Below are 121,896 nucleotides of genomic sequence, written 5' to 3'. Positions count from 1 at the left end.
AAATAATATTCCATTGTGTACATACACCATATTTTGTTTATGCATTCATCTGACAGTGGACACTTCGGTTACCTCCACCTTCTGACTGTTATGAATAGTGCTGGTATAAACGTGGGTCGTACAAGTATCTTTTCAAGTCCCTGCTTTCACTTCTTTGGGATATATACCCAGAAGTGGAATTGCTGGATCATATGGTAATTGTGTTTATTTTTTTGAGAATTTGCCATACTCAGATGACCTTATTTTTCAAGTGTGTGGGGTCTACATGTTTTGGCAGTAGAGGGAGAGGGTGAATTTCTTTGTTGCTTCCGTAAACTCCCTATGACCATTAAGCACCATGATAGAAGCATGCGTTTGATAATTCAAAGGAGGGACAGATGTTTCAAAGCAGAATCACTGTATCAGGTTTTCATGTAGTAGCTGGTATACTCGTATTTTCCTGGGCAGTAGCCAATAAATCATTTGCTCTTCTGTTTCCATTTAAAAAATTACAAAATGAAGAAGATAATGCATGCTTGTCTTGGAAAATCTTCAAGTTTTTCAAAAAAGTGTTGTCAAAAAATTTATAACTATATAGTTGGAAAGTCAGAATATTTATATATTATAAAATTCCTCTCATATTTTAGAGTTCATTCTAGTGTTAATGATGTAGTTTCCTTACTTATATTCTTGAATTTGAGAAGAATGTATTTTTATCAATGTAATTATGCAGTTAAAGGACATAGTAATAAAATTGGCTTATCTGCTAACTTAAAATTATATAGAACTTTAGAGCTACAGGTTGAGCCACTTTCATAACCATTAGTTGTTTATTAAAGACTTGAATGAGTCAAGAAATAGAATAAATTACACTGCTATACTGAACATAAAATAAAATCCAAATATATTTTTACTAAACTATTTTTTAATTATGAAATATTTTAGATTATGAAAAAGTGTCAAGAATAATATAGTCAACTTTTGTGAACCCAACACCCAATTTAAGAGCTAAAGTATCACCCAATACAGTTGAGCTTTCTGGGTACTGTATACCCAAGATATTCAGTATTCTAAATTTGATGTTTATAATTCTTATACATTCACCTGTAGCTAAACAAAAGCTTTTAAACCCCATATAACAAACTATCTGCTGAATCATTTTTAACTGGAACTGAAATTAGGGAGTAAAATAAAAACCTGAGACATCTCACTTTTTGACATCAAGCAAAATAAAGGGTTTATCTTTGCTATTCTCTTACCTACCTTACTTCCCTGTCCAGTGCTACTCAAAAATTCCTTTTATTTTACCTAGACTTGTCTTCTCACTACTAAATTCGTTTACATTTCCAACATCAATATGTAATATCCATGTAACTGTTTTGGGAATTACACTTTTCTATCTGTCCTGTTAGAAAGATTATTAAACTGCATTGGTCTATACTGGGTTGCTGCATTTGTCTTTTGCAGGATTAGCATGAGGGTATTTTGGAGTCATATTTACTAGTGATATATACTAAAATAGGAAACATACTATAAGAGAAATATATTGCATGAGAAGATTCACCTTCAGCTAGACAAGATGAATCAATAGGCTAAAATCTAACAACATGGGGATCTATAGAAAAAATAAGAAATCTTAGACTCTGTTTTAATAAATCCATTAAATAAGTACATGAAGGGAAAGCCACCATTGAACAGCGCTACATGTTGGGACTCGAGGTTTTAGAGACCATAAAGTGAATCAGTGATACGTGGCTCTCAAAATAGATAAAATAATAGGCTGCATTAAAAATAAAAAGTATCCAGAACAAGGGAAGTGGTACTGTTGTAGTGACATCACATCTATCACCTCTTGTAATTAGCTTAGGGCTATATAATAATAAATTGCAACTTACAGCAGAATTACCAGGATCATGGGAGAAATTTGAAACCATATCATATGGAAAATGGTGAAGGCTCTGGTAATACTCAGTGCTGTTGATAACAGTTTAAAAGGTAACTAATTGAGGAGTTATACAGAATAAGGATTAAATTTTGGCTCATTGTAAAACATGTTATAAATTCCATAACAAAAATGCAGCCTTGTAAGTTGTAAGTCTTCCTTTCTTAGTGCTAACACAGAACTGAATAGAGGTGTCAATGAAACTGAATAGAGGGTTGATGAAAATTCAAGGTAAAGGATGGGGCTGAATTATAGCCTCTAAGATCTTTTTCCAACTCTCAGCATCATATAGTTTTGTAAGGCTAATTCATACAGATATTAGTTAAGGAGATAGCTATGCCCCTTCAGGATCTTTCTAGTTTAATTGACAATAGTGACATAAACCTAAAAAATACCATTCTATGTTTAAAAAAGAATAAAGGATGGGGCAAGTCAAAAGAACACGGGCGTGGGCTTCCCTGGTGGCGCAGTGGTTGAGAGTCCGCCTGCCGATGCAGGGGACAAGGGTTCGTGCCCCGGTCTGGGAAGATCCCACATGCTGCGGAGCGGCTAGGCCCGTGAGTCATGGCCGCTGAGCCTGCACATCCGGAGCCTGTGCTCCACAACGGGAGAGGCCACAACAGTGAGAGGCCCGCGTACCGGGAGAAAAAAAAAAAAATTCCTACAACAGAGTGGGCCCTCAAATATCTACTGAATAAATATCTTTAAAACACTGAAGGGCAAAAGTAGGGAAAACAGCAGAAGACCTGTATTAGAGGCAGATTTCTAACTCTGAAGTCTGTGCAAAAAATATAAGCCTTTTGAAATAAACTTTAAAATGAAGAAAAACAAAAGAATATTTTTTAGCTACCTTAATTTTACAAATTCAGTTGCTTTAAAAAAAAACTTGAAAAATTTAAGTGTAACTCGATGACTGACTTTGGAAAGCTTTTGCAATAAACTTACACCAAAGAAAAATTTATTAAAGTACAGATTACTGGTTATTTAAAAATACATGAGAAAAGACAAACATACAAAAGCATTATCATACAACTGATTTCTAAACTCAATACTTTTGAAATACAAAACAATGATCATTACCCCCAAAAGTCAGTTTGAAACAAATTGATTTTTAAGTTGGTATTATAATTCTTTTCACTCAATTTTGCTTACAAATGTTACTAGGTTTTTCAGTTTCGCCACATATACTTTTTTTGACATGTTTATTTCTCAAAGTAGAATATAGTTATTTCTTGCAATTAACGTCAGCAACTATAGAAAGCTTCTCTTAAGTCACAAGGATTCAGTATATACGGTTGCTGCTTTGGAAATAGTTACCATTCTGAGTTATCTATACTAAGACTCATGTATTGACAGGCAAAATGTTAATGGGCAAAGTATGGAGATTGAGAGCAGGATGACTAAGAAAAGATATCTTTTACTGCAGACCTGCTAAAAAAAGACTCCATTATTTACTCTGATAGTATTGCTAGAGAAGCAGTTTCTGCCAGATCACAGGTTGGCTATGTAGTTGTCCATTTTAAATTTCCATCGCTAAAGCATGGCAGACTTCAACAATTAGATTGCTCAACCAAATCAGCAGACCTTTAAGCTACCATATACTTTAATTACGAGAAATAAATTATTTTCTTAATTAGGTTAGCAGCCTTGTATCTGGAAAGGCAGCAAAACCCACTTTGTTCCAAAATTAGAAGGCCGACTCAGAGGCTGCTTCTAAGGTGCCTAACTATCTTCTATCATCAATCAGTCATGAAGGTGGACCTTCATGAACTCAGTAACTTAATAAATGTAAAAATGAACTCATCTAATCAACACAATGTTGAGCCTGCAAAACCAAAAAAGTACATTCATAAGGTAGGAATTGGTTTGTATAAAACAAGAGGATAGGGCTTCCCTGGTGCCGCAGTGGTTAAAAGTCCGCCTGCCGATGCAGGGGACACGGGTTCGTGCCCCGGTCTGGGAAGATCCCACATGCCGCGGAGCGGCTGGGCCCATGAGCCATGGCTGCTGAGCCTGCGCTCCGCAACGGGAGAGGCCACAACAGTGAGAGGCCCGCATACCGCAAAAAAAAAAAAAAAAAAAAACAAGAGGATATATATCCTCTTATATAACACAAAAGGAATATGCATGGTAATAAAAACAATCTATAATAAACTTGCAAAGAAATGATTCTGGTTTACATGTAACTCTGCTTAAACTGACCATGACTGAATGATTAAACATTTTCTTCTCTTAACATAATGCCCATTCATTATAAGCTAAGCTGGACTTAGTTTCTTATAAATCTCTTATTTCCTTGGATTTATCTACTACACCTTTACTTTATAGCCATTTAACTTGTAAGCTGGGCCTGCCCAGCCTGCCTCTGAAGCCTCTCTACAGAAGGATACCAGATGCATTTAACAAAGGCATCTTCTCATAAGAATCTGCACTTCAAAACAGCAATATGAAGAACCAGCAATTGGCTCTCCAATGTAGCTACCTCTCATTTCACATTATCACAGAAACAGTGCAGTTTAGTAACCATTCCTTCCTTACAGAAAACTCAGTAGCTGTAAAAATTTTTGTTGTTTCAAAACACATTTCAATACTTATTAATTCCAAAGATCCGAACACCATGTAGCTGTGGCATTTTGGGGATTAGCACACTCAGGAGAGAAGCTGTGTTTAAGATGAAGTGAGTTGGATCATACTTCGTATAGAAACTTGCCAGAAAATATCTGTAGAAATAAAAGTTAAGAATATATATATAACATCTAAAAGTGAAATTACTTAGAATTTTTAAAATATTTAAAGGTAGGAAAAAGGCCACTGAAACATAAATACCTAAAAGCAGAACCACTTCTTTGAGCACTAAAACAAGAGCAAAAGTTTTAGTTTGGGGGCCTAAATTAATTTTATTTGGGATTTAAACATCTGTTTAATGGAGGCATATATGCACATTTTGCTTTTCTGCAATCGTGTTAAATGTATTTAATGCAAGACAGTTACTATAGTCTTTAACGTAGAAGGCTTTCAAACTAGGGGTCATGTGCTTCCTGAAACTTCAGGTGTAGTTTTGTATCTATGTGTATATATCTGAAGAGAAAGTCCAGATTCAAAGCATCCATCATATTCTCAAACGGTTTTGTGACCCACCAAAAGGTTAAAAACTAGTGCTGTAAAGTTGTGAAAAATGGGTGTTAGTGCATTAGTAGAGTTTAGCATCTTTGAAAGAAAACAAATACTTGACTGCCCTTTTGATGTTCTCATTTCCATACTGAAGTTAACAGGTATATAACCAGTATAACGGGAAACTTGAGAGACACTATTGTAAAATTCCAGCTGTTTTGCTATAACTGAACATATGTATATATATATTCAAAGACATCCAATATCCGAGAATTTGTTTTAAGAAGCCTAAGACACCTTTAAGACCACAGATCATCGAGTCAGAATGCCTAGTTTGACCCAAGGGTACATCAAAATGAAGACACATCATGAGGCCACTAAAAGAGTATCCTAAAACATCATACCTTACTTGATGATAACTAAGAAGTTACTATGCACAAGGGTGTTTGTCTAATTAGTACTTTTAGAGTACACAGAAAAGTATTTTAATAGTGTTTCCTCTAAAGGAGTGATAAATATCTTGTGTAATATGGTTAGAAAAGAACAGCTATTTTCCAAGTACAACTAAAAACATCAGAGAGCTGTACACATTATTTTCAGAACCATCTAAATTGAGAAATTCTATACTCTTCCACCTGTTTCACAAACTATAGTCAGAAAATTCATTCTTGAGAATAAACCATATTCCTCAATCCTTACTTTAAATCCTGTCTTCCTGCTTTCATATACTTGAAGACTGTTCATACTTCCTTAACTGAACAATATAGGATACCATTTACATTCAGTAAGCTCATTTAATTTCTCATCATCATTACAGGTTTAATCTGTAATCTGATATGTTAGAAATAATAAATCTTCTTGGAATGGCTTCTCCTCCTCATAGCATATGTCTCCTTTATGTCTTTTAATAAAAACTGATTGTGTGTGTGGATCATATGAAAATTACTTGACTCTTACAGAAACCTACACAACCCTCCAAGGGGATGCAAAACCCAGGTAGGAATCAGTGTGGTAGCATTTATCTGCCAAAGGGTATACTAGAAAGAGACCTGTATTAGAAGCTAGAAGTTTAGGGTTTAACCTGGGCTATTGATTCCAACTAGCTACAAGATCTGGATGAAGATGATGCATTTGAATCTGTTTATCTAAAAACCTGGGATAATATTACTCATCCTACCTACCTGACAAATGATCAAATAAGAAAATGTAAATGCACTCTGAAAAATATCAATGCTACACAGATGGCTTTAATGCTGTTTCCTCAGTTATATAAGGAATTTAATCACAGAATATTTAAAATCATACCTGTTGGTCAAAAGTACACTTTAAGAAATATGGGTGTTGTACACAGGTACCTCTTAGTTAGGCTTTTAAGTGATAGCCTTTTAAGTGATATCACCTTTTTTGTGATAGCTTCTATTGAAAATTCAGCATATGTCAGGCTTTTTACATGTGCAGTTGACCCTTGAACAATGAGGGTTTGAACTACACAGGTCCACTTACAGATGGATATTTTTCAATAGTAAATACCACAGTACTACATGATCCACAGTTACTACACAATCCGCAGTTAGTTGAATCCGAGGATGTGGAAATGGGGATACAGAAGGCTGACTATGTAAGTTATACTTGGATTTTTAACTGCACAGAGGGCGGGTGCCTATAACCCCCACATTGTTCAAGGCTTAACTGTATTATAATGCAATCCTAAACATTTTATAGATGAGGAAACTGAGACTTTCAATAATATGGCCAAAAGTCACATAGCTAGAGAGTAGTAGAGCTAAAATACAAATTTAGGGCTGTTTGAATAACCATTATTCTTGTTATTGCATTAATCTTTGTTAGGCCATACAAATAATTTTTCTTTTGACATGAATTTTATGTGGGACTAAAACAATTAAAAACTTAAAAAATTTCCTCCCAAGTGCTATAAATATAAGGAAAAAGAAATCTACCACTTTATGATTACTTTATTCTTTTCATTTGAAAATGTCTTCCCTAACTTAAACACCTGTCTAAAACCTACCCTAAGTCCTAGTTTAAGGAATTCTAATGCCTCCAAGAAGTCTTTCAAGCTGCTGCAGACTGTACTGATTCTATAATGGATATATAAATCTATGTCTATATCTATATATATAGAGAGAGATATATCTATATATATGTATCTCCTTTGTGGTATCGAGTGTTTGATTAGGATATATGCGAAACATCCATTATATGAAAGCAACTGAGTGTGGAATTCAAAGCAATCTATGTACTTATAAATTCTTTGCAGAAATAAACATAATAATAGAGAAATAATACAAAGTGACAATAAATAAGGGATATATAACAACTGCTATGGATTTCAAAGCAGAGCATTATCATTGAAGGCTGGTTGCTAAGGAAAAGACCTCACTGGTAAGGTCACAATTTAAATCTTGAAAGAAAAATAAGACAGATAAATTAAGAAAGGAGAAGGCATTTCAGGTGGGAAAATGACTTGAACAAAGGCATAGAAATAGGACTATACATGAAGTATTTAAGAAATGCTGCTTAGAAGAGTGTGACCAGGTAGGAGTTGGGTGAGGGTAAAATAGTCACATAAAGGAAAAATGAGGTAGGAACCATTTTGTGGAGGACCCTGAATATCAGGTAATAGGAGGAAATTACATGCCATATATAAGGTTAGATGTTTTACAGATAGGTATTATCTCATTTATTTCTTACAGCATCAGATTGAGTTAGGTACCATTGGCTAGAATTTTATTTATGAGCAAACCAAGCAGGCTGAGTGATAGGTACAGGATTCAGCCCGGGTCTGTCCTACAATGAAAGCCTAATCTCTCTTTTCTCTAAACCATACTGTCTCTCCCAAGGAGTTGGAACATTCAGATGTGGCAGGTGGTCAATGAAATTCATCTGAAATCATCCAAATCCTTGTTTATGGAGATTAATCTGATAGTAGAATACAGAACAAGACTATGTGTTTAGTATTCTTGCAAGCAGCTTAAAGACATGAACTAGAATATATTTAACTTGTATTCTAGAATGTCTTGTCATACTGATAAACATGTAAGGTTGTCTCCATATATATTTGACTGAAGTGAAAACTGGTTTATTACCAGCCTGTTAAAAATTTTGCCTGTATTTTATAATCTCTATGAAGTAGCAATTTACTGATACAGGTTTTCAACAAAATATTCTGTTTCTATTTCAAATTTAATCTAATAAAAGGATGGCTTCCTCTCATCCAATCCTCCTCATACCTGAAAATTTCCACCACTTACAGAATTATTGGAGAAATTGTGAAAAACTTCCGTGAAGATGTAAACTGTACTCCATAGTCCAGTTGTTCCCAATGAGTTAGGAGCCTCGCTTTACCCTGGTCAGGAGTTTCAAATGGTGTTCCTTTTACTGCATGCAAAAATACATACATCCCCTGGAAAACAAGCAAGGGGTTATATAATAAATATCAAATACAAAATTAGTATTTGCCAGTTAGCATTAAGACAGTTGCAGACTGTGACAGAGAGCGTGATTAACTTGACAGCTCAAGTTTTAAGATTTCATATTGTGAAAGACTGGCCGGTTTCTTCAGAGTAAAACAAAACTTCCAGGGGCTTACATGCAAATATTATTTGCTGAAAACCACTCTAAGTCAACTAAAAGTAACCTGTTTTCATCTCCTATTAAATTGAAAAGAAATGAAAAGTACCATCAGGGTAGCTTTGCATCATTACATTTAGATTTTCTAACACATTTCCTGTTGGGAGATAGAATTACCTTTTCTCCAATGTGTAGGAAAGTTTAGAGTGTCATATTAGTAAATCTGATGATACTTATAAAATGATAAAAACATACAAGTTGGAAAATAATAATAAACAAAATCTCTGTATCGGGGGAAATTGTTTTGAAAATATTTAATATTAGGACTGTTTTTGTCTCAATAGTTCTTTTCCAAAGCAACAAAGATGGTTTGATGTAGTAAGTATAATGTTCAACACAATTTACTTTTAAAATCACCACTGTACCTCAATAGTGTCTTTTGAAGTTAGTTTTTAAAAATCAAAGTAAAAAACATTACTAAAAGCCATTCTGTCCAGCGATATGTTTAAGCATCTAATTTTGTGGTTAATTAGGGGAAAAAAACCAATGTATACTAGATGTGGTTTACTTGAGATGCCCATTTAGATTGATAGTTAATGCTTCATTGCAGGATCGCTGTCTGAGGCACTGGTAACAGAATAAAGCCTATATATGGTCATGAAACAGCTTTACTTATTAAAGTCATGATGTGATATTTTTTTTACTTCAACTTTTAATAAATATATGAAAAAAATAGAAATATTAGTGATTTGAAATTTTACATTATTCTACTAGGTTAAGAGAGCCCTTCTTTTCAAAGTTTAGTCTGTCTGCTTCCTAGTTATTCCATTAGGCAATTTAAAAGTTGTTTACCTACAGTAACACTTAAGCAACAGAGGAATGGATTCATGTTCAATTGGATATAACTCTACAAACATTTAATAAGTGGCTAATATGTACAGGACACAGGACCTATATGCATATATGAAATTGAACAAGACATGTCCAATGCCTTGAAAAAGTTCAATCTTCTAAGAGATGGTAAGAAAAAAAAAAGATATGCATAAACAACTACAATGTAGGGCAGAAATTACTATCAAAGGTACAATCAAAGTACTCAGGAAATGCAGAGGAGGGAAAGGTTCCTTGTTGCTGAGGCTAAAGCCTTGATGGTTCCTTGTCACCTACCTCAGTCTTGAAGGTTCAGCTCAAATGATAACTCCTTAGTGAAGCCCTTCTCATTAGCAATAATTAACCTGTTGCCTATGTACATATATATAATTTTATTGAAAAGACTTTTACTATAGGACAACATATTGTCTTAAAGTTGTTTACATAATGTTTGTTTTCCCATTAGCCTGACTACCTCAGGAACAAGGGCTCATACAAAGCAAGTAGTAGATATTAAGCCAAGATGACATTAAGCCAAGGAATGTTTATTGTGTAAGCACAAGAAACCATTTTCACATGGGTTTTAAAAGAGACTATGAAACAGAAATTGTATGCTTTCAAATTCTCAGGAGAATGTGACCCAAAAAAGTTAAGAATCTCTACTCTAGACCATACATGTGTTAGAATTATCAAAGAGAAAGAAGAAGAGTCCTCTAATTATTTACTTCAAACCACATACACTCACCAGTGTTCAGAATATAATATTCAAATAGTTTATGTATTCTTTTTAATGAGTAAGAATAAAATCTTATCTAACCATTTATCTTCTACTCCATTTTTATTTTTAATAGTTTTTCTATAAAATTTTAGTGATGGATGATTTATACCCACATTAAAAGAATTAGGGAAAAAAGTATATATAGCTCATAGTTAGCCCTTAACAAATATTTATTGGCTCAAAATGAAGAGAATTCTCTTTCATTTTAAAAGCTAGGATAAGAATTTTGTGAAGTATTAAAACTTCTAAGAGTGAACTGTAGCACTGAGTAAAAACAATTGCTGTAGGTTTCTACTATATGGTTCAGAAAGACAGAGACCATGTTTTTTCTTTTTTCCCATATTTGGTCTATTTTCCCATGTTTAAAAGCATGCAGTATGTATTTCACATTTTTAATTGGTTTAATGTAGGCTTACTTCAAAAGAAATTTACATTTGGCATCATGTAATTGCCACATCTATGGCTGGTTAGTCAGGTTTTTAGTGGAGGACTAAGAAGTCAGAAGTTTGCTTCCCTACTTGTTCTCATTTCCTGTCCTTTGTCCATGGCCATATACTGTGCCTCAGTCTCAGTCAACCAACTGAAAACATGAAGGGAGGAGATGACTTCTAAAGTACATTTAATACATGTGCCACTGGAGAAGGGAAAATTATGTGAGAACAGACTAATTTATTCAGCAAACATTTAAATAGGTCTTTAGAGATAAAAACAAAAGAAAGATAAACTGCTAATTATAAAAGGATAATAAATTCATGAAAAAAATGCAGCATGGGACTTTTGTAGCTTCCTAGAAGAGGTGACACTTGAGTAGTTTTCCTGGAGAAACAGGAATTAGCCAGGCAGAGTAGGAAGGAGGAAGAGGTATTAAAATAGTGGAAGAAGAGCCTAAGCCAAAGCAAAAAGGTGAGAGAAGACGATTTTCATTATTGTAGAGCACAGCTTGTGTTTGGAGAGATGTTAAGATTGGGTCTCTTTCTTGCCTCTGTAGTATTATCAACTGGTCTTGTATGCCACACAAAGAACTTGGCATTTTACTATGAATGTAACAAGGAATCACTGAAGGACTTAAGAGTGTGACCTGAACAAACATGAATTTCAAAAATATCACCCTGCCAAATTGGAATGAAGGAAAGTAGAGTAGAGAAGCGTCAAAGAGACCACTTGATCTACTGGTGTAATCTACCTGAGGGGAAAGAAGAGCATGAAATTATAGCAATGCCCATAAGGATCAAGTTGAAGACAGTAAAGCAGTAGAATAGACAAGGCTTTGACTAAATGGATGTGGAATATAAAGGAAAAAGAGTTACCCTAAGTCTAGGGTGACTATATATACTAGTTTGCCATGGGTGGTCCTGATTTACACTTACTCTCTTGGAGTAGTTATTACTAGAGCTCTCTTTTACTCTCAAAACAGTCTCTGTTTGGATAATACATTATATTAATTACTTTACCTCTGACATTCAGCTGTGTGGCTTGGCTTACTGGGCAGATAGTGGTACCTTTAGATTAGATTAGGAACAAAATCCAGGAACAGATTGTGGTGGGTGGTAAGGGATATATCAGGAATGAATTCAATTTATACTTGTTTGGTTTAAGGTGCAAGGTGATCTGGCAATATTAATATGGTCATCATCATTTAACAGGTAGAAACTGAAAATACAGATAGATGAAGTAACCTAGATAAAATATATATCATAAGAAGAGATGAAGAAAAGAACCTTGAGGGCTTCTCTGGTGGCGCAGTGGTTGAGAGTCTGCCTGCTGATGCAGGGGACAAGGGTTCGTGCCCCGGTCCGGGAAGATCCCACATGCCACGGAGCGGCTAGGCCCGTGAGCCATGGCCGCTGAGCCTGCGCTTCCGGAGCCTGTGCTCCACAACGGGAGAGCCACAACAGTGAGAGGCCCGTGTACCGCAAAAAAAAAAAAAAAAAAAAAAGAACCTTGACAACAGCAATATTTAAGAGAGGAAAAGAGAAAACTGTGCAAGAGGAAATAGTAAAGGAAAGATCAGAAATATATCTAGGAAAAGGCAATCCCATGGAAGCCAAAGGAAAAGAATTCCAATAAAAGGGATATGATTAGTGTCAAATATTTCAGAGAAGTCACTATTTAAAAACAGTGTTTTTAAACACTTCCTTCCAAAGTCTATCACATAAAATGGACTAAAGGGACATTCACTGATCTCTACCACATCATCTTTGTCATCCTCCAGTCAACTTCAAATGCTTTCCAGAAGATATAAATAATATCAATTTTTTAAAAACCTATTTCTCCTACATTTTTCTGTCTTAAAGTTCTAAGCTCTTCATTTTGGTTAGATCTTTAAACAAATATATAGTTAATCTGGATTCAATTAAAAGTCTCAATTAACCAGATTTCTCCCCTTTCATTCTACTTTAATAGGCTGTTAAAGACAAGAAAAGTCACTATCATGTTTTGTTTTGTTTTGTTTTTAAACAGGCAATTTCCAGGGCTGCATAATATGGTCAGTAGAGTCAATCTAACCTCTGGTACTTTGTAGAGCTATCATATAATACAAAAGAGCAATAGTCAACAGGAAGAATCTAAGGCACCATAAGTTTCTGAATCATATAAGGTATGATTAAGCTCAAAATTTCTGTACTGAAATAGAAAAGTATATATATATAATTTAGAAAGGATTTAAGCCAAAGATGTTCATTAGACTCCAGTTAACCAAAAAACACAATTACTTCCTCTGATACATTTTGGTTAATCAATATATTATAGTGGCCTGAATTACAGTGTCTTATAATTTTTGCTAAAATGCCCTACTTTTTTTCAGATTTTACAAAACCAACAGGAGAAAAAAATGTCTTACTTACAAATAGGGTCCAATGTTTAAATATAAAGTGATAGGAAAAATATAATCTTATTCCAGGTAAGAATTCTTCAAAATTGTCATATATACTAAAAATTACTGAACTGTACACTTTAAATGGGTGAATTTTATATCTCAATCAAACTGTTTAAAAAAACTGAGTCATGTGTTTTTCTTCTTTGTAACATAAAACTTTAAGCTTTTTAAAAAACTGTGTTTAAATACACTAACATAACATGGACCATTTAGCCACTCTTAAGCGTACAGTTCATAGTATTCAGTGCATTCACGATGTTACACAACCATCACCACCATCCATCTCCACAACTCTTTTCGTCTTGCAAAACAGTACCTTCCCATTGCTGCCTTGCCCAGTCTCTGTAAAACCATTAAACCTTAAGTGTTCAGTATAAGGTGAAATTCTTACCAGATTATGTATAACATTTGTTAAGGTCCAGGCAACAGGAACACTGAAGAAGGGAATACTGAGTAAAACGATATGAAGCAAGCCAACTCCCAAAGCATATGTCAGCCACATACCCCGGCTGTTCATTACACGGGTATTTGGATTCACCTCACTGTGGGCAACTCCAACATTCATGTTTGCGCTGTAGGAAAGCAATGGGATGAATCAACACTGATATAACTGGAAATCTAAATATTCCTAATTCTGACATGTCAAAATAAGTGTTACTGGGATTATTTTTTTACCTCATCATTCTGAAATAGAACAAACAGACCCTCCAAAATATGCTACTTGCAGATGCTGACGAGGGCAGTAAATAATTCTTAACATCTAACTCCCCAGTAAGACAAGCAAGACTTATTTTTATGCTTCTTGTTGAAAAAATAAACAGTTAAAATGCCTTTCCTAAAGCTTGTCTTCAAGCATGTTTGTTTTACTAAATGAAGTAATGGGCAGGAAAACGCAAACTGAAAGAGAAAACCTACATTTTCTTAAGAGAAGTGAAAACTCAGGAGGTAAATTTACCAACAGAATAATATATTAAAAAGCACAGCTGACCTAACCAGTCTGTTCTGAGTAGCCAGACTTACATTTAATGTAGTGAGTGTTGTGTCCATAAAGAGTGGTCAGAGTTCAAATCACTCCTTTATGAGTACTGAAGCTGCGAGGAACATAATGAGGTGGAAATTTTACATGGTCAAGCGATAAGGTTTGTTTCTCAACCTAGTGATACAATTAGGTTTAAACAAGGAGTCTTTCTTCTGCGTATTTTAACTCTAGTCACCTTCCCTAAAACTTTGGTTTTCTCTCATTCTTTCCTTCCTTCTTCCCCTCCCTCCCTTCTTACTTTCTTTCTGAGATTGGGGGTGGGGGGAGCAGAGCTACATTATATTTCAAACAGCTCTGATTTAAAAATATATAAACACTTTCTATTACAGAGTTGGCCCTGAGAGAGGAATTTCTCCGAACCCCGTCCATCAAGTGTTCCGGAGTACAATGGCCCTTCTCCCTCCAAAAATCTATAGGCTTACGGTGATGAAAGTTGGTTGCACTGAAACAAAGCAAAAGCCTCAGATTTAAATGTGTAAAAAGTCCCTCCAATCCAAACATCCACCGTGCATGTTTCATTCTTTTTATACGCTATAAGTTATACTTAGAACGTGCCTCCACTCAAGATGCCTTTCCCATTTTCGACAGGATAGGAAAAAAAAAAAAAAGCTCGAAAGTAGGCTTAAAATTTACATCTGAGCTGGAAGGCAAAGACTGACTCTATCCCAGGCCAGAAAACCCTTCCACGGAGTCTGCCACGCCACTTCAGGACTGGCAAACAATGACTTCAGAGAGCGAAGAGCCTCTCGGCTCTGCCCTCGCGATGCCGGGCGACCCACAGCGACGCCCCCCCCCCCCCCCCCCCCCGCTGCCATCACCGGCAGCCTTCCCCGGCGGCCGGAGCTCCCAGCTACTGGAAGCTCAGCAAAAGCCGCCGCTGCTATGGCCACAGTGCCCCTCGCCCCGCCCCTTTCTTCTCGGAGCTGCACATCCCGTCAGGGCCAGGACGCGACGACGGGGATTTGGGGGGCAAGCCTTGGGGGCCACTTGGCCCGCACGTCCTGACAGGGCGCCGCGGACGGAGCAGGCGTCCACTCTTTCCCTTCAAGCCAACCCGGGCCCGCCAGCAGCTCCCCACTGCCCGGGCAGCAGCACAGTCCCGGCGGCCGTTCGTGCCCACTCACCCGCCGCCCCACTCCCGGCGGCTGGCTCGGAGCAGTATCAGCTCCGCTGTGGCTGCAGTGCCGACGGCTGCGCCTCCTCAGGCAGAACGCGAGTGGTCAGCCCCAGCGCGGCGCGGCGCGGCGCAGCTTGCGGAAGCTTTCAGGGCGGAACGCGCTGCCAGGGCATTGGCTGAGGACGGCGCCAATCACACGTTCGCCGGGCAGGGCGGGATTAAGGGCGGTGTGCTCGGTGCCTGCCCCGCCCCGCGTACGTTGTGGGTGAGTCGGGGATCCGCCAGGCCGGGCCTGGGCTCCGGGTGGCACGCTGGCTGGTCTGCTAGTGGATTGTTGTTGCCCACCTCGCGCGAGCAAGAAGGTAGTGTCGTGTGGCTAACGGGTATTCATTCTTATATCGTAAGCTCGAGAGCCTCCTCCCCTCCACTTGTCCCGGTCGGGGCGGGAGCGCCGGCGGCCGCAGTGGGCGCCCCTCCCCCCCCTCGCGGGGCGGGAAGCGGACGAAGCCCGGCTCGCGAGCGCGCACACCTGGAGAGCGGTCTCCCAGCAGGTGTGGGCTGCTTAATGTCTGATTTGGACTTCCCTGACTAAATGGTGTTTAGGCCTTTGTTGCAGCCCATTCCTCAGATCCTTCTGGGTGCAGATCTTAAAGTTGTTGTTTGCCAGGAAGAAACTTTAACCCCTGACGGCCGTAACTCAGCCTGTCTAGAGTGTGAGTGAGGGGTTTTATAATATTGTAGGTTGTGGCATCATGCAAGTGGCAGAAGCAAACTTTTCGGTTAACCATGATTTTTACTGGTGTCATTCTGGGTCTGTCTACACGCTGAAGACAGGTACTTGTGTTATATGCTGAGGAAATGTGGGGTTTTTTTATTCATATTGCTGAAATAACTTACAATGGCTTTTCAAAATTGGTGTAAGAGAATGTTGACTGTATATACACATATATGTGTACATATATTGCATTTCTGATGGCCTTATAAAACCAATTAGGTTAGATTTATTACGTTTTTTTAAAAAATAATTATTTCATTGTGTGCTTCCTAAAGTTTATCTATGAGTTCTCTGATCTTTACTTCTTTTTTAGGTACACTGTTAGCCTGAACTGAATTTCCTGATCGTCAGCACTCTTTCAGTAGTGTTTGATTTACCTCTCAGCAAATATAGAAGACTGATTCCTGGCATTCTTAGACATTCTTTGCTGTGAGTCGTAAGCCTGATATCAACCCTTCCACTTTTCAAAAGATGCCGTTTGGTACACATACGGTGGAATGCTTGTTATGTTCCAGAGGTTGTGCTAGGGATATGAGATTAATATATCCTCAGAGAACTCTCAGCCAGGAGGAAGGGACAGAAATCCAATACTTAGAATAATCTGTGATGAGTTTGGGGTTAGAAATAAGGAAAAGGTGCTCTGGGAGTACAGAGGAAGGACTGCCTAATCTGTTGGGGCAGGGGTTGGAGCTGGTAAGAAAGGCTTCCTCGAGGAGGTGATACTTGAACTAAATCTAGAAGGATGGTGAGAAGTCATCAGTAGAGAAAGGAAACCTTATGAGCCAAGGAAGGAGTCAGTGCCATCACATTAAGAGAGACAAGTTGCATAGTATGACTGGCCTAGTGTGCATTTGGAGAAGAGTGGGATGAGATTAGAAAGACAGAGGTTCAATTGTAAGGAGTTTGGATTTAACATAGTTAGTAATTGGAAATATTTATAAAATTTTAAGTAGGATAGCAACATGATTAAATGTAAATTATAGAAAGAATCCTGTAGGTGGTTGAGATTCCAGGCAAGCTGTCAATTAGCTGGTTATTGCAATAGGTCAGGGGAAAATTGTTGAAGGGCTGAACAGAGGCAGTAGCCATAGGGATAGGGAGGAAAGAACTAGTTTGAGAAATATTTAGGTAGTAAGAGAGGCAGGAGTGGGTGGCAGGATGTAGAGAGTGAGGAGAATTTCAAGGATGACTCAAGGTTTCTAATTTTGCTTTGTGAGACTGGATGAGCATAGCCTTTGGAGTCAAACATGACAAAATATGCAGGTGTGCATCTGTCACTTAATAGTTGTGTGATCTTGGAACAAGCGATCAAGCTTTTAAATCCTGTTTGTGATAGAGGAATGACACTATACATAAGCTTGTTGTGAGGATTAACTGGAATAATTATATATATATATATTTAAGTAACTTATGTTAGCTGTTATTTTTATTATCAAATAAATATAGCAAGAAAGACACTTAATTAGAGAAAGATCTGATCTCTTTGGGACATGTTGAGTTTAGGGTGCCTTTCGGTCATCTAAATGATGATATTTAGAAAGTAGTTGGAAATAAGGCCCTGGATTCTAGAAAAAAGCCTGGTTAGGAGATACAAGTGATGAAGGGGATGATATGGAGTCCAGTTAAAATAGAATACATAAAGGGAAGGAGTTAAGGCAATGGTGACTTGATGGGAAGGAGGTCACTTTTCCTAATGTTTTACCTTGGCATGAGGTAGGTGCCGATAAAATTATTTTTCGTGGCCACTTCATTAATAATTATGAAGTACTCACCTTGAGTGAAGTACTCTGATTACTCTGTGTTGCATCCAGAAGCATATAATTCCGTGCATTTAGAGGTTGTATAGGTCAGGACAGGGGTGTGATAAGCAAGCCAAGTTCTTTCGGAATGGGAGGAAAGGGTCATTCCTGGCTGGGTGATCAGAAAGGACCATGTTACAAATGATATTGAAACCGGGTCTAGAATAATAAATAGTATTGCATTAGGAGAAAGTGGAGGTGCAAATAGGGTGGGATTGCTGGCAAAGGAAGATTGAAGATTTTGACTTGGTCACTAAGAACAGTGAGTTATTAAGAGAAATAGCAAAGTTAAGTGGGAGGTATGGAGGGCGGAACAAGAAGATAAGTTCTATTTTATAAACATTTTGAGGTAGTAGTGACACTGATTGTAAGAAATGTCTGTCTTAACTCGGGAAGAGAGAGATCACTGTTGAGATGTAGATTTAGATGTTATTCTATAACATCTAAGTTTATAGGGTTTTGGGTATATAAGAAGAGGGGAGAGGGATTAGGGAATGCCCATTTTTCTGGGAAGAGAGTGAAGAAAACACGAAGAGATCCAAGAGGTATTGATGGATGGTATAATCCTTGAGAATAGGCAGTATCATCAATGTCACATGCTTCAGGGATATCAAGGAATGTGAATCCTGAGAAAAGGATTTGATGATTTAAGATCTCATTGGTGAACTTGAAGAAAACAAAATCCTAACAGTGGTTGTGTAAGCTATTTTGCAAGGGTTTTGGAAGTGAGTTGGTGATAGGGAATTGGTGACGGTGAATACAGGTTACTTATTCAAGTTTGGCTTCATAAAGAAAGAAGATAATCATAGAGTTAATAAGGTTGAGGGAAGAATTTTTTGTTTTTGTTTTCAAGACCAAGAGGCCTGGAGGAGGGATGGGACTAGATAAAGAAACTAGGTGAAAGTGTTAGTTTAGAAGAAAGACATTGGTGTGAGACTGAGTGAAGAAGAACATGGGTAGAGGTGGAGACATTTTAAGAAACCAAAGGACACAGTATGGTGGAGGAGGTAAAGTGTGTGAAGATAGAGTTGATGCTGTGGTCTGCCTTGATCTCAGTAAACTAGAAGAGGGGGAAGATTGGGATGAAATTAGGGACTTGCTGGGGAGAAATAGAAGATTTTGGAAGAGAGATTATAGAGAATGAGACAAAGATGATGAGATTAATAAAGAGATTAATTAATCTCTGCAGAAGGAGGGAAGGTTGAGGTGAGGCTAGGTTTATACGCCAAAGCTTGCTTGATAAATGTTTTTCTTAGATCCCTGGGACTCTCAAACTAAGGAAGAAGACTTCTTAAACCCAAGCCTAACCTGATACCAAGCACTGGGTTAGCTCCTGTGGGGCTAGGAGTTAGAAGTGTGTTGGGGGGTGTGGTATTCATGTAGTTTGGAGGAACTCAATTTAGTCCAGAGATCCTGGGATTTTTTAGCATGTATATGCCAAGCACTATAATACGTTGTATACATTATCTTATTTACTTCTCACCACAACCATATGATATCATTATTATCTCTATTTTAGGTTAGGTGATTGAGTTTTAGAGTTTAATTTTAACTTCCTCAACATTATATAGCTATTAGTGTATAATAATAATTAGTGGCATATTTTTCCATTGTGTTAATCAGCTTTGCCTTGTACAAAGCAAAATATAGTTATGAATTGTGAACAGTTAACACCATTCAGAACTCAGTATATTGACTTCTTCCCAGAAATGCATCCCTTAAAATTTTATGTAATCATTGTAATGGCTATACTCCATTTCTTGCTCAGTTACTTATTCTTAAACTTTATGTGACTCTGCTTGTTTTATGTCTTAAGTTGCCTGAGAAAGAATCCTAAACAGAAACCTTTTTATTTGGTTTGGTTTGTCTTTGGCATTGTTGTTTCGTTTGGATCTAGATTCCATAGGATCAGATCATCATGTGAGCATGTAACTAGTCATGGTAAATTAAGGAAGTATCTAGGGCTCCTCCCCCTCCCCCCACCATTTTATTGTCAAATAAAATCATGACTCTAGAGGAATTGCATGTTGTCAAGCTAGTATTTTTTATTTGCCTGAAATCTTTTCTGAGTTAGGCATTAAGGTAGTTGCAAACCCCACTCCCTGCAAATTTTACATACGTGATTTCCATATGAAATTTTTTTGTTTCTTTGTTTGAAAAGGTTTCAGACAAAGGGTTTCATGGCTAAAACAATTACTGGCAGAGAGATTTTGGGTGTACAAGTTGGATCGGCATGTAAAGGACCTTGAATGCCAGCATATGGTTTGAGCTTTATCATAATTTGGCTTTGGGGAGCCACATGATTAGAAAGATGTTTTAGACACAGTAGTGCATAGGATAGTAATCTGATATGATATGTCTGAGTATGACTAGTTTAGATTAAGAGTAATTCTAGAGTCTGGATTTCCTAACTCTAAAAGAGCTCAATAATTGAAAGAGATACTGTAATTCATCAAAATGTGTAGATGACTAATGATGTTCAAGTGCAACTGCCATTAAGGCACATGACTGACATTATCTGCATAACAGTTGGCAGCACCATCTGGTGATTCCTAGCCAGACACATCATATATTACACTTATTGCACAATTATTCTTATCATTCTTTAATTAGTAACATAGTGTGATTTACCAACAAATTTCTCTGTGCCTTAGTCTTATAATATGGAGATGATAATGGCATCTATTTTAAAGGGTATTCGTAAGAAATAAATGATTTAATACTGTATGTGCTTAACAGTAGACCCTGACATACAGTGAGGCTCAATAAATATGTGTTGCTATTATTGCTGCTGTTGTTGCTATCAGTTCTGTTAGGAATGTTTAACAATTTTTATTTTTACAACTTATATTTTATTTTCTAGCTACTCTGCTAAAAGCTAGAATGAAACAGCTGCCGGCAGCAACAATTCGCCTCCTTTCCAGTTCTCAAATAATCACTTCAGTGGTCAGTGTCGTAAAAGAGCTCATTGAAAACTCCTTGGATGCTGGTGCCACAAGCATAGATGTTAAACTGGTGAGTGTCCCTGAGATGCTGCCAAGTACTTTTAAAGCAAAAAAGGGTTGGACAGATGTTTTCTCATTACAATTATTACCTTTCTTTTCTTTATATAACAGTAAATTATTCTTAGGACATTGAACCCTTTGTCCTGTTTAAGAGTAAATTCTTAAAAATAAGTTTTAATTTGGATCAGTGTTACAGTAACATTAAAGGAAATTATAAAGGAAAGATTATTCTAAAGGACTCTATCACATAAAACATGAAATTAGTTTCTCTGTATTTTCTAATACTTATCCTTGGTTATTTGTGTTTACTTGTTTTATATATTCTCATTTGCATTTTGTTTTTTCTACCTAATCTTATTTCAGAACGGTGTCCCTTGTTGCTTCATAGTTTTCACATTTTTAAATTTAAGTGCTACATATTAAATCATTTGAGTTAATAATGACTTATGACTCTTATTATGATTTATTACAATTAGTCTTCAGGTCTACCTCCCCTGTTATAAGTTACTAGCTCATGGAGGTAAGATCTATATTTTTTTGTGTCCTCTATACCTGCCCAGTATCTGATACATAAATGGTAAATAAATTTGAGTGAACGTAAGAATACATTTTTTTGTAATCTCCTAATTATCAGATATTCATATTATTTCTGGTATTATGGCATTAGAAAGACTACTGATATGAATATCTTTGTAGGAAAGAGACCTTCCCTTTTCATATACATATGCATATATTATATATATGTTACCCATTTGCTCCTTGTAAAAGCTCTATGAATTAGCTACTGCTATACTCATTTTATAAATAATTGAGGTTCTGAGAACTTTCCCAAAGTCATGTAAGTAGTAAGTACTGGAGCTGAGATTGCAATCCAGGTCTTTATGACTCTAAAACTCATTCAGGATCTTTCCTCTATGCCAGTGGTTTTCATAACATTTGGGTGCATCAGTAATTTTAGGGAGTCTGTTAAAACAGTTATTGGGCCGCAGAATCTCAGATTCTAGGTAGAGCCCCAACTTTGTGTTTCTAACAAGTTTCTGGTTGATGCTGAGAACCGCTGTTCTATAGTCTATCAAACCGCTACTTTGGTTTTAAATAATATAGTAAAAGCTTTATAAACATGAAAAAATTAAATTAAACCGAAAGAAAGACATTTTCTTTCTCTTAGACATTTTATGTAGTCAGTTCAGTCTGATTAGAATACAGTTGATAATACTTAAATAGGATTATATAATTATATCTGACAAATTTAACTTAAGAATCTTAGGCAGGCAAACATATGTCTTGTTCTCAAAGTTCTTGGAAGAAAAACATAGTTTTTAGAAATCGTTTTACAGAGCCAACAGAAGTCCTCTTTAAAAAGTAAATTAAAGTACACATTTTTATCCTGCTGCATATTTAAGTCTCTTGACATTTGCCAGTTCCTGCTTTGTAGAATTTTAGAATAAACAAGTCTGTTGCTTTACATAATAAGATCTGTTTTATTATAGTTTCACACAGTAATAACTGTTCTGACTAGGAATGTTTTCATAATTAGTAAATTAAACATGTAGATATTATTTTAAACATATAAACAGATCTTTGTGTTATTTTACTCAAGTGCCTGCAGTTCTTATTTATATTGAAAGATTTGCATTTCTATAATTATTTTTCTATAAAATGAAGCAGACAAGCTATTCCCAGAAAGATAATTTTTAGATCGAGGGAGAGATAAGAAACTAAATCTTAGGTGTCTCCCCCCAACACCTTTTATTTCTAATTTATCTAAAAAGTAATGATACAGTATATAATTCTAGGTTATTAAAAAGTATTATTTTTAAATAGCAGAGTCATTATAATTGTAGGAAGATTTTTTTTCCCTTTATAACATACATTTAAGGCCATAAACATAAACTTTGTGAAGTAAAGCTTATGATAGAAGCTTGCTACCAAATTTAGAATATGGTATTCATAGAAAATGTGATCACTCTAGGAATTTATGCTTTGTATTTGTTATGTATGCATATTTTTAGTATTAAATTACCAATATTAAGCTATGATTTGTTTTTTTCCCTCCATTTTCAAATTAAAAACTCTGAGATTGCCAGTTAGCTGTATTTTCTCAGCAGTCTGTTAGGTGACTATTTGCAGAAAGAAAATTAGAAAGCTATAATGTAGCAGATTTTTATTTATTTATGAAAGCAATAAGTAGTTCAGGGACAAAGTATTAAAAAATCAGATTGAATAATGATGATTGCTAGACTCTTGGTGGGTAGAACCAGCTGGTGTTTTTTGGTTTTTGTTTTTTTGGGGTTTTTTTTGCGGTATGTGGGCCTCTCACTGTTGTGGCCTCTGCCGTTGCGGAGAACGGGCTCTGGACGCGCAGGCTCAACGGCCATGGCTCACGGGCCCAGCCACTCCGCGGTATGTGGGATCCTCCCAGACCGGGGCATGAACCCCTGCATCAGCAGGTGGACTCTCAACCACTGCGCCACCAGGGAAGCCCCCAGGTGGTGTTTTTGATGGTGATGGTAATCTGTTTTATTTGAGAGATTATATATACAAAAGTGTATATAACTTAGAAGAATATTTCTGGGCAAGTTTAAACATAAATTTAAACATAAATACCTATCATACTGAAACAATTCTAGGGAACCTTGAAGATCATACTGATCTCCTTATTTTATAGTTGAATCTGAGTGCAGGGAAAATAAGGGACTTGCCCGTAGTACCATAGCTAGGAATTGGTAGAATTAAGAATTTAAACTCTTGCTTCTTAAATGTTAAGTTTCCATAAAAGATAGATAAATGACAAAACCATTTCACTTGTGTTACATTCTGTTTGTAAATGTGATAATAGTTTAATGTCCTTATATACTAAAAGTACTGTTTAACTTTCATAGGAGAACTATGGATTTGATAAGATTGAGGTGCGAGACAATGGTGAGGGTATCAAGGCTAATGATGCGCCCGTGATGGCAGTGAAGTACTATACCTCAAAAATAAGAGGTCATGAAGATCTTGAAAATTTGACAACTTACGGTTTTCGTGGAGAAGCCTTGGGGTCCATTTGTTGTGTAGCTGAGGTGAGGTAATTTGTATTGACTATTTTAGTGGTTTCGTAATAACACAATATTAGAATTAAGAGACAATTTACCCAGAATTTGGCAAAGAGTTTTTTTTTATTGCGTAAAATATACATTTTATTGTGTAAAATATACATAAAATTTACTATTTTAGTCATTTTTAAGTGTACAATTCAGTGGTATTAAATACATTGACATTGTTGTGTAGGCATCACCACCATCCATCTCCAGAACTTTTTCATCATCCCAAACTGAAACTATGCCCATTAAACAATAAACCTCTATTCTCCTTTCCCCTGTCCACAGGTAACTGGTAAGTATTCTGCTTTCTGTCTCTATGAATTTGACTGTTCTAGGTATGTCTTATAATTGAAATCATACACTGTCATTTTGTGTCTGGCCTATTTCACTCAGCATAACGTTTTTAAGATTCATACATGTTGTAACATGTATTAGAATTTCATTCTTCTTAAGGCTGAATGATACTCTTGTATCCATTCATCTGTCAATGGACATTTGGGTTGTTTCCACTATTTGGCTATTGTGAATAATGCTGCTGTGAATATTGGTGTACAGATGTCTGTTTGAGTCCTTGCTTTCACTTTTTTGGGTATATACCCAGAAGTGGAATAGCTGGATCAAATGGTCCAATAGTCCCCCCTTATCCATGGTTTTGCTTTCCATGGTTTCAGTTACCACAGTCAACCACTGTCGGAAAATATTAAGTGGAAAAATTCCACAAATAATTCATAAATTTTACATTGTGCACCATTCTGAGTAGCATGATGAAATTTTGTGCAGTTCTGCTCTGTCCTGCCTGGGACATGTATCATCCCTTTGTCTTGCATATCCACATTTTATATACTACCAGCCTGTTAGTCACTTTCTAGCCATCTGGGTTATCAGACCTGTCAAGGTATCATAGTGCTTGTGTTCAAAGGAACCCTTATTTTACTTAATAATGGCCCCAAAGTGCAAGAGCAGTGATGCCAGCAATTCAGGTATTCTCTTACTGTGCCTAATTTATAAATTAAACTTTGTCTTAGGTATGTATACATAGGAAAAAAAACATAGTATATATAGGGTTTGATACTATCTGCAGTTTCAGGCATCCATTGGGGGTCTTGAAAAATGTCTCCCGCAGTTAAAGGGGGACTACTATAATTCTGTTTAATTTTTTGAGGAATGGCAAAGAGTGTTTTTCAGTGGTAACATTTATAAGAGGAAAAAATGGTTTAGTGATCCACTGACTTGGAAAATTATTAAAATTAAACAGGTATCTTAACTATAAGCACTTCTCAGAGCCTTTACTGTACTAAAGTGCATTGTGAATCTCTGAGGTTGGTGGTTTATAGTACAGACATTTCCTGCACTTACTTGACTATGAAACTCTTTTATTGAGACACATATCACTGTTATACTGTTGTGCTGTGGAATGCACTCTGGAAATACTACTCTAGTCAATACAGATAACTGGATTGTGCTCTAGAGATGTGCATTGACTTGAGCTAAACCTTAGCTAGAACTTTGCTCTTCTGATTGCTAGATGTTTTCAATTTCTATGAACCCTTAAGTTCAGTGCCTGACCCACTCCATTGCATAGTACCAATTATACGTCACTGCCTCTGGCCTAAGTTACATAACTAGTTTGTGGCAAAGCCCATCTAGAACCTTGATCTCTTCATTTCCATGTATCTCAGTTATGTTTGATCACTAGTTTCTTTGTGCTGTACTGTTATTCTGTGTGTGTTAGGCTCTGTTTTATAGTGTGATAGTATCTGTGTGCCAGTGAGTGACATGGTAATTGTGAGGCTCTCTTTAGCTACCTACGTTTGCCCAGTGGCTGTGTATCCTTTCTTTTGTGCTTAGGCTGGCAGACCCTGTTTGGGTGAGCGTGCACAGGTGCAGTAAAATGATAGGACTTTATACGTATTGTCCCAGAAAAGTGGCAAGGACATGAGATATTGTTGCTATTTCTTTATCTATTTAGTAGCCTAGTCTCCCCAGCAGTGATATATTCTTCAGGCTTATTTTGGTTTTCCCTTGGCCCTTCTGCCTTTAGAATGCTGGCAAAGTGTAGATTTTCTGTTTTCTGTGGCAAGGGCCCCAGCTAGGTATTCACTTACTCTTTACTTCAGGACTCTGTAAGCTGATGCCTATGTAAGAAAGAAAAATTGTGGGTTGGGGAAGAGGTAGAGGTTAAAGTGGGAGGTTTTGCTATTCTGGCACAGAGGACTAAGGGCCCTTGCTTGTTAGAATCCAGATGTTCAGACATCACTAAAGAAGGAAAGACCTTGTCATTCGTTAAGTGCATTCTGCTTAATATCTCTATCCAAAATCTAGCACACCGTGTGCTTTCTCTATCTTTCTCAGCTCTTGCTTTATTTAGAGTTCACTGAGTCTCCAGATAGATTTTAGGGAAGAGCAACTAGAGGGTACAACTGGCCATTGCCCATTTTTATCCCCAGAGACTGTGTATGGGAACCTATAGCCCTAGAATCTTGTACAAAGAGTCTGTTTTTAAAATGGGGTGGGATTTGTACCAAGGAAGCTTTGAAGCTCCCAGTGCTAGTACTATTGTTGGAGTTCTCAGTGGCTATTTTAGAAATCATATGATTTGTTTGAGAATAAAAGTATTCGCTTTTTTAGCAGTCGTCCAAATTTGGCAGATAGTTATAGTTGTTAAGCCTTATTTTGGCAAGTATTGTTGAATAATACATTGTTCAGCGTTTCTGTATTTTCTATAAGATGTATATAATAACCTTTCAGAACTGAAGTTGGTCATTATCAACTTTGTCTGCTAGGTGGCAGTACTATACTTAGTCTTTTAAAATACATTGTACATCAGCCATGATTTCTCCAAATTTTCACTGTAGCTCTGATTTTAGATGGCAGTTTTGCAAGTCCTTATCCTGCAATACTCTATCTTGTTTTTTAATTTGATTACTTAAGCCCACTTGATATCTAGGTTTATCATTTTGCCTTGTTTTATTTTTGAAGCATTTGAATGCCTTAAGTATAAATATTTAAAATAATTTTGTTCATCAAAATCACAAAAGGAATAAAAAAATTGTCAAAGTATCACAATAATAGAAAACTATAAGCTTTAAAAAAATTATGTTCCGTTTACATATTGCAATGTCAAGTGTTTATCTTAGAAAATATTCCAGTATTTTGTGGACTCTCTTTTCTTGTAAGTCTTTGGGAAAATCACGCATAGATAAGTGTGTGTGTGTGTGTGTGTGTGTGTGTGTGTGTGTGTATTTATGTATGTATACTTCAGATCAAGATTTAGACCGTTATCAGCATCCCTGAAGTTTTCTGTCATGTCCGCTCCCATTTAGTACACCTCAAAGGTAATGGCTGTTCTGATCCCTATCAACATAGATTAGTCATACCTGTACTTGAACTTGATCTGAATGGAATCTTACAGTAAGTACTATTTTGTCACAGATTTTTTGATGATTTAGGTTTGATTGTTTCTTATACAGGGGCCTCTTGTATTAGTAGTGGACCCTTACCCGCCTCATACAGGGCAACCTGCCATCCAATGACTAGTTGATGCGGGGTTGTAAAGGCCTTATTCCAATCCAGAAGCAGCTCTGCCATGCTGTTTCTGCTCCAGAGTGCCCCCCTGGGGTCTGCCAAGGCCTTGTGACTATGGCACAGCTTCACTTCTCTTTCTGCCCTGCCCCCACAAGTGATCATCTCTGGAGCACTCCCCAGTGCTGGTCTCCATCTCAGTCTTTTATGGTTTAGTCTCCTTATCTTACTGATAAGGAAAACGAGGTCTTGTGAAGCCAAATGCCAGGTTTTCTCACCCCAACTTCAAAACACAGCCTAATAATCAGTCGGCTAATATTTCAGTATCTGCTGTATGCAGGGTTCTGTGCTAAGTAGTTTACTTCAGAGGAACTGTGCACAGTGAAGTAAATGGAATATGAAAATTGTGACCTGTTTAGAGACACATAATGTATCCATGGCAAAGCCAAAAATTCATTTACAATTTCATGCCTCTCAGTAATGAGTTTTCCACAGTAGGTCATGCTGCTTTCTTACTAGCATGGTTATAAAGGTATTTATAAGTTTAAAAATACCTCATATTGGGGCTTCCCTGGTGGCGCAGTGGTTGAGAGTCCTCCTGCTGATGCAGGGGATGCAGGTTCGTGCCCCGGTATGGGAGGATCCCACATGCCGCAGAGCGGCTGGGCCCGTGAGCCATGGCCGCTGGGCCTGCGCGTCCGGAGCCTGTGCTCCGCAACGGGAGAGGCCACAACAGTGAGAGGCCCGCGTACTGCAAAAAAACCCCCACAAAAAACCTCATATTAAAATAATAAATATACTCAGGCCCACAGTGCTCAATAGAGAGGTTATCAAGGGGTAGTCAAGTTAAAAATTGTATGGGAGGGTTCTGAATAGTATTTCAGAAACACAGAAAGTAATACCTGGTTGTTAAGGTCAATTACATTTAAAAATTAAAAATTGTTATTCAGCAAGGCAAATTAATGAGTGCTTTTTTGGGGAAAAAATTCAACTTTTTAAACAATATTCTTTACCATTCAGAAAGAATTGAAGTTTCAGGTATAGAAGTTGCATGTTTATTTTAAAGGCTCCAACTTATTTTGAAAATCTTTGGATAGAGATTGCAGTTACATAATAAAAATTAGTGATTTGGTCATTTTATCTGCCAAACTAACTGATGTAGATAATTTAAAGTCATACAGATGTAAATCATCTCAGACTCGGTAGATTGATAATATGCAATTGGGATATAGTTTTGTCACACTGCTAAACAGCCATCACCCAAAACTGTTGAAATTATTTTTTGTTAGATTATTTTAAAGATGTTAATAATTTTAATTATAAAAAGAAATTAAGTAGACTTTCAGCAAAATTGGGTGAAGAAATTTAAAATACGTCTAATTCTGTTTTTTTTATTTATACATTTTAAAAGAATGGGCAGTTTTCCTAATTTGTTAATTATAAAATGACTTCCAATCTTAAACAGTCCAAAAGAGTAAAAAAAAAAAAATTTATATCTACAGAGTGATCTATTGGTATTTAAAACTGGAATTACTGCTTCCATAATCTGTGATGAAGGTGTCAGTGACTGAAACAAATTGATACGGTTTTTTAAAAATTGTATCATCAAGCATAACTTCTCTTGAAATTTATTGTTGTTTGTGGAGCAATAATCTTGGGATATTTGTCAGTCTTCAGTGTTAAATTCCTGATACTAATTACTAAGCATACTGACCAGAATGAGCTAGAGATAGTGAAAATCCTGTTTTGACCTGTTCATAAAATTTTTTAAGAAGACTCTTTGTATATATTCTTCCTGTTACATAATAAAACACACAATAAAAGATTTTATTTCCTTTTAGGCTGATATTTTGTATACATTATATTAAAAATGATCTTTTTTTCTCCAAGGAAATGTATGAGAAACTCGTGTAAGTTTTTTGAAATAGATTTTAAATGGAGGCTAAATTACATCTCAGTTTTCAGAGGAATACAAAACAGTTTTGATTTGTTTTGTTTTCTTCAAATTAGAACACACTCTGGACGAAGATTCAGAAGCCTAATTATCATTTCCAAGAGTTTAAATAAGAGAGTTGGCCAAAGGCATAAAACAGGTTGACTTTTCCGAGAGCCAATTTTTTTTTAATCTATAAAGTGCAGATAATGATTTGAGAGTTAAATGAAATAATATGTATTAAAGTATCTAGAATATGGTCATGTGCCATGAAGATGAAAGTTATTTTTATTCTGGACTTGAATGTGAAAAGTAGCATGCGTCTGTATCACGTAAGGTGATGGCGTCATCAGGCTTGCTCATTCTCTTGTTGGTAAGCAGTATTTCACCTTAACTTTCAAAGTTTATGCAGACTCCTCAACATTTTCAGGAAATCCTTTCTAAAATTTAACCGCCATTCCTAGGTAAATTCCTTCTAATTCTCACCAATGGTCTTTATTCTGTAGCTTAAGTTCACTTTTTTTCTCTTGTTTTTCCTTGGGAAGAATTAGAAGAGTTGCCAGCCATCCTCATGCATAAAACTCATGTTTATTGATTCATTCATCCAAATTTTTTAAAGTGGTTATAATGTGCTATGTGTTATTTTGATCTATCAAGTTCATTATACATTTTGTGATGAGATGAAAAGGGATGTATAGATTTGTTTTTGTTTTATGTTACATTAAACCTCCATGGCTGAAGGGGGGCAGAATGAGAAGCTAAGTCATTCTGTTTTGAAGATGGGAGTTGGGGTGCCCTTATTTGTGGTTCCACATAGCGAAGATGGGAGTTGTGATGCCCTTATTTGTGGTTCCACATAGCTGTAAAAGAGTAGTAGAGGGAAGCCTCTAGCTTCATTCTGCTGTTTCCTACTTCCTGTTCCACAGTGTAGGATACCTCCTGTGTCCTTTAGAGCCATTGTGGTAGGGCTTTAATTAGAATAGGCACAAGATTTTTGAAACACTTGGTATATCCTGCTTCCTAAATAAATGCAGCCTTCTCACAAATAATAAAACTCTGCTGAAAGGAGAAAAGCCAGGGCCAAGATCTCCCTGTTGCTAGTCTCCCTCAGTGGACTATCTGGAGGAAGGCTCTGAAATCATAGTATAGTTATGCACAGGCAGGCAGGCATACTCACACAGAGAAAGAAAAAGACATTTCAGTGATCCATGCACAGTCCACATTTTAGCTGAATCATGAGGACCATTTACCTTAGTTTTCAGATTTGTGTTTTTGTGCCAAAGTATTTGTCCAAAAGTCAGCCAAAACAAAACAAAAAACCCCACAAAACTTTAATATGATTATCTTCAATGAATTTTTGTCAAGAGAGGATATTTTTTTCTCATGAATTGCTAGGATACATCCTAAGCTTTTCAATTTACTTTCTTTTTAAAACATTGAGAAAAATTGTACTTATCTAAAATTTAAATGCTTTTATGTAATTTTAACTTTTGTAATAGTACTATAATTTCTTGAAACTCAGTAACTGGACCAGACAGTCGGTTTTTAATAACTGATAACTGATATAACCTCTAAGGACTTCTAAAACTTCTTTTAAAATAAACCTCTCATTTTAAAATTATTTAAAATAAATTTATTTATTTCTTTTCTTGACACCACTAGATTCATTCACTGCCACAATTCCTCAATGTCTCTAGTAGGAAGCACCAGTAATAATTTGTAATATTGGAGATGCTCCTGATGGTGGAGTTGCTACAGATTCGAATGTGTTAGCTGCTTCACAGCTAACACATTCTGAACCTGTGCCTCATCCAAAAAAAGGTTTCCTGCCGAGGACACAGGGTCATATGATGAAATGAACTCTTGAAATACAATTTTTTGCTTTGAGGAACACTGTATTTCATGAATTTGTGAAACGTGCTTAGGCGTGTTATCTTTCACTGTCTTTTGAAGTGAATTGCAAAGCATTTCCTATCTAAATAAATTTCATAGTACCCTAAACATTCTAGTTTTTTAAAATTTGACATTGGAAAAAAATATTGTGTTCTCTTCTTTTTTTACCATAACATAAATGTTACATTATGACCACTAAGGTTCTATTTTGTTTTTTAGCACTTCAGTTTATCTTGGCTGGAGTATATTTATTATTCAGTAATGTGTTTAAAGGATGAACACGTTGATATCTGTAAAATGCCCTTAAGTAGTTAACACAAAAACCCATGTAACCTTATAAACTATTAGCATCATCTTCATCTTATCATCACCGTCCTCTTAAAATGATAGTGTAATCATTTATTCAGGACCATCTAGCAAGCCACTGGCAGGGTTAGTACTAGAACTCAGAGTTTCAGGGCTGCCTTTGCTCAGTGACACCAGCTTTAGGTCAGGTGGCTAGCTCTTTGGAGAATAGAAATAGAATTCAGTTGACCGTGGCATTTTGGAGAAGTGGTTGGTTAAATGTAGAATTGTTTTTAAAGGGACAATCATAGAGTAATTAAATTAGAAACAGGAAGGAAAATCTCTAGCAATTTCTGTCTTCTTTGTTTTAAACAAACTTTACTAGAGGAAATCACTGTTGGACACAATAGAGTTGGGATGTAGGTAGGAAGATTGAGATTGGTTATCAGGAAAACTTTTAAAATACAACTTTTGAACCATGGAATATATTTTTAGAAGAAGTAGAATAATCACTTAAGAGTATACAGAGGCTCACAACTTTGTTTCAGGTACAACTCTTTGAGGGAACAGTTTTGACGGAAATAGCAGCCTGCAGCAATGAGCCTCTAATAAGGATTTTATGGACGTCACCCTTAGACAGAACCTAATAGACTCTACTAGGACTGTAAGCTAGAGAAACCAAATTTTTTTTGTGGTGACTCTGGTTTTCCCTTCATGGTACCGACATGTTCCACAGAGCCATTTGGCCTACCAGAAATCAGGGCATGGTTAGGACTTGGTGACAGAACCATTAAATGTAGACCCAACTGGACCTGGATGAGTTCCAACAGTGGAGCTGTATATTTGTGGCTTCTTTCTAAATTATATAGATTTATTTTAAGCTAGCTCTGCTGAGTTCATGGATGGCTGAGAAAGATTGCTCCCAGTTTTGGATCAACATTACTCACTAGAAATGTGAGGAGGCTACCCTTTTCTGAATCCACCCTGCTTTTTTTTTGCCAGCATTCCCACTCCCCACCTATGGTATTTTCTGATAATGGAATGTTTTACTACTGTTATAGCATGTACACTTCTAGTAATCTCACAAAGTAGGTAAATAGAAAGCTGAGGGTGAGGATTGCTCAGAAGAGTTCAGACATTCTTAAAATTTATATTTCTATGACTGTAACATCTTAGGAAATATTTTCATGCTGAATGGAATCCTTTCTTACATGTTTTAATGCTAGTTTTTTAATTAATAAAAATTTTACATTTAAAACAATGAGTTCAAAGCTTGGGTTTAAGAAAAAACTGCACATAAATATACATATATGTATAATTTATTTATTTTTATTCTTTTGAACCATTAACTTGAAATAGAGAAGTGCAGTTTTATCAGAATATAAAGGAAGGAGGGAATGATCACTTTACAAAAGGATTTTTCACTTTGCCAACAAATTTATGGGAATTGTCTGTTAAAAAGCAAGCTTCCCTAATGCAGTTGATTTGATTTTACAGATATAAGTCATTTAATACATACAATACAAATAGCCATTTCAAGTATACTGATTTGTGTACGTTTTAATTAAAGTAAAATATTTGAAATAAAAATCGGTAATTTGCAACATAGAAAATGTAAGCTAGCCTATTGCTTATTAATGTAACTCTAAGGAATATTTCAAGAGAAATGGTTGTAAGACCTTATTAAGTAAAACTTCTATCAATCAAGGAAATATATAATTATTATTTTAAATCTAATTTTACAATAAGCCCACTGCAATAACTAAAATCATAATTTTATTAGAGTTTTTTTTATTCCAGGTTTTAATTACAACAAGGACTGCTGCTGATAATTTTAGCACCCAGTATGTTTTAGATGGCAGTGGCCACATAATTTCTCAAAAACCATCACATCTTGGTCAAGGTAAGAGAGAAGCTTTGTAGCATTCTTTGCCTTTTCTGTCTTGTTTGTTTTAAAAAAATTGTTTACTCCTTAAATTCAAGTGTATTGCTTTGGGTTTGTTTCTGATAAAGGCTGGTTAACTTCCAAGTGAACATTCAGTCTTACTTTACCTGCTAACCTTTTAAATACATAGAGTTGTCCTCAAGAGGAACTGTGTGAAAGACTTTGAGGGACAATATGGATTAGTTATTCTGTAAAACTCTTAAGAGCAGTTGTTTTACTATTGCTGGATTACTAGTGTCTTCTTTACATATGAAGGATAATATTTTCTTTAAATGCCTAAAACATTATTGATTTAGTAATCATGATAATAAACCGTCCTATCAAGATATTATGATTAAATAATTAATTTAAAATATACCTATTTATGGAAAACTTCAAACATATGTACAAGTAGATAGAATAGAGCAGTGGTCCCCAATGTTTTTGGCACCAGGGACTGGTTTTGTGGAAGACAGTTTTTTCACAGATGGGCATGGTGGTGGGGGTGGGGGTGAACTCGAGCATGGAGAGCGGCAGATGACACTTCGCTCACTCGCCCACCACTCACTTCCTGCTGTGCGGCCTGGTTCCTCATAGGCCGTGGACTGGTAGCGGTCCACGGCCTGGGAGTTGAGGACCCTGCAATGGAGTACCCATCACTCAGTTTCGATAGTTATCAACTCATTACTAATGTTTCATCTAATACTCTCAGCCACTTCCTTCCTTTCTATATTATTTGAAGCAAATAAATATATTATAAATTATATCGTATATAAATATAATAATATTCTATTTGTAAGTTCTCTTTTTTTTTACATTTTTTTTAACTTTAAAATTTTATTTATTTATTTATTAATTTTTTTGGCCACGCACACCACATGGCCTGTGGGATATTAGTTCCCCAACCATGGATTGAACCTACGCCCCCTGCATTGGAAGCGCAGAGTCTTAACCACAGGACTGCCAGGGAGGTTCTGTAATTTAGTTCTCTAGTGTTTTATACACTTATGTAATTTTAGTACGTTTTAATTGACATCTTATATTTTTAAGTTCCTCTACTACTTATTTACTTCTAAAGAAAAAAAATCTCTTCAGGCTTGAGTTTCACATATTTCCTTTAATCTTTTTCATGCTGCTAACTTCTGGTAATGGGATCTATAAATTTGAGAGAATATTAAAGATATGCCCTGTTTAGAGTCATGTGCAAAAGAATGATTAGATCTGAAAAGGGACTTCTGTTGTTGTTGGGGGTTTGTTTTTGTTATTTGTCCTTCCAATTTTGTTGTAAGTTCATTTAAAATTTTTGGGTTCCTCATTGTAATTTATCAAAGCATTATATATATATTTTTAAACATCTTTATTGGAGTATAATTGCTTTACATTGTTGTGTTAGTTTCTGCTGTATAACAAAGTGAATCAGCTATACATATACTTATATCCCCATATCCCCTCCCTCTTGCGTCTGCCTCCCCCCCTCCCTATCCCACCCCTCTAGGTGGTCACAAAGCACTGAGCTGATCTCCCTGTCAAAGCACTATATGTTTTTCTGTGGTTTCTTCCCTCCAGTTTTCATGTTAAACTATTGGATTTATTTTATTGTCAAATGACTTCTCTTTGTCTTCATTGAAATTTATTTGCTTGTATCTTAATACTGATACCAAATTTTCTCATCCTTTCTCTTATTTTATAAATCTTCAAATTAGTTACTTATTACTTTTGCCCATTAAGAATTATTTTTGCATCTACATAAAGAGTTAATAGGGCTTCCCTGGTGGTGCAGTGGTTGAGAGTCCGTCTGCCGATGCAGGGGATGCGGGTTCGTGCCCCGGTCCGGGAAGATCCCACATGCCGCAGAGCGACTAGGCCCGTGAACCATGTCCACTGAGCCTGTGCTTATGGAGCCTGTGCTCCGCAACAGGAGAGGCCACAACAGTGAGAGGCCCGTGTACTGCAAAAAAAAAAATAAAGAGTTAATAGGAATTCTTAAGAAAACACACTTTTTTCTCATTTATTCAGTTAATAAAAATGAGCTCAAGTCTAATAGTGATTTAATTTGATGTATTATATTGTACATGTTTTAATTAAAAGTAATAGATTGTGATTTTTTTTCTTTTTTATGTACTGAAGATAAAGACAAGGAGAAGGCATTTTTTAATATTGTCCCTATTCAGAAATGCTCTGACCCCAGTTCTTGAGAGTTGAGATTAAGAAACCATTAGGAGATATTTGAGTGGCTAGCCTATGGAGTACTTTGAAGTAATCTAGTCACCTTATAAAACTTAATTGTATTTATTTTTATCTTGGTAGTAGCCAGTCTAATCTGGATGGCCAGTGGCTCTGCATCACTCATACTTCTCATGCTTTTCTGTATCCATTTCCATGGGAACTATGAAATAACAATCCTTAAATATGGTATCCTTCTGATCTTTGCCCAGTCGCTTATTGATTTTTTTTTTCTTGCTGACATGAGTCTTCTCTACTTTAGTGAGACCACATAAGCATATTAAGAAATTTCTACAGTCAGTAAATGAACCTTATTTTCTTTAGCATATTCCTTTTATCTTAAGAAACTACCCACTTAGAAGGTCAACATTTGCGAAACCAGTCACTGCCTTTCATAACTCACTTTTTTCCCCCAATTACAGCTGGTTGCCTAGGAAAACAACAAAAAGTCAAACTCTTAGTTTCTTATTGCTCTATGTAGACATATAAAAATCCACAAGCACTTTCAAAAGTTTTTTACATTTATATTGCCTTAGTGCTGATAGTTTTTGAGTGATTGAATCACAGACTCACATTTCACCACCTGTCATTTAAATATTTTCTGTGTAACATAAAACTACAGTACAACCATCCTAATTAATACCTGTGCATTTAGGGTTCTTGTAGATTAATTTCTGCTGTGGTGTGAATATACTTGCTTAGCAGTTACTCCTCATATCATCTGATAGGATGATGACACCTGTAGATAGCCTAACTGTAGATGCAGGGACAACTTACGACAGAATCTTTCTTAGGCATTGGAAAATCCATTACCCCTTTAAAACATGTTTTAAAATGTTTAAGAATAGTTTTACTAGAGATTCCAGTTCTGTTTTTTCCAGATGTAGGTATTTGTTTTATGGATTAATTTAATCATTTAAAATGATTTATGTGTTTAATAGAATGTCATTTTAAATTACCCTTCTGTTCAGTTCTAAGACGTTTTTAAAATTAACAAGAAATGTAAAAATAAACTTCTAGCTTTTAAATTCTTTTACCAAGAACTCTGACTAAATTATTTGTTTTGGCCGTATCTTTTTTCTGTCATCGCTTCTATTCTCTTTACCCTAGATAATCAGCATTAAGCTTTCTAAGTTGATTTACCCTCCTGGACAAATTCTTTTAACACCTCCTAGTACTTCTGCCTTAGGAATTTCTCAGATATCAAAAGTAGTATATTTAAAGTACTGTGATCAGGGTATATCCTTTCCCTACTCTTATTAGAGTTATTAGAGTAATGCATCATGTTCTTTGTAAATCCCTGCTATGTGTGATTGTGCAGGTGTTTAAGGATTTTTTTTTTCATGTTGAGAATGGAACTTTATTCATTAAATAGTTTAAGAAAACTCTGATACAGTCAAGCAATCATACCTCTTTACATTAGGAATATAAATAGCTGCTTTTATAAATGGCATAACATAGAGTCATGTAAAAATATAACAGAGAGCATATTACAGACTGCAGTTTAATTCTGGTGTTTATAGAATGTGCTAAAGTTAGAGAGCTGAGCAGTTCTCTTGTAAAACATGATAGTATACTAGGGCCTCCTCCCTATTGGCCAGTATTACTTGGTACTTTTTTTAAGGATATACATTTCATTTGGAATCAGCAGAGTTTTCCATCATTAAGTTTTATTTGAACATATATATAATTCTTGGCTTACTGGTAATTCTCAGTTTGTTCAGAGAAAACAGTTTTAGCTGTTGAAGCAATAATTTATCAATTAATATAGGGATTAGGTACAGTGTGGTCTTGGATGCAGAGATATATTTAAAAGCCAACATACATCTTTTCCTTTCATGAACACATATTTTGCCCTACTGATTTCTGCCTACCTTCCTTCCCACCATCTGTCCACAGCTACAGTGTATGTCATTATATTTGCACAGGCTAGTGGAGAACACAGGTGAGTGAAAGGAATTCACAGACGAGTGGAGAACACAGATGAGTAAACAGGCAATGACAGTAAAAAGAAGCCACCAGCTGCCTAGAGGAAGGTGAGCGAATTTTTCAGAAAAGATAACATTTGAGTTTGAAAATGGTAGTAAGGAGGGGTGAGAGCATAACCTTTCAATAAGAGAAGAATGATGGCTCTAGAAGATTTCGGGAGACCATTGCTCTCTGTGTAACAATGAGGGGGAAAAACACATAAGTTAAAATCTTGTATTTTTTAAAACTCATTGGAGAACTGTGTCACAAAGAAATTAAATGAACCAAGTTTAAGAGGAAGATGACCCTTCTTAGGTGCACCTAGGCACAAAGAGATTGGTGGCTGCTTGTATCCCTGAGAGCATTAACTGAGCCTGGAGGCATAGGCATGCAAAGGAGCAAGCCTCCTATAGACAAGGGATCTTTTATGGCCCTAGGAGAAACCAGCTGAACTTTATTAGCCACATGTGAGCTGACATGACAGATTGGAGGATAGGATCCTCAAACACAGAGCTAGTTCACCCAAGAAGCCAAATCTCATCAGGACTTTTGCTGAGTAAGCAGTGGTGAAGAAAGTTGGGACTGAGCTAGAGAGAGAAATATCTTAAAGTCTTACAGTACTTAGATCCCGAAGCCTTGCTAGAGGCAGAGAGAGACCCGATTCCATCCTCAAGACATTTGAAACCAGAAGTGAACTGGAACTAAATAAAGGGGCAACTCAGCTCCAACCCAGATGAACTCCTCTAATTATATATTGAAGAGCTCTATTCTTCACTCTAGCTGTTTGATGAGAAAGTGAAGTACGTTCACTGGGGGAAAATATCTATTTCAACATCTATCTGATGAAAATAAAAGTATTGAGAGACATGAAGAAAGGAAAGTGAGGTTCATAGTCAAGAGAAAAAATAGTTGATATAAGCAAACTTGCAGATGTTTGAATTAGGGACAAGAACTTTTAAAACTACTGTTAAAGAATTTAGAGGAAAAGATGGTCAATTGGTAAAAGGTGGAGAATATCAGCAGAGAAATGGAATTCTAAAAAAGAACCTAATGAAAATTCTAGAACTAAAAAATGTACCACTAAAAATAATACAAAGAAGTATAGCTAAAAAGCCAATAAAGTAGTTAAACTGGTATACTAAGCATGACATAGCAAAGTTCTGTGAGAATGTTGGGAGGTAGTAGATGCAGGAGATTAGGTAAGAAAATGGTAACTTGGATATTAGGTTATGATGGGCCTGTTTTATCATGGTAAGGAGTTTGTACCCTTTCTTGCAACCAGTGATGAGCCCCTGAAACTTTTTAGGTAGAGGATGGATATCATGCTATTTAAAAAAATTAACCAGTAAGACATTATAACTCCTACCGTAATTTATGTCTTACTGGAAGAGATGTTATCCTGAACTAAGGTTTGAGGAGAAGGAAGGAACTTGACATAAATTTGAGAGATATTTTGGGGATAGAATGGATAGGGCTAGGTGACTTAAGCAATATTGGTAGTAAGAGGTAGAGGAAATCTAGAGTACCTGCTTTTAGAAACTGTTGGATGTCAGTGTTATGTGAGAAAGGGAGGATAGATGTAGTATCAGACTCAAGAAGAAAGATTATGAGTTCAGGTCTGTGTGTGGTGATTTGAGGTATCTTTGGGATATCCAGGTAATAATTTTGAATAAGCATCTGTATATAACTTGAGTGTTATAGGTCTAAGATATATATCTTAATTATAAGATGCATGTTTTGACATCTCTGAAAACAGGTTGTGGCTTATAATAAATGGCTTCCTCAAATCCTTTTTGGACAAGCAGTTTTGTGCATTGTTTGTAATTTGTGTGTTGATTTCAGGAATAAACAACAATTTTGTATTTTCTTTCTGAAGCAACAAATGCTTTATGAGACCTAAAAAGAGAAAATAGCCACAAGTGAAAAAAGCTGCGTTAAATGCAAAAGGATTGCTGTCACATGCCAAGCATTGAAATTGAAGACACCAGAGGAAATTGCCTTATCCATGGGACTAGTTGAAAGTAATATCAAAGCATGAAAGTCTGGTGTGACTAGTTCTGTTTTGCATGGGACTGTTGTTAAGGCATTGTAGCATACTTTAATTGGCCTGTTTTATCTTCTTTAGAGTTTCATAACAGTATGGTGTTTCTTACAGTTTTGATGAAAAGAATCATTGGCATATGAAAGGCAGTTGAAGCTGTTGGAGTGGAGGAAAAATCTAGGGAGAATGTAGCGTGAGATGAGCAGAAGGCATAAGAGGTTTCAGAACAGGGTGTGATGTGAATTCTTTTGTGAGTGTGACCTCTGTTTAGCAATGGAGGCAGAGTGCATACTTGTTCTGCGTGCATTCCTTGATCTGTCAACTTTACCTCAGAACTTAACAGTAGCTTTTTTACTTCCCTAAGGCAGAGAATACCAGCACCACGGTGTTACTAGTGAGGAATACTGTGGTGTTCCTAGGACTTTTGTTCTTTGGTGGAAGTGACATGTACATTTAGGCCAAGAAAATACCCTACATAAAAATGGAGGGAGGCCAAAAAAGAAAACCATTTTAAATTGTTAGTACAGTCATCCCTCAGTATCCGATTGGTTCCAGGGCCCCCTGCGAATACCAAAATTCCCAGATGTTCAAGTCCTTTATATAAAATGGTGTAGTAGTTGCATATAACCTACATGCATCCTCCCATATATTTTAAATCATCTCTAAATTACTTATAATACCTAATACATTGTAAATGCTATGTAAATTGTTGCCATTGCACGCAGCAAATTCAAGTTTTGCTTTTTGGAACTTTTTGGATTTTTTTTTTCCCCAACTATTTTGGATCTGTGGTTGGTTGAATCCGCTGATGCAGAACCCACTGATATGGAAGGCTAACTGTGATATGCTAATGAAGCACCTAATCAAGAGAAAAAAAGCAGAAAAACATCAGGTGTGAGCAAAGTAGAAATACAGCTTTTCCTTTGGTCCTATTCCACAAAGATCTTTTTTTCCCTAACCTTGTTTTCTTTGTTTTTTTCTTTTATAGTAAATTCCCTTCCAAAAATTATAAAAATACAATGTGTGCTTCTTTAACTACAGAAACAATTTAAACAAAGTTTCTACCTACTACCTTATTTATTTTATTTTCTTTCTTCAGTGCATTCATTCATTTGTTCAAAAATTCTTAGTTAATTGCCCACAGCTTATTAGTCATTGTTTGAAGTGCTGGGGATTTAATGGCAAACATGGTAGACACTTACTTGCTCTCATGCTCCTTGTATTCTAAAAGAAGAGGCAGACACAAGTTTTTTCAAATATTGATCATTTCTAGGAAGAAATAAAACGTGATTTAACTTTGGGAGCAACAGCCTTTGATAGGGCATTCAGGAATGGATTCTCTAAAGAGGTGTTACTTAGATTGAGACTGAAGGTTGATAAAGGAGTTAGCTATGCAAAGGGTAGGGGATAGAACATGTGCAAAAGCCCTCAGGTGGAAAGAAATCTGATGCGCTGAAATAACAGAAGGAAGGACATTGAGAGGAAAGAAGATATCCATAGTGAAGGTTATATAGGACCCTGTAAGCTTTATCCCTCTTTATTCCTAACTCTTTTCTCCAGTTATTACCCAATGTAAGAATCATTTAAAACATTGAGTTCCAAGCTATTGGTAGGATTTCCCCAACATGATATTTCTTACATTTTATAAATCTTTATTTAACAATTATATTGTAAATGCCAGCTACATTACCATCTTCTGTTTACATTCAGGTCTTAAGATTCTTTGATCACCAAGTTTATTTTCTTCTCTTATTGTGAAATCTCTTGTTTTGATATAATTGTCGCTTGTTTAGTGTTCATCCTCCACTGTTTTCATCATATATACTTTGGTTGATATACTTTCAAATCCTTGCAGGTCCCAAACTGTCTACATTTTGTCCATATACATATCATATCTTGATGTAAGTTTCTTAATTACACCTAAGTAGTTTGAGGTTGTCTTCTGTTATAGATAACAAATTTGATGCAAGTCTTTCCTCATAAGGAACTTATGCTTTCTGAAGGTTTGGAAAACCTTTCCGTTCTCCTTAAAATTTAGGACTTACAGTGGAATGTGGTGTCTTTTTTTTTTTTTTAATTCCTACTTGTAATGCTCTAAGCTCTTGAAACCTGCACTCAAGCCTTTAACTCAAGAAGATTTTCTTCTATTACTTATTTAATTACATCTGCATTTGTTTCTTTTTCTCTTCCTGGAACTCCTGATTTTATGCTAGGCTTCTAAGTCTTATATTTCCCTCTTGATTGTCATTTCTTTGTGTTTTTGCCATTTCTTATGAGCAGTAGGTCAAAAGTTGACCTTTGCAGCAACTTTCAGGTTTTTTGATTCCAATTCACAGTAAGAAATACATTTTACATAGCAACCCAGTTTATACAAATCTAATCAAAACAAAAATTCTTAATGCAATATATACACTTACTATGTGTGATGCATTCTATTTTTGTTCTCGTTCAGTCTATTTGTATTTTAGTTTTTCTTGTTTGTTTGTTTTTAATGCTAGTTGCTGTATACTGAATCAGTGATTCGCAACCAAGGGCAATTTCCTACCCCCACCAGGAGGCATTTGACATTTTCTGGAGACATTTTTGATTGTCACAACTGGATTGGGTGCCGACTGCATCTAGTAGGTAGAGGCCCAGGGATGCAGCTACACATCTTGAAATGCACCAGTCAGCCCCCACAGTAAATGTTTGAGAAACCATACACTAAATTGTTTTTTTGACTTTTCAGTGCTTTGTATCTCAACCCTGCGGTCCATTCATTAGAATCATGTGAGGAGATTGATTTAATAAGTCGGGATTAGCTGGTGACTGGTAGTTTTAAAAGTTGCTCAGTGTTTGAAAAAACACAGACTTAACGGTTTATGGCCTTGAGAAAGCATCCAGTACTAATTTCATGTTTTTTTCCCCAACAAAAGCTAATTATTAACCTGATATTTAAGCAATATACTTTTTATACCTTTATTCAACGTTTTTTCTTTTTCTTTTTTTATTGAAATATAGTTGATTTACAATATTAGTTTCAGGTGTACAATGTAGTGATCCAGTATTTTTATAGATTATGCTCCATTTAAAGTTATTATAATATACTGGTTATATTCCTTGTGCTGTACAATATATTCTTGTAGTTTCTTTTATACAAAGCAGTTTGTACCTCTTAGTCCTCTACTCCTATCTTGCCCCTCCCCCTTCTCACTCCACTAGTAACCAGTATTTTGTTCTCTACATCTGTGAATCTGTTTTATTATTTTCATTCATTTGTTGTTATTTTTAGATTCAACATATAAGTGAAATCATACAGTATTTGTCTTTCTCTGTCTGATTTATTTCACTAAGCATAGTACCCTCTAGGTCCATACATGTTGTTGCAAATGGTAGAATTTCATTATTTTTTTCATGGCTGAGTAGCGTTCCATTCTATACATGCACCACATCTTTTTCATCCATTCATCTGTGGTTGGACACTTAGGTTGTTTCCATATCTTGGCAACTTAGGTTGTTTCCATATCTTGGCAATTGTAAATAATGCTACTGTGAACGTTGGGGTGCATGTATCTTTAAGAATTAATGTTTCTGTTTTCTTCAGATACATACCCAGGAGTGGAATTGTGGGATCATATGGTGGTTCTATTTTTAGTTTTTTGAGGAACCTCTATTCTGTTTTCCATAGTGGCTGCACCAATTTACATTTCTACCAACAGTGTGTTAGGGTTTGCTTTTCCCCACATCCTTGCCAGTTTATTTGCAGTCATATGATAGCCATTCTGACATGTGTGAGTTGATAACTCATTGTGGTTTGATTTGCATTTCTCTAATGATCAAGCACTGTTGAGCATCTTTTCACATGCTTGCTAGCCATCTGTATATCTTCTTTGGAAAAATGTCTATTCAGGTCTTCTGCCCACTTTTTAATCAGGTGTGTTGTTTTTTGATATTGAGTTGTTTGAGTTGTTTATATATTTTTTATGTTAACTCCTTATTGGTCATATTATTTGCAAATATTTTCTCCCATTCAGTAGGTTGTCTTTTTGTTTTGATAACTGTTTCCTTTGCCATGCAAAAGCTTTTCAGTTTATTTAGGCCCCATTTGTTTATTTTTGCTTTTGTTTCCTTTGCCTTAGGAGACACGTTCAAAAAAATATTGCTCTGATTTATGTCTGAATGTTATGCCTGTGATTTCTTCTAGATGTTCTAGTCTTATATTTAGATACTTAATCCATTTTGAGGTTATTTTTGTAAGTGGTGTGAGAAAATGTTCTAATTTCATTTTACATGTAGCTGTACAGTTTTCCCAGTACCACTTATTGAAGAGACCATTTTTTCTCCATTGTATATTCTTGCCTTCTTTGTCATTAATTGACCATAAGTGCCTGAGTTTATTTCTGGGATCTGTATTCTGTTTCACTGATCTATGTGTCTATTTTTGTGCCAGTACCATACTATTTTGATTACTGAAGCTTTGTAGTGTAGTCTGAAGTCAGTCTGATACCTCCAGCTTTGTTCTTTTTTCTCAAGATTGCTTTGGCTCTTCAGGATCTTTAGTGGTTCCATATAAATTTTAGAATTATTTGTTGTAATTCTGTGAAAATGTCAAGGGGTATTTTGATGGGGATTGCATTAAATGTGTAGATTGCTTTGGGTAGGATGTACATTGTAACAATATTAATTCTTCCAATCCATGAACACGGGATAGCTTTCCATATCTTTGTATCATCTTTAATTTCCTTCATCAGTGTTTTATAGTTTTCAGAATATAGATCTTCCACCTCCTTGGTTAAGTTCATTCCTAGGTATTTTTGATGCAATTTTAAATAAGATTGTTTTCTTCTTTTCTTTCTCTGATAGTTAATTATTAGTTATTAGTTATTTCATTATTACCATCAGGTTTCTGTATATTAATCTTGTATCCTTCAACTTTACTAAATTCATTTATTAGTACTAGTAGTTATTTGGAGGGAGACTTTAGGGTTTTCAATGTGTAATATCAAGTCATCTGCAAAAAGTGAGTTTTACTTCTTCCTTTCCAATTTGGATTATTTTTACTTCTTTTTCTTGTCTGATTGCTGTGGTTAGCACTTCCAATACTATGTTAAATGGAAATGGCAAGAGTGGGCATCCTTGTGTTGTTCTGTTGAGCATGATATTAACTGCGTTTGTCATCAACGGTCTTTATTATGTTAAGATACATTCCCTCTATACCAACTTTGATGAGAGTTTTTATCATGAATGGTTCAATTTTATCAGATGCTTTTTCTGTGTCTATCGAGATGATCATGTGATTTTTATCCTTTTTGTTAATATAGTGTATCAGATTGATTGATTTACAGATGTCAGACCATCCTTGCATCCCTGGAATAAATCCCACTTCATCATGGTGTATGATCCTTTTCTATATATTGTTGAATTTGGTTTGCTAATCTTTTGTTGAGGATTTTTGCATCTATGCTCATCAGAGAGATTGGCCTGTAATTTTATTTTTTTAGTGTCTTTGGTTTTGGTATCTGGTTAATGGAGGCCTTATAGGATGAATTTGGGAGCGTTCCTTCCTCTTCAATTTTTTGGAATAGTTTGAGAGGATAGGTATTATTTCTGCTTTATATGTTTGGTAGAATTCCCATGTGAGCTTCTCTGGTCCTGGGCTTTTGTTTACTGGGAGTTTTTTATTATAAAATCAGTTTCACTGCTAGTGATCAGTTTGTTCAGATTGTCTATTTTTTCCTGCTTCAGTCTTGGAACATTATATTTCTAGAAATTTATCCATTTCTTGTAGGTTGTCCAATTTGTGGGCATATGACAGTTTATAGTATTTTCTTAAGATTTTTTCGTATCTTTGTGATATTGGTTGTTATTTCTCTTCTTTCATTTTCTTGTTTTGTTTATTTGGATTCTCTTTTTCTTGATGAACCTGGTTAAAGGCTTATCCATTTTGTTTATATTTTTAAAAAACCAGCTCTTGATTTTGTTGATCTTTTTTATTGTTTTCTTGGACTCTTTATTTCCTCTCTGATCATTATTATTTCATTCCTTAATGCTGATTTGGGCTGTGCTTGTTCTTTTTTTCCTAATTCCTTTAGATGGTAGTTTAGGTTGTTTATTTGAGATTTTTCTTATTTCTTGAGGTAGGCCTGGATTGCTATAAACTTCTCTCTGAGAACTGCTTTTGCTGCATGTGATAGATTTTGTAAAGGTGTGTTTTTTTTTTCATTCGTCTCAAGGTATTTTCTAATTTCCTTTTTAGTTTCTTCATTGACCCATCAGTTTTTTAGTAGCATGTGGTTTAGTCTCCACGTGTTTGTGTTTTTCCCACTTTTCTTTCTGTAATTGATTTCTAGTTTCATACTGTTGTGGTCAGAAAAAATGCTTGGTGTAATTTCTGTTCTCAAATTTTATTCAATTTATTTTTATTTATTTTTATTTTTTATTGCTGTACGCGGGCCTCTCACTGTTGTGGCCTCTCCCATTGCGGAGCACAGGCTCCAGATGCGCAGGCCCAGCGGCCATGGCTCACGGGCCCAGCCGCTCCGCAGCATGTGGGATCCTCCCAGACCAGGGCATGAACCCGCGCCCCCTGCATCGGCAGGCGGACTCTCAACCACTTCCCCACCAGGGAAGCCCTGTTCTCTTAAATTTTTGAGAATTGTTTTGTGGTCTAGCCTGTGATCTCTAGCATGGAGAACATTCTGTGTGCACTTGAAAAGAATGTGTATTCTGCTGTTTTGGATGGAATGTCCTGTAGGTATCTATTAAGTCCAGCTGGTCTAATGTGTTATTTAAAACTACTATTTCCTTATTGATTTTTTTTTTTTCTGGATGATCTGTCCATTGGTGTAAGTGGGGTGTTAAAGTCCCCTACTATTATTATATCATTGTCAATTTCTCCCTTTATATATGTTAATATTTGCTTTATATATTTAGGTGTTCCTCTGTTAGGTGCATATATATTAATGAGTATTAAACTCTCATTTTGTATTGATCCCTTTATTACTGTATAATTCTCTTCTTTGTCTTTTGTTACAGATTTTGTCTTACAGTGTTTTTTGTTCGATATCAGTATTATTTGCCCCAGCTTTCTTGTTATTATTTGCATGAAATATCCTTTTCCATCCCCTCACTTTCATTTTATGTATGTCTTTAGCTCTAAAGTGAGTCTCTTGTAAGCAGCATATAGTCAGGTCTTGTTTTTTAATCCAATCAGCCATCCTATGGCTTTTCTTTCTCTTTTTTTTTTTTTTTTTGGGGCCATGCCCCACAGCTTGTTCCCCTACCAGGGGATCAAACCTGGGCCCTCAGCAGTGAAAGCCCAGAATCCTAACCACCAGGCTACCAGGGAATTCCCAGCTACCCCATGTCTTTTTTTTTTTTAAATAAATTTATTGATTTATTTTTGGCTGCGTTGGGTCTTCATCGCTATGCGCGGGCTTTCTCTAGTTGCGGTGAGCGGGAACTACTGTTTGTTGCGGTGCGTGGGCTTCTCATTGTGGTGGCCTCTCGTTGCGGAGCATGGGCTCTAGGCACATGGGCTTCAGTAGTTGCAGCACGCAGGCTCAGCAGTTGTGGCACACGGGCTTAGTTGCTCCACGGCATGTGGGATCTTCCTGGACCAGGGCTCGAACCCGTGTCCCCTGCATTGGCAGGCAGATTCTTAACCACTGCACTACCAGGGAAGACCCTATCCTGTGTCTCTTGCTTGGAGCATTTAGTTCATTGACATTTAAAGTAATTATTGATAGGTACGTACTTATTGCGATTTTGTTACTTATCGTCTGGTTGTTTCCGTATATTTTCTCAGTCGTTTTCTTTTAGGTTCTTTCCTTATGATTTGATGATTTTCTTTAGTGGTATGCTTGTCTTCCTTTCTCTAGTTTTTGTGAATCGTATTTTTTTTTTTTTTTTTTTTTGGCTGCGCATGCCGCCTGCAGGATCTGTTCCCTGGTCAAGGATTGAACCTGGGTCATGGCAGTGAAAACCTGGAATCCTAACTACTAAGCCACCAGGGTACTCCCTCTATTGTAGTTTTTGATTTATGGTTACCGTGGGGTTCATATATGTTGACCTATAATTGTATCTACTTGTTTAAAACTGGTAGTCCTTTAAGTTCAAACACATTATAAAAGATCTACATTTTTTTCCTCCCTTCTCCCACATTTTGTGTTTTTGATGTCATATTTTACATCTTCATTTTTATCCATTAACCTGTATTGTAGTTATAGTTAATTTTACAATTTTTTGTCTTTTAATCTTCATAGTAGCATGCATATTTAAGTGGTTGATGGACAGCCTTTACTATATATTGGTTTTTGCTTTTTTTTTGGCTGTGCTATGCGGCGTGTAGGATCTGAGTTCTCCGACCAGGGGTTGAACCCAGGCCCGACCAGGAGTTGAACCGGGGCCCTCAGCAGTGAAAGCTTCGAGTCCTAACCACTGGACTACCAGGGAGTTCCCTATATTTGTTTTTAATAGTGGGATTTTACTTTCCAGCAGATTATTACTTCTTGTTGTAGCCTTTTCTTTTTCTTAGAGAAGACCTTTTAACATATCTTTTAAAGTCATTTTATTATTGATGAACTCTTAGTTTTTGCTTGTCTGAGAAGTTCTTTATCTCTCCTTCAATTCTAAATGGTAATCTTGCTGGGTAGTATACCCTAGGTTGTAGGTTTTTTCCTTTCAGCACTTTATATATATCATGCCACTCCCTGATGGCTTGCAAAGATTCTGCAGAAGAATCAAATGATGGCCTTATGAGGGTTCCCTTATATATGACTCTTTGTGGGGGGGTGGTTGTTGCCTTTAGAATTCTCCCTTTATCTTTAATCTTTCTATTTTAATTATGATATGTCTTGATGTGGGTCTGTTTAGGTTCATTTTGTTTGGGACCCTCTATGCTTCCTGTATTTGGATATCTCTTTCCTTCTTCAGGTTTGGGAAGGTTTCAGCCATAATTTCATCAAATATATTTTCGACCCCTTTTCTCTCTGTCTTTTCCTTGGACCCCTGCAAAGCAAATGTTAGTACGCTTGATGTTGTCCCAGAGGTCCCTTAAACTCTTCTCATTTTTTAAAATTTGTTTTTCTTTTCATTGTCCTGATTGGGTGATTTCCATTATTCATATTCCAGATCACTTATGCGTTCTTCCTGTATCACCAAGTCTACTGTTAATTCTTTCCACTATGTTTTTTGTTTCAGTTATTGTATTCAGTTCTGACTGGTTCTTTTTTGTTTCCTTTTAGTTCCTTGTTAAAGTTCTCACTTTGTTCATCTGTTCTTTTCCCTAGTTCAGTTAGCATTCTTATTACTAATGCTTTGAACTCTATCTAGTAAATTATTTACCTGTGTCATTAGTTGTTTTTTTCATGGGTTTTCTCTTGTTCTTTCATTTGAAACAAATTCCTCTGTCTTCTTATTTTGCTTAACTTTTTCTGTCTCTATGGAATTTGGTGAAACAGTTACTTATCTTGGCCTTGTAGTGGAATCCTTGTCTGGGAGCATCCCTATACTGTCTGTGTGTGCCAGGTGCCTTTGGTGGGAGAGCTGGATTTTATATGAGCATGAGTTACATCTTCCCCTATGGAGTAGTGGCAGCTTTCACCTTGGTTGGGGAGTAGGGCTAGAGATAGATGGACTAGAACCAGAGTCACGTGTGAGCTGGGGCTTCTCTGCTCAGTGGCCAATACCACCCTATTGGGGATGGGATCAGGTCCCATGTTGCTGGAATAGAAGGTCTGAGGGTCAGGTCTGAGCTGGCTCTCTTCCCTCTAAGTGTGTGCTCTCCCCTCCCAGCATTGGCACACTTGCCCTTAAGGGGAGCTGGAGCAAGAGAGGCTGGTGTGGGTGCTTCTCATGGGTCGGGGTGCAGGCTGTGGTGGTCCTGGCACCAGTTAGAATTCCATACTACTCTTGATCTACTCTCTCCAGGAGCACCAACAGAGGCTGACTTCAACCCTGCTCAGATGCTGCATCGGGCCTGAGCCGGCTTCACCCTCTACAATTGTGCATTCTTTTCAGCCAGGACAACCCTTGCCCTAATGTGGAGCTATGCTGTAGAGCAAGAGGGACCAGGGCCAATGCTCAGTGTGGACTAGGCATGCACCATGGCTGTCCTGGCACCAGAGTTCTGGACTATTCCCAATCCACTTCCTTTGCAAGTGCCAGCAATGATTGCCCCTACCCCATTTGGATGCTGCCCCAGGTCCAAGCCAGCCCCATCCCCTACAACTGTGCACTCCCTTTGGCTGTGGCAGCCCTGTCACAGTGTGGAGCTGTGCCACAGAATGAGCCGAGGCCAGAGTGGATGCTCAGCTTGTCTGAGGTATGTGCTGGGGTGGTACTGGGAAACAGGCCAGAGACCTGGGCAGTTTTAATCTGCTTCCTCTGCCTTATTTCAGGAGTAAGCAAGCATATGCGTGCTCTTCATGAGTGGAGTCTAGGTTTCTTATAGCCCCACTGTCAATCCTGCTGGTTTTCAAACCACCTGAAGCGACTCATCTTCCTGGTGTTGGACCCCATGGATGGGGTGCCCAGTAAGTGGTTCAAACCGCTCACTCCTCAGGGAGGATCTCTGAGCCTGTGTACTCCCTCCGCATCTGTGCCCCCTCCAAGAAGAGGAGGGGGATTACACAGACTTGCTTCTCTTCCCCTCCTGCTTGATTTCATGTGCATCTTTCTTACACATTTGGTTGTATAAGAGTCTTAATGCCAGTCTCCAGTTTGTTTTCAGTAAGAATTGCTCTACAAGTAGTTGTATTTATGATGTGTTAGAGAGGGGAAGTGAGCTCTGTATCCTCTGTCTCTGCTATCTTGATCCCACCTCTCAACTTTTTAGTTAAATAAGTTCAAAGTTAAAAAAATCCTTTTGTTAGATTATCCTGTGTTTTGCGTATTTGTTGTTGTTCAGGAGATGAGGTAAATTAAACCAGGCAATTAGATATTATTTCAGATAAGAATTTTTTTTTTATTTGAAGTATAGTTGATTTACAATGTTGTCTTAGTGTCTGGTGTACAACAAAGTGATTCAGTTTTACATATATATATTATTTTTCATATTTTTTCCATTATAGGTTATTATAAGATATTGAATATAGTTCCCTGTGCTATACAGTAGGACCTTGTTGTTTACGTGTTTTATATATAGTAGTTTGTATCTGCTAATTCCAAACTCCTAGTTTATCCCTCCCTCCTGCCCTTTCTCCTTTGGTAACCATAAATTTGTTTTCTATGTCTATGGGTCTGTTTCTGTTTTGTAGATAAGTTCATTTATATCATATTTTAAATTCCACATATAAGTGATATCATACGGTATTTGACTTTCTCTGTCTGACTTTTTTCACTTAGTGTGATAATCTCTAGGTCTGTCCGTGTTGCTGCAAATGGCATTATTTCTATTTTATGGCTGAGTAATGGTCTGCTGTATACATATACCACATCTTTATCCATTCATGTGTCAGTGGACATTTAGAGTGCTTCCATGTCTTGGCTATTGTCAGTAGTGCTGCTGTGAACATTGGGGTGCATGTTTCTTTCTGAATTAGAATTTTCTCCAGCTATATGTCCAGGAGTGGGATTGCCGGATCATATGGTAACTTTTTTTTAAGGACCCTCCATACTGTTTTCCATAGTGGCGGTACCAATTTACATTCCCACCAACAGTGTAAGAGGGTTCTTTTTTCTCCATACCCTCTCCAGTATTTATTATTTGTAGACTTTTTAATGATGGCCATTCTGACCAGTATGAGGTGATAACCTCATTGTAGGTTTGATTTACATTTCTCTGATAATTAGCGATGTTGAGCATCAGATAAGAATTTTTAATTGAATAATTAAGGTTATCACATATGCTGTTAGCCTTATACCACCTATGTATTTCAAAGTGCAGAATAAGCATCATCACCAGGTAGTTTGAATATCTGCAGATTTCTTAAGATACTGTACATTCTAGTAAGCCCATGTTTCTCTGCAGTGGTAGAAATAAGATTATTCTTGTTTAGATCACATAGAAGAGATCATACTTAGCAGGTCAGACCTGTTACAAATAGGAGAGCCTAGCAAGGGATCAGAATAGCTTGCAAGGTTGAGCCTTCTTTGTGTTCCCAGAGTTTGAAGAGGACTGGCCTTCAGTGATAAAAGGGATTAATTACTGATTGTATGTGGATTTGAAGATCTGTGAAGTTCCTTCCACATCTAAATATGCTTTCCTCTTATCTACCAACAGGTACAACTGTAACTGCTTTACGATTGTTTAAGAATCTACCTGTAAGAAAGCAATTTTACTCAACTGCTAAAAAATGTAAAGAGGAAATAAAAAAGGTCCAAGATCTCCTCATAAACTATGGTATACTTAAACCTGATGTAAGGATTGTTTTTGTACATAACAAGGTAAGCATTATTGTAGTTTCAACAGGACATTTTTGGTATATGATATAATAAAGGGACAACATATTTTATCTAAATCAGTTAGATATGTAAAGAGTCTTCTTTCAAAATGTGTCCACATTTGTTTAGCTTTTTCTTTATTGTTTAAAGAGCATCTTTACTTTGTTACCTTGTACCTATATGAAATCTGATTGAACCTTTTATTTCTTAATTTCTAAGATAGGTGATTCTACCAAGAGACTTTTCCATCCAAGAAATGTTTGCTTCCTAACTATGACGACGAGTAAGACTTGTTCTTTTCCTTTAAAGAATTCACAATTTAGTAACATTTTCCACCTTTTATTCTAAACTGTTTCTTCTTTGGAAGAGTTTTTTGTTAAGTTTTTAAAGGAAACTCTACCTCATTTCTTTCCATTTTTCAAAGCAGGGCTGATAAGGAATTCCTCCTGTTGCTTGATGAATCTTAGGGGAAAGAAAGGTTTACATATCTTCTGATTGTTATGTTTTTCATAAAATTCCACACATGCACTTCAAAATATTTAATGTAAGGTGAGTAGAACCACACAGCAGAAGTTTGGAAACCTGATGGGGAGTAGAGAGTTAACATTTATTAAGAGTGTACACAATGCCAGGGCCTATGCTAGGTGTGTAAAACTCCTATATCCACAGCAACAGCCAGGTGAGGTAGACATTATATCAATTTGCAGTTGTCCTCTGAACTCAGAGGTATGATACTCTGCTCAGTGTTGCACAGCTGGTAAATTGTTGAGATGGGTTTCAAAACTTTACCTGCCTACAGAGTATAGGTTCTTCACACTCTACTGTTTTGTCTTCCCATTTTAATACTACATTACATTTGTGTAGTTCTTTTCCAGGTTTCAGAGCACTTACCATAACCTTGTGGGTTAGACAGCCTTATCTCTGTTTGTATAGGGAACTTGAAGCTCAGAATGATCTAAGGAATTGTTTTCTATTTTATAGTAAGTAATACTACTGAGGTCAGAACCCTTTTTCATCCAGTTTTCTTTCCACTCCATGTCTTTTTACTTGTTATTAAGAAGATTCCATATTAAACCAAGTTATGGTGGAATATTTATGATCAAAATCTTTGGTCATCTTAAAAAAATAAAGAAAAACATTAAGAATAGTCAGCCACCTGTTCCTGCTGGCATAGAGCTCAACCAAATGATACCTTGAGATCCCTTCCAGCTCTATCATGCTAGGATTCCTCAGGATGTTGATAGATAGAGACTCATCCTGTTAATATAAATAACCCTATGACCTCTTGATCCAAAGGACATTTAGTCATTAAAAGTTGAATTACCCAAGTTAAGAAAATATTAAGGGCAGAAGAAACAGTGATCACGAAGGGAAAACAAATGGAAAAAGGTAAAACATGAAGACAGGAGCTACATTTTTATAAAAGAAAAGTGACTACAACCAAAGAGAAAAGTTTTAAGAGAAAACAGAAGAATATTATTGCCCTGTGTAATGGAGATGCATATTTAAAGTCAAATATATATCTTCTAAGCTTTGAATAAGTTTATATTATTATCCCAATCTGTGTAAGATCATCAGTGTAGGCATTTTCTTTTGAAACTGGAAAGTAGTATTTTTTAATACACTGTATTTTATAATTTTTGGAAGACACCGTATCTGAACTTATACTGAGCAAACGCAGGTCTCTCGGTGGTCTTCAGTAATTTCAGATGCAGTTCAAATCCTGGAGAGTGTTATACCATGCAAGTAATGTAAGATTATCAAAAGTTTTATAGTAAAATTAAGTATTAGCTATTATTACACAAGGAAATCATGGACTCAATTATATTTTCAAGCTTTTTTCTTTTAGTATAAATTATTTTTTCACTCTTCTATTTATTAATAGTGCTGTTGTGCCTCAAATGTTATATTGTTAAATGTCCTAAAATAGCATTGATACATTATCATAAATCTCTTTGAACATTGAGTCCTGCTCTGCTCTTACAAACATGCTTATGTTTGTCATTCTTTATGTGCTTTTCTGAAGAATTTTTTTGCCTTAGCTTAAAATTTAAAGATGGCAATATTGTTGTCTCTTCTTTTTTTGAAATTTTTTTCTACATTGGAAACAAACAATCATATTGCACATAATCTGAGAAGTACTATTGCTATTTTGACATCTTGGATTAAATAGTGTTCCTTCTTTTTATGAAGGTTTAACCTGCCAAGACATTCTTTGAATACTGATAATGTTGATGTTCTTGCCAGTATGGTTATGTTAGAAAGAGGTATTTTTCTTCTTTCATCACCATGTTCCTTGAAAGCATATTGAATAATGAGACAGCCAAAGAGAAATAATTTACAAGTAGATTCAGTGACTTTATTTAAAGTAGATTTTGTTTGGAGAAATGCTAGAGCCATTTCTTAGATGAGCACTACAGTCTTCAACTTTTGTTTTGTAACTGAATCCCTGTGAGGTCCTGCTACATATATTTTCATTTATAAAGTAGCTGTTTCCCAGAATTAGAAGTTTTTCTCAATGTGGTGATATCTGAAACCCACTTAGTAGTATTAGCTCTTTCATAAGTGCATGAGTAATTTTATAGACCACTAGTTTAGAACATAATGGTAAATATGTGCTTTCAGATAAGGGATACTTTCATACTTCATACTTGTGGATTTTCGTGATTTTCCTTTGCTTAAAATATCATTTGTATTTTAAAAAATTGTTTTGAATTTAATCCTGTCTTGATAATTAGAGTCCTGCTGTTATTGCAAAAGCTGAATTGGAGGGCTTCCCTGGTGACGCAGTGGTTGAGAGTCCACCTGCTGATGCAGGGGACACGGGTTTGTGCCCTGGTCTGGGAAGATCCCACATGCCGTGGAGCAGCTGGGCCCGCGAGCCATGGCCACTGAGCCTGCGCGTCCGGAGCCTGTGCTCCACAACGGGAGAGGCCACAACAGTGAGAGGTCCGTGTACCGCAAAAAAAAAAAAAAAAAAGCTGAATTGGATATTATTGACATTAGAAGGTCTGATCTGTCTCTTACAAAAGAGAGAGAGAAGTAATTTAAGGAATGGCTTTCTACCTATCCCACTTACATGTGACATGAATGTTAAGGCTTATTGGGATGAATTTATTTATTTTTGAAGTCTGGAAGAATGATGACCAAGAATGAGAAGGAAGGCACACATTTATTAGATTATAAACTAAAGATAAATAAGTGGTAGTTTATAATCTGTATGCCTTACATTCATGTTATTCCCTTTGTTCATTTTATTCTACTTTGCATCTTTTAGACTTTTACTCATGTTTTTTTTTTTTTTTTTTTTTTTGCGGTACGCCGTCCTCTCACTGTTGTGGCCTCTCCTGTTGTGGAGCACAGGCCCCGGATGCACAGGCTCAGCGGCCATGGCTCACGGGCCCAGCCGCTTTGCAGCATGTGGGATCTTCCCGGACCAGGGCACGAACCCGTGTCCCCTGCATCGGCAGTTGGACTCTCAACCACTGCGCCACCAGGGAAGCCCTTACTCATGTATTTTTGAATGTCCCAGTTTTGTTTCACCTGTGCTGTGAGGAATCAAGGAAAAGTCCTTTGCCCATAACTGGACCAGTATTAAAGGGTCACCCCTCCCCCCACCCATCCCAGCCAGTGTTGTGGAGGCAGTATAATCAAAGAGAAATTCCAGTCCAGGACTATGGTTCAAATGCCCCTTCCTTCTGAAGAATATATTCTTCCAGTTCTAACCTTGAAAGTTTGGGTGGTTTGTTTTTATTTCTTTTTTAATTAGTGAAGGTGGATGTTCCTTCAAATATATTTTAAGGTTAGCTTGGGGCTCATTATCAATCATGATTGGTTGGTTGTTTATTTGTTTTTATTTGCAAATTAATGATAAATTTTTTTAATGGTTCTCATTTTTCTTCTGTTATATTAACTTCTTTTACTTTTCACCTAACTTCTGTGAAATATTATATAGAAAAGATGAGGGCCATATATAAGTCAAATTCTAGTTTAGTTGATTTCTAATTTTGATGTTTGCTCACACTGTTAAAAAAGTCTTTGAAGTCTTCCCCTATCTGCCAGCAAGACTTAGTTATTATGTAGCTTTTTCCGTAGCATTTTCTGTGTATTCCTATTATGTCACTTTTGCTTTGTTGGAAATGATTTGCATTCTCTCTCCCCGTCCCAACAGCCTCTTGTGGAAGGGGGGGGCCGCATCTTGCTTATATCTGTATTCCTCTTAATGCTCACTTAGCATTACCAAATTTTGAGTATACAACCATAAAAAAGAATGAAATAATGCCATAGAGATTATCATACTAAGTGAAGTAAGTCAGAAAGAGTAAGGCAAATAACGCATAATATAACTTATATGTAGAATCTAAAATATGACACAAATGAACTGATCTACGAAACAGAAACAAACTCACAGATACAGAGAACAAACTTGTAGTTGCCTAGGGAGAGGGGGTGGGGGAGGGAGAGATTGGAAGTCTGGGATTAGCAGATGCAAATTATTATGTATAGAATGGATAAGCAGCAAGGTCTTACTGTATAGCACAGGGAACTATGTTCAGTATCCTGTAGTAAACCTTAATGGAAAAGAATATATATGTGTGTGTGTGTGTGTGTGTATATATATATATATATATATATATATATATATATATATATATATAACTGAATCACTTTGTTGTACAGCAGAAATTAACAAAGCATTGTAAATTAAAACCCCAAAATATTGAGTATAGTTCCCTGTGGTATACAGTAGGTCCCTGTTGGTTATCTCTTTTATATATAGTAGGGTATATATGTTAATCCCAAACTCCTAATTTATTCCTCTTCCCCCCCCTTTCTCCTTTGGTAACCAAAAGTTTGTTTTCTATGTCTGTGGGGTCTATTTCTGTTCTGTATAAGGTCTGTGGGGTCTATTTCTGTTCTGTACAAATGACCTGTATAAAGTCATTTGTATCTTTTTTTTATTTTTGGATTCCATATATAAGTGATATTGCATGATATTTATCTTTCTCTTTCTGGCTTCACTTAATGGTACAATAATCTCTAGGTCCATCCATGTTGCTGCAAATGCCATTGTTTTATTCTTTTTTATGGCCGAGTAATATTCCATTGTATATATATACCACAAATGGGACATAATTAAAAGCTTTTGCACAACAGAGGAAACCATAAACAAAACAAAAAGACAACCTACAGAATGGGAGAAAATATCTAAAAATGATGTGACTAGCAAGGGATTAATCTCCAAAATATACAGAGAGCTCATACAGCTCAATATAAAAAAAAAACCAAACCACCCAATTAAAAAATGGGCAGAAGATCTAAATAGATATTTCTCCAAAGAAAACATACAGATGGCCAAAAAAGCACATGAAAAAATGCTCAACATTGCCGATTATTAGGGAAATGCAAATCAAAATTACTAGTACCACTTTAAATTCACGATCACTAATCTTTGTACTGCCTGGTAGTCATACTGTGTTTCTCTTGCCCATTTTCTCTCCTGGTCTCCTATATCAGTGCTTTAAACAAACTTTAATGTGCATACAAATCACCTGGGGATCTTGTTAAAAGTGCAGATCCTGATTTAGAAGGCCAGGGAGGGCCTGAGATTCTACATTTCCGACAAGTCTCCAGGTGGTGCAGTTGCTGCTGGCCCAGGATCCACACATTGAGTGGAAGTCCCAAAGGGCTATTTCATGTGTTCTCTTCTCAGACAGTCAAGTCCTTCTTCCCTATCTTCACAAGAGTAGCACAGGGAACTAGAACATAACCTGATCTTACGTCCTATTTCACTGAGAAAATTGAGGCAATCAAGAGAGAACTTTTACAAACTACCCACCTGTCTGCAATTGTGCCCATACATTCAGCCTTCCCTTCTGTTGCTATAGATGTATGTGTCATGTTTCTAGGCAAGGCCAATTCCTTCACTTGGGCAAAACTTCTTAAAATACTTGTCTGTATTCATTGTCTCCAATTACTTTCCCCCCATTCTCTCTTGAACCCACTCTAGTCAGACTTTCTCTTTCTGCCAGTCCACAACTCTTACCAAGGTCACCATTGACTTTCAGATTTCTAAATCCAGTGGTCACTTCTCAAATCTTATCTTACTTAACATTTGCTACAGTTGATCTCCGCATCCTTGAAACACTTTTTCACCTGTCTTCTAGGTCAACACACATACTTGGTTTTTTTCCTATCTTTCTACCATTTGTTATCAGTCTTCTAGTTCCACCTCATATCCTAACTTGTAAACATTTAGTGTCCTGTGGCTCAATTCTGGAATTTATCCTCATATGTGTGTGTGTGTGTGTGTGTGTGTGTGTGTGTGTGTGTGTGTATAATTTATTCTCATATATATTCTTTTCTTGATGTGCTTATTCAGTCTTATGCCTTTAGATATCATTTATACATTGATGACTCCTCAATTTTTATCTCCATTCTATAGCTCTCTTCTGAACTCCAAACTTATAGATCTAACTACCACCCCAAATCTCTCTTTGTTTTTTTTTTGTTTTTGTTTTTTTGCAGTACGCGGGCGTCTCACTGCTATGGCCTCTCCCGTTGCGGAGCACAGGCTCCGGACGCGCAGGCTCATCAACCATGGCCCACAGGCCCAGCCGCTCCGCGGCATGTGGGATCCTCCCAGACCGGGGCACAAACCCATGTCCCCTGCATCGGCAGGCAGACTCTCAACCACTGCCCCACCAGGGAAGCCCCCCAAATCTCTCTTTGGATGTTTAGTAATAAGCTCCTCACATTTAACATGACCAAAAGTAAGCTCCCTACCTTGTCTCTCAGAATTGCTCTTTCCACATCCTTCTGCATCAGCATGTGAGAATTCTGTTTCTCCTGTTGGCAAACCAGAAGCCTTAGGGTTATCCTTGACTACTGATTCTCTCACACTTTAATCTGATAAAAGAGTAAATTCTGTTGGTCTACCTTCAAAATATATCTAAAATCTAACTTCTTTTCATCATGTCTGACTACCACTGTCGTCCAAGCCACCATCATCTCTCACCTGGATTTTTGTAATAGTACTCTAATTGGATCTCCCCACTTCCTACCTTTCTCTCTTTAGTCTATTCCCAGCCCAACAGCTAGAGTGACCTGTAAAAACGTAATTCAGGTCATGCAACTCCTCTTCAGTGAGTTTCCATCTCAAAGTCTTTATAAATGGGCTGTGAGTTCTACATAAAGGTTAGTAAACCTTTTTTTGTAAAGAGCCATAGTGTAAATATTTTGGGTTTTCTAACTCATACAGGCTCTCTTACAACTGTTCAGCTCTGCTGTTGTAGCATGAAAGCAGCCGTAGGTATTAAAACTTTACTTTAAAAAGCAGGCAGTGGGTTGGATTCAGTCCTTGGGCTATAGTTTGCTGACCCCTGTTATAGATGATCTGATCCACTATTATGTCTGATCTCATTTTTTTCTTTTCTTGGCTTCAGCTACCTGGCCTCCTTGTTTTTTCCTTGAACGTACTAGTCATACTCCCAACTCAGAACCTTTGTATTTGTAGTTCTTTGCTTAGAACATTCTTCTGTATATCTGGTTCAATCCTCATCTTTTAGTTCTTAAAACTTCTCAATGAAGCTTTCTTTAGCCACCCTAAAATTATAACCATTTCTCCCGCCCCACACATGTTTTCCTGCTGCTGCTGCTTAAAACTTCTCAAAATCAAATACACTGTATGTTGTATTTATGGGTTTTTTTTTTTTTTTTTTTTTTTTTTTGCGGTATGCGGGCCTCTCACTATTGTGGCCTCTCCCGTTGCGGAGCACAGGCTCCGGACGCACAGGCTCAGCGGCCATGGCTCACGGGCCCAGCTGCTCCGCGGCATGTGGGATCTTCCCGGACCGGGGCACGAACCCATGTCCCCTGCATCGGCAGGTGGACTCTCAACCACTGCGCCACCAGGGAAGCCCTGTTGTACTTATCTTAATTTATTGTCTCTCTCTCCTCCTCTGGAATATAATTTCCATGAGTGGAAGCATTTTTGACTATTTTTTCACCGATGTGTCCCTAGTCGATGGTAGTACTTCACGTAGGTACTCAAAAAATAGGTGTTAAAATAATGAGTGTGATCAAGGATTGAGAGCATGGAGGACAGGAGTACTCTTATCACATTGGTGGCACTAGCCCATATGGGATTGTGAACATAGGTATTAAAGCACCAAAGATACAGTGGTAAATGGTGTCACTAGAATCAGAAAAGAGAGGTGGGAAAACAGCAAGTATCAGCTTTTATACTCGAGACATTTCCCTTTTTTTCTGGAGGGCTCCTAGGAAGTCACAGAAGAGGGACGGCTGACTTTAGCCACTTGGCAGGTGGGTGTTACTTCACTTGGCAGTGAAGTAGGAACAACCTGTAAAAGTGATTTCACCTAGAACTCCACAAGTGGGTGGGTCATAGGCTAATTCTATTACAGTGTAATTTGCTGATATAGATAAATGGACCAAGATCATTCTAGGTAGAGGAATAGTATGAATATAAAAGATGTAGGTAGGAAAGTACAGAGCACATTTAGAGGCAGTGAATAAGTCAGTTTAGGTGAGTAAGTATTTTATATAAAGGAATACAGGAAGATAAATCCTGAAAGACAATTTGAGGCTAGATTATAAAGGGTCTTTAATGCTAGGCTGATTTTTTCTTTTTAAATAGAAAATTGGGAGTAGGGAAGTGACTTGATCAGGGTGTTACCTCAGACAGTTAGTTTGGTAGTAGTGTGCTGGGAGAAATTATAGGAGGCTATAAATGGTGACATTAGTTAGGAAGCTGTAACAAACATTCAGGCACTATGGGTCTGAATAGGATAAGCAGATTGGGCATAGAAAACAGTGTGATTGCTGTTATAAGGAAGAATCAATGAGACTGATTGACTGCACATAGAAAATGAAGAACAGAAAAGATGTGAGGATACCTGATTTAGTTAATGCCTAGGCAAATGATAATACTGTATACATGCCTTTTTTTATTCTTGGATGGGTGCATCTGTCTTTCTCCTCTTATATGTAGTACCTTCATGAATTACTCTGGCATAATTTTGATTTCACTCCGGAAAGAACCTAATAGAATCAAACCAAACTTTTAAAGTGAAGTTACTGTTACCTCATCAGTAGAAAGTTTTTGTTAACTAATCAATTAAGAAAGAAAAGCTAATCAACTCCAGGCTGCATATTATTTGTTAGCCTTAAAACTTGTTGCTTGTTTTTTTAATAAAAGGACAAAATTAGAAATAAAAAAAAAAAGAACCATAAGGTAATTGTTGGCATATTTGCCTGAATAGGGTGTATGGGAAGAGAATTGCCATCAGTTAAGGACCAGAGAGCCAGCTGATTGTAGGAGTGTTGGCAATTCAAAATCTGTAGGTTTGGTCGTCTTTTTTCTTTTCTAAATATTATTGTGTTAAGAACACTTAACATGAGATCTGCACACTTAACCAATAGTTTAAGTGTACCATATAGTATTGTTGACTAGTGGTATGGTGTACAGCAGATCTCTAGAACTTACTAACCCTAGCTGAAACTTTATGCCTATTTATTAGTAACTTCCTATTTCCCTTCCTATTTCCCCCCAGTCCCTGTTAACCACCATTTTGACTCTTTGATTCTATGAATTTGTCTATTTTAGATGCCTCATATAAGTGGAATTATGCAGTATTTGTCTTTCTATGACTAGTTTATTTCACTTGGCATAATGGTCCTTATGATCATCCATGTTGTCACATGTTGTAGGATTTCCTTCTTTTTTTAAGCCTGAATAATATTTCATTGTATGTATATAGTACATTTTCTTTATCCATTCATCCATCAGTGGACATTTAGGTTGTTTCCACATCTTGGCCATTGTAGATAGCGCTGCATGGGAGTGCTAGTATCTCTTTGAGAGTTTGCTTTCAATTATTTTGGAAAATACTCAGATGTAGGATTGCTGGATCATTTGATAGTTCTATTTTTAATATTTTGGGGTATCTCCATGCTGTTTTCTGCAGCAGCTACACCATTTTGTATCCCCACAAATAGTATACAACGGTTCCAGTTTCTCCACATAGTTACCAACACTTGTTGTCTTTTCAGTAGCCATCCTGACAGGTGTGAGGTGATATCTCATTGTGCTTTTTGATTTGCATTTTATACTGAGCATTTTTTTATATACCTGTTGACCATTTGTATTTCTTCTTTGGAGAAATGTCTATTCAGGTCTTTAGCCCATTTTTTGTTGGGTTATTAGTTTTTTGGTTTTAGAGTTGTAGGAGTGTCTTATATGTTCTGGAAATTAATTGTCAGATATATGGTTTGTAAATATTTTCTCCCATTTCATAGGTTGCCTTTTCACTTCATTGATTGCTTCCTTTGCTGTGCAGAAGCTTTTTAGTTTGATGTAGTCCCACTTGCCTATTTTTGTTTTTGTTGCTTGTCCTTTTGGTGTATTATCCAAGAAATCATTGCCAAGACGAGTGTCATAAAGCTTTTCTTGTATGTTGTCTTCTAGTTTTACAGTTTCAGGTGTTATATTTAAGTCTTTAATCTATTTTGAATTGATTTTTGTGTGTGGTGTAAGATAAGGGTCCAACTTCATTCTTTTGCATGTTGATATCCAGTTTTCCCAACACTATTTATTGAAGAGACTATCCTTTCCTCATTGTGTAGTTTTGGCACCCTTATCGGACATCAGTTGACCATATATGCATGGATCTTTTTCTAGGCTCTCTATTCTTTTCTGTTGGTATTTATGTCTGTCTGTATGCCAGTGCCATATTGTTTTGATTATTGTAGTAATCAAATACTACAATATATTGTAATATATTTCAACCTCAGGAACTGTCATGCCTCTAACTTTGTTCTTTATCAGGATTTATTTGGCTCTTCATGCTCTATTATAGTTCCATATGAGTTTTAGAATTGTGTTTTTCTATTTCCGTAAAGAATGCCATTGGGGTTTTTGGTTTTTTTTTTAATAGGGATTGCACTGAATCTGTAGATCACTTGAGTAGTATAGAAATTTTAACAATTTTAAGTCTTCCAACCCATGAACACAGGATGCCTTTCCACTTGTGTCATCTTTAATTTTCTTCATCAGTGTCACCATACAAGTCTTTCACCTCCTTAGATTTATTTCTAAGTATTTTATTCTTTTTGGTGCTATTGTAAATAAGATTGTTTTTCTAATTTCCTTTTCAGGTAGTTCATTGTTAGTATATAGACATACAACTGATCTTTGTATTAATTTTGTATCCTGCAACTTCATTGAATTTATTAGTTCTAACGGGTTTTTTATGGAGTCTTTAGGGTTTTCTAGAAATAGGATCTTATCTGCAAACAGGGACAATTTCACTTCTTCCTTTCTCATTTAGATCCCTTTTATTTCTTTTTCTTGCATAATTGCTTGGCTAGGACTTTCAGAACTATAATGAATAGAAGTGGCAAGTATGGGCATTCTTACCTTGTTACTGATCTTAGAGGAAAAGCTTTCAGTTTTTCACTGTTGAATATGGTGGACTTTTTCTAGATGGCTTTTATTATGTTGAATTACCTTCCTTCTATTCCTAGTTTGCTGAAAGTTTTGGTTTTTTTGTTTTTTGCGGTACGCGGACCTCTCACTGTTGTGGCCTCTCCCGTTGCGGAGCACAGGCTCCGGATGCGCAGGCTCAGCGGACGTGGCTCACGGGCCCAGCTGCTCCGCAGCATGTGGGATCTTCCCGGACCAGGGCACGCACCCGTGTCCCCTGCATCGGCAAGCAGACTCTCAACCACTGCGCCACCAGGGAATCCCCTGCTGAAAGTTTTTAATTGTGAAAGGTTGTTCAGTTTTGTCAGATATTTTTTCTGCATCTATTGAGATGATCACGTGATTTTTATCCTTTATTTTGTTAATGTGGTGTATCACATTAATTTAAATGGATATGTTGAACCATCCTTACATCCTAGAGATAAATCCCATTTGACCACAGTGTATGATCTTTTTAATATGCTGTTGGTTTGATTTCTAGTGTTTTGTTGAGAATATTTGCATCTGTATTCATCAGGGATATTGGCCTGTAGTTTGGTTTTCTCATAGTATTCTTCTCTGGCTTTGGTATCAGGAAAATGCTGGCTTCATAAAATGAGTTGGAAGTGTTTCTTCTTTCTCAGTTTTTAGGAAGAGTTTGAGAAGGATTGGTGTTAATTCTCCTTTAAATGTTTGGTAGAACTCACCAGTGAAGCCATCTGGTCTTAGGATTTTTTTTGTTGGAAGGATTTTGATTACTGATTCAAACTTCATACTAGTTATAAGTTTCTTCAGACTTTTCTTTCATAACTTAATCTTCGTAGGTTGTATGTTTTTAGGAATTGAACCCTTCTTGTAGGTTATCCAGTTTATTGACATGTAATTGTTCATGTTGTCTGTCATGATTATTTTTATTTCTGTGGCATTAGTTGTAATATCTCTTCACTTCTAATATTATTTATTTGGATCTATTTTTGTTAGTCTAGCTAATAACGGTTTGTTTTGTCCCATTTCAAAAAACCAACTCTTATTTTTGTTGATTTCTTTTTCTGGTTTTTTTCTCTATTTTGTTTATTTATTTTCTACTCTAATCTTTATTTTTTTTCCTTCTGCTAACTTTGGGCTTAGTTTGTTGCCCTTTTTCTAGGTCTTTGAGGTATATAGTTAGGTTGTTTGACATCTTTCTTTTTTAATGTAGGTGATTTTTCTGTGAACTTCCCTCTTAGTATTGCTTTTGCTGCACCCATAAGTTTTGGTATGTTGTATTTTCATTTTCCTTTATCTCAAGGCATTTTATAATTTCCTTTTTTATTTCTTCTTTGACCTAGTGGTTGGTCAAGAGTATGTTGTTTAATTTCCACATATTGTGAATTTTCTGGTTTTCCTTTTGCTATTGATTTTTAGCTTCATTGCATTGTGGTCAGAAAAAATACTTGGTATGTTTCAATCTTTTTAAATTTGTTAATACTTGTATCGTGACCTAACATATGATTTTTCCTGGAGAAAGAGCCAAGTGAGCTTGGGAAGAATGTGTATTCTGCTCCTGTTGGGTGGAATGTTCTATATATGTCTATTAGGTCTATTTGGTCTATACTGTTGTTCAAGTCCTTTGTTTCCTTATTGATTTTCTGTCTAGATTTTCTATCCATTATTGGTCTTGATCTGAAAAAAAGAACAGCTAGAGAACCATGTAGAGGATGGAGTTGCATTGTAGAAGAGGTGGTTGGGGTAGCTTCCTTTAAAATGTGTTAGGGAGGGCTTCCCTGGTGGCGCAGTGGTTGAGAGTCTGCCTGCCAATGCAGGGGACGTGGGTTTGTGCCCCGGTCCGGGAAGATCCCACATGCCATGGAGCGGCTGGGCCTGTGAGCCATGGCCACTGAGCCTGCGCGTCTGGAGCCTGTGCTCCGCAACGGGAGAGGCTGCAACAGTAAGAGGCCGCAACAGTGAGAGGCCGGTGTACCGCAAAAAAAATGTGTTAGGGAGAAGTAAGAGTCAATTTGGAGAAGAAAAGTCTCTTGAAAAACAAAATATAATAGAAAGGTGATATATTCAGTTCGAATAAAGAAGAAAAGCTGAAATCAAATATTGTATAAAGCAGTAGCAGCTTGATTTGCAAATAACCTTTTCTGTAAAGTTAAATATGGGAGGATGTAGTGATTGCCTCAGAGATCCACTATTAAAGAGCTGATCAGAAAGACTGATCTGAAAGATTTCTATAAACAGTATTAAGAATATAAGTAATCTGGAAGCAGTCATTAAACTGGTTGAATTCAAAAAGAATTTTCAGAGGAGGTGGCTTTAGAACTGGTTCTTGAGAAAGACTTAGTGGGCAAAAGCATTCAAAGCACGTGCCAGATCAAGGAGTCATGAGAGGTCAGAGAAAGCCAGTATAGGAAAATAGATGAGGCTGGAAAGGTTGCTTGGGTCTAGATTCTAAGGGATCTTATGGACTTTACATGGGAATATGGACTTCTTGCCAAGTGGTTAACGGGAACATAATAAGGACATTTAGTAGGAGACTCACAGGATATGATAATTCTCATGGCAGTTGGAGAATGAACCAAATTATGTGTAGTAGTTGTGTAACAGAAGAAGCTGGTTCAGTAGTCCAAGCAGTTGCACAGAGCATGTAGAAAAGGGTATAGGCAAGAAAAACATTTTTTTTAATATATCTTTATTGGAATATAATTACTTTACAGTGTTGTGTTAGTTTCTACTATACAGCAAAGTGAATCAGCTATATGTATACATATATCCCCTCCCTCTTGAGCTTCCCTCTCACCCTCCCTATTCCACCCCTCTAGGTCATCACACAGCATCGAGCTGATCTCCCTGTGCTATGCGGCTGCTTCCCACTAGCCATCCATTTTACATTTGGTAGTGTATATATGTCAATGCCACTCTCACTTCATCCTAGCTTCCCCTTCACCCCTGTGTTCTCAAGTCCGTTCTCTACGTCTGCATCTTTATTCCTGCCCTGCCACTAGGTTCATCAGTACTGTTTTTTTAGATTCCTTATATGTGCATTAGCATACAGTATTTGTCTTTCTCATTCTGACTTACTTTACTCTGTATGACAGACTCTAGATCCATCCACCTCATTACAAATAACTCAATTTCGTTCCTTTTTATGGCTGAGTAATATTCCATTATATATATGTACCACATCTTTATCCATTCATCTGTCGTTGGACATTTAGGTTGCTTGCATGTCCTGTTTATTGTAAATAGTGCTGCAGTGAACATTGTGGTACATGTATCTTTTGGAATTATGGTAAAGAAAACATTTCTGATGTAGATAAGATTTGATTAGCAATTGGAAATAATCTTTCTTGCTTTAAAGACTACAAAGAGTATCTATAATCTCCCTTTGAAAATTATGCAGAGGTTAACTTATGTTTTCAAATTTTTGCTTAGTTTTTTTGACTGAACCATACCTTCTTTACATGATTCAAAATCCAAAAAGTATGAAAAGGTAGAGTGAAAAAATTAATCTCATCTTTGTCTCTCATATGCCTAGCTCCTATAAGCCCCCCTCCCATAGGTAAAGTCATTAATTTCTTTATAACTGTAGGAAAAAATAATTATGCATACTATATTCCAAAACATGAATATAAAATAAACATTTAAGCAGAGTAAAGTAAGCATATAAGATTTTATATTTTTTTTTTTAAGGGGGGAGGGAGGGGTCTTTTTTAATTTTTTTTTTTTTTTTTTCTCTTTGGCCATGTGGCTTGCGGGATCTTAGTTCCCCAACCAGGGGTTGAACTCAGCCCCCACACCTCCACCCCGCTCAGTGAAAGCACTGAGTCCTAACCACTGGACCACCAAGGAATTCCCACATAAGAGACTTTAAATATTGAACTCTTCTAAATAAATTTTACCGGTTTTAAACTCTAGGGCTGCTTAGTAAGAATCAAATCATATTAATGCTTATTATGTTAATAGAATGTGATATTCTTTTTTTTGTCTTTTTTTTTTTTTTTTTGCGGTACACGGGCCTCTCACTGTTGTGGCCTCTCCCGTTGCAGAGTACAGGCTCCGGACGCGCAGGCTCAGCGGCCATGGTTCACGGGCCTAGCTGCTCCGCGGCATGTGGGATCTTTCCGGACCGGGGCATGAACCCATGTCCCCTGTATCGGCAGGCAGACTCTCAACCACTGTGCCACCAGGGAAGCCCATGATGTTCTTTTAACAATAGTATTTGGTATTGTGATGGAATAATCCATAATTTTATACTAAACTCAAAACATTCAGCAATAAAGTTTCTATAAGCTTCTATAGCTAATGTTGTTATCATACTGCCAGTGTGGAAAGAGGTTGCCTTTTCTTATACTGTGTTTGTGCCTCTGCCCTTTTCTGAACCATTCAGTACAAATACATGTCCAGGAGTAGATAGCAGTACATACAGATCTATTATTGTAAGACCTTGGAAGTAGTTAAAACTTCTGATTTTTAAGAAATTGAAACATGAAGTTCTTAGTACATGTCTGCAAATAATGTGCGTGAAAAGTTTGGTTGCACTCTATGCCAATATGTATACTTTGATTTCATATTCTAGGAGTCGCCTTTGCTCAGGCAGTCTTATTAGCATTATAGTTTTTAGTTAATTGTTTATTATCTATGTGTAACCTCCTTTTTCCCATTATCACAAGTTGCCTTCACAGTTGAGGTTTACTAATTAAATACTGAATATTCTCATCTAACTTCAAATAGTATATGTCAATGAAGTAGGAAGAGTGGCAAGATATATTTGGCTAACTTCAATCAATTACATGGCTTGCATGTAATAATATATTTTTTATTGAGGTGTTTTCTCGCTGTCATCATCTTGACTAGAGTCAGATTCTTACTTGGCACATCCAGATGCTCCAACTTTGTGTGACCTAGATAGAAAACATATGGGGGTATGTGTGTGTATTTTTAGCACACATTAAGCTTTCAGCCTAAGGGCGAAATATATGAAAAACTTCAGGAAGTGAAAAGAAGATCTCTGTTTTAGAAAATAATACAGGATTGATGAAATGGTGGGGAAAACAAACTAAAAACTACTTGCTGTAAAAACTGTAGCACTTAAAAATTCAGTACTTTCTATATCCTTAATTTTTAATTACTATACTTAATTGTTTAGTTCTTTAATAATGGGTCCTGTTTTGAAAATGAATCTTAATTGCCTAAGTAATAGTGAAGATTTAATTTATTGGCAGACCTCTTTATTATTTATTGTTAGCCTAACTATAACTACTTAGAAAATGCTTCTAAATCAGCCCCCTGATCTGATGCAATAATTGCCCAGTGTGAAATAATGCTCTAGAACTGCTAGTAGTATTTACATTAAAAAAAAAAAAATTCACATTCAGTGGTTCTCGTGTTTCACAGTTTGTTTAGAGCCCATTTCCTCAAGTGATCTTTCTGCAGTTCTGTATACTAGCTTTTCAATAGGTCAGGCAGTGCAATAGCATGTTTGCATTAATCAGCAGCTAAGATTCCTATCTGAGGCATCACTCTAATACAAACTAAAACACACAAGATGACGTTTCCACTAGAAAAATCACAGGTTTTGTAGCTGTATTAAGTGCAGGAATTTTAAAACATTAGTTTGCTTGAAATATTTTCATGACTACTCATTTTAAATACATTTTATACATATGTATGAATCAGAGAGCTAGCTGGCTAGCTTTAAGGAGATAAACTTTTTGTGAATAAGTTTTTATTGCTCAACTACTTGTTAAAAATAACTTGTGATATAGAAAGTATGAAGCAGATGACAATTTATATACAGTTGCAGATTATTCAGAACCTTAACCTGCTTCTCTTATTTTGAGTATTTTTCCTTAAATCACCAGCTACTGGCTGGCTTAAAATAACAACCATCATAGCAGAAGCCAGCACCTTTTTGTCTTTTTACACTCACACACATACAAACACAAACACGTGCAGAGGAAATGGAAAGATTACAGTCTGACAAAAATAAACAGAGAAAATAAACAGAGTTACCACTTTACCCAGCTATTTCACTCCTAGGTATATACACAAGAAAAATAAAAATATATTTCACACAAAAAGATGTACGTGAATGTTTATAGCAGCATCGTTCGTAATAGGCAAAAAGTGGAAATAACCCACACGTCCATCATAAGAGGCAATGATACTTCAAATGTATATCCATATAGGGGAATATTATTTAGCCATTAAAAAAGGAATGAGTTCCTGACAAAAGTCCGGGACCAGCCAGCTTCACAGGTGCATTTTAACAAACATTTAAAGAATTAACACCTGTCCTTCTCAGACTGTTGAAGAAGGAATGCTTGTGAACTCATTCTACAAGACCAGCATCACCCTGATACCAAAACCAGACAAAGGCAGTGGAAAAAAAATTACAAGTCAATATCACTGATGAACGCAGATGCAAAAATCCTCAACGAAATATTAGCAAGCCAAAATCAGTAATACATTAAAAGGATCATAACACCATGATCAGATGCAATTTATTTCAGGGATGCAAGAATGATTCAGTATCCACACATCAATCAGTGTGATATACCACATTAACAGATTGAAGAATAAAATCATAGGATCATCTTAGTAGGTGCAGGAAAAGCTTTTCACAAAATTCAACATCCATTTAATGATGTTAAAACTGTCAACAAAGTAGGTATAGAGGGAATGTACCTCACCTTGATAAAGACCATATATGACAATCCCACAGCTCACATCATACTCAAAGGTGAAAAACTGAAAGCTTTCCCTCTGAGATCAAGAGCAGGAAAAGGTTGCCCACTCTCACCACTTTTATTCAACATAGTATTAGAAGTCCTAGCCCCAGCAGTTAGATAAGAAAAAGAAGTAAAAGGAATCCACATTGGAAAGGAAGAAGTAAAACTTTCACTGTTTGCATATGATATGATACTATGTATAGAAAATCCTAAGGATGCCACCAGAAAACTATTAAAACTAATAAATGAATTTGGTAAAATTCCAGGATACAAAATTAATATACATAAATCTGTTGCATTTCTATACATTAACAATGAACTATCAGAAAGAGAAATTAAGATAACAACCCCATTTACAATTGCATCAAAAAGAATAAAATGCCCAGAAATAAATCTAACCAAGGAGGTAAGAAACCTGTACTCAGAAAACTATAAGATATTGATGAAAGAAATTGAAAATGATACAAACAAATGGAAAGCTAAAACATGCTTATGGATTGGAAGAATTAATATTGTTAAAGTGACCATACTTCCCAAGGCAGTTTATGAATTCAGTGCATTGCCGTCAAAATACCAATGGCTTTTTTCACGGAACTAGAAGAAATAATTCTAAAATATGTATGGAAACACAGAAGACCCAAAATGACGAAAACAATCTTAAGAAAGAAGAACAAAACTGGAGTTATCGTGCTCCCCAATTTCAAGCTATCCTACAAAGCTACAGTAATCAAAACAATATGATATTGGCACAAAGCTGGAATTATCATGCTCCCCGATTTCAAGCTATACGACAAAGCTAAAGCAATCAAAACAATATGATAGGGAGTTCCCTGGTGGTGCACTGGCTAAGAATCTGCCTGCCAATGCAGGGGACACAGGTTCGAGCCCTGGCCCAGGAAGATCCCACATGCTGCGGAGCAACTAAGCCTGTGTGCCACAACTACTGAGCCTGTGAGCCACAGCTACTGAGCCCACGTGCCACAACTACTGAAGCCCGTGTGCCTAGAGCCCGTGCTCCACAACAACAGAAGCTGCCACAATGAAAAGCTCGCATGCTGCAACAAAGAATAGCCCCCGCTCACCGCAACTAGAGAAAGCCCACATGCAGCAATGAAGACCCAATGCAGCCAAAAATAAATAAAACATAAAAGTTATAAAAAAAAAACACAATATGATATTGGCACAAAACCAGACACAAAGATCAATGGAAGAGAATAGAGAGCCCAGAAGTGAACCCTCATGTATATGGCCAATTAATCTACGATAAAGGAGGCAAGAATACACAATGGGAAAAAGACAGCCTCTTCAACATATAATGTTGGGAAAACTGGACAGCTACATGCAAAAGAACCAAACTGAACTACTTTTTCACACAATTTACAGAAGTAAATTCAAAATGGATGAAAGACTTACATGTAAGACCTGAAAACATAAGCAGTACACTCATTGGTCTTAGCAATATTTTTTTGGATCTCTCTCCTCAGGCAAGGAAACAAAAGCAAAAATAAACTAATGGGACTACACTAAAAAGCTTTTGCACAATGATAGAAACTGTCAACAAAATGAAAAGGCTGCCTATTGAATGAACAAAGATGTTTGTCAACAATATATATGATAAGGGGTTAATATCCAAAAAGTACAAAGAACTCAACATAATAAACAAATAAACTGATTTAAAACTGGGCAGAGGATAGCACAGGGAGATCTGCTTGGTGCTTTGTGACCACCTAGAAGGGTGGGATGGGGAGGGTGGGAGGGAGATGCAAGAGGGAGGGAATTTGGGGATATATGTATACATATAGCTGATTCACTTCGTTATACAGCAGAAACTAATACAACATTGTAAAGCAACTATACTCCAATAAAGATGTTAACAAAAAAAGGCAGAGGACCTGAGTAGACATTTTTCCAAAGAAAACATATAGATGGCCAACAGGCACCTGAAAAGATGCTCAATATCACTAATCATCAGGGAAATGCAAACCAAAACCACAGTGAGATATCACCTCACAGCTGTCAGAATAGCTATTATCAAAAAGCAACAAATAACAGGTGTTATTTGAGAGGGTGTGGAGAAAAGGGAACCCTCCTGCACTGTTGGTGGGAATGTAAATTGGTGCAGCCACTAAGGAAAACAGCATGGAGGTTCCTCACAAAATTAAAAATAGGACTACCACACGATTCAGCTATTCCACTTCTGGGTATTTTTCCAGAGAAAACAAAAATACTAATTTGACAAAATATATCCACCCCTATGTTCATTGCAGCACTGTTTACAATAGTCAAGATATGGAATGGGGCTTCCCTGGTGGCGCAGTGGTTGAGAGTCTGCCTGCCGATGCAGGGGACACGGGTTCATGCCCCGGTCTGGGAAGATCCCACATGCCGCGGAGTGGCTGGGCCCGTGAGCCATGGCCGCTGAGCCTGCGCATCCGGAGCCTGTGCTCTGCAACGGGAGAGGCCACAACAGTGAGAGGCCCGCATACTGCAAAAAAAAAAAAAAAAAGATATGGAAGCAGCCTAAATGTCCATTGACAGATGAATGGATAAAGAAGATGTGGTACGTATATACAATGGAATACTACTGAGCCATAAGAAAAGAATGAAATCTTGCCATTTGCAACAACGTGGATGGACCGAGGGTATTACGCTGAGTGAAATAAGTCAGAGAAAAAGAAATACTGTATGATTTCATTTATATGTAGAGTCTAAAAAACAAAACAAATGAGCAAGCATAACAAACCGAAAGACTCATGGAGAATCAACAGGTGTTTACCAGAGGGAAGTTAGTGGTGGGATGAAAGTAAAAACAAAAAATAGTAACTATGTGAGGTAATGAATGCTTATTAGCTTGATTGTGGTGATCACTGCACAATATGCAATGTTATATGAAACAATAAGATTGTACATCTTAAATATATAGTTTTTGTCAATTATACCTCAAAGCTGAAAAAAAGATTTTAAAAAAGAAATTATTGCTCATTATCAACCAAATATTTCCATGTCCTTAATTATCCTATTGATACCAATACTGCATTCTAATTCAGCCAGCTTTTAATTTCCTAGAGGGCAAGGATTCTGACCATTTTTTTCCTTGTATGTCTACGTAACCCATTGCTCTTTTCTCTGTGATGGGACCTCGGTACTTTGATGTGTATAGGCACGTTGAGTGGACTAGTGCTTTTGGAATCTTTCAGGAAGGCTGTATTTATATAAATAGATTTATATTTGCAGTGCAGCTCCCAGTGCAAAAAGAATTAAATGTTATGTGACATACAGAAGTGTAGGTTATATAGCTGTTAATAGGACATTAAGATTTCTTTATTTGATAAGTATCACTTTGGAATTTTGCACATAAATATGTGGAGATTGAGCCTTTGATTAAAGTTTGAGTGCCCAAACTCTGAAATCACTTGAAATCACAGTTTTAACCTGAAATCACTTGAGCATAGCTTTTTTGCCTTTAAAATTTCTAGTATGGACGATGAAGATAAAAGGAACTCTGCACATTTTTACACATGAAACCAGTCAACCCAGCTAATCAGTGACTATTCCAGATGCCAATGAAATGAAGCACACTAATGACTTAATGTGATTCTTACCTAAACACATTGTGTTTAATGGTCAGAATTCAGAGGCATTGCATAAAAATTATATCTAAGCTGAAATTGTTCAGAAGTGTTAAAAAGGCAGTGACTCAAAATTCACTTGAAAAAGATAAACAGAACTAGGAAGCAGTGTCATTCAAAATGATCTTCTTTCAAAGAGCCTTGCTGCTGTCAGTATTATTTGTAACTTTTTGGTAGGAATCATTTTATCAGTATCTGTTTATAGAAATTGGAAAGAACCTCAGTCACCTATTTCTAGCCTCCATCTAGAAGGGAGAGAATATGGAAGTTCCTGTGACCTGAGCTGAGTTAGAATCATCATTAGTGGAGTATATAGCTGGTGGCTTTCTACATCCATCTCATTTTAAAACATGTAAATAATATTCGTTATGTGACAGACACTAAATTTCTGAGTTGAACAGCATAAAAGTCCCTCATCTGGAGAATCTATCATCTCATGCAAGTTAACACTCAGTTACAGAATTTGTTAGCTCCTATTTTTTCTTTAGATCATATAATATTAATTATGCCAGCTTCTTCCCTTACTATAAACTCAAAACTAAATTCATATATTTTATGTTTTACCCTCTCGTGTAAAATAAATTAAATTGTATCATTACTGTAAGATACACCTGAGATAGTCTGTAAAGTCTTTAGCATTGTGTAGCTAAATAAAACTGGATTTTAAAAAAAGAATGAAGTACTGATACAGCATGGATAAAACTTGACAAAGTTATGCTATAAGTGAACAAGCCACTCACTATGTATCGTATGATTCCATTTATATGAAATACCCAAAGTAGGGAAATTTATAGAGACAGTAGATTAGTGATTGCATAAGGTGAAGGTGCAGGGACATGGGGAATGACTGCTAATGGGTACAGGGTTTCTTTTTGCAATGATAAAATTGTTTTAAAAAATTAAACTGTGGGGATTTAGTTGCACAGCTCTGTAAATATACTAAAAACCATTGAATTGTATACTTGTATACTTTAATTGTATCATGTGTCAGTTCTATCAGAATAAAACTATTATTTTAAAGAAAAGAAGGAAAAGCAAAGTTGTTTTGGATTTCCTAAAGGAATAGACAAAGACTATAATTTCTAACCCATGTAGTGGTGTGAGAACCAGCAGTCTTAATATTTAAAAATAAAGAGCTAGTTTTCAACTCCACTAGGGTTACTTTTCTCTAGAAAAAAGTATTCATTTGCTCACTCCTTCAACAAATCGTTTACTGGGCCCTTCTGAGTACTTGACACTGTTATTGGTACCAAGGATTCAATCACATTCCTGATTCTTCTCCTTTTCTTCCTCTCCCTATGCACTGAGTCACAAAATCACATCAAGTCTGTTTCATATCCTTTAGTCTATCTCTGTTTTCTTTTACTCTTAGCAGTGTGCTTGGTTCTGTTACCCAGTCCAGTGATTCTCAGCCACAGTGTTAATATTAGTAAGATACCAAAGTTTGCAAATGTTTTACCTTTAAAAAAATAAGATTAATAATCCTGTAAATGTCACTTTTACTGACTTGCGTTCCATTGTATTTTTGTGAGTGGAAGAGAAAGCAATAGTGTTATAGCTAGTGTGCCAGGAAAAACACACAGTCGTCAGTGTCTATGAGACTATTTTGCAAATGTGAACCTCATCCATTTTATGTGTCCTCAATAAAAGTTGAGAATCTCTGAGTTGGATTATTACAGTCACATTTTTTAATCCATATTGCTTTAGTTTCAATTCTCACTAAATCATTCTTGCCAAAGATCTCTTTCTTTTTTTTTATTGAAATATATTTGACATAAAACATTGTGTAAATTTAAGGTATATAACATGTTGACTTGCTACTGTATTATTGAATATAATATGATTGCCATTGTAGCAATAATTGTACCTCTATAACATTAACTAATTTTTCTTTTTACTGGTTGGAATAATTAGGTTCTAGTCTCTCAGCAAGTTTGGTGATTGTAATACAATATTATTATCTATATTCACTGTACTGTGCATTACATCTCTAGGATTTATTTACTACTCATTGCAAGTCTGTACTCTTAAATAACATCTGTCCTATCCCCCCAACCCTTATGCCCTGGTAACTACCAATTTTACTCTGTTTCTGTGAGTTTTTCCTTAGATTCTACATATGAGTGATGTCATACAGTGTTTGTTTTTGTCTCACTTATCTCACTTAACAGAAAGTCCTCAAGGTCAAAAGATCTAACATCCATATCTGATCATGGCATTTTCCCAATTAGATTTGTACATTGATTCTGCATTGCATATAAGAGAAACTGTAAACTTCTTTGCGTGATATGCTAGGTCATTCATGATCTTGTTCCTGTCTATCTGTCCAGCTTCATCTCCAGCAAGGCATATTTTCTATGCTTCCATACCTTTGCATGTGCTCTTCTACCTGTCAGGAATGCCCTTCCCATAATTTGTGGGTGGCAGACTCCTTTCAAGTCTCACCGTACATGCAGTTGCTCTGTGGAGTAGACTTAGGTTTCTTCTACAGTGTTCCCGCTGTGTTTTGTATTAGCGGTTTTCATAATGCATTATAATTATTTTAATACCTTACTTTCCTTTGGTATTTTTAGCTTCTTGAAAGCTGGAACCTTGTCCTTCTATCTTTGTATTCCCAGCTTTTAGCATGGAATCTGGTACAAAGTAGATGTTCAGTAAAATATTTGCTGAATAAATTTAGAAGTTTCTCCAAAAATTTTAATTTAGCCAGAGCATTTATATATTATAATATGTGCTGAAATAAAGATTAAAAATGTGGGGCTTCCCTGGTGACGCAGTGGTTGAGAGTCTGCCTGCCGATGCAGGGGACACGGGTTCGTGCCCCGGTCCGGGAAGGTCCCACATGCTGCGGAGCGGCTAGGCCCGTGATCCGTGGCCGCTGGGCCTGCGCGTCCAGAGCCTGTGCTCTGCAACGGGAGAGGCCACAACAGTGAGAGGCCCGCGTACCGCAAAAAAAAAAAACTTATGTGACATCCCATGTTTCCTGGAGCAGTTCCAATTTTAAATAGCGTATTGGCCTTTAAGTGGAAATGTAGTTACCAAAACATAATATTTTTAGAAATATACACATTGAACCTATACCTTAATTTTTTAATTGTTTACAATTTACTTTTCTATTTGATTTCATGTACTTTAGGTCCTTTTTTCTAATTGAGATCACTTTCAAAGCAATAGACAGTGAAAAGTTGGCATCTAGGACAGAACAGTACCTAAATTCTAGTTCTGTCATTTTGCTGGGACTAATTACTGCACATCTGTATTTATATGAATATTAATAAATAAAAATTATCAGAAATTTAGAAATCCTTAGGTATAAGGATCTGCATAATACGGTTAAGGTTGGTACTGACAAGCTGCACTCTCAAAAATATTCTGACTTCAGGATGCTATAAGAGTAGCTCCCAGTCTTTTTTGGATTTCTGTTATTCTGGTGTGGTTTCTTTGATTTGGAGACCCCGATTCTTCTCCTTGCCCTCTTCTAAAGGTAAATTATTTATTTAACTTTAAATGAATTTTTAAAATAATTTTGTCTTGAGAGTGTATTAATACCCTCAAACAACTGGAGATTTCATGACATATCACATAATCATACATGAAAATGCGTTTGTCAGAGACACTATTTGAGAATTCCCAATTAGGGTCTGAAGTTGGCTGTAACTTATTACTATCCTTGACTAGAGAGGAGAGAGATGTTCAAAGTAAAAATTTGGAACCAGAAGGTTAGGGTATGAATCATGATTCCATGATCTAATATCTCTGTTTCTTTGGGTAAATCAATCTGAGCCTCAGTTTCCTCATCTGGAAAATGAGATAATAATACCTGCCTGAAATGGTTGTGAAAATTAATGGTTTCTAGAATAGTAGTGCCTAGTAAGTAAGTTCTTCATAAATTGTAACTCCTACTTGATTAGTATTAATAAAACCCTGGGAATAGGTAAAAGGTTTTCCTGTTACACTAAATATTGGGCAATTTTTCTTCTTGAGCAGTTGTTACACTATCTGTTTTCCCCAGCAGGTTGGTCTTTGAGATTCTAAAAACAAAAGTGGCTTACAGATGATACATATCAAGAAGCAGAGTCAGTGACTATTGTCATCTTGTCCAGAAGAGAACAGCACTTCGCTGCTATCCCCTGACATGCCAGTTAGAGAACAACATGAATTCATGTACTTCCCCTTTCGTTTTATTATACATAATATTGTTAGTACTTCTTCCTGCCTACATAGGTTCCTGGTCATGTTAAGGAATTTGTTTGACTAGGATCCTTTGATCTAGCCGGAGTGTCTCTCTTTTAAACCTTCTCTACAATCAAATATTTAAATCAATGTCTTTTTACTTGGAACAAATAACCTTTCTACATTACAAAAAAAAAGAGGGGGAGAGAAAGAGAGAACAAAGGAGAACTTTCTCAACTTCCTTCCATTGATTCTACAAACCTACTTGTTTGTATACCCATTCTTCCCTCACTGCTTTTTGTTCAAGTGTGTCATCAAGGCTTGCCTTGATCCACCTGCCTCCAGTTATTGCTGTTTGCTTTCACTTTACAGCCAAACTTCCTAAAAGAGCTGTCTCTTTCATATGTTCCCCCTATAGTCACTGTCTAGTAAGTAAAATTTGGCTTCGTTTACTCTGCTTCCTGAGAACTGCTCTCATCCTCCTGATTGCTAAATCCTGTGGCCACATCTCTTTTTTTACCTTGGTCTCTCAACACTGGTCACACATAACTACTTCTTTCTTCTTAAAAAAACTTCCTTGTTCTATGCACCATACTGTCCTGTGACTCTTCTTGCCTCTGTGGCCAATCCTTTTCAGTCTCCTCTTCTTCCTCTGTCTGCCTCTTGAATGTTGATGTTTTCTCCTAAGCCCTTTACACATTTTCTTTAGGATTTAGGGGGTTCTAAGTGAATATTTGTTGAATGAATGATATGTGTCTGTATTGGTGGTTTCTCAAGAGATTTGACTATAATTGGACCTCATTAACTGAAAAAAATTCAGTATGTGGTACCTGATCATACACTTCACAGCCAAACTTTGGTGCAGTCTCTCTGGACTATGCTTCTCTTAAACTACCCTACTGGATGCTTGCAGTGAAAAAAATCCAAGCTCATTATTCAGCTTTTATGTCTGTAAGGTTCAGTTAGCTTTTTTAAAGTTTTCTGTGTATAAAAGGTAATTATAAAGGTAATTTTAAAAAGCATGCATTATCCTAAATTTTTATACCAGTTTGACTATTTACAGAAATCTTATAGCATAGGTGTCTGTCTTCAATAAAACAGTAATACTTTACTTGGAGTAGCGATTTAATTTAAATATACTCTGAAGTATATACTCTGAAGTTTAGGATTAGAAGAGGGGAGAGAATTAATATTTAATGAAACTGTTTTATGCCAGACACTGCCTATGTGTTTGCCTACATCATATATTTTCATCTTCCAACAACTCAGGGAGATAATTATTCTTAGTCATGTTACAGAGAGAAGAAAATTGAGGTTAAGGGGAATTAAAATAGATTCTACACTGCAGCATATATAGCTACTAAAATTTGGAAATGGAGTTCTGTCAGACATACATATCTTATAAATGATGCAGAAAATATAAGCTAGGGATGAATGCTAAATATAGCAATAATTTGTATAAGTACTTGAGTTTACTAAATCCAAATTGTGTCAAAAGTTGTCTGTGTTATTTTGTCCCTAGGCAATTATTTGGCAGAAAACTAGAGTATCAGATCATAAAATGGCTCTCATGTCTGTTCTGGGGACTGCTGTTATGGGCAACATGGAACCCTTTCAGTACCACTCTGAAGAATCTCAGGTATACAACAAAAATGTTCTTTAATAATTCTAATTTACCAATGAAACTGTTAAATTATTTCCTTTTTGTGGGGTTGGGGTTGCAAGAAGTTTTTCTTTTAAAATTTTAACGAAGTATGTGTATAAGGTACAAAAAGAAAATATGCACAGAGCTCATATTAAACCTCTCTTCCCAGCCCTGCTTCCTGTTTTTATCTTTTCTGTTTATTGTTTAATTTTAAGTATCGTGGCTACATTAATTTTTTAAGTGATTTTCAATTTAGAATCTTCATCTGTTTACTTTCTACAATGAAAGAAAAGAAGTTGAGCTCTCTTACCTTTGTTTTCCCTTTTCCATCCTAGATGTATGTATTCCAGCTTTATTTTCTTGATCTGTCAGCTTCAGACAGTCTTCTTCAGTCCCAATAATATTGGATGAGGTTATTAACACTCCCAATCTTACTTCTACCTGCTCTTCTCCCTCTCAGTCATGTCAGCTCCACTTTCATGTTATATAGCTTAATAACCTGTTTTCTTATGTAACCATCTTTTGTTTGTTGGAAGAATTTTAATTATGTAATCATCTTTTATTTGAAGATTCATTCTAAAAGTTGAAAGCTTATATGGAGTATATATTACTATGACTTCTCTGTTCTCCTTTTCTTTTTTATAATTTGTTGCAATCTCTTTTCTGCTACTAGTTCCCCTCCTATCCTTTTTTGCAGTATTGAGTTCTTAATAATCATCTTATTGGAGTCTTGGATGGGAGCTTGTGCTCAATTAATGTGTTAAGAGTTCTCTCTCCTGAGGAACAATTCAGGCCACCCTTAGTGGCCATGATCTGACATGGGTTCTATTTTTCAGAGCTCTCTTAATAGTTGTTTAATAGTTTAGACACTAGTGCCACCTTGGACTGGTCATGGTGGCTGACTTGGGATAATAAGGGTACTGTCTAAATTCCCCTGGGTTCCCTGTGGCTTCCTGGAACTTTGTTGCCTATGCTGGTAACCCAGGAAGCTTGTGACAGGAGATCCAGACATGATATCTGTGGTGTTGTGCTTTAGAGATTCTACCTGTCATAGTTTGGTCTGAAGACCAGCAGCATTGGCATTACTTGGAAGCTTGTTAGGTGAAGAATCTCAGGCCTCATCCCAGACATACTGAATGAGAATCTGCACTTTTTTTTTTTTTTTTTTTTGAGGTACACGGGCCTCTCACTGTTGTGGCCTCTCCCGCTGCGGAGCACAGGCTCCGGACGCGCAGGCTCAGTGGCCATGGCTCACGGGCCCAGCTGCTCCGCGGCATGTGGGATCTTCCCGGACGGGGGCACGAACCCATGTCCCCTGCATTGGCAGGCGGACTCTCAACCACTGCACCACCAGGGAAGCCCAAGAATCTGCATTTTAATGCGGTCTCCGAGTGCATATTCAAGTAGGAAAAGCACTGATTTAGACCTTGGTTAGTTATGATTCCATGTGTGATTGGAACATGAGTCATTCCTGCAGTTTGGATTTCTTTTCTTTGATCTGTATTGAGATATGTTGCCAGATCTGTGCATGTCCATTGATTTTTTTCAATAAATTTATTTTATTATTTTATTTTTATTTTATCTGGCTGCATTGGGTCTTTGTTGCTGCGTGCGGGCTTTCTCTAGTTGTGGCGAGCGGGGGCTACTCTTCCTTGCGGTGCACGGGCTTCTCATTGCCGTGGCTTCTCGTTGCGGAGCACGGGCTCTAGGCGTGGGGCTTCAGTAGTTGTGGCATGTGGGCTCAGTAGTTGTGGCTCACGGGCTCTAGAGCGCAGGCTCAGTAGCTGTGGCTCACGGGCTTAGTTGCTCCGTGGCATGTGGGATCTGCCTGGACCAGGGCTCGAACCCATGTCCCCTGCATTGGCAGGCGGATTCTTAACCACTGCACCACCAGTGAGCCCCATGTCCATTGATTTTTAAATTTTATCTTGAGATAGAATTGTACAAGGGCTGCTGGTAATCTTTGACAGATACCAAAACTTTGCTGCACCTTCACGTGGTTATTCTTGCATGGGGGAATGAGGGTACTTGGAAACTATGTGTTGCTGAGTAGTACCACTTCAGTGGGCTGTCAGAAGGACAGACTTTTGAGTGTCTCCCTGGTGAGAATGATCATCTAACCAAATCTCTCTTTTGTTCATGCACTGTGTGTCTAAATGGATATTGTATTTATGTTGCCACCAGCTACCCATCACTATTCCATGCTTTCTGGGCTTTCAGAGTTTCCTTGACCCATTCTCATTCCTAGCCAAAATCAATCTTAAGTTGTTTACCAACTGCTAATGGTTGCCCCTCTCACCTCACTTTTGTCCTCATTACATACATTCAAGTTGTGAAACTTGGCCACCAAGGCCCTTCACGGGACTGGGGTGGCAGATGCATAAGTCATTGGGAACCTTGGGTGCAGAAAATCTTCATAATATATGTTTCTGTAATGTTGAGGGTCCCTTTCTTATCTATATAGCAACTCCATATGGGAAGAATCTCCTAATTATGGATGGTGATCCCAGCTGCACCACTGCTGTGGTGGCATTTCTTATGGAGTTTCCCAGTGTGGCTTTGTTGGTTTGATGGAACTCCTCAAGTTGGTTTTTTTGTTTGTTTGTTTGTTTTGACATCTATCTTCTCTTTGATAGCTCTGCATCAATCCATGCTAAGTTCTGGGTGAATTCCTCAGTGCTGCCTGATTTTTATTTCCAAAACAATATCTACTTTTCTGTTCTTTCTTCTAAACTTGATTTATAGCTACCAGTTTTGATTTCTTTATCTTCTGGGTTTTTTTTTTTAATAATAATGGTTTTTTATTTACTCTTTTGAAAGCATGGTACACATACTAATTTCAGTCATTTTCATATTGCTCTATCATTTTTATTCCTGAGAGAATATTCTCTCATTCTCTGCCATTTTATATGCTTTGAAATTTTAATTTACAAAATCACTTTGAATGCAGATTTATTGTTTTGTTTTTCCCTCCCACTTTCCCCTCCCTTCCCGTAGTTTGGCAGATACCACTGCCCTCCCAGCTCCAATTCAAAACTAGGTATTAATATTAGTAGTTCATGCCTTTCATCCTGACAATATTTTGCAGACCCTTTTTCCTAGCTGACTTGGCTTAACTTTATTTTTGGTTTTGGAGTTGTCTCTGTTCTTTCTGGTGATCCTTGCAAGCAGCTCCAAACAGTGGTCACAGCATTTTTTAAACATTTGTGGGTGTGGGAGGAGAAATTTGCCCATTTCAAAGGGAAAGACTGATTTAAATCCCCTAACTATATGTGTTTTCTGTCCTTATTTCCATACCAGAATTGAATTTCCAATTGACCAGCTGGTTTCTTTTTTTCTTTTTAATTGATATACAGTTGACATATTAGTTTCAAGTGTACAATGTTATGATTTGTTATATGTATATACATTGTGAGGTGGTCACCACAGTAAGTCTAGTTACATCCATAATCACACATCGTTACAATTTTTTTTTCTGATACAGCTGGTTTCTGATCATAGAGCACATAAGGGCTTTTGATTTCAGCCATCACTCCCTGTTATGTTTAGCATTCATAACATCTTTATGTTTGTAGTTCCTTTGTCTTATTTTTAAACGGTTAGGTCTTTAAAAATTTTTGTAAGAATTTATTTTATCTATCACTGCTATGTATTTGCAGTTGGGATGGAGAGAAGGGAATTATTAATAAGTTGTGAATTTATTCCACTATCCTGATCAGAAGTACTTAAATTTTTACTTTAGAAACATAAATCCCATAGGGTTCTAGAGGTTTACCGAAAGAGGAGAACGTCAAGGTTACTTCAGCAGAATCGGGGCAGAGAAGAAGAGATGGGTTTGAGAAACTGGGTAGGGGGCAGGGCTGTTTATCATGGTAAAGGAATACAGGAGGAGCTAGTTGGACAGCAGGGTAGAAGTGAGCTTAAATATTTTATCGAGTTTTGAATGTGGTGAGATTGAGAAGATTTGTGTGACAGCTAGTTAAAGATAGTAAGCATTTGGGGATGAAAGAAATAAAGGTTCTACATCTGTATCTTAGCGTCACTGGTGTATGTGTATAGATGGGAATGAAATTACTCAGGGAGAGTAGAGAGCAAGAAAAAAGGATCTGATGATGAAACCCAAGGGGACCATCATCATTATAGACTGTAAGCAAAGAGAGAGAAACCAGCAAACCATACTAAAGAGGAAGTGTCAGAGAGGAAACAGAAAGAGAAGGCTGAAGCAGTGTCATGCTTCCCAAAGTAGAGAGTTGTCATTGGTATCAGGGTCTGTAGAGAGTCAGGTAAGGGTAGAACTAAGTGTCCATTGGAGTTGGTCACTGAGGTAGAAGCCAGATTATAGAATATTGGAGATGAAGGGAAGGAGAGAGGGGTCCATAGCTGAAGGACAATCAGGGGAGAATTATTTGTTTATATTTTGCCTTTGATTTTTGTTTTGCTATTTAGTTAATAGTTGGGTATAGAATCTTACAAGGTCTGTCTAATTTTTTATTTTGTTGCACTGATTTGTCCTCTTACAGACATTTTTCTTCACTCGAACTAGATGGATTTTCACTTTTTTTTTTTTTTTTTTTTTGTGGTATGCGGGCCTCTCACTGTTGTGGCCTCTCCCGTTGCGGGGCACCGGCTCCGGACGCACAGGCCCAGCGGCCATGGCTCACGGGCCCAGCCGCTCCATGGCATGTGGGATCTTCCCGGACCGGGACACGAACCCGTGTCCCCTGCATCGGCAGGCGGACTTTCAACCACTGCACCACCAGGGAAGCCAGGATTTTCACTTTTTATAGCATTTTATAAGACTTTGCCATTTGATTTTACTATTCCGTATAACTTACAGCTTGTTAGTTCTTAAGGTTGTCTTAAGCCATTTTTAAAGCTCCATATTTGGAAGTAATAGTATTTATTCAGTGGCCAGCCAAGATGGTGTGGAAGGAAAACACTAGCAATATTACCAATTTTTTCTTCATTTTAATCTTCATTCTTCCCTATTCTGGGTATTTTTTTTCCATCAACAAGCCCAATAAGTCTTTCAGAAGCTAAACAGGCTCTCCCTGATGCTCAGCAAGTGCTTTAAGAAGGGTCTTATGTTACTTGGTAAATTATACAACCATTTATAAGTCTTGTTAAGTTTTACAGTTAAGTATTTTCATTTTATAATGGATTATCTAGGTTTATTTATTAACTTTTTTTAATTGGCACAGTTTGGCACTGTGATGGTAATGCGCTTAGTGTTCTAAAATTGGTACTGCATCTCCTTAAGCACTTATTTCCAAGGGCAGGGATAGCTGTAGACATAGGTGGCAGCCTGCAGGATACGTTGGTAAGGAGCCTCATGGTTTCTGCTTAACTAAAAATAGCACCCCCACTGACACTCTTGCTTTTCTAAACCTAAGCTGAAATTTTCCCATTATTACTGTTTCTTAACAGGTTAATAAAACAGCTGATGCCGGTTGTTTCAGATAAGAGATTATTATAGGCCTGTATTTTGAATAATTTGACCAAGATCACACTAGTAGTAGAGCTAGGATTTAAATCATGTCGGTCTGGCTCTATCCAGTATTCCTAACAATCCTCTGTATTATCTTTAAAAGTAAAAGTAGGAGCATTTTCCTTGCCTTCTGTTCCCTAAATCAATCAATCTTCTCGCTGGTATTTTTTCTAGGATTCTTCTTTATTTTCTCCCTCTTCAAACATTTGTAAAGTAGTTCTCTAAACAAAAATGTAGATAAAGTACAACGCTGCAATGTATCAAAGAGTAAAAGATTTTTTTATTTTCCCTCAGTAATGAAAACCCAGTCAGATTGACTTCATAGCATACTCAGAATAAAGATAGAAACAGCCACTTCTTTACAGAAAACGGTTGCTGAAAAGAAAAGGATAAAGAGCCAGAGGAAAGTCACAATATGAGGAAAGAAATTTTTAGAAGACAGAAAGAAGATCAGGTTGAGCAAAGAGCAGTATTTATGCTGTATGTCCTATGACAATAAGACATATGGCCGTTGGTGAAACTCTCATGAATGCCAGTTTTTCCTTAAAATAGAATTGCAAAAAGGGAGAGTCAGAGGCTGAGAACACCAATTTAACACGCTTCAGTAATTTATTTAAGGTTAATGCTCATGACATGGTTATCAGGAAATATATGGCTCTTTAGAACTTAAGATCGAAATCCATTTGTTTGTTAATTTTTTTATACCTTTTAAAACATATATACAGTGTTATTTAGGCTTTTTAATTTTTTTTACTTACTTTATTTTTTTTTCATTTTTTTCATTTTTGGCTGTGTTGGGTCTTCATTGCTGCATGCGGGCTTTCTCTAGTTGGGGCAAGTGGGGGCTACTCTTCATTGTGGTGCGCGGGCTTCTCACTGTGGTGGTTTCTCTTGTTGCAGAGCACGGGCTCTAGGTGTGCGGGCTTCAGTAGCTGTGACACGCAGGCTCAGTAGTTGTGGCGCACGGGCTTAGTTGCTCTGCAGCATGTGGAATCTTCCCAGACCAGGGCTCGAACCTGTGTCCCCTGCATTGGCAGGCGGATTCTTAACCACTGAGCCACCAGGGAAGTCTCAATTTTTTTATACCTCTTAATGTATTGTATATAGCCAGACCCATGGAATCACATTTATCATTGACATTGCATATCAATTCTGTAATTATTTATTACAATTATAGATTTATCTAAGTGGATTTCTTCCAAAGCATGATGCAGACCACTCTTTCACAAGTCTTTCGACCCCAGAAAGGAGTTTCATCTTTATAAACAGTCGACCAGTACACCAAAAAGATATATTAAAGGTAATCTTTTTAAGAAAAGGTATCACTTGGATCAGAAATAAAAACTCTGTCACTTGTCAGCTTCTTATAAGGACTACTTCTAAGAATTTGTTCCAAAATAAGGAAAAGGAAAAATAGATACAATATCATTTATTAAGCATTGTGCTAGGTACCTTACATATGACTCTTCACAACAGTTCTGTGGTGAATTATTATCCTTATTTATAGTGAAGAGACTGAAATGTTTGTGACTATCTTAGACCACATAACGAGGAAGTAACACAATTTGGATTTGAACCCAGGACTTTCAAAACATCCATGACGCTATGATCTTTTAACCATGAAGCCAGTTGCATTGGATATTTGTACTTCTTAATGAATGCTTGTGCTTTATGTAAGTTCAAAGCCTCTAAATGAGCATTACTATTTAGATACTACTTTTCCTAATAAGCAGTTACATCCACTCAGTTTCTCAGTTAAATATGCTTCTTTTGGTGGTATTTTAAAGATGGCAATACTATCTTTTTTTATGTCTTTTTTTTTTGTCTTTCACTATTACATATATTTCTAGCTAATCCGACATTATTACAATCTGAAATGCCTAAAGGAATCTACTCGTTTGTATCCCATTTTCTTTCTGAAAATTGATGTTCCTACAGCTGATGTAGATGTGAATTTAACACCAGATAAAAGTCAAGTATTATTACAGAATAAGGTAATCTTTTTCAGATTTTTTTTGTATTTATGCTATTTACAAATTTATGCAGTCCTAACCCTTTTCATATGAAAAAGATATGCTTGTTTCTGTAGATTTTTTAATATTATTTTCATAATTTCCTCTAACATTTGTTAATTTGTATTTTTAGGAATCTGTGTTGATTGCTCTTGAAAATCTGATGACAACTTATTATGGATCACTAACTAGTACAAATTCTTATGAAAGTAATAAAACAGATGTTTCCTCAGATGACATGGTTGTTAGTAAAACAACAGAAACAGATGTGCTTTTTACTACGATGGAAACATCTGGAAATAATTATCCAAATGTTGATACTTCAGCCATTCCTTTCCAGAATGATGTGCATAATGATAAATCTGGGCAAAACACTAATTATTGTTTGAATCATCATATGCATATTGGTTACCATTGTGATGATCATTTTAATAGTGAAAATTCTAGCATTGATAAGAACAGTGGGAATACATTTCAGCAGATTCCAATGAATAATTTATCATGTGAGGACACCCAAAAGGAATATAGTGAAGTTTGTTTTGTAGGTTCTGTTAAGCAAGCCCAATCAGAAAATGGCAGTAAAGGCCATATAGATGAGAGTGGGGAAAATGAGGAAGAAGCAGTTCCTGAGAAGTCTTTGGAAATTTGTGTAGATGACTGGAGCAAGGGAAATGTACTTAAAGATTCAAGAGGAGAAAACATTGAACCTGTGAAAATTTTAGTACCTCAAGAAAGTTTAGCATGTAAAGTAAGTAATAATAATAATAACCCAAGTCCTGAACAAAAGAATTTGAATGAAAGTTCCTATAACAAAAAATCAAATGTGGTAGATAACAAATCTGGACAGCTTACAGCTTATGATTTAATTAGCAATCGAGTAATCAAGAAACCCATGTCAGCAAGTGCCCTTTTTGTTCAAGATCATCGTGCTCAGTTTCTCACAGACAATTCCAAGACCAGTTTGGAAGATGCAACAGTACAAATTGAAGAACTGTGGAAGACATTGAGTGAAGAGGAAAAACTGAAGTAAGTTTCCAGAGCTTTCATGGGACCTGAATGTTCAGATATTTCCATTCTATATGACTCACTGAGTTAAAAAAAATTTTTTTTAACTTATTTATGGAAAAGCAGAATGGAAAACGGCTTTTGGCGTGACTAGAGTACCTTTTTTGGCATTACTTTTTTGCTAATTTAGAGGTTTTTATGGGATTTTGTTTGTTTGTTTTTTATTTTGGTACAAGCCTTAACTACTTTCTGATTTAAGTTTGTAGTTAAAGGTTTTCCATTCTTAACTAAAAACTACCATTTTCTTCTATTTCTTTTTTATTTTTACGTTAATCTTCCTATGACAGGACTTTTTCTTTTTTAAACTTTTGCATTAGAACAGTGGTGTTTTTAAGATCTTGACTATTCCCTTTTTAAATTGGTCTCTAAAATATGTAACACAATACAAAAAATTGTAACATTGTTGCAGATTTAATTTAGTGATGTTAATACTGTTCCTATTCAGTATAACTCAAGGCTTTCTTATAAAATCTTTTATTTATTGACAACTTATAAACTATGGTGGGTTTTTGGGGCTAGGTAAATAGGTGGTTTGATCTCTTTGATTAAAATAACTACATATTATTTGCCATTTTTAGATCAGATGATCTGAATAAATATTCCCAAAAAATATGAGGGGTGTTTCTAATTGACTTAGGGCACTTGCTGTAAACACAAAATATTATGTTTTGAGTGATTTAGCTCACAAGAAAATGAAAGAGTGCAATTATACTTCCAGTCACATATTATTACCTGAGGCAGTGGTCCCTACCTAACCTTTTTGGCACCAGGGACCAGTTTCGTGGCAGACAATTTTTCCACTGGTGGGGGCCGGTGGGGATGGTTCAGGCAGTCACGCGAGTGATGGGGAGTGGCAGATGAAGCTTCGCTCGCTTGCCTGCTGCTCACCTCCTGCTGTGCGGCCCAGTTACTAACAGGCCGTGGACCGATACCGGTCCGTGTCCCGGGGTTTGAGGACCCCTGACCTAAGGCATCGCAATACTATGTCAAACATCTGGAAAAAATTTTAAATGTAACCTGTCATCCAGAGTTTATATTTGGTGATAAACTACATGGATACTTGACCAATTTTTTTTTTCATTTTTTCATTAGCTTTTCAATCTTATAAAGACACTGTTAATTTAAAGTAATAAAGACCACTATTAACACACCAATAGGCAAAACCTCCACAAGTTAACTTTTTTTTTAAGTGGGGATGGTGGTTGTGTTTTGTTCTTTAATATATATCTGTAAAAGATAAGTATATTCTTATTTTAAACAGAGCCATAATACAAATTGTTACCACTTTCTAAAACATGAATTCCTTAATCTTCATTGTTCAAATTTCTAATTATTTCATAAATGTCAAATTTTTTAAAAGTTTATTTGAATTAAGATGCAAATAAGGTTCACACATTGTTAATTATCTTTTGTCTTACATAAATGACACATTCAGTTTAAAGGTGAGAGCACTTGAGTTTTAATACAGTAAGCCCTCAGAAGTTGAATTGCATTGACCAGGGAGGTGATGAATTGAGAGCTGTCTGAGAATATTAAAAAAAGCATAGATGTTCCCAGTTCTCATGGAAGTATTGACATTGGAACAGCTCAAGGTAGCTGTTCCCTTGCAGCCTCACAATAGCAGGTATTACTCCAGTTTCCTTTCAAGGAATGTCGGCATTGTTTCTCCTTGCAGGCCCCAAGGTGTTAAGGTACAAGGGTTATGGTTAATAGGTCTCATCTAAAAATTTGTTAATCATCAGGCAGTATTCTGGAATTCAGAATTCTCTCTATTGCCATAAGGTATACAAAAGAGGCATTGTTGGCCAAGAGCAGGCCTCTGAAGCCACACCTGCGTTCTAACCTCACTTCCTCTCTTTGATAGCTTTTTGTAAAAATGTGTGGACAGTATCTCCCGGATTGTTGTGAAAATTAAATAAGATATATTGTGTGTTATGATACAAGATAAATGACTAGCACATAGTAAATAATTGTTCATGATGTTAATCAGAGTTTTTAATCTGTGAAAAGGAAATTTCTCTATTGTGATAGATATTATTTTTCATTTGCTTATTCAAGGTTAAATTTAATTTGGAGCCCAGAAATAGAAACCTGTGAAGAAAATATAGGTATCTTGGGATCAGAGAGCTTACTGTATGTCACAAAAAGCTCTATTAGAATCTTCCAGAGCCAGGGATCTGTGAATCAAAATCATGATTAGTGAAAAGGTAGAGTAAATATGTTATAACACAAGAATCACACTAACTACTATTTCTCTTCTGATCTTTATCTTAGAATTCTTTCCATGGTCTTAAATTCTACAAGGAGTGTGAAGGGATATGAGAGTAGACTCCTGTTCTACAGATAATCAGTCTTTCCAGCCATTCTTCCTTTTCTTCCCTTTTTTTCTCTTCTTGTTTCCCGTTTTTTTTCCATCCCCTTCCTTCCCTTTTTTCTTTCCTCCCTTGCTTCCTTCCCTTCCCTTCCCTTCTCTTTCCCTTCCTTGTTTCTTTCAGTTAGGAGCTATTTACTGAGGCCATTCTGTGTACAAGGCCCTATGTATTCTAGCTACTCATTTCAGGTACAGTGATAAATTATAAATAAAAGATACTTTTACTACTCATAAAAGTGCAGTCTAGTGAGGAAGACACTATTAAACAAATAGTAATCATAGAATATGAAGAGTTTTTAAATAAAAGAAACACAGAAGAGTTATGAAAACAGTTAGCAGTTGGGCTTAATCATATTTATGGGACAGGAAATGCTTCCCTGAGTAGAAATTAATCAAAATGGTGTAGGGAATTTTCTTTGTAGAAGGAACAGAATGTAAGAATGCCCAGAAGCTAGAAGGAAAATAGTTATTGAGGAACTGGAAGATGCCCTTTATGACAGGAATGGATCATGGGGGAGTGTGATAAAGAAAGATGGGGTAGGCTGGTCAGATCATGGAAGGTTCAAACAGTTTTGAATAAGACATTGGATCCGGGTTTTCTACCGAGAGCTTAGGATTGACTTTGCAATAGAGGGTACCTACATTTTAAAATTTTTCCTTTCTGGATTTTTTTCCCCCTTGCTTTCTTCTCCTTTCCTCTAGTGGATTAGAAACCACTGTGTCCTCCCACTGGGTTCTCAGTCAATTGATGTGAACTTGAACTTTCATTTGTAGTAGCTATGAACATATTTCTACTTAAAATAACTTAGAACAGTACTGTACTTGGGATATTATTGAAAAATGGTAAGTAAACTTTATAATTACATGTAATCTTGAGACACAGAAACATTTGAATTGATTACTGATAAATCAGAATTAATATTTTTTGTTCAAGTTACTAAATCCCTTGATATAAAGTTGAAGATAACAGCTGTTTTTACTTAACATTTACTTAATATTCCTTTGGACATAACTTTTTATATTTCCCAAGGAACTAATTAAATTGACTTCTTGAATAAATCAAAAGATTAGTACCATATGTGAAAATTTGCACATCATAATTAATTACAAATGGTAACCTTCATCTTGAACTCATTTTCCACCGTAGGAGGAAATCTTGAGTTTGAATGTCTAAGAGCTAAAAATACTTATTTATAGTACTTATTGAAGGTAAACTGTATTGAAAATTTTGTGTTTTATAATCCAGAACTTCAGATTCTAAGCGGAAATGGGAGAAAAATAACGTAAAAAATTATGAATGTGGCCTGGTCAGTAACCAAAAGAGGCATTTTTCATTCATCTAGTTCACAGTGAAATAAAGGCTGTTTTACATTCTCCTCCAGCTAACATTTCTTTATTTAACAAACAAATGCTGAGTACAAATTACATAACGTGCTTGTTTCTTGTGTTTTAGTCTCACTTTTAACATTTAATTCCATTCTCCCAATAGTATCATTTTTATTTCCTAGTACATAACTACTCAAATTTCTCCTTAAAAATGTATATATGTTATCTACAAGAACTCAAACAGTTTCTTAAGAGTTTATTAAGATTAGAAATAACACTTTCTAGTCTCAATTTTAAAACTGCATTTAAAGAACGTTTTATCAAGGTTGCTCAAATAATTACCAACGTTTAGTCAATTGTGTGCCCCGTTCATTATAAGATAGGTGTTTCTTGATAGAAAATAATGATAACGAACATTTATTATCATTTACTATGTGCCAAGCACTATTCTAAGTACTTAAAACTCATTTTAAAGATAATGCTGCCCAACTCCAGCCTAGGTGTGGAGAATTGGAAACTCTGAGGGTAGGACCCAGGCATCTCAATTTTTCAGAAAAGGGTTGATATAACCACTATACCAGACTGCTGTCTTTGGCCCCAGGAGTTTCATTTTACTTCTGTTATTGTTAACCAAAAAGAAAAGACCTCAACTTTTTACCCAGTATAATTTTTTTTTAATAAATCTATTTATTTATTTTTTGCTGCGTTGGGTGTTTGTTGCTACATGTGGGCTTTCTCTAGTTGCGGTGAGTGGGGGCTACTCTTCATTGCAGTGCGCGGGCTTCTCGTTGCGGTGGCTTCTCGTTGCGGTGGCTTCTCGTTGCGGAGCACGGGCTCTAGGTGCACGGGCTTTAGTAGTTGTGGCACGTGGGCTTAGTTGCTCCGAGGTGTGTGGGATCTTCCCAGACCAGGGCTCGAACCCGTGTCCCCTGCACTGGCAGGCGGATCCTTAACCACTGTGCCACCAGGGAAGCCCTTACCCAGTATAATTTTAAAAGGTCCATTACCTTGTTTGAAATTGAATTAAATTAGGTGGTTTGGATGTGTTCAGTTTATTTGAATTTATTTTTTTATTGTTGACTCTAAAATGAGAAATAAATAGTAACAAAAAAATTAACATTTAGCTATGAAACCATTACAAATTTAATCATATAATTTTTATTTTGAGTGTTATTATTACAGTGACCTTAACTTTACTAGTATATAATTATTAAATGTATGTAAGTTTTCTTTTGTTGTGCTCAGGGAATTGCTTCTTCTATGTTGATGATATAGCACATATTTAAGGAGCTCTTCACATCTAAAATTGACTTTTTTTTTTTTTTGCGGTACGTGGGCCTCTCACTGTTGTGGCCTCTCCTGTTGCGGAGCACAGGCTGCGGACGCACAGGCTCAGCGGCCATGGCTCACGGGCCCAGTCGCTCTGCGGCATGTGGGATCCTCAGGGACCGGGGCACGAACCCGTGTCCCCTGCATCAGCAGGCGGGCTCTCAACCACTGCGCCACCAGGGAAGCCCTGACTCCTTATTTTATTGTTTAATTATTTCCTTTTTTTTTTTTTTTTAGTTGCCTGTACCTTAAATGGTTTTTTAAATTGGGTAAAGTTTAGCTGCTGTGAAATGCATAGATCTTAAATGTATATAGCTTAGTGCATTTTCATATGTGTACAACGATGAAACCACCACTGCAAACAAAATATAGAACATTTCCATCACCCCAGAAGGTTCTTTAATGCTACCTAGAAACCAGTCTCCATTCTCAGCCACTATTTTGATTTCCGTCGCACTAGCTTGGTTTTTCCAGTACTTAAACTTCTTATATATAAAATCATAATGATATGTACTCCTTTATGTCCAGCTTCTTCCCCTCAACAAAATATTTTTGTCGTTTTCATCCATGTTTGTTGAATGTATGCATATAGTTTATTCTTTTTTAATCAGTAAGTAATACTCAGTTGTATAAGTATACCACAATTTGTTTTCTCAGTCTCCAGTTGATGAACATTGTGTTCTTTCCAGATATGGGATATTACGAATAAAGCTGTATTGTTTAGTTTCCAAATATTTGGACTTTTTCTAAATATTTTATTGCTACTGAATTCTAATTAATTTTGTCATGGACAGGGAAAATACTGTTAGATTTAAATCTTTAGAAATTTATTGAGAATTATGCCCAGCAGCATATCTCGAAGAATGGGCTCCTAAAAAGAATCTGAATTCTGTAGCTGTTAGATGTAGTGTTCTAAAATGACAAGTCAAGGTAGTTGATAGTATTGCTAAAATCTTCTTAAGGCTTTACTGATTTTTTTGTTTTGGTCTAATTCTGTTAGTGCCTAAGGGAGGGGCATTAAAGTCCCCAACTGTAATTCTGGATGTATTTCTACTTTTAGATCTGTAATTTTTTGCTTCACGTAGTTTGAAGCTTTTTGTTATTAGATCCATGCACATTTGTGATTGGTATACCTTCCTAATGATTCCCTTTGGTCATTATGAAATATTCCTGTTATCTGTGGTATTATTTCTTGTTTTGAAATTTATTTCATCGTATATTACTATAAGCTGCTGTTATGCTTACGATTTGCATGGTTTATCTTTTCCATTCTTTTACTTTCAAACTATCTGTCTTTTTCCCCCGTGCTATCTGTGTAACTCTTGTAGACACATATAGCTGGAATTTGCTTTTTTATTTAAGTGGACTGCATTTTAATTTTGCTGTATTGGATAGTGCTTTATGTTCCTAGATTTAAAATAAATTTTAATTATTATAAAGGGTTTTTTTAATCCTTCATTGTATTTTAGTACTTTTTCCCCTGAGAGTTAGTGATGTTTTGATAGAAAAAGATTCCGTTGCCCATCTCTTGGTGCTTTTCCCTAAGAAATTAGACCAGAGTATTGCATAGGAAATTGATCAAATACTTGAAAGCAGCTTGGCAAATTGTGCTTAGCATAGATTAGCAGAATAAAGAACATTGTACTTATTTCAGTATGCAAAAGCAAAAGTAAATGTGAAAGTGAAACAAAAATATTCAACTATACTGAAGGTGAAGGTGTTTCTGACAAAGTGCATTTTCTAAATGTTGATAATTTTTAAAATATTAGTAGTCACTTCATTTAAAATATTAATATTTTAAATTTTTAGGCGTCTACTCTTTTTTTCCTTGAGATATAATTGACATACAGCACTGTATAAGTTTAAGGTGTACAGCACAATGATTTGACTTACATACATCGTAAAATGATTACCACAATAAGTTTAGTGAACAGCCATCATCTCATATAGATACAACATTAAGAATTAGAAAAAAATGTTTTTTTCCCTTGGAACGAGAACTCTTAGGATTTACTTTCTTAACGCCTTTAATATACAACATACATCGATGTTAGTTATATTTATCATGTTTTCTTTGGATAAATACCCAGAGGTTGAATTGTTGGATCATATGTTAGGTCTAGTTTTAATTTTTTGAGGAATCTCCAGACTGTTTTCCATAGCGGTTGCACCAGGTTACATTCCCACCAGCAGTGCACGAGGGTTCCCTTTTTTCCCCATCCACACCAAGTTATTTGTTGTGTTTAACATTTCTTACAAAGCTAGTTTTGTGGTACTGAACTCTTTTAGCTTTTGGTTGTCTGTCAAACTTTTTATCACTCCTTCAAATCTGAACAAAAGACTTGCTGGGTAGAGTATTCTTGGTTGTAGGTTTTTGCCTTTCATCACTAAATATATCATGCCATTCCTTCTGGCCTTCAGAGATTCTGCTGAAAAGTCAGCTGATAGCCTTATGGAATTCTCTTATGCATAGCTTCTTGCTTTTCCCTTGCTGATTTTAATATACTCTCTTTATCTTTAATTTTTGCCAATTTAATAGCAGTGTGTCTTGGTGTGGTCCTCTTTGGGTTGATCCTGTTTTGGACTATCTGTGCATCCTGGACTTCCTGGATGTCTGTTTCCTTTCCCAGGTTTAGAGAAGTTTTAAGCTAGTATGTCTTCAAATATGTTCTCTGCCCCTTTCTCTCTCTCTTTTCCTTCTGAGACCCCTATAATGAGAACATTAGTACACTTGACATAAGAGACTCCCAGAGGTCTCTTAAACTGTCCTCATTTCTTTTTATTCTTTTTTTCTGTCCAGCTTCAGTGATTTCCACTACTCTGCCTTCCAGCTCACTGATCTGTTCCTCTGTATCATCTAATTTACTGTTGATTCTTTCTAGTGTATTTTTTATTTCAGTTATTGTATTCTTCATCTTTGTTTGGTTATCTTTGTATTTTCCTACTCTTTGTTAAAAACTTCTAACTTCTCACTGTGTCTGTCCATTCTTCTCCTGAGTTCTTTAAGCATCTTTATGATCATTACCTTGAACTCTATTGGGTAGATTGCTTATCTCCAGTTTACTTAGTTCTTATGGGGTTTTATCATGTTCCTTCGTTTGGAACATGTTTCTCTCTTGCCTCATTTTGCCTAATATGCTGTTTTTATTTCTATGTATTTGGTAGGTTCATTCCATTTCCCCCTCTTGGAGAAGTGGCCTTTTGTAGGAGACATCCTATGGGACCCAGTAGCACATTCCTTTCTGGTCACCAGAGCTATATGCTTTAGTGGTGCCCTCTATGTGGGTTGTGTGGGTCCTTCTGTTGTGGTGGGCTGACTACTGTGGGTGTGCTGGTGGTTGTGGCTGGCCCCCATTCCAGTTGGTCGCCATGCCCTGCCTTATACAAAGGGTGCCAGCTGATGGTGGGCAGGGCCATGTCCTGGTATGGCCAGAGGAGTCCTGGTTACTGGTGTGGGCCGCCCACAGGTAGATGGGGCCAGGTCATGAGTTGACTGGCTGTGGAGTCCTGGGGGGTCCCGAGGCTAGTCCTGGCCCATTGGTGGGTGGAGCGGGGTCTCCAGGTGGCCGGCTGCCGGCTGGGGTTCCTTGATCTAGTGTCTGCCTGCTGGTAGGCAGAGGTGGTTCCTGACACAGCTTTCTGTATAGTTGTGGTGTCCCAAAGCTGCTGTCGGCCTGCTGGTGAGTGGGCCCAGTTCCTGACATGGCTAGCTGTGGAGTCTGGGGTGTCCCAGAGTAGGTATTGGCCCACTGGTGAGTGAGGCTGGGTCCTGGGGCTAGTGCCAGCACACTGGTGGGCAAAGCTGCATCTTGGCGTTTCTTGGTACAGGGCTTAGAGTTTCCAGGGCTGGTGTATGGGCCCAGGCCCAAGATGTCCTGGGTCTGTTGTCTAACCCCTGGTGGGCAGAGCTGGGTCCTAGGGTTTCCAGCTACAGGACCTTGTGGGGTCCTAGAGTTGGTCGCTGCCTGCTGGTGCCAGGACCAGTTCCAATAGCTGGCTGAATGTCCCAGGGCTAGTGCCCATGCACTGGTATGGGGAGCCGGATCCCAGGCCCTTTGGTAGATGGGGCCGGGTCCTAAGGGGCTGTTGACTCGGGTCCTGTGGCAGCTGGCCTGCTGGTGTGTGGTGCTGTGTCCCTGCCCAGCTAGCTGCTTGGCCTGAGGTGTCCCAGTACTGATGCTGACAGGCTGGTGGCTTGGGGCAGGACTGCATCCCAAAGCTAATAAGCTAGAGGGAGGATTCCAAAATGGTGCTTACCAGCATTGCACATGGTAGAATGAGCTCCCTAAAATGGCTACTGCCAGTATCTGTGTCCCCACGGTGAGTTCCATTTGCCTCCTGCCTCTGGGAGGCTTTCCCAGATCAGCAGGTGGGTCTGACCCAGCTCCTTTCAGATTACTGCTTCTGCCCTGGGTCTTGGAGTGTGTGAGATTTTGTGTGTGCCCTTTAAGAGTGGAATCTCTATTTCCTTCAGCCCTCTGACTCTGTTGAAAGTAAGCCTCACTAACTTTCAGAGCCAAACGTTCTGGGGTCTTCTTTCCTGGTGCAGGACCCCTAAGCTGGGGATCCTAATGTGGAGCTCAGACGCTATGCTCTTTGGAAAGAAGCTCTGTGATTGATATCATTCTGTTTGTGGGTCTTCTCCCCTGGGGGTATGGTCTTGACTATACCACGACTCTGTCCCTCCTACCCATCTCATTGTGGTTCCTTCTTTATATCTTTAGTTGTAGAAGATCTCTGCTAGTCTTTAGTTCATTCTAATCGATAGCTGCTCTGTAAATAGTTATAATTTTGTTGTGCCCATGGGAGGAGGTAAGCTCAGGATCTTCCTACTCCACCTTGTTGGTCACACCTTTACATCTCTGGATTTTGCTTTTGAAATTCAGTCTGACGGACTCTGCCTTTCAAATGCAATAGTTAGTCCATGTAATGTATTAATTGATATGGTTGTGTTTTGGTCTACCATTTTCCTATTCCTTCTCAGTTTTGTTCCTCTGTTCCTCCTTGTTTTGGGAGAGAGGCAGCCTCTTTAGGGTTAAAAGAATATAATTTCATATTTAATTTTAATTCCTCTATTGGCTTTGCCTTATTTTTTGCTCTGGGGAATACATTATACATCCTTAATTTATCATAATCTACTTAGAGTTAATAGGGTACCATTTTAGGAACTTCCGTGGCACAGCAGTTAATAATCCACCTGCCAATGCAGCGGACACAGGTTCGAGCTCTGGTCCGGGAAGATCCCATATGCCACGGAGCAACTAAGCCCGTGCTCCACAAGTACTGAGCCTGTGCTCTAGAGGCCACGAGCCACAGCTGCTGAGCCCACATGCCACAACTAAAGCCTGCGCGCCTAGAGCCCGTGCTCCACAAAAAGAGAAGCCACCGCAATGAAAAGCACGTGCACTACAATAAAGAGTAGCCCCAACTCGCCACTAGAGAAAGCTTGCATGCAGCAACGAAGACCCAACGTGGCCAAAAATAAATAAAATTAATTAATTATTTATTTAAAAAATAGGATACCATTTCACATAAACTATAAAAATGTTCCAAGTATAATTCCACTTACCACCCCTGTCCTTTACATAGTTGGTGTCATATATTTTACATCTACGTAAAAATAAACCGCATCTTTAAATATTACTTTTAAAATTTAAACAGTTATCTTTCAAAGAAATACGAGAATTTTTCAAAAGATCTTTTTTTTTTTTTTCCTGTTTACCTACATAGTTACCATTTTTGGTGCTCATCATTTTTTCCTATACATCTGAGTTTCCATGTGGTGACATTTCTTAATAATGTAATTATGTTGGCAACAGATCTCAGCTTTCTTTTTGAAAATGTCTGTTTCATCTTCAAGTTTGAAGTAAATTTTTATGGATATAATTGAATCCTGGATTCTTATAGCACTTAAAAGATGTTATTCACTGTTATCTGGCTCTACATTGCTTATGATGAGAAGTTATATCCATCATTTGTTGTGGTGCTCCTTTTTTGTAACATCTTTTTTTTTCCTCCTCTGTACTTCTAAGATTTTATCTTTATCTTTGGTTTTCAGCAGTTTGATTCTAATGTACTTAAGCTGTGGATTTCTTTGCATTTTTCCTGCTTGGGGTTCACCTTCTTGAATCTGTAAAATGTTGCATTTATCCAAATTGGGTAACTTTCAGCCATAATTTCTTTGAATATTTTTACCCCATTACTTTTTTTTTTTTTTTGGCTGCATTGGGTCTTGTTGCTGTGCACAGGCTTTTTCTAGTTGCGGCAAGCGGGGGCTACTCTTCATTGCGGTGCAAGAGCTTCTCATTGCAGTGGCTTCTCTTGTTGTGGAGCACGGGCTCTAGGCACACGGGCTCAGTAGTTGTGGCTCGCAGGCTCTAGAGCGTAAACTCAGTAGTTGTGGCTCACGGGCTTAGTTGCTCCGCAGCACATGGGATCTTCCCAGACAAGGGCTCAAACCCATGTCCCCTGCATTGGCAGGCGTATTCTTAGCCACTGTGCCACCAGGGACGTCCCTACCCCATTACTTTTATATTTTTAATCTGAGACTCGAATTACGTATATGTTAGGTTGCTTGTTTTGCCATAAGTCACTGAAGTGTTTTTTCAGTCTTCTTTCAATCATTTTTCTCTCTGTTGTTCAGATTGGATAATTTCCTTTGATCTGTCTTCAAATTTCCTGATCCTTTCTTTTGCCATCTCTTATCTGCTGTTAAGTGTACCCAGTGAATTTTTCATTTCAGATATTCTATTTTTTAGTTTTAGAATTTCCATTTCCATTTGGTTCATTTTATAATTTCCCTTCTCTGTTGAGATTACCCCTTCTAGTCTCTCATTGTGATCATCTTTTTCTTAAGTCCTTAAATATATGTAAAGACCAATTAAAAAATTTTTTCATCATCATCTTGAGGTTGGTTTTTACTGTCCACTTTTTCTCTTTACCATAACTCACATTTTCCTTTTTTATTGCTTGAGTGGTAACTTTTGCTTGTATAATGGACATTGTGGTTGATATGTTGTAGAAACTCTGGATTCTGTTATCTTCCGAAAAGTGTTGGGTTTTGTTCTACCACGCATTTAAATTGCTGACAGATCACCGGAACTTAAGGAGACTTTGTTTTACACTTCCTTAGGCAAAGACTGTTTAAATTTTGCTGTTAGTCCTAGGGCAGCTTCCTTAGTTCTAGAACATAGTTTTTTGTTTTGTTTGTTTGTTTGTTTTTGTTTTGTTTCCTTACCCCTAAGTTGTAAGATGTAGCCCTCCTCCAGTTTTAATTGAAAGCCCAAAGTGTTTTCCAAGTCATCTAATTATGTGGGATTTAAACTCCAAACTCTGTTTCTCCTGCAGCAGGCAGCCACTGAAATCTCTGTTTAGCTTATTTAGCCTTCTAGTGATTATTTTCCTCTAGATTCTCACACGGGATTTTCTCCCTCAATTTCCAGCTGTTTTGGAAGAGGGAGTTCTGTGTTCTGATGACTCAGTCTAATAAGAGTGCAGCTTTCTGACTGAGTTCTTGCTACTCTTCCTTAATGCTCTGGGGACTGCCCTCTGGGTAAAAGTGGTATAAATGTGGATCTCTTTTTTTTCAAGGGTTGAATCCATTCCAAATTCTGCATGCTTTTCATTGCTCTTCAGTGCCTATTTTAAATGGTTGATTTCTGTATTTTGTTCAGAGCTTATGGTTATATTAAGGTGGGTTAATCCAATACGAACTCCTTTGTCGTTACTGAACCTGGAATGCAAGCTCTTTATTTTTTATAAAATTTGCTTCGGATGGTTAATGTATTTCTCATTATGACTTCATTAGTTCTTTTTTATCTCTATTCATAGATATGAAGAGAAGGCTACTAAAGACTTGGAAAGATACAATAGGCAAATCAAGAGAGCCATTGAACAGGAGTCGCAAGTATCATTAAAAGATGGCAAAAAAAGGATAAAACCCACCAGCGCATGGAATTTGGCACAGAAGAACAAGTTGAAAACTTCATTATCTAATCAGCCAAAACTTGATGAGCTCTTTCAGTCCCAAATTGAAAAAAAAACCCAAAACATTAAAAAAGTTCAGATCCCGTTTTCTATGGAAAACTTAAAAAAGAATTCTGATAAACATAGGAAATTTGACTTAGAAGAAAAGGACGAATCTTACTTGATCCACAATCTCAAGTTTCCTGATGCGTGGCTAATTACATCCAAAACAGAGATAATGTTATTAAATCCTTACAGAGTGGAAGAAGCGCTGCTATTTAAAAGACTTCTTGAGAATCACAAACTTCCTGCAGAGCCGCTCGAAAAGCCAATTATATTGACAGAGAGGTATGGTGAAGTAATATAATTTTTTTTACTCTAAGAACATTTAATGAAATTGAAGGTAAAAAGTTGAAAGTGTTTCCTAGCAGGGGAAAGTGGTATTTATTTAAAGAAATTTTTGTAATTTGATTTCACATATTTAATGGAATTGTTTTTAAATAAATAATTTTAGAATATTCTAGATAGTTTACTTCTGCAGTTAATAAATATCAAGCTCAGTTCCCCCCTGTACATTAGTGATTTCCCCAGGGTAGTCCTGACATTGGATTGCCATGACTCTTCTTCATTGTGCACTCTTTGTTTTAACATTTCAAACATATACCAAAACAGAATTATTCAATAAATGCCTTTATCAACAATTATCAAGATTTTGCCACATTTACTGTCTGTCCTTGGTATGTGTGTATATATATATATATATATATATATATATACACACACACACACATACACACATGTATGTTTTTCCTTTTGCTAAAGGATTTAGAATGATTCCCATCCTTAGAATTTTCAGTATGTTTCTCTCTAAAATGGCCATTTTCTTAGCCACAATGCCTTTTTTCATGCGTTACACAATACTAATTCCTTGGAATTGTTCCTCATTGTCTCAGAATGTCTTTTTATAGTTTTTAAATTAAGTTTAATTTGTATCTAAACAAGGTCCAACCATTACATTTTGCTTTGTATTTTAAATCTCTTCTAATATCACACCGTTAATGTAGATTCTTAGTTGCTTGTTCTTTGGGATATCCCATTGTCTCTATTTGTCTCTCTTGCTTTCTTGTGATGGTGTTTAATTTGTTTTTCCCTCTCCCATTTTTAAATGGAAGTTAGCTCAGGAGGATTGAATAGATTTAGATTCTACTTTCTGGTAAGACTGCTTAATAGGTGGTGCTATGTACTTCATATTTCATCACATCAAAAGGCACTTATCACTGGGTTCAGCTGCTGACAACCTGATGTTCCATCTTAAAGTTCCCCAATAACCTTTCCATCTAATGGTTTTATCCATTGATGATTGTTGCCTGAACTAACTTTATGATAGATCGTTATGGGGGTATTTCCTTTTCATATCCTATGTGAGCAAATTGTTTTCTGTAAAAACAAATAACTGTTAAATAATCTACTAACATTTTACTTTTTTGTACTTAATATTTCTTTTTTAGTCTGACATAGGTAAAAGAAATTTTATTTATGACAAAGGAGATAAAAACCTGAAATTAAAAAGATGACAATTTGTTTTGGAGGCCAACGTTCTGTTTCAGACTTCCAAGAATAAATCAGAAATCATTTAAAAAATGTATTTAAACCCTTGTGTTAAAGACCCTGCCTCCAGAAAGAAAAACAGGCCAGAACCAAAAAAAATTTGATAAAGCTATCTTTTTAATTAAGGCAATAGTAATCACAGTAATTAAAACCCAGTGTCTTTTACAGTTTTCTTTTAAGACCGGCTAGGAAACTGTCAAAGAAAGAATTAAAAAGAATTAATACAGCCTTAGGCTTAATTAGAACAGTTCAAAAATCTGATAGTACTTTTCTTTTTCTTCACTTAAAAAGAGCTAAGGTGTATTTTGTATACTCCACTGCTTTTCTAAATGGTATTCGTAAATTTTCATTTAGATCTCAAAAATATTTTTGTGCTTTATGAATTATAGGTTTTTAAAAATATTCTTCTTTGTGGCATTCTGTTATTTAAAAACAAATAAATTAAAAGTTATTATTTGGGGTCCATACTGGCCTGAGAATAAATCTTTCTTATTTGAACATGGACAGCAACAAAGCTTAATTCAAAATTGTTTTCACCTTTCTTCTGAAATATGACATCCCCATCACAGTTAATAATATAAGTTTTTAAAAACTGAGTCATAAAGAAGGTAATTATGGGTTGGGCTCAATTTTCGTGTCAGAGTTCTAATGCAGGTTGTGTAGTTTATCTCTCAACGGAGTATATAATTTAGAGATTATAAAATACAAAGTAAGAGCTCAATGATAATAACAATAATGGCTCATATTTATTGAGCTCTTACTATATGATAGGAGCTTTACTAAGCCCCTTGCTTTCATGATCTTATCTTCACAATAACCGTATGAGAGGTATCCACATTTTAACGAGGAAACTGAAACACAGAATGTTAAGTAACTTACCAAGGTTCATACAGTCAGTATATAAGCAGTGGATCCAGCATTCCAATCTTGACAGTAACTGTAGACCCTGCACCACTAATTTCTATACTATATCATTATTACCACCACTACCACCGCCACCGGCTCTCAGATTGATCTTCTCAACGTTGGGTTAGACCAGACAGCGCACATCTGCTATATAGCCAAAGTTCTCCTCTCCATGATATCTGCTCTTATAGCCAGTGGGGTCCTCAGCCTTTCAGAGGTGATAAGCAAAGACATCATCTATTCATTTAATTTTCAAGGGGTACAAGATTTTAATGAAGAAGTAGCAGCTCATCATCCTGCACTGGATAGAATATAGAACAGTGCCTTATTTACATAGGTGTGAACTGTAACCGACACATTACTGTAAATAACATGTTACGAAGCACCTGACCAAGCCTAAAACCAGCATGAAACGTTAATTTGTGCCCTAGATAATCGTTGGCCACCTCAAAATTTTGTTTAGGGCTAGTACCACTCAGCGTATGCCACCTTTGGCAAACATACCATGCCTATAGTATACTGGAGGTATCTCTCCCAAGCCCTGAATTACTTTTATAAGTTCTTGGGAGAAAAAGATACATGCTTATCTTCTTATTGAAGAAACCTTGACTAGCAATAGACTATTACACAGGATGGGCTACATCAATAATTTGACAATGTGTCTTTGTAAATAAAGGTATAAAATGGCGTTATTTATAAATAAAGTTTTCATTTGTATTATAGAGAGAGTACTTTTTAAATTTCACATTTAGTTTGTATAACATTCTAGAAGATAGAAACTGTCTTTTGTGTCTATTCTTCCTCCTTTCTGTACACTGTATATATGGTAGGTCTACGAAGTATTAACAGAAATGTAAAGTTTCTCACAGGGCTCCTTATACCTTTGTATTTTGGTTAGTGATAATAACACTTTTTAAAGGGCCGTCGGATTAACTTTTCTCCGTAAATTCTCTTATTTCACTTTACGTATTTAATAAGTTAAAGGGCCATAATTTCTTTTTCAGTCTTTTTAATGGATCTCATTATTTAGAGATTTTAAATAAAATGACAGCAGATGACCAAAGATACAGTGGACCAACTTACCTGTCCGATCCTCGTCTCACAGCAAATGGTTTCAAGATAAAATTGATACCAGGTATGATAATGTGGTTTAATACTTCCTGACTTGGAAAAATAAGTCTTGTTCCAAAAGTTACTTTTGAGTTTTGTAATTTACAGATATCACGGTATATTTTTGTCTCACTAAAAGTACAGTGTCAGCTTTGTAAAAACAGTCATATTTCAGAAAGGTCACCTCTGCCTGAAACGAGCAAGTTTAGCATCTCTTTCAGTCCATTGCCTTGTATTTTAGCATTTCCATAACTAATCAAGTAATTGTAATTTTTGCCATCCTTTGTCACAATATGCAAACTGCCTGCTGTGTCTAACTAAATTATTAAATACTCCTTAGATGATGAAGCAGAAATAGACATGTAGGGTACTAGAATTGACTAACAAAATTAAACATCTCTTTTCCTTTTTTAAAAGCATTTACTTGCTTTGCCAATTAGATGTGTAGCATCAACAGTCTTACTGTTTGGAGAGTGGATGATTTGATTCCATGGCTTTGCTAAAAAACCTGTCATAATACTCTTTGCTTACTGTGGAAATTCACTAGGTGGGGAGAAAAAAGAAAATTCTTCTGGCTAGGAGACTTCAGTTTTCCTGGCTGGCCCCTTCTCTGTTCTTTCATAGTTTCCGTACTTAACTGCCTTCTGCCCTAGCTACCTAGGCCAGTCTTGTCCTATTACTTTGCTTTCATCTGGTATCAAGCAGCACAAAGGTACCAGGAAGAGTGATTCCACTGTCCCTTCCTCCACCCTCCCTAAACTTGCCATGACCAAAGTGTACAAAAACAAAACAATGTAGAAAATTTTTAAAGGATTGTTTTACTGAGACATGAGAAGAAAATAAGTAAAAACAATGTACAAAACCATGAAATGGAATACATACAGAAAATGCTTTGGTGTTCTAAACTTTAACTTTATTGACTAGCAGTTTTAAGAAAACCTACCCAGAACTTCTTTCCTCCTAACCTCAATCCTGGATATTTAGATTTGGAGTGAAGTGTTAGTCCAAATCCCACCTCTGCCATTTAAAAACACGTGTTGTAGGTAAAGTCAGTTGGCCTCAGTGTTACCTCATCAATAGCAACTAATAATTATTATGTGCATGGCAGTAGTCTAAGTATTAAATGTATTAATTCATTTGATCTTTCTAATAGCCCTGTGGTTCTGTTACTGTGCCCATTTTTTATAAATAGAAAAATTGAGGCATGGAGAAACTAAGTTTGCCTAAGGGTACAGACTAGTGGTAGAACCAGGATATGAACCCAAGCAATCTGCCTTTAAAACCAACTCTTAACTAATTTATGTTGATTTCCTATTAAAATTGATATATTTACTTCATGAAGTTGTTAGCACCAAACTAGGTACTTAGGTAAATCAGCATAGTACTCGGCAATGGTATGTGTTCAGATATTCTCTTTTCTTCCAGCACCCCCTTTCTGACCTGAACTGACTTGTAGTCATTTTTTTGGTCCTCCTAGAAATCTTTCATCCTCAGGACTTCTGACGTTTTAAAAATTTATTTGACGTGTGAAGCAAGGAGTTTATGTATGTGTATGTGTGTGTGTAGCAAGATGTTTTTTTCTTAATCTATTTTCCTAATTAACTATGTGGCATTGGTGGCAGGTACTTTTTTTTTTCATGAAAGATGTTATCACAACAATTTTTTTTAAGTTAGGATAACTACCCTGCCTGTTCCAAGAGCATGTTTGTTTTTGAGTTACCCAGTAAGTTTCTGTGTCACAGATGCTTTCAGCTCTCAGCTTGTAGAGAATGTTTTTAAGTCTTGTAAATGCCAGGTACTTTGCATGGTACCAAAGATACGGAAATGAATAAGCCAGTCATCTGCGAACTGACTTGATTTGATCGGAATTAACTTTACTTCGATTATCATCAGCATTATTTCTCTTCTCAGTAACAGATCAAGTTAAAGGCATTCGTTTTTTTCTTCATTTTTTTTAAAACCATTTTTTCATTCATTAATTTTTATGTCATGTTTTCTTAAAGACCATTTCTCCGTCTTTTAGTGAGAGTTTTGTTGTATTGGACTAACTTTTGATCAGCAGTTTGCCAGTTGTCATAAAACATCTTTAGATAAAAGCACTTGAAAGAGGAAGAATACATCTGGCTTTAAGGAAAAAGATTCTGAATGTGACCCTAAGAACTTTGCTTGTTAATGAGAATAGCTTTTGTTCTGTATCAATAAGAATTACACATTTTAGGAATTGAAAACTTGTCAAACCACTTATTGAAGTATTTTCGGGAAATTGGGAAGCATTTCACAGAATTTTATGGAAACTTCTTGAACGTGATTCCAAATGTCTCTAAGTTTTCCATATCTAAATTTTGCAAGCACAGATATTAAAATATTGCTCAGTTTCCTTGTTTGTTACCATATACTTTTTACCCATATCCACAAATAATTCTATGAAATGTGTATAATTTTCCAGCATTCATGTAGACAGTATTAGACTTTTCAGTCAAATCATACTGTAAATGGTATAGAAGCAGCAATAGTGAAAAGTCTCGTGACTGATAAATTTTACTCTCTGTATAAAAAGATGTGAACTGGAATATTCTGCTACTTCCTCTTTGCCTATCTAAACCCTGTTTCAAGTCCCATTTAAGTTCCCCTGGTTGCTCAAACTCTCATTTTGTCTTCCTTCACTGAGCTCTGTATTTTACCCCTTAACACTTGATTATGTATCTTCTTATATTATTCTCCAGTTGTTTCCAGGGAATAACATTAGGATGCCTTCTCTGTTTAGTATACCACCAGTTCATCTGCCATTCAGGTCAAGGAACTAGTCTGTAACTGGGAACAGGTTAGGAATAGGGTCGTTGACCTCTCAGGACCTGAAACTCTTCAAGCTACATCACTCCTCTTTTAAAATTTTTCCATTGATAGCTACCACTTACCAACATGGGACTGTCTCTTTTTTTTGTTTGTTTTTTTACTTATAGGTACTTATAGGTAACATTTTGTGGTCTCCAATATTAAGAACACTGTTACACAGATATAACCAAAGAAAAAAAATTTCTGCTATTTTCTAAAATCATAAAATGCATTCTAAAGCCAAATTTGATGCTTGGGAATATATGCTGTTATGGATATTTTACCCCATTATATATCCACTCGTGTTGCTACTTTTTAGTTTTATTTTAATCACTAAATTATTTAGTTTAAATAATAGATAATATGTCAGATTTAAACATTATTCTAGTAAAATAAACATTAGTATTTCATTTCCTCAAATTGCTAATATATTAATAAGTTACTATAGTGGTAATCATTTTGTAGTTTATATGTGTATTTATCAACACTTTGTACACCTTAAACGTACACAGTGTTATATGTCAAATATATCTCAATAAAGCTGGAAGAAAATAAGTTACTATGTGAGTATTTTTATAATAACCTGTTAAGTTAAACTAATCATAGAAATAATTCAGGTTTTTAGATATTAAACCAGTAGGATAGAATTTGAACAGCAGCAGTTGTTAAAACATTTAAACCAGTTTTATTTTAATAAATAATAATGGGGCTCCATTTTCTCTCCAAAGTGAGAAATGTTCTAAATAAATGTAGGGAACAGAACAACAGTAACTGAGATTAAATTAAATGATGTAAAGCACATGTGGTTTCTTCGAGCACTTACGACTTAATGTGAATGTGAAATCCTATGCGAAATTATTATTTGTTCTTCAACTAAGGAACAAAACTTTTTCCTGACTCTATTAAATTCTAATGAAGGTTAACTAAATACTCTAACAGTGATTTTGTTTTTAATAGACATTTTCTGGAATATAGTTTAAACAAAACTAACTATATATGTGGTTTTATTTATTTTTTTCCTTTAGGAGTTTCCATTGCTGAAAACTACTTGGAAATAGAAGGAATGGCTAATTGTCTTCCATTCTATGGAGTGATGGATTTAAAAGAAATTCTTAACACTATATTAAACAAAAATGCAAAGGAAGTTTATGAATGTAGACCTCGCAAAGTGATAAGTTATTTAGAGGTATGCATTATTAGCTTATGTAGATTGTCTAGGTTTTAAGATACTTAACTTTTCCTTAATAAAATAGTAAATGGTTTCAAAATAGTAAAGTTTCTATAAGGCTTATTATCTGTTTGCAAGAGGAAATACTATTTAAAAAAAAAAAACTCCATTAAAAGTTTCACATCATGGACTGGTTGTGATAAACTATCATGGATCCTTACTATAACATTATTTCTTGAATACATATTGAGGAAGAGCCTTATGCATGAGACACTTTGTGAAGTTTTTTGTTTTGTTTTGTTTTGTTTAGAAGGGATTCAAAATTGCTCCACCTTGACACCAAACACTTGTCTAAAAAGAACTGTAATGTGATTTTAAACCCTGATCTCTTCAAGAGCAAAAGAGGGGAGGGGGAATGAAAAATGTAGATTATTGAATAAATGGAAATTTTCATTTTCTAGCAGTATCTACCACAAATGAGAAGTAAAAGTGGATTAAAAAATAAATTCAAAAGTAATAGAGGATGGAGGCAGGTTATAAAGTTTTAAATGTCCAAGTGTTGGGCATTTGGTGGTAAAACAATAGTGATTGTCTCTATATTGAGGTTGTGTCCCTCAGGGTTGACTCGTGTTATTTTGAACTTTATAATAAAGTTTATTTTCTTCCTTTTAAAAAATGAGTCATTTTCTTTTAGACTGTGATCATGGTGGGCCGTGAATTCTGAGGGTCAGATTTCCTCAACAGGAAAGTCCATTCTTTACCCTTCCTGAAGATTATAGTCAGTAGCATTCTGTGAATACTTCAAGAGGTTTGTCCTATGGAATTTGCCAACCTATTGTGGAGGCAATTCAACACTGATAGTTTCTAGGGACCTGGAACTTTTCTTGTGAAGGAGTTGGTATAAACTAAATAAAGGTTGAGGGAGTTGTGGGTAGTATTTTGTGTATCGAAGAACAACATGGGAAGAAGTAAGATTTCAGAAATAAGAGGAAAAAATGGTTGGGATTAGTTACAAATACTTTTACTAATACTGTATCTCTCATTATGTTAAGGCAATAGTGGATGTGATTCTTAGGGAAGATAGTCTAAGGAAAAAAGAGAACTTCTGTCAGAACCATAGTTATGCTTCCATTGACGGTCAAGCTGAATAAGATGAATCGAAGATAACGATAGAAGAGTAAAAAAAGAATCAAGGGAGGAGTGGATATACAAATCAAGGGAGGAGTGGATATACAAGTCAAGGGAGGAAAGAAACTTAAAAATAAGTAGTATCACATTCTCTAAATGTTACTCACATTCTCTAGTTGCTAGAAGACCAGCAGGTGTGGCTGCTAGATGGCAGTTATATCCTACAAGAGAGCCATAACGGAAAAGTAGTAGTGATAGTGAAAGAGTGGGAGCAGTGGTGAAAAGTGTAGGCAGCAAGTTACATGGTGGTGAAGGGACAAAAAGAGAACATGTTTGTATTGAATTCATTGAAAAAGTCTTACAGTAAAAGATTGAAGGGCAGATGTTCCAGAAGAGGCAGGAAGGGAGATGAGTTAACAATATAAGCTTTAGAAAGGTGAAACCATTCTCTGAATCAAGAGCAGACGAGGGGAGAGCTTTAAAGTGAAAGTAAGAATATTTTGAGGTAAACTTGAGAGAAGTCATGTATGATATATGTAGTAATGTAATAGGAGAGGTTATCTGCTGAGAGTGAAGAGGCTGGGGAGGCACTTGAGGATTTGAGTATATTGGAAACGATGTGAAAATAAGAGCTGCAGGTACTTCAAGAGAAGGTTGATTAGAGAAGAATAGGATATTCAAATGACATTAAAGGCTCATAAGAGCTAATACTGGTATTGGATCCAGCCAGCGAGTTTTGTGATTCTCCAACAATGCTCGGTAGAATTTATCCAAGGGTAAGGATTAGCAAGAGGAATATGGTGTAAGAAAAAAAGGGTGAGTAACGAAATTTGAACACATATTATATATAAGAAACTGTTTAATCCTAGAGGGATATAAAGATGAATTAGATTCTAGTAAGAACCTGCCCTTAGATTCTAGTTGGAATCTAGAGGGAATGCAGGAAGCGAAGCTAGAGATAGTATCTTTAATGCCTCACTAACTATTCACACCTGAAGTACGGAAAGATGACAGAAGGGTGCTTGTGGGCCAGGAGAATTAGGAAGGATTGAGGAGATTAAAGGTCAAAGTGAAGAAGAAGAATAGATTTAGTTGGAATAAAGGAAGTAGGATGATCTGAAAGATAATGGGAGAGAGTATGTGGTTAGAATAATGTTAGCATTCAGGATCTTTGAAGTAAAACAATTTTTGAAAAAAATAAATTTTAGAGCAAGCCAACTTCACTAATGCTATTTTACCCCCAAACTGTCAGTCTTCCCTAACTCAGAAAACAGCACTGCCATACCAAAAATTATCCTTGATTCTGCATCCTTCATAACCAGTCCATCAGCAAGTCTTGACTTTACCTCCAACTCATGTCAGGAGTCTTTTATAACTCCCTCCATCTCCACTGCTATCTCCCTAGTCAAAAACTCACCAGAGATTGCATTGAATCCATAGATTGCCTTGAGTAGTATGTTCATTTTAACTATTCTTTCAATCCAAAAACATGGTATATCTTTCTATCTGTTTGTGTCATCTTCAGTTTCTTAGATTAGTGTCATAGTTTTCCAAGTACAGGTAGGTGTACTCCTAGGTAGGTGTACTCCTAGGTATTTTACTCTTTTTGATGCAATGGTAAATGGGGTTATGTCCTTAATTTCTCTTTCTGATAGTGTATAGAAATGCAACAGATTTCTGTATATTAATTTTGTATTCTGCAAATTTGCTGAATTCATGATGAGCTCTAGTAGTTTTCTGGTGGCACCTTTAGAATTTTCTATGTATAGCATCATGTCATCTGCAAACAGTGAAAGTTTTACTTCTTCCTTTCCAATTTGGATTCCTTTTATTATTTTTCTTACCTGATTGCTGTGGCTACAACTTTCAATACTGTGTTGAATAAAAACGGTGAGAGTGGGCAACCTTGTCTTGTTCCTGATGGTAGAGGAAATGCTTTCAGCTTTTCACCATTGAGTATGATGTTGGCTGTGGGTTTGTCATAAATGGGCTTTATTACGTTGATATATGTTCCCTCTGTGCCTACTTTCTAGAGAGTTTTTATCATAAATGGATGTTGAATTTTGTCAAGAGTTTTTTCTGCATCTGTTGAGGTTATCATATGGTATATATTCAATGGAATACTACTCAGCCATAAAAAAGAAGGAAAATTTGCAACAACATGGGTGGGCTTGGAGGGTATTATGCTAAGTGAAATAAGTCAGACAGAGAAAGACAAATACTGTATGATATTACTTATATGTGGAATCTAAAAAATACAACAAACCAGTGAATATAATAACAAAAAAGAAACAGTCTCATAGATATAAAGAACAATTGAGTGGTTACCAGTGGGGAGAGGTAATATAGAGGCAATATAGGAGTAGGGGATTAATGATTAGCTTATAAAATAAGCTACGAGGATATACTGTACAACACAGGGAATATAGCCAGGTTTTATAGTAACTGTAAATGAAGCGTAACCTTTAAAAATTATGAATACTATATTGTACACCTGTAACTTACATAATATTGTATGTTACACTCAATAAAATATATATATATATATATAATTAATTTTTAAAAACAGCTCTCACCAGGACTGCAGTGAGACTGCCTGCAAGACTCCTGCTTCTCTTCTTGACCTGCTTCAAGCCATACTGCACAAAGTAGCCAGACTGATTGTTTTAAAATGTGAAACGAATGTCAGGCTTTTGCTTAAAAACCCTCTGGTTACTTCCCTGTGCATTCAGGTTAATACCCAAATTGCTTACCCTGTCCCAAAGGGTGATGGGGCCCCTGCCTAACTCCTTTTCTTGTTCATCTCTTCACTTTAGTAACTCTCCTGCTCCCACACTGACCATTCAGTTCTTTCTGTTCCCTCTGTCTGAAATGCTTTTCTTTCCCCATCATCTTTGCATCATAGTTCCTTAAATTGAAGCTTAATTGTCACCTGGAGGAAGCTTTTCCTAATCACACAATCACTCTCTATCACATTGCCCAGTTTAATTTTGTGCACTATTAGTCGCTGAAATTGTCTTTGTATTTTTATCTTTCTGCTTCTCTGCACTAGAATGTCAGTTTTAGAAGAGCAAGGATCTTGTTTGTCTTGTTCTCTGCTGTATTCCTAGAACCTACAGCAGTGACTAGCACATAATTGGTGTTTAATAAATATTTGTTGAGTGAGTAAATAATAAAAGAATATAATCAATTTTCTGTCTTCCTCCTTGCCAGTAAAAACCTGTTTTCTGCTTCAGGGTATATCACTGTAAAATGTATTGCTTTCTCTCCACAGGGAGAAGCAGTGCGTCTGTCTAGACAGTTACCCATGTACTTATCAAAAGAGGACATCCAGGATATTATCTGCAGAATGAAGCACCAATTTGGAAATGAAATTAAAGGCTGTGTTCATGGTCGCCCATTTTTTCATCATTTAACCCATCTCCCAGAAGCTACATGATTAAATATGTTTAAGAAAATTTGTTACTATTGAAATCGATATGGTCATAAAGTAATATGAGTTGGGTTTCAAACTGTCTTTGTACTATCATGTGTCAAATGGTTGTTTTATAAGTAAGGATTCACTGGCCTGTTTGTATACTGAAAAAATTTTCCAAAACTGTAAAAATCTTAAATAAACTAATATAGACTATTCATTTTATTCTCAAGAACCAGCCTTCATAATAATTATTGGTTGTAAACTCCAAATAGAAAAATACTTACTATTCTTGGGTGGTTGATTTGCTAGGTTCTATGGATCTAATTGTATCCTCCAGACTTGTACATTGAAGCGCTAGCCCCCAGTGTGATGGTATTGGAGGTAATTTGGTTTAGATGAAGTCATGAGGTGGTGCCCTCATGGTGGGATTAGTGCCCTTATAAGAAGAAATAACAGAGAGTTTGCCCATTCTCTCTTCTCCTCCCACCCCCCATCCCCCCCACCACCACCACTCCACCCCAGCTGCCATGTGAGGACAGAGAGAAAAAGTGGCCCTCTAATCCAGGAATAGAGCTCTCACCAGAAACCAACCATGTCAGCCCCTTGACCTTGGACTTCTAGCCTCTGGAACTATGAAAAAATGTCTGTTGTGCTTTTAAGCCACGAGTCTATAGTATTTCGTTATGGCAGCCTGACCTAATACAATGGGTCAGTCCTGTGCAGGGAGAATCACAGACTCAGCTGGTATATATGGCAGAAGTTATCAATCTTGTGTAAAGTAGGATTGAGAGGGAGTGGGGAAAAAGTAAGAAAATGAAATTCAGAGAAAGAAGATAAAACATAGCTTCAAAAACCCTGCTATTTACCTCTATTTGGGAGTAACAGTTGAGAAGTTGCTGTCTCTTATATGGAAATTATTGGGCTCTGGGATTAAAATTTGTCAGAACATAGGAAGATACAGATTTTTAACAAAATTTAGATTGAGTGTTCATTGTGCATGTGTCCTTTCAAAAACCAGATCCCAAGATGTTAAAAAAAAATTTAATAAAAAAACAGATCCCACAAGTGCACCAAAGTACTTAATTTACAAAAAGTTGAAACATGATTTTTAGTGAATATATTTGTTATATAAAATAATATACAGGATACAGTGTCCCCACATTCACACCACCTGTAGTTTTCAAGGAGAATTTTAAAATTCTTAAGACACTTGTGTTAAGAGGTACAAATAGTGATAATTTATACCTGTAGCCAGGACTTTTTTCCTAACATTGTCCTGTTTCCAACAACCCAAATACTAGAGGTTTTTTTCCCATTATTCCCTTTAATAACTTGGGGCCCCTCTCTGGAAGACCTTTCTGGGAGTAATCCTTTTTAATTTACTGGGTAAATTGAGGAAAGAGAAGTTCAGAGAGATACTGAGAAAGATAAAATTTGCATCATCCTTTGTACCAATCCTAAGCAAAATTTTGGGGTCATTTTCCAGCTGAAGTAATCTATTAAGAGGTCCTACAATGGCTTCTTAGATGAATAAACTCATTTTGCGTTTTCTTTCCAGTCCTGGATTCTATCAGGTCAAGGTAGTAATTATGACAGCAGGTATTTATCATTTGTTCACTAGATCCACTGTGCACTTACCTTGTATGATCTCATTAATGTTCACATCAGATTTAGGATTGTAGGTACTATGGAGTCTCCAATCCCAGAGCTCGTGTTCCTTACCACGTTCATTGCTTGCCATGAGAAGCAGGCCCTATTCGTTAGAGTCTACGGAAGTATTTGGGAAAAGAAGAAAATTATAAAGCAGCCCCTGATGCCACTCTAAGCAATGCTAAATCAACTTTGAGCTGCAATTTACTGAGTCTGGTGGGCAGGATCGGGGCCAGTTCTGCTGAGGCCCCGCCTCCTGGCTCCCGAAGAGGGCGCGGAAGTCCCGCCCCCACGCACCACCCTCCCCATCCCCTATAGGCCCTGACGACAGCGGCGGCGGCGGCAGCAGCCGCAGCAGCAGCATTGGCTGCAGTAGGTGGTGCCGCCGCCGACCACGGAACAAAATGGCTGGAGTAGGCGGAAGCGTCTGCGAAGCCCTGGCTCCTAGGATGGAGGTAACGGCCGCTGCAGTTTGGGAAGCTGATGGGGATTAAGGGCGATGCGAGGATATCGGGAGGGAAAGGAAAGCCTCCCAAATTGCCCATTTTTCTCGCTAGGTTACGGCTTGGCCGGGAAGAGGGAGGATTCTTAAGGTTTGATCCTCCCAAAGTGTTCTTGAGACCCAAGGGCCTTGCTTAGCATTCCACCCTCGGCCATAGGACAGGGGTGACGCCGAACCCATGCGGTGGTGAGGCCCGAAGGCCCCTTTGGATGGACCTTTCACCTTGTGTAGTCCCGCCATGTGTGGTCTCGCAGTGCGTACGAGGTTTCAAATATTTAACGTACTGAAAAGTGTTAGACCTGAATTCAGGTGGATAGATTTTTGATGTTATTTTCATTGGCTGTTTGATTCTCGATGATCTTATCCACATTTTGTGGCTTCAGACTGCAGGAATTATAGGCCGTTCCACTGCAGCCTATGTTTCTTAACTAAGAATGTAAATATGATCTATTTATTGGAGACCCAAGGTGACTCACTAACTTAAAAACCGACATTGCCAAGCAAATTAAAAATACCAATAATGATATTAAGGTACTTAAGTGAACTAGACTTGTTCTTGAAATCAATTCTATATTAATTTTGGCAAACCAGTGTTCTTGGATTCATAATTGCTAAAAAGAATCTTTGAGGTGATATAATCCAAACAATTTTACAGATGAGAAAATAGAACCCAGAATACTTAACTGTGAGTTGCCTGAGTACCCACAGCTGATCTAGTACTTTACCAGTTCCACTTCAAATGTTGATATTACCATAAACAAAACAAAGAAGGGTAAGTACTGAAAGAAAAATCATACATTTTATTGCAGAACCAAATAAAAAGTGACTCAAGATTGTTAGTTACTTCTCTTCATAAACATGAATAATTAAGTGACCTATTAATTTATTCTAGATCTTTTGGTTGATCTCACCCAAGCTTTAAACTTTTTTTTTTTTTTTTTTTTTTTTTTTTGTGATACGCGGGCCTTTCACCGCTGTGGCCTCTCCCGTTGTGGAGCACAGGCTCCAGACGTGCAGGCTCAGCGGCCATGGCTCACAGGCCCAGACGCTCCACAGCATGTGGAATCTTCCCGGACTGGGGCACGAACCCGTGTACCCTGCATTGGCAGGCGGACTCTCAACCACTGCGCCACCAGGGAAGCCCTAAACATTTTCTATCTTCAAAACCTTCATTGTTTTCAGTAATGCTAACAACACAGTACTGAGCACTCTCCACTTCTGCCTTGAGATTGTTTTCTCTGCTGGCTTTTTTTTTTTTTAATGTCTATTCAGGTATTTTGCTCGTTTTTGTTTTTATTTATTTATATTTTATTTATTTAATTTTGGCTGTGTTGGGTCTTCATTGCTTCACATGGACTTTCTCTAGTTTCAGCGACTCTTTATTGTGGTGTGCAGGCTTCTCATTGTGGTGGCTTCTCTTGTGGAGCACGGGCTCTAGGTGCGCAGGCTTCGGCAGTTGTGGCACGTGGGCTCAGTTGTTGTGGCTCACAGGCTCTAGAGCACAGGCTCAGTAGTTGTGGCACACGGACTTAGTTGCTCTGTGGCATGTGGGATCTTCCTGGACCAGGGCTCGAACCTGTGTCCCCTAGATTGGCAGGCAGATTCTTAACCACTGCACCACCAGGGAAGCCCTACTTGCTTATTTTTTTAATCACACTTTTTAATTCCTCCTTAAGCGACTGCAAATTAATGTAAAACTTTTTCTAGTTTTTAAAATCCTGTTTCAGTAGTTTTCAGCTTTGAGCCACAGTAGAACCACTGCCCTATCCTATATCAAATTTCCCCTAACAATCTCAAGTCCATTTCATTTAGCCCATATTTTTTCATCTCTGCAATGAAGATGCTGAACCTGACCCTGAAGTGCACAGTTATTTCTAACATTCTGTAATTTTGTTTTTTCCTATTGTGTCATGAATATTCATTAGCAGGACCTGGAATGACCTATTTTCAGTTAATTATCACTGTATTACTATTGACCGTATTTAACTACTTCTGAAGAAGTCCATTTTTCCCCATAAAATCTTTTAAACTAATCAGTGGGGGGTGGGGAGTAGATTTCTTCCACTCTACTCAAATTGGACTCAGAATCACTATAACTCCCTCATCTCTATTTTAGTTTTATATTCATTTCTTTGTTTATTCAGTGACATTTATTGAGTGCCACACTCAGCGCTGAACACAATACAGAGAAAAGACATTCCTTGCCCTCCAGTTGAGAAAAATTATTGCAATGTAATATAAGTGTTATGAGACTATGTATCAATAGTATGTAGTACAGAAGTGTAGAGGGCCACCCACTGCCTTTGAGAAACCTATGGAAGAAGCTAGCAAGTTGAATCTTAAGGGTAAGGATTATACAGGAGGAGAAAGAAAAGAAAGGTATTTCAGGCAGGAGGAATAGCATGTGCCAGTGCCTTGGTGAGTGCAAGGAATTCTACATTGCTGTATCTTGAGAAGTAAATGGAGATTGGAGTAGAATGATAGGCAGTACCTTGATCATAAAGGGTCTCATAGGCCTCTAAGTATTTTGTAGATTTTATCCCAAGGACTGTGGGAAGCCAATAAAGTTTTTCAGCAGGGAAGTACACATTAAGGTTTAGAGAATACTTTAGCCAAGTTAAAAGCTGATAAAGAAAGCAGGCTACTTGAGAATTCAGACAATGTGAGTGATCCAAACAAAAAGATAATTGACTCTGTGGTAACAAATAGAGAAAGTCTATTTGATAGTTATTGAGGCCCTCATAGCCTTGTGGTGGTCTTCAGTTTAGATTCTCTAGGATAATGCCATAATAGAATTAAAGTAGAAAATGAGGTCTCTCTCCATTTGGCTAATTTGTGGTGATAATAGATTACTGGAAGAATGTAGAGTCATTTGTCTTTCTTGTCTACATAAGAAGTCAGTATAATTTCGGCTAATCCTTTTGTGTTCCTTACTCAAATTCAGTATCTTTTAAAAAAATTGTTAAATCCGGTGCTTAAATTTTAATCTAGGCTTGTATAAGTGCCATTTGGAAACCAACCTAAAGTTTCTAGTTATACCTTAAATGAAATAGTTTTATCTATAAAGGACTTAAATATTCATATGTAATTTTCTAGATAACATGACAGATACTTAACAAGATAAAGTAATGGCTGGAAAATTTTAAATTATCTTTAATGTTGAACTTATTTGATTTTTAAGAACTTTCTCATAGGCATTTTAATTATGTTTTGTAATTTAGATCATAGAAATGAATGATGAATTAAGAAGAACAGGCAAGAAACTGTGAATGGATTGAACGTATTTTTGGAAGAAAATGGTATGTTTTCAAAAGTTAACTTTATTTCTTTAAAAAGAACATTTTTGTTTCTAAATTTGCTTTTGTTTTATCTATGACAAAACTATGATGCTATCCTGCCTTAAAAAATATTTTAAGTATTTCGCTAATAATAATAGTGAAAATTTTTTCCATGTGTCTTTACGTGTAAATAACTACATGTGTATAATGTACTTATTATCTATTTCAGAGTCCTTTGCACTTTTTTTGGTCTTTTCTTCTTAGCTTCCCTAGTCATATAAAAAACTCATAAATCAAAAATTTTCCCCCATACATAGTGAGATCCTTGATGTCCCAGATAAAAGCAAGATTAAAACACAAACCTTCACACATGTGGTTTCTAACTTGTCAAAGATTTTATATGAGCAATCAAGTTTTAGCTATTTTTTCCATTTAAAACCCAAATGAAATATACAATCCTTCTCTGTCCCCAAAAGTGAAGAAGAGTACCTCATGTTTCCGAGGTTTCTTCAGATGACAAGTTTGAGGCTACTCTGTGTATACTAGTACAGTCATCCCTCAGTATCCACAGGTTCCACATCTGCAGACTCAATCAAGCATGGATCAAAAATATTCGGGAAAAAAAAATCCAGAAAGTTCCAAAAAGCAAAACTTGAATTTGCCATACACCAGCAACGATTTACATAGCATTTACATTGTACTTCCAACTATTACAAAGTATTTACATGGTATTAGATATTATAAGTAATCTAGAGTTGATCTAAAACATACAGGAAGATCTGTATAGTTTATATGCAAATACTATGCCATTTTTTGTAAGGGACTTGAGCATCTTCTTGGATTTTGGGATCTGTGGGGAGTCCTGGAAATAATCCCCCATGGATACTGAGGGATGACTATATATGAGTATGGCCTAAGTCAGCACTTCTCAAATTTTAATGTGCATATGAATCTCCTAGGCATCTTATTAAAATACATGTCTGATTGAGTAGGTCTGGGGTAGGGTCTAATAGTCTGCATTTCTGACAAGTTCCCAGGTGCTGCTGGTTCAGGAACCATACTTGGGTTAAGAAGAGTGCACATAATTTTTGGCCAAATGCTAGATTCTTGCAATAGAATACAGGTATGTTTTTAATCCAAACATGCTGCAAGTCAAATAATCAGAATTGAGTGTGTTAATGGCTCTCCACTCTTGTTGGGAAGACAGATTTAGGATGTCTTTTGGAACATCATTCTTTATAAAGTTGTCCCATTCTATATACAGTTGTCCCTTGGTATCCATGGGGCAGGGGGTGGTGCGGGGGGGATACCAAAATCCATGGATGCTCAAGTCCCATAGTGGGCCCTCTGTTTCCACATATGTGGAACCTGCTAATACTAAGGTATGTTTATTGAAAAAAAGTCCCCAAAAAGTGGGCCTGCACAATTCAAACCTATGTTGTTCAAGGGTCAACTATATTCTCAAAATATTGGTTTCAAAGTGACCACCATCAACTGTTCCCTTCTTATACACACAAGACATCCCCTCATTAAGAGGTGGAGTCCACTCCTCCATTCCCTTGAATCTGGGCTAGTTTTTGATTACTTTGATCATCAATTAGATTATAACAGAAGTGAGGCTATATGCCTTCCAAGGCGAAGTCATAGACGCCTTGCAACTTTCCTCCTGGCTCTCTTGAACCTTTCTCTGGGAAGGTCAGTCACCTCATAAGAAGTCAGCCTACCCTGAGTCTGCCATTATGTAAAAAAGTACAAGGTAGCCAGGTGAAGAGGCCGTGTGGAGAAAGAAATGCCTGACTAATGGGTTTCTAGTTGTTCAGCCATCCTAGCTCAGGTGCCAGATGTTGAGTGGAGACTCCTTTAGACAGCTCTAGCCTCAGCTGCCATCTTATTATTTGAGGTACCCCAAGTGAGAACTGCCCAGCTGAGCTCATCAACCCCCAGAACCATGAAAGATAAATTGTCAAACCACAAAGTTTTGAGGTTTGTTATGCAGAGGTAGATAAACAGAACATTTACGTTATGCCAACTTGAGTGTTATTACCGAAATGTCATGTTGATCTTGCAGAAAATGATCAGTGTAGAGGTTGCAGATTCATCTGAAATTTTCACATAAATAATATTGCAGTCTAGGTTTTTTTATTATAAACTTACTCATGTAATGTCTAGCATCTTATTTTCATTAAAATGTTCTAGTATTAAATAACATATTTGAGTCATGTTTTATGATCATGCCTTTGAGATTAGGGATAATATTGATTTAGAGGATTGTTTATTTATAGATCTGATTTTCAGCTCTTCCACATAATCACTAGAATTTTCCATTCTCACCAGTCGATACTGTCACCTATCCATGGGATCAAACTATGAGTGAGAAATAGATTAATGTTCTTTACTGAATATTAACTTTTCTTGTATCTTAGATTCATGCCATGATTTGTCTAGATATTGTTCCCCACAATAGCTTCTTAAGGGGGCTTTATTTCTTTCATAAAAAATGATTTTAGTGACATGTAAAAACATATTCATTCACTCAGCTTTTACCAGACATCTATCAGAAACACCCTGGGAAACTCAATACACAGGGATTCAAAATTAAATAAAAACATAATCTCCTCCTCAGGAACATGTAGTCAGTTAAAAGAATAGTCCACACATAACTCTGTTTGAATCAATGCTAAATGAAAGGAATGAAAATGCAGGGGTGGTTCAGAATAAAGAAAAATCACAACAGCAAGGGTGATCAGCTTCATGAAGAAAATTGCAGTTGAGCTGGGATGTGGGAGTGGGGAAGTTTTCTTGTTTGCATGGTTTTTTTTTCACATTTCCTATGTTACATGAAATATTTTTATATTCTTTCATTACAGGTTATGTTATGTTAAGTGTACTTTAAAATTTTTTAAATTTAATTTATTTAAACTAAAGAAAAAGTTCATACATATCTTCAATCCCCAGCCCCTTGCCTCTTGCAAC

At 36.6% G+C, this 121,896-nt stretch overlaps 2 protein-coding genes across 12 annotated transcripts; one reads left to right on the top strand and one right to left on the bottom strand.

The window, feature by feature from the left end:
• Positions 1-2,857: 2,857 nt before the first annotated feature.
• Positions 2,858-15,447, bottom strand: ORMDL1 (ORMDL sphingolipid biosynthesis regulator 1). 2 transcript variants are annotated; one of them, XM_067741225.1, is made up of 5 exons: positions 15,310-15,447; positions 14,167-14,237; positions 13,538-13,718; positions 8,305-8,456; positions 2,858-4,641 (listed from the first exon to the last, which is right to left on the bottom strand). In XM_067741225.1, exons 3-5 carry the CDS (start codon positions 13,709-13,711, stop codon positions 4,506-4,508), a joined length of 462 nt encoding a protein of 153 aa, XP_067597326.1. In that variant the 5' UTR covers positions 13,712-13,718; positions 14,167-14,237; positions 15,310-15,447; the 3' UTR covers positions 2,858-4,505. The 2 variants fall into 2 exon arrangements, with proteins under 2 accessions (XP_067597326.1, XP_067597325.1); XM_067741224.1 differs by lacking the exon at positions 14,167-14,237.
• Positions 15,448-15,535: 88 nt separating this feature from the next.
• On the top strand, positions 15,536-113,725 carry PMS1 (PMS1 homolog 1, mismatch repair system component). 10 transcript variants are annotated; one of them, XM_067741210.1, is made up of 14 exons: positions 15,536-15,664; positions 16,391-16,506; positions 20,740-20,891; positions 23,764-23,946; positions 33,401-33,503; positions 51,959-52,122; positions 79,645-79,761; positions 86,433-86,555; positions 87,106-87,249; positions 87,401-88,293; positions 101,189-101,671; positions 104,842-104,972; positions 108,805-108,965; positions 113,350-113,725. In XM_067741210.1, the coding sequence occupies exons 3-14, from the start codon at positions 20,760-20,762 to the stop codon at positions 113,512-113,514; spliced, it is 2,799 nt and encodes a 932-aa protein (XP_067597311.1). In that variant the 5' UTR covers positions 15,536-15,664; positions 16,391-16,506; positions 20,740-20,759; the 3' UTR covers positions 113,515-113,725. The 10 variants fall into 10 exon arrangements, 8 of the variants coding, with proteins under 8 accessions (XP_067597311.1, XP_067597312.1, XP_067597314.1 ...); XR_010944339.1 differs by lacking the exon at positions 113,350-113,725 and having other exon boundaries at positions 104,868-104,972; positions 108,805-108,943; XM_067741211.1 differs by lacking the exon at positions 16,391-16,506.
• The last annotated feature ends 8,171 nt before the right edge of the window (positions 113,726-121,896 follow it).

The sequence above is a fragment of the Pseudorca crassidens genome, chromosome 6, assembly GCF_039906515.1.
Source record: "Pseudorca crassidens isolate mPseCra1 chromosome 6, mPseCra1.hap1, whole genome shotgun sequence".
NCBI classification, from domain to species: Eukaryota; Metazoa; Chordata; class Mammalia; order Artiodactyla; family Delphinidae; genus Pseudorca; species Pseudorca crassidens.
Note: the sequence above shows the minus strand (reverse complement) of the source record. Positions and strands in the feature narration are given on the sequence as shown.

Bases quoted from the DNA above. Each gene is read 5' to 3' on its own strand.
- ORMDL1 (XM_067741225.1), bottom strand. From the start codon at position 13,711: ATGAATGTTGGAGTTGCCCACAGTGAGGTGAATCCAAATACCCGTGTA. The intron at 8,457-13,537 runs GTAAGAATTTCA...CTTGTTTTCCAG, and splicing joins CAAATGTTATACATAATCTG to GGGATGTATGTATTTTTGCA. The intron at 4,642-8,304 runs GTAAGTGGTGGA...TTATTTCTACAG, and splicing joins ACAATTTCTCCAATAATTCT to ATATTTTCTGGCAAGTTTCT.
- PMS1 (XM_067741211.1), top strand. From the start codon at position 20,760: ATGAAACAGCTGCCGGCAGCAACAATTCGCCTCCTTTCCAGTTCTCAA. The intron at 23,947-33,400 runs GTGAGGTAATTT...TTTTTATTCCAG, and splicing joins CCATTTGTTGTGTAGCTGAG to GTTTTAATTACAACAAGGAC. The intron at 33,504-51,958 runs GTAAGAGAGAAG...ATCTACCAACAG, and splicing joins ACCATCACATCTTGGTCAAG to GTACAACTGTAACTGCTTTA.